The sequence below is a fragment of the Odocoileus virginianus genome, unplaced genomic scaffold (genome assembly GCF_023699985.2).
Source record: "Odocoileus virginianus isolate 20LAN1187 ecotype Illinois unplaced genomic scaffold, Ovbor_1.2 Unplaced_Contig_6, whole genome shotgun sequence".
In the NCBI taxonomy this organism is placed as follows: domain Eukaryota; kingdom Metazoa; phylum Chordata; class Mammalia; order Artiodactyla; family Cervidae; genus Odocoileus; species Odocoileus virginianus.
This window is the reverse complement of record NW_027224323.1, coordinates 363,508-507,686: the sequence shown is the minus strand read 5'-3', so window position 1 is coordinate 507,686 and position 144,179 is coordinate 363,508. Positions and strand designations below refer to the sequence as shown.

General features: G+C 41.1%; 4 protein-coding genes and 1 long non-coding RNA gene across 7 annotated transcripts; all 5 read left to right on the top strand.

The window, feature by feature from the left end:
- Positions 1-21,366: 21,366 nt before the first annotated feature.
- On the top strand, positions 21,367-32,180 carry LOC110151198 (odorant-binding protein-like). Its single transcript, XM_020914503.2, has 7 exons — positions 21,367-21,502; positions 21,974-22,113; positions 23,180-23,247; positions 27,061-27,171; positions 29,012-29,113; positions 29,323-29,365; positions 31,967-32,180. Exons 1-6 carry the CDS (start codon positions 21,425-21,427, stop codon positions 29,340-29,342), a joined length of 519 nt encoding a protein of 172 aa, XP_020770162.2. The 5' UTR covers positions 21,367-21,424; the 3' UTR covers positions 29,343-29,365; positions 31,967-32,180.
- A 31,879-nt stretch (positions 32,181-64,059) lies between these two features.
- On the top strand, positions 64,060-76,576 carry LOC110125543 (odorant-binding protein-like). The gene is made up of 7 exons (XM_070463761.1): positions 64,060-64,199; positions 64,673-64,812; positions 67,947-68,014; positions 71,802-71,912; positions 73,481-73,582; positions 73,787-73,830; positions 76,359-76,576. The coding sequence occupies exons 1-6, from the start codon at positions 64,122-64,124 to the stop codon at positions 73,804-73,806; spliced, it is 519 nt and encodes a 172-aa protein (XP_070319862.1). The 5' UTR covers positions 64,060-64,121; the 3' UTR covers positions 73,807-73,830; positions 76,359-76,576.
- Positions 76,577-86,195: 9,619 nt separating this feature from the next.
- On the top strand, positions 86,196-137,483 carry LOC139033877 (uncharacterized). The gene is made up of 2 exons (XR_011486364.1): positions 86,196-86,245; positions 137,448-137,483. It is a non-coding gene; the product is annotated as an uncharacterized lncRNA (long non-coding RNA).
- LOC139033870 (odorant-binding protein-like) lies at positions 102,255-117,605 on the top strand. Its single transcript, XM_070463768.1, has 7 exons — positions 102,255-102,391; positions 102,860-102,999; positions 108,779-108,846; positions 112,661-112,771; positions 114,336-114,437; positions 114,677-114,721; positions 117,394-117,605. Exons 1-6 carry the CDS (start codon positions 102,314-102,316, stop codon positions 114,694-114,696), a joined length of 519 nt encoding a protein of 172 aa, XP_070319869.1. The 5' UTR covers positions 102,255-102,313; the 3' UTR covers positions 114,697-114,721; positions 117,394-117,605.
- An 898-nt stretch (positions 137,484-138,381) lies between the features above and the next one.
- LOC110123989 (odorant-binding protein-like) lies at positions 138,382-142,466 on the top strand. Of its 3 annotated transcripts, XM_020872286.2 has the most exons (5): positions 138,382-138,492; positions 139,263-139,373; positions 140,412-140,507; positions 140,719-140,766; positions 142,256-142,466. In XM_020872286.2, the coding sequence occupies exons 1-4, from the start codon at positions 138,396-138,398 to the stop codon at positions 140,724-140,726; spliced, it is 312 nt and encodes a 103-aa protein (XP_020727945.2). In that variant the 5' UTR covers positions 138,382-138,395; the 3' UTR covers positions 140,727-140,766; positions 142,256-142,466. The 3 variants fall into 3 exon arrangements, with proteins under 3 accessions (XP_020727945.2, XP_020727944.2, XP_020727947.2); XM_020872285.2 differs by lacking the exon at positions 140,719-140,766; XM_020872288.2 differs by lacking the exons at positions 139,263-139,373; positions 140,719-140,766.
- Positions 142,467-144,179: the final 1,713 nt, after the last annotated feature.

Here is a 144,179-nt window from a genome sequence, read left to right as displayed (position 1 = left end):
CTAGAGAACTTTGTTATATAAGGTAATTTCTCCTTGAGGCATATTATTTCAAACTGGTTGGTAGACTCATGCTGAGCAGTTTTGGTGAGAAAGCCTTAATCTGCAGGAATCTTACAGACCAGAGTCATCAGAGAGAAGCTGGAATCCCCACAAATTGCTGGAAACTAATTACTATTCCCATCAGTACTGACTTCACCATTGTCCACAAACATCCTCCTCCAAAAGAACCAGGATTTAAGAGAGCTCACCTTTCCTTTAAGACTAGTGATGGATCTCACATGATTCTGGCAGAACCAGTAAAGGTATTCCAACCAAATTGTCTTAAATATGCATTTGAATCATATTATCCTTCAGAAGGTAATTTCTGTTTGTGATATCTTTAAGCCTTCTACAGTACGACAGACTCAGAATGACCCTGATCTAGGCTAAAGTGTGGCTTTGGTTTTCTGTTGAGAAAAAAATGAAAGAAAAAAGGCAAGGAAAAACATCAGCTTGCAGGCGAATATGATAAAAAGATACGTTGCAAATATTCAATGGATTATTACCCAGCCATAAAATAAGAATGAAACATGCCATCTGCAGCAAAATGAAAGGCCCTACAGCTTGTCATACTGAGTGAAGTAAGTCAGAAAGAGAAAGGCACATATATTACATAACACTTATATATGGAATCTAAAATTCGACCTGGAGGAACTTGTTTACAAAGGAGAAGCAGACTCACAGACATAGAGAAGAGACTTGCAGTTGCAAAGGAAAAGGAAGTTGGGGAAGAGAAGGATTAGGCTTTTGAGATTAGCAGCTGCAAACTGTAATACACACGATGGATAGACAAAAAAGATCATTCTGTAGCACCCAGGGAGCCATATATGCAATACTCTGCAAAAATCTAAATGGGGTAAGAACCTGAAAAAATAACAGACCTTCACATCTATATGTATAAACAAATCACTTTCTGTACACTTGAAACTAACACAACATTGTTAATCAGCTCTATTTCAAAATGAAATTAAAATTAAACAATTAATTCTTGAAGACCCCAAAGACAAAATATTTAGAGTTAGGAGAAGGGTGTAATTCAGAGACTTTAAACTTTAAAACAGAGACTTAAACCGTCTTTAGAGGAATAATTCCCATGAACGTGCGTTCTAAAACCATTACTGCTAGAATCAATCCCTGATGGGAAAGGTTTCCCTATATATACATCCTGGGGGAAATTCCACATGGACCTCCCACACACTACAGAAATGTGGACTTTTGAGGTCCACCAGGATTCTGACATTGGATCATCTACCAGCTTCTGTACCCTGGACATCCTACTGTCTGAGGCTCACCCCTGTCAACTGTCACACACTCAACTCTACTAAACCTTGGGTTCTGTTTTATTCACCTACAGAAAGAGTCACTGATACCAGATACGTCTCCATGGAATTAAGATCAACAACATGAAGGCAACTTTCCTGGTTCCTGATTAACGTGATCCGTCTCCCTTCACATGCACACTCCCTTTTCCATCTCATCTCTCCTGGTCACTAATCACATCCTATTTGGTACTGTTTGATTTCTGAGGGTTTAAATACATTGGTTTAATATCTTCTCTGCAAATCTGTGTCTGTGCAAAAGTCACTTGATTTTGAACATACAATTTCCCACTTTAAATATCCAGGAAACTGTGCCTTTAATAAAACAGGTGTTCATCAGAGGCAATTCTGATGAGGATTAGATAGAGTTGCCCTCAGGTGTCCAGGGGAGAGGGAGAAAAAAGGGCTAAACCAACACTGGACAGGAGATAGGGGACAGGATCTTCTTATTGTAGGGGAGGGGACAGTCTGGCCAAGAAAAAGTCCCTAGGAAACACCTTATTCATTACAGGGAAAGGAACTTGTGTTGGACTCGCTGAACTTCATAGCGAGAAGGTGTGAGATGCCATGAGCTGTGGCTGAAGATACACACGTATTCTGATAGCCTCAACACTTCTGATTGACCTGAAGGATTGGTATTTCTTCATGACTGGAGGAGAAGGAATCAAAGATGGGGCCACAGCTGACATTTGAGAACACAGTGAGGCAGCTGTTAACTGAACCACAGTTCGCAAGACCTAAATTTGGTCTTCTAGCCTCTTATGCTTCAAAGAACAGTGGACACTAGCATTTCCAAAGACTGGGCATTCCTGCTGTCATGGGCAGAGCACACTTACCGTCCCCCCATGGTGTTTGAGGAGTTCATAATCTAAAAGATCTGACACTCTCAAGATATAAGATTTATGGGGCTTCCCTGGTGGTCCAGTGGTTAAGAATCCTTCTGCCAATGCAGGAGACACAGGTTCGATTCCTGGTCCAGGAAGATCCCACGTGCCACCCAGCACCTCAGCTTGTGCAATACAACAATTGAGCCCACGCTCCAGAGCCCGTGCTCCACAACAAGAGAAGCCACTGAAATGAGAAGCCCATGCACACAACTAGAGAGTAGCCCCCACTCGCCACAACTAGAGAAAGCCCTGTGCAACAAAGAAGACCCAGCACAGCCAAAGATAAACAAACAGAAAAAAGAAAAAAAAAAGATAGAGAACTTAATCAAGGGTTGTGCAAATATTTAGAGATCTGGCCCAAGTAATAGGAAAATAAAACTAGACCTAAGTATAGTAACAGAATAAACATCTTAGTTCCTACACACAGACATGGCCTTCAAATAGGCTACAGCTGGCCAGGGTCAAAGGCACCAGTAGTGAATGTTTTCATGGCTTAGTTGGGAGTAATGGAGGTCAAGGATGAGGTTTACATTCTCCCACTTGTATAGCAGAGTGTATGCACTCAGAGTTCAGACTCTAGTCTTCATGTACATCTGGAAATGCTAGACTGGATGAGTGGACACACAGAGGTAACTGAATACAGAATGAGGGGGTGAATCTTTTAGGGAACAAAAAGGCAAGACCCGGCACAAAGAAGTCAAAAATAGTGAAATATCACATATATCTGTGTATATAATTATATACATGATCATCCTTGGAAATGCTAGCGTCCACTGCTCTTTGAAGTCTAAGAGGCTAGAAGAACATCTTTAGGCCCTGCGAACTGTGTGGTTCAGTTACAGCTGCCTCATTGTGCTCCCAAGTGTCAACTGCGGCCCCATCTTTGATTCCTTCTCTTCCAGTCATGAAGAAATACCAGTCCTTGAGGTCAATCAGAAGTGTTGGTGCTATGAGAATACATAGACATATATACACATAATATATGCACATATAGAGATACATGTATGTTCCTGTGTGTATTTGTGATACAGTATTATTAAGGATAAACCAAATTGTCACCACAAATCAAACAGAAAAAAAACATGAAGAATTTATATACAGATCTATTTTCCTGGAATTAATATTGCTGATGAAATGTACACATTACTTGAAAGATGAGGAACTAAAATTGGCATGTGATGAAACAGAAAATGTCTACCATCTTTTATCTATTAAAGACATTGAATACAATGTTTCATAAAGATTCAGGTCAAGAAGATTTAACTGAAGATTTTCCAAGAAATAAAAAGAAATGTCACCAAAGTTAGAAAAAATATACATGATCATATGAGTTCATATTGAGGTATTCTCCATCCTAATTTGCTCCTAAATTCCCTAGACAAAATTAGGTACTTCTGAAAGATTTGTTTAAACTCTGTATAAATACTCATACTTTTTCATTAATGCACAAACATACTAACATATGGGAGAGCAACCTTTGCATTACACACACATGAGAACTAAAACATGAAGGGAATCATATTTCTATGTCTGCTTATTCCAAGGACTAGTATTTCTAAAGATTGTGTTGATTTAAAGCGACCTAATTCATGAATCCATTTCTTATATTTCCCCCTATGAATTTGTTGTAGCTATTAGACTGTTAAAATAATCTCTGTTTCAACACTGCAATCAACAAATAAGTTAATGGTCTTTTGAGTATCAACTGTTTTATAATATATTTTCATTGAATGATTATCAAAGTGACTGAACTTCTAGAAACTTTCCTGGTGGTCTGGTGGGCAAGATTTTACCTTCCAATGCACAGGATGGGAGTTTGATCCCTGATCAGGGAGCTATGATACCATATGCTAATTCCTATTTAATTGATAATAGACTTTTTGATCCAGGAGAAATGTCCAGAGGCTGGCTGATGTAAATACCCACAAAATAATTAACTATCCATTATTTGAAAACAAACAGGCATGCTGAAATGAAAACAAGCAGACTCCAAATGATAAATAGCAAGACAGGAACATAAAACCAAAGGTACACAGTGGCAAGACAGAATAGAACCTTTCACCGGTCCTCTCTGAGAGCTGTGGGAAATGTACTCTTGTCAACGCCCACCTACAAGCCCCAAAGTTGCGATGAGCATTAGAAAGGTCATGGAATATGCCACTTACTTTTGTTTTAACATTGCTCTTCCCCTCTCCACCTGGAGAGCTTCATGAGGCTGTCAAAGGACAAGCAACGGCTCTAAAGCAGCTGATGCAGATTTCTAGCAGGAAAACTCAAGATAAAGCATAGATGTTACCTCCTCTAATCACATTGAGTCTGTTTATCAGTTCTTAACTTGGGCTCTGTGCACCTCAAAATGTTTCCCTGACATTTGATTGAAACAACGATCAATCTTTCCTAACAGACTAATGGGGCAGACTACCGGGGCACCCTTGGAATAAATCTAAATTGTACAACCTGGGTAACTATTTAGAGGAGTCTCTGGTCTGTGTTATCTGCTTCTCAGTACGGACTCACTGAAAACAGTGAGCTTGTCTTCCTTCCATCTTTTTACAGTCTTGTTTGTCATACTGAACATTGACGGCTGTTGTTCTGTGATGTCACAGTTCTCAGGACAAACAGTCACAGAGTCAGGGTGCTGGGTGACTTCTAGATGCACATGGGCCAGTGTCCTCTGACCTTCTAGAGCCTTATTCCTTGTCCACGGGACAGTGCTGATCAGGACCCCTTCTTCTGAAGCCATACTACTCGCATACATGTGACTAACGTTCTTTGCACATGACTCTGGATTCTAGTCATTAACAGGTTCTTTGACCTTTGTTATCACCAATAAATGCCACTGTTATACACATGGTTGATAAAGTTTGTCAGTCAAAATCCAAAATTCCCATGAAGCACCATGACTTAATCACTCACCACTCTAGCACTGGGGACTCAGCAACACCAAAGTCCAGGACCATGATGGAGTGGAAGTCACTCATCAAGGAATGAAGACTGAGTATAAAAAGAACAAGAGATGATGAAGTGGGAAGGAGTTAGGGAGTGTGGGCCTGTGACACTGAAGGCGGGACCATGTCCTGTAGAAATCTACAGGTTCCTAAATGACTGAGGCTTCATTCTGGGTCATAGCAGGAGGTTAATTCAGGCGATCCAGGATTTCTCAGCCTCCCCATGATGGGCACGAGTGGATAATTCTCTTTGAGGTGTTGTCCTTGCACATTGTAGGCTGTTTGACCACCTGCTTCATCTCCAATGACCAGTTGGAAGGTGTCGCCACCTACCCCTCCCATGGAGAAAACAAGAAACATCACCATATATGACAAGCGTCTCTCCTGGGAGGCACAGTGCATCTAGTTGAGAAGCGATACCATTCCAGCAGTCTTAGAATGGCTCTCCAGGTCTGGCCAAATCAAAGCTGCTGGTTAAGGACAGAGAAATCTACATGGGCAGTAAGTACCACAGGGAACTCTTAAAACATGACAAGCTTTGAGGAGACCTCCCTGCTGAAAATTGTGACCTGGAACCAGAAGCAATCACAACATCCTGGTTGTGCTTGTTAAAAATGCAGGCTCTAGGCTCAAAATCAAACATGCTCCATTAGAACTAGTGGCACTCCATCATGTCTGGGGGTCGCTGAGCATCTTCCCCTTCGAGAGCTACTGTATAGAGAACATCATCAAGGTCAGGTCTCAAAAAAATGTGCTTGTGACATTTCCCTGGTGGCCCAGTGGTTAAGAATCTGTCTAAGAATATCGGGGATGTGAGGTCAATACCTGGTTGGGGATTTGTTCCTCACCACTTCTTCTGGTTCTATAAAAGAACCTGGCACCCACCTACAGCCCAACACGATGGTTACTTTGAGACATTAGTCTGTCATCTACTTTGTCAGCCCACTTTCTGAATAGAGTCATATTCCTTGTCTCAACAACTCATTTCTCGGACTCATTGGCCTGTAATGCAGAGAGCAGGGCAAGCTTGGACCCAATAACAAATTGGAGAAGCAAGTGCAAGAGCCTTGCTTCTTGTGACTAGCCAGCCCCAGTCAGGGAATATGGGGGGAAGGCCCCAGTAGCTGCAGAGACCATGCCTTGAGGATCTTTTCTTCCAGATTCCCTGAGAAAGCACCAGCTATGCCAGCAAGTGGCAGTTGAAGCAAGGAACTGAGAAACTTCTGAGTCAGTGGACCCATTTTGTACGGTAAGTCTACCCAATTTGATAGCCAGTTCAGCAGGTCTATTTGTTTGTGGTTTTATGTGCTTTTTTGTTATGTGTTATGAGCCAACGGCTCGGTTTTGGAGGGTAAGCTGCTTTGCTATACACATCGGGAACATATGCCCCACTCAGTTTGGACTTTTTCTTTACGAGATAAGCCAGTTTGGTTGGGGTACCCTGTTGCAGACGGGAAGTTCTGTTGTACTCTAACTTGAGCCAGTTCACTGGAGAACTTGTTCTTTTTTTTTTTTTCCATTTATTTTTATTAGTTGGAGGCTAATTACTTTACATCATTACAGTAGTTTTTGTCATACATTGAAATGAATTAGCCATGGATTTACATGTATTCCCCATCCCGGTCCCCCCTCCCACCTCCCTCTCCACCCGATCCCTCTGGGTCTTCCCAGTGCACCAGGCCTGAGCACTTGTCTCATGCACCCAACCTGGGCTGGTGATCTGTTTCACCCTAGATAATATACGTGTTTCAATGCTGTTCTCTTGAAACATCCCACCCTCGCCTTCTCCCAGAGTCCAGTACCCTATATGCAAGACAGAAAAAGAGACTCAGATGTAGAGAACTTGTTCTTGTAGGGCAAACATACCCAAATTGGAATGAGTTCATTTGTTTTTTTGTTATTGTTGTTCAGTTGTTAAGTCATGTCTGATTCTCTGTGACCCCATGAACTGCATGCAGAGCACCAGGCTTCCCTGTTCTTCACTATCTTGCTGAGTTTGCTCAAACTCATGTCTGGTGTGTCAGAGATGCTATTCAACCATCATCTCATCCTCTGTCACCCCTTCTCCTCTTGACCTCAATCTTTCCCACCTATCAGGGTCTTTTCCAATGAGTCAGCTCTTGCATCAGGTGGCCAAAGTATTGGAGCTTCAGCTTCAGCATTAGTCCTTCCAATGACTATTCAAGGTTGATTTCCTTTAGGACTGACTGGTTTGATCTCCTTGCTGTCCAAGGGATCCTCAAAATTCTTCTCCAGCACCACAGTTTGAAGGCATCACTTATTTGGCACTCAGCCTTCTTTATGCACCAACTCTCACATTGGTACATGACTTCTGGAAAAACCACAGCTTTGACTTTATGGACCTCAGTCAACAAAGTGATGTCTCTGCTTTTTAATATGCTTTCCAGGTTTGTCATAGCTTTTCTTCCAAGAAGCAAGCATCTTTTAATTTTATGGTTGCAATCACCTTCCACAGTGATTTTGGAGCCCCAGAAAATAAAATCTGTCATTGTTTCCATTTTTCCCCATTTTTTATTTGCCATGAAGTGATTTTTTTTTTAATTTGGGGATCCAAAATCACTATCGATAGTGACTGCAGCCATGAAATTAAAAGATGTGCAGACTCCTTGGAAGAAAATTTATGACCAACATAGACAACATATTAAAAAGCAGAGACATTACTTTGCCAACAAAGGTCCATCTAGTCAAAGCTATTGTTTTTCCAGTGGTCATGTATGGATGTGAGAGTTGGAATATAAAGAAAGCTGAGCACTGAAGAATTGATGCTTTTGAACTGTGATGTTGGAGAAGACTCTTGAAAATCCCTTGGACTGCAAGGAGATCCAACCAGTCCATCCTAAAGGAAATCAGCCCTAGATATTCATTGGAAGGACTGATGCTGAAGTTGAAACTCCAATGCTTTGGCCACCTGATGCGAAGAGCTGACTCATTTGAAAAGACCCTGATGCTGGGAAAGATTGAAGGCAGGAGGAGAAGAGGATGACAGAGGATGAGATGGTTGGATGGCATCACGGACTCAATGGACATGAGTTTGAGTAAACTCTGGGAGTTGGTGATGGACAGGGAGGCCTGGCATGCTGCAGTCCATGGGGTCGCAAAGAGTCGGACAGGACTGAGTGACTGAATTGAACTGAACTGAACTGATGAAGTGATGGGACCACTTGTCATGATCTTTGTTTTTTTGAATGGCAAGTTTTAAGCCAGCTTTTTCATGCTCCTCTTTCACCTTCATCAAGAGGCACTTTAGTTCCTCTTCACTTTCTGCCATTAAAGTGGCATCATCTGCATATCTGAAGTGCTGATATTTCTCTTGGCAATCTTGATTCATATCTGAGGTTGTTGATATTTCTGGAAATTTTGATTCCAGCCTGCGAGTCATTCAGCCTCACATTTTGCATGATGTACTCTGCATATAAGTTAAATAAGCAGGGTGACAATATGCAGTCCTGATGTACTCCTTTCCTTATTTGGAACCAGTCCATTGTTCCATGTCTTATTCTAAGTGTTGCTTCTTGACCTGCATACAGGTTTTGCAAGAGGCAGATCAGGTTTTCTGGTATTCCGACCTCTTTAAGCATTTTCCACAGTTTCTTGCAGTCAACAGAGTCAAAGGCTTTGGCATAGTCAACAAAGCAGAAGTAGATGTTTTCTGGAATTCTCTTGCTTTGTCTATGATCCATCAGATGTTGCCAATTTGATCTCTGGTTCCTCTGCCTTTTCTAAAACCAGCTTGTATGTCTGAAAGTTCTTGGTTCACATACTGCTAAAGCTTAGCTTGAAGGATTTTGAGGATAATCTTGCTAGCATGTGAAATGAGTGCATTGTACAGTAACTTGAACTTTTTTGGCACTGTTTTTCTTCAGCAGTGATCTTTTCCAGTCCTGTGGCCACTGATAAGTTTTCCAAATTTGCTAGCATATTGAGTGCAGTATTTTAACAGCATCATCTTTTAGGATTTGAACTAACTCAGCTGGAATTCCATCATCTCCATTAGCTTTGTTTGTAGTTATGCTTCCTAAGACTCACTTGACTTTGTACTCCGGGTGTCTGGCTTTAGTTGAGTGACCATGTCATAGTAAGCTATCTGGGTTATTATCATCTTCTTTGGATAGTTCTTCTTTGCATTCTTGCCACCTCTTCTTCATATCCTACGCTTCTGTTAGGACTTTGCCATTTCTTTCTTTTATTGTGCCCATCTTTGCATGAAATATTCCCTTGGTATCTCTAACCTTTCTGTAGAGATCTCTAGTCTTTTCCACTCTATTGTTTTCCTCTAATTCTTTGCATTGTTTATATAAGAAGGCTTTCTTATCTCTCCTTGCTATTCTCTGGAAATCTGCATTCAGTTGGGTATATCTTTACCTTTCTCCTTTGCCTTTTGCTTCTATTCTTCTTTTCTCAGCTATTTGTAAGACCTTCTCAGACAACCACTTTCTTACTTGCATTCCTTCTTCATAGAGGTGGTTTTGTTCACCACCTCCTGCATGATGTTATGAATCCCCCCACCAGAGTTTATCAGGAGCTCTGCCTACCAGATCTAATCCCCTGAATTTGTTTGTCACCTCCACTGTATAATCATCAAAGTGAAGTGAAAGTGAAAGTCGCTAAGTGGTGTCCAACTCTTTGTGACCCCATGGACTATACAGAATTCTCCAGGCCAGAATACTAGAGTGGGTAGGCTGTCCCTTCTCTAGGGGCTCTTCCCAACCCAGGGATTGAAATCCAGTTTCCCACATTGCAGGTGGATTCTTTACCAGCTGAACCACAAGGGAAGCCCAAGAATACTGGAGTGGGTAGCCTATCCCTTCTCCAGTGGATCTTCCTGACCCAGGAATCAAACTGGGGTCTCCTGCATTACAGGCGGATTCTTTACCAACTGAGCTATCAGGGAAGCCCTGCATAACCATAGGGGATTTGATTTAGGTCATACCTGAATGGTCTGGTGGATTTCCCTACTTTCTTCAATTTAAGTATGAATGTTGAAATAAGGAACTGATGATCTGACCCACAGTCAGCACCAGGTCCTTTGTTTGCTGACTGTATAGTGCTTCTCCATCATCAACTGCAAAGAATATAGCCAATCTGATTTTGGTACTGACCATCTAGTGACATCCATGTGTTGAGTCAGCTCTTCTGTTAAAAGAAGCTGTTTGCTATGAGTCTTTTGGCAAAATTCTGTTAGCCTTTGCCGGGCTTCATTTTGCACTCCAAGGGCAAACTTGTCTGCTACCCCAGATATCTCTTTACATCCTAATTTTGCATTCTAGTCACCTATGACAAAAAGGACATTTTTTATGTTGTTAGTTCTAAAAGGTCTTGTAGGTCATCATAGAATCATTCAACTTCAGCTTCTTTGGCATTAGTGGTTGGGGCATAGACTTGGATTACTGTGATGTTGAATGATTTGTCTTGGAAATGAACAGAGATCATTCTGTCATTTTTGAGATTGCACCCTGGTACTGCATTTTGGACTTGTGGACTGTGAGGGTCACTCCATTTCTTCTAAGGGATTCTTGCCCACAGTAATAGATATAATGGTCATCTGAATTAAATTCACCCATTCCAGTCCATTTTAGTTCACTGATACCTAAAATGTCGATGTTCACTCTTGCCATCTCCTGTTTAACCACTTCCAGTTTACCCTGATTCGTGGACTTAACACTCCAGGTTTCAATACAGTATGGCTCTTTACCAACTTGGACTTTACTTTCAGCACCAGACCCATACACAACTGAGCAATATTTCTGCTTTAGCCCAGCCTCTTCATTCCTTTTGGAGCTGTTTCTCCACTCTTCCCTAGCAACATATTGGACACCTACTAACCTGGTGGGTTCATCTTCCAGTGTCCTATATTGCCTTTTCATACTGTTCATGGGGTTCTCAAGGCCTGAATACTGAAGTGGTTTGACATTCCCTCCTCGAGGTAACCATGTTTTATCAGGCACTGACTATAAGGCACATGCTCTTCGCCACTCTACAGAGGCAGCCGACATGCCACGCACCCTGGGTGTCCCACTGCTGGTCTTCATTGAGCATGGGAAGCTCCACCGGCCGCTGAGTGTCAATCAACGGGGGGCTGGTGTCACCAGGAAGGGGGTGTGAGGAAGCCTGGAGCCACGGTTGTAGGACGCCCTGGAGTGGAGAGCTCCCTGGCCTCGCTGCCGCCGCTAGCCACCCTGAGACCAATCTGTCACCCGGGAGTGGAGGGCTCCCCTCCTCACTTGTTTTGTTAGGGCAAAATTTAGTTACCTCGTTTGAGAACTGGTTCAATCGGAACTGGTTCATTAGGGAACTAGTTCCGGTGGAGGTGGGTAGCCGAGATGGAACTAGTTCATGTTTTGTAGGGTAAATTTATTTACATAATTTATGAAGTGGTTTGGCAACCCACTCCAGGATTCTTGGCTGGAGAATCCCATGGACAGGAGAGATGGATGGACTACAGACCATGAGGTCGCAGAGAGTGGGGCACAGCTGAGTAACTAACACTTCACTTTATTAGAAGGGCCTCCTTGGTGGCTTAGACAGTGAAGAATCTGCCTGCAAAGTAGAAGACCCAGGTTCAATCACTAGTTTGGGAAGATCTCCTGCAGAAGGGAATAGCAAGCCACTCCAGTGTTCTTGCCTGGAGAATCCCACGGACAGGGGAGCCTGGTGGGCTGCAGTCCACAGGGTCACAAAGAGTCAGACTCAACTGACTGACTGACACAACACATGCTCCTCTGTGCATTGATGTTGGAGTTTGCTTGTGCTTTCGTTGTTGGAGTTAGCTTACATTCCTTTGTGTCTTGGTGTTTTCAAACTTATAAAAATGGGAGACATAAAATTTATCCCAAAGGAACGTTCTTTGGCATGTACATAACACAGGTTAAGATCAAAAGAGCAATGACCCTTGAACGACTCCCGTTTTGAGAATCTGGGAGTTTGAAGCACTTTACAAAGGAGAGTCACACACTGGTCATAAATGAAGAGGCCCAGGGCCTCCCACATACTCCCGTGGAATCGAATAGTCTGATTCTAATTTCCCTGGAGGACCCCCAGGTAACTTTGACAGTGGGGAGCTTCAGCTCCAGTTTGTGGAGCACCCCCTGCGAAGGAAAACTCCAACCTTACTGACAAAGTTCCAAGGTCTTAAGGGGCTGGGAAATCATGTTACTGGTACTTTCCAGCTGCCTATGTTTGGGTTTATTCTGGCTACTTTGGTAACACGCAAACATCAGGTACTAACTGCTCAAGCTAAAATGAGAAGTACTTCTTTGAAGGTCCCCCTGCCCACACTCTTGCATTTCTCTCTCCTTGAATACTCGGCAAACAGGCTATTGACTACGGAAGCAATTGAGGAAATCTGGCCAGGGTTACTCTCTCCTGTGTTCTGAGCCACAGAGCGCACTGTGCCCCAGTAGGAGCTGCCACGCAACAAGTGAGGGTTCTCACTTCCACTTCCTCCCTGGAGCCGAGAAACAGGTCAACTAGTATCCTGCCAGGGTAACTCAGCACTTAAAAGCATTAGGCCAGCCCAGGTTGGATGCATGAGACAAGTGCTCGGGCCTGGTGCACTGAGAAGACCCAGAGGGATGAGGGTGGAGAGGGAGGTGGGAGGGGGGACCAGGATGGGGAATACATGTAAATCCATGGCTAATTCATTTCAATGTATGACAAAAACCACTGCAATGTTGTAAAGTAATTAGCCTCCAACTAATAAAAATAAATGGAAAAAAAAAAAAAGAGGTGGCCACCAAATTTTTTTCAAAAAGAAAAATAAGCCTATCCTTGTTTTACAACCAGTCTTTATAGCACCACCAGAGGGGCTCCAAAAACCCTTTACCACTCCAAGAATCTTCCCCGCTCATTTTGAGATGCCTGTGAACATTAAACAAAGGAAGGAAAAGTCATTCTAGGCAGAACACGCTTGTATTTTTGAGATGAATATGTCCTATTGGTCTCTCAGCAACACTCATCTGTGATGCCTTTTTTACATGGGAATTTTAGAGAGTGTGATGTAATTTAGAAGTTGGCTTGTCTAAAGGCGATTAGAAACTTCTTTCTCTGCAAATATCCCGGCCGTCTTCTCAAGTGAGCTTGACTTGTTCCACCTGTCAGAAACCCAATTTTAACCCAACCTCTTTTGAGAACTGACGGGTTTAACAATGCCTTACCTGACTTAGGACTGAAATCTTGAAATGAGAATTCAGATCTCTCTTTGTATGGATCTTTGTCTTTGGATTACAATGCCATGGTTGATTTGTAAAAGAATTCTATGTAATAGACTTAAAAAGGAATAAGTGCTTATAAATTTATAAACCCAACAATTCTAAATACAAGAGAAATTAAGCTAAATGAATTTCAGGTTCCTGTGAACTGGGAAATAGTGTTAAACTAATATCTGGTATTAATGTTTAAGTTTGTTGATCTAAGTAATATACACATGTCTTAGGTCACAACATAAAACATAATAATTAGGCATAATACTTGCCTTGTGCATAAGTTTAATATAAGCTAAATAAGATCTTATTATATCTGTCACAAATTTGTTAGCAACGAAAGTAACTTAGTGTGAAAAAACCTCTAAGGAAAGAGTGCAAATGAGATATGAGTTTTCACTGAACTTTTAGAAACAATTAAGTGTTTTAGGATCTCTCCAAATATTCTACAACTTGAAAGTTAAAACTGTGATGAAATAAGTTGTGATAAAATGTTTGTAGAAAATGACCCCCAAAAGTGTTTTGTACATGATCAGTCAGTACTAAGTTTAAAAGAACTTTAACTGAGTAAATGAACCTTTAACTAAGCCAAGTCAAAATGTAAATTTAACTTTCCCCTCTTTTTAAAAAACTCAGGCTTTCAAAAGATATATTTTCCCTTTGATAAGGTATTTTAAGTTCTTTTTCCCCTTTTTAATTGATCTGCTTTTGCCTTTGAAATTTTTTATTGTCATTTTGGCTAAGTAAATAACTATTTTCCCAGTGACCTAGGAATCTATTGTGTTTTAAAACATTGCATTTTTTCTGAATGTTCTCTTAATAAAACTTCTAAAATCAAATTACCTCTAGCTGACTTTGGGATGTGTGAAAGGGTCCCTAAAACAACCCCCCCCCCAAAAAAAAGACATTAAGCTAATTAGCTTCACGTGGCATGATGAATTATATGGGAGGAGTTGCTAGAGGAGAAATAAATCTTTAGTTATATTCTAAATAATACAGATATTCTAGATATTACATGGAGTTCCTAAAAACATTATATGTCCTGGTAGTGAAGAGGAAAAGTTAAAATTTTACATAACCTCCTTCTCCTTCTGCCTCTGTAACTCAGCTTGCCCCTTGCAAAGTCTAGATCACATAGGTCATGTAGTCTCAGAAAGTGGGGACTTGCAATACTAGGAACTGGAGTTTATCTCACTCACCCTTGTCCTGCTCTTTGCAATCACCCAGCCCCTGCAAACCTGCTTAATCATGCCTGTCTGGGTCAGACATCCCCCTCCCCATCTTGACTGTTGTTTCCCACAAGTGCAAAACCCCTTAGTTTAAACCAGCCTATTTCAGATCTGGTTTCCTCAGTGTGTATGCCCAGAAGTGGGATTGCTGTGTCATATGGCAGTTCTACTTCCAGTTTTTTAAAGAAATCTCTACACTGTTCTCCATAGCGGCTGTACTAGTTTGCCTTCCCAACAACAGTGTAAGAGGTTCCCCTTTTCTCCACACCCTCTCCAGCATTTATTGCTTGTAGACGTTTTGGATAGCAGCCATCCTGACTGGCATGTAATGGTACATCATTGAGGTTTTGATTTGCATTTCTCTGATAATGAGTGATGTTGAGCATCTTTTCATGTGTTTGTTAGCCATCTGTATGTCTTCTTTGGAGAAATGTCTGTTTAGATCTTTGGCCCATTTTTTGATTGGGTCATTTATTTTTCTGGAATTGAGCTGCAGGAGTTGCTTGTATATTTTTGAGATTAATCCTTTGTCTGTTGCTTCGTTTGCTATTATTTTCTCCCATTCTGAGGACTGTCTTTTCACCTTGCTTATAGTTTCCTTTGTTGTGCAAAAGCTTGTAAGTTTCATTAGGTCCCATTTGTTTATTTTTGCTTTTATTTCCAATATTCTGGGAGGTGGGTCATAGATGATCCTGCTCTGATTTATGTCGGAGAGTGTTTTGCCTATGTTCTCCTCTAGGAATTTTATAGTTTCTGGTCTTACATTTAGATCTTCTTTAATCCATTTTGAGTTTATTTTTGTGTATGGTGTTAGAAAGTGTTCTAGTTTCATTCTTTTACAAGTGGTTGACCAGTTTTCCCAGCACCACTTGTTAAAGAGGTTCTTTTTTCCATTGTATATCCTTGCCTCCTTTGTCGAAGATAAGGTGTCCATAGGTTCGTGGATTTATCTCTGGGCTTTCTATTCTGTTCCATTGATCTATATTTCTGTCTTTGTGCCAGTACCATACTGTCTTGATGACTGTGGCTTTGTAGTAGAGTCTGAAGTCAGGCAGATTGATTCCTCCAGTTCCATTCTTCTTTCTCAAGATTGCTTTGGCTATTCAAGGTTTTTTGTATTTCCATACAAATTGTGAAATCATTTGTTCTAGTTCTGTGAAAAATACCATTGGTAGCTTGATAGGGATTGCATTGAATCTATAGATTGCTTTGGGAGTATATCAATCCCACTTCTGGGCATACACACTGAGGAAACCAGATCTGAAAGAGACACGTGCACCCCAATGTTCATCGCAGCACTGTTTATAATAGCCAGGACATGGAAGCAACCTAGATGCCCATCAGCAGTCGAATGGATGAGGAAGCTGTGGTACATATACACCATGGAATATTACTCAGCCATTAAAAAGAATTCATTTGAATCAGTTCTAATGAGATGGATGAAACTGGAGCCCATTATACAGAGTGAAGTAAGCCAGAAAGATAAAGACCATTACAATATACTAACACATATATATGGAATTTAGAAAGATGGTAATGATAACACTAAATGCAAAACAGAAAAGAGACACAGATGTACAGAACAGACTTTTGGACTCTGTGGGAGAAGACGAGGGTGGGATGTTATGAGAGAACAGCATTGAAATATGTATATTATCAACATGTATATCATAACAGATCACCAGCCCAGGTTGGATTCATGAGACAAGTGCTCAGGGCTGGTACACTGGGAAGACCCAGAGGGATCAGGTGGAGAGGGAGGTGGGGGGGGGGGGGATCGGGATGGGGATCACATGTAAATCCATGGCTGATTCATGTCAATGTATGACAAAAACCACTACAATATTGTAAAGTAATTAGCCTCTGACTAATAAAAATAAATGAAAAAATAAATAAATAAACCAGCTTATTAACAGCTAGTGTTGCCCACTACAGTCTGTCTGTAAAAACTCTATAACCCTTTGTTCAGGGCTCAGAGCTTGGAGTGGTAACCCATCTGGGCACGCTTGTGTAATAAACCTGCATTCTCCAACTCTCCGAGTGTGGTGCTTGATTTCTTGAGTATTGGATTCTGCAACAGTAGAATATTAGTCATATTTCTAGTTACTATCTTAAAGTGTTGTATGTCACTGCAGTAACCAGGTTCTCTGTCAACTGCATTGTAGTCAGATTTAAACTTGCCTTCTTAAGTCCCCTGTCATGAAAGATAGCTACCATTTCACTCTGATACCTTTGAAAAAAATGCCTCCTCTTCAAGAAGATTGATTTAAAAAGAGAAAAAGGAAAAAAAAAAAGCCTCTGGATACATGCAAGTTGCTGACTTTGAGACCATAATGCTGAACTGAGTAAAAATAAATAAATAAATAATTCTAATGGGAAACCTGATGGCTTCATAAAGCTGCTAACATAAAGAATCAGTTGCATAGGACGGAATAACTAGCAAACATGGTTATAATTTTTTTATGGCTTCTATCCAAAACATTTGCTGGTTTAAATGTGCTGGCCAGGTGTAAGAAAAAAACACCTCAAACTAATAATGACTGATAGTAACTTGGTAAGTTATTCCTTCTGTGAGTTAAATGGAAACATTTACCTTTTTCTTCCTACCTGCCTGATCCTGCCATTAACATAGGCTTGTCTCAAAGATTAAGCCATGCATAAATGTGCATGACCCCTACAAAGAAACTGCAGATAGCTCATTAAATTGGTTATCCCCCGCCACCCTGTCACTTGACTACTGCAACTGGATTACAAGTAGTTACACTAATCATTGTTTACATTTGTTCTTTGTTTTCAAATGGTGATTTGTGTCTCTCCGCCACACTATGTCCTTGTCAGCGTCACTAGCTTCATTACTTATACCCGGTCTCATTTTAAAGGACTGTTGCCTCTTACAGTACCCGAAGTGTAATCAGGCCTCCAACAACACTTCCATGGATAAACATCTTGAGAAAAATCACACGTATAACATAACATACTTGTAACATTGTGATTCTAACTAAGGGAAGATGCAAAAAGGGAAAATGTCCCCTGGATTTTAGTTAGCTAGAATCCACAGAGAAGTTTTAATTTCTGATGGGGCCTGGTCCAAAACTTAAAACCTGGAGTGGCACATCAAGAGTGTTTGCCTAAACTGGATGGAAACTCCCAGTGCCATGGGACAAGAGTTGATCATGAAATGTCTCCCAAATATTGGTCACATTCATGATCAAGAGGGGGAAGCCTGAAAATTTTACCCAACAATCACAGCCCTCCAACATGAACTGTTTAGATGAGAAGAAGGAGAATATCTGCTATCTAGGATCATCACGCTACAGCCACTCCCTATGGTTAACCCTAAAGAAATGCTGAGAGTATAGGATCCCATGCCTTCAGAGAGGTGAAGTACATATCAAGGAAGTCATTTTAATGAGCCCTGACTCTTGTGTCTTCCCATGCATGGAAAAGTGCTCAACTCCTTAACTTGAGTTATTCTCTCCTGGATTTCAAGTGCAGAATTTTGAGGGTGACAGTAGGTGTACAGTAGACACTTTCCAAAGAGGAAAACAAGAAGCAAAATCTCAACCTATGAAATACTGACACCAGTGGTGAACACTCCCACAACGATCCTTCTCGTGAAGCAGCATGGTCACTGCCCTCTTTTTCCATAAGACTGTAGAATGGACTTTGACAGTGGGGACTGTAGAGAAGAACCACAGCTGACTCCGTGTTGGAACTGGTTCCTTGGCTTGTTGCCATTGTGATTATAATCATACATTATGGCCTCCCTTAGAAGACCCTACCCTTCAGCCTGGCTGTTAAAGTGCCTTTTCTCAGCTCACAGGGAGATAATCTGACCCTGCCCAGCTGCGAAAAGAAGAAATTAACACAGGCATTCCAAAGGCTGGCCCATCCTGAGATGTTCTGCAAGACTGAAGACCTTTCTTAGTTTACTTCCTCACTGTCTCTCGCTCTCTATTCTGACTTTTGACTTTAGTTTCTCATAACTTCTCTCCCTCTGTCCCTATAAAAGAACCTGGCATCCAGACCCCAACAAGATGGTTATTTTGAGACATTAGTCTGCCATCTTCTCAGTGGAATGTCCAAAGAAAGTCATATTCCTTGCTTCCTCACCTCCTTTCTTGGATTCACTGGTCTGTCAGTAGCACATCTAGAGAGTCCACGTGCCATAACTAAAGGTCCCAGCTATGACAAAACAAAGACTTTGTGTTGTGCAACTAAGACCTGACACAGACAAATAAATAAGTACATAAATAAATAAATATAAAAATACATTTTTGGTAATAAAAGTTATATAAACAATTACTTTCTTTAAGACAGTGGGCTTGTGTTTTATTGTCTCAACTTTAGACTCCAACTGCATTGCAACCTTGGCCACGAATCATTGAGGGAAACTGAAATTTTGAGTGGCCAAGATCAATAGCTTCCTTGCAATGCTTACTTAGGAGTTGCACAATCTAAGATATAAAAGCAGTGGTTACAGAGAAAACAGACAAGTAAGACAAAATTAATAAACTGGGTGAGAGAGACTTCTCAGTTACAAAAATGCAAATAAATTTGAGAAGAAGAAAACAGGAAGATGTACCAAGCAGGGCTTTATTGTTATTTGGAGGGAGTTACAAAAGAAATGTTTTTGTAAGATGGTTCTGTTTTTATTTATTACTCTATTACCTACATTTTGACCGATATTAATGAGAATTGGGATTAAAGGCCATATAAGTCCTTTCAGTACAAAGCAATAGGGTTTTATTTTTTTTTTTTGCATCAATTTTCTTAAGGATGAAAACTTTTTTCTTTTCTATTCTATCTTTTAATTGATGGAGAATGCTTTACAATATTCTCTTGGTTTCTGCCATATAAAATGCAAATCAGCCACAATTATTCATTAATTACCTCCCTTTTGAACCCCCTCCCCTCATCCCATCTCACCCCTCCAGGTCATCACAGAGCACCTGGCTGGGATCCCTGTGTTTCACCAAATTCTCAGCAGCTACCTATTCTTTGCAGGGAGGGAACACAGATGCAGATATAGAGAACAGACTTGTGAACACAGGGAAGGAGAGTGCTAAGACCAATGGAAAACAACATGATTATCACAACTGTTGCAATAATCTCTTAGAAGAACTAGTGTTTAATCTCCCCTTGATTTGCAGTTGGAAAGATCTTCCTAAGATGGGATGGTCCTCGGATACCCTCCCAGGGGACACATGTTGGTAAGCATCCAAAACGAAAACCTGGTAATGCTGGAGGTGCAAAAGTAGAGATGGAAGGGTGATGATAAGGGGTGTTAGTTGGGTTCACATGACTACTCAAATTTATCTGAATCGGGACTTCTCTGGTGGCCCAGTTATTAAACTTCTTCACTTCCCCAGCACAGAGCACAGGGCCCATAAGTGTTTCATCCCCGTTGGAGAACTAAGATCCTGCATGCTGCATGGTGCAGCCAAGATAAAGAAACAGACAGGAAAAGAAAATTAACGTCTGGATCAAAGACCAAAGAGAGGAAACGGTTTTAGCATATTCTGAGACATGAAAACCTTCTATCACACAGACTTCACAGCTGAAAATACGACAGGATGTTATAGAGAGGAATGTATGAACAGAAGAGATAGCATGATATTGCAACTGAAAGGAAAGAGAATAAAAAGAAAAAACATGGATATATTGTCGGTCCACGTGAACATGAAGGGAAGCGATCCTCTGAAGATGTGAGCAGAGGACACCCTCGAGATGACAAGCTTTCCTCAAAGGTCTGAATTCAATTGAAATGAAGGATTCTGAGCTCTGATCCGTCCCAAGAGCAGCCAGCAGTGGGTCACCACTCCAGGTGTTCTCAATTAGCTGACTCAGGAACCCTGAGTTTCGTTGTTTCTTCATTTCTATACTCAGAAAAAAATAAATCCTTTAATGTATTCATTTGCTAAATTACCATGAATGAAGATGAACATAAGTAAAATTCGATAAAAAATGCAAAAAAAAAAAAAAAAAAAGACTCTTTCACTGTTTCAGTGACTTTGTCTTAGGAAATTTATTTTTTTCCATTCAAAATTCTAAAAATTACAAGAACTGCTATCCAGCTGTTTTGCTCCCTGCGAGAAACAACTGAGTTAGTGAGTAAATATTATACTACAGATTAAATGGGTAAAAGGTTGTCTGACAGAAATCACTGAAAATAAACTACTGAGGTACCTTCTTCAGATGAGGTTAAGGGGCGTTTAAATGGATCGTCCTCTTAGTATTTAGGAGGAAAAAGCCCACATTGGGGCAGGAGAACGTGATAAATGCTTTGTGCTGACCTGCTCCTCACCTCAGAATAACAGAAGTCTTTCCAAGGGTCTCTTAGGAAATAGTGTTCCCTTGGCTAAACCACACAGTCAATCTTTACTTTTAGAAAATAAATGTTAAGCAGGAGTGAGTGGTATGTACCTTGGACAGCTCATCTCATTTTGGATTTCATGATAAACAGAAAAATAAACAATTGTCACCTTACAATATTGAATGTACTGCAATTTCTCACTTACTTTAAAGGCCAAATGCCCACATCCACATATGCTTCTCTTAAAACAAATCTCATTATCAAAATGACAGAACGCCAGAAAATCTTCTCTGCCAACCAGGATACTGAAGACGCCTGCTGTTGTAACTGGCCATATGAGGAACAGCCATTGGTTCATGATGTGTCACGCCAACAGATGCAGGCTATAAAAGTGGCAGCAATTTTGCACCCTCTCCAACCCCTTGGACACCCTCAGCTTCTACCGAAGGACCACGAGAGTCAACAAGATGAAGGTTCTGCTGTTCAGTCTTGTCCTTGGTCTGCTTGTTGCCAGTCAAGGTGAAGCTCAGATAGACGCCTCACAGGTACCAGGGGCAATTGAACGTCTTCTGAGCTTGGGAGGAGGTCTTGACGTGTATCAATGTGCGTGTCCCTTTCGAGGTCCAGTCATGTGGATCGCTAAGTCTAGGCATCTCCCTGCAATTGAAAATTGCTCCGTTTCATTGGCTCTATGCCTGCTGTTGTGATGTCCGTATCATCTCTACCATCTGTTCATTGGCTCTCATGCGTGTTCACTGCTCTTGTAAAACTGAAGGAACAACACATAGCTGTTAGACTAGGGCTCTTGTGTTTGACAAGACAGCTCAAGCTCTCAGTAATTTCTCTATTCTTTCCTTTACTTGACTTGAGTTTTCACATGATTTTATACCTAGGGCTGTGTTCATAAAGAAAGGTAACTTCTGCTCAAGAGAAAGGGCAGGGAACCTTCTGAGGGATGATGTCGGGCAGAATTTACAGAGATGGAATAAGATTTCTGAAGGGAATTTTACTTGTAGTTCACAGGAAGATGGTTAACCCATTACATCGCAGCTGAAAACATAGAGAAAATCACCGAGGGTGGGCCATTCCATATTTTCATGCGTTACATTGAGTTTGATGAAGAAAATGGCACTGTACACTTCCACTTTTATATCAAGTAAGTAAAAAAAAACAGAAGGAAAACACCTGTAAACCCCGGCCTAAGGGAGGGTGTCTCCTCCCCGTCTGCAGGGAGCTCTCTGGGTGACGTTGAGAGGAAGACGCTCTGAGCTGTGGGGCTGAGCGGGGTCTCTGAGCTGGGGCGAGGGCAGTTCCTCTGTGAGCCTCCAGGGAATGTCCTGAAAATTCTGCTTAGAGGGGGAACCCAGAAACTCCACTGGCATCAACTCATTAAAGGAGAGAGGGACATGGCAGAGGGAAGAGGCTCATTCCTGGAACCCACAGTCCCCACCAGGGCTTGAGCCCTTCCTGCGGATTTGTAAGAAATGATTCCCTCTGAGCCCAGAAGGGACAGCCCGGGGAGAGCACACAGTGAGCTCTGCCCTCGGGGCTTCCTCACTTGATGTCTCATCACCACTGAGTTTCCCAAAGCCGTCAGAGCCCCTAGTGGCTTTTCCAAGTCCCGTCCTAGGCGCCTGCCAATGCACGTGCCATGAGTTCGATCACTGGGTCGGGAAGATCCCCTGGAGGAGGAAATGGCCACCCACTCCGGTATTCTTGCCTGGAGAATCCCATAGGCAGTGGAGGGGCCTGGCAGGCTACAGTCCATGGCGTGGCAAGAGTTGGACACAACTGAGTGAATAACACTTGCATTTTCATTGTCTTAATGAATCACTGCCACGGTTGTGACAACCCACAAGGTTTGTCACGATAGCTATGTCTCTCAGTTTTCAGAGACTATATAAAGGAACAGTTGATTCTTTTTCTTTTTTCCTAAAATTATAGATTTCTCTGTGTTTATTGACTTTACACACGACCTGTTGCGTATCTGCAGGTTATCTTTAGAACTACTAGTCAGACTTCATGTGGAGACAAACCATCCTTGCCACTTGATAGTTACTGGATCTGAGACAGCATATTTTCTCTCTTTTGAAGGTCAAATGTTCAACAGCACTGAGGTGATGCCTGACATATTTTCTGGAGTGTCACAAAGAAAGAATCTTAATTATACATCAAATTTTTATGATTTTAATCAACCAACTTGAAAATATTTTGTTTTTCAGGAAGAATGGAGAATGCATAGAAAAATATGTCTCAGGCATAAAGGAAGAAAACTTTTATGCTGTTGACTGTAAGTATGAATGTTTTACTGGGAAGAGTATGTTCAGGTAGAAATCTTGGTCTCAACTTCCTTCAATAACCCCATACACCTGAATTCTACTCCTACTAAAAATCAGAGGTCAGGAACTGGATCGTCTCCCCTCAACAGAGTGTTAATCAATGAGACCAGATCCAGATATCCTAGAGTGTGAAGTTAAGCAGGACTTAGGAAGCTTTATATGAACAACACTAGTGGAGGTGACAGAATTCAAGCTGTACTGTTTAAAATCCTAAAGATGATGCTGTTAAAGGGCTGCAAGCAACGTGTCAGCAACTTTGGAAAACTCCGCAGAGGCCACAGAACTGGAAAAGGTCAGTTTCCATTTCAATCTCAAAGAAGGTCAATGACAAGGAATGTTCAAACTACTGCACTTTGTGCTCAATTCACATGCGAGCAAGGTAGTGCTCAAAATCCTTCAAGCTAGAATTCAGTGGTAGGTGATCTGAGAACTTCCAGAAGTATAGGCTTGATTTAGAAAAGGCAGATGAACCAGATCAAATTGTCAACATTCAGTGGATCATTGAGAAAGAGAGGCAATTCCAGAAACAAAAAACAAAAATATTTTTCCCCCGCTTCATTGACTATGCTAAAGCTTTTGAGTGTGTGGATCACAACACATTTTGTAAAATTCTTAAAGATATGGGAATACCAGATTACCTGTTTCTTGACAAACCTGTATGTTGATCAGTCAGCAACGGTGAGATGTGGAAGAACAGGTTGGTTCAAAACTGGGAGAAGAGTACAACAAGTTAGTATGTGCTGTCATGCTGGTTATATAACTTATATGCAGAGTACGTCATGCTAAATGCCAGGTTGGATGAATTACAAGCTGGAATCAAGATTGTTAGGAGAAATATCAACAGCCTCAGATATGCAGATGATACCACTTTAATGGCAGAAAGTGAAGAGGAACTAAAGAGTTTCTTGATGACGGTGCAAGAGGAGACTGAAAATGCTGGTCTGAAACTCAACATTCAAAAACGCTAAGATCATGACATCTGTTCCCCTCACTTTATGGCAAATAGAAAGGGGGAAGAGTGGAAGCGGTGACAGATTTTATTTCTTGGGCTCCAAAATCTCTGCAGATTGTGACTGCAGTCACATAATTGAAAGATGCATGCTCCTTAGAAGGAAAGCTATGACAAACCTAGACAGCATATTAAAATGCAGAGACATCACTTTGCCAACAAAGGTCTGTATAGTCAACAGTATGCTTTTATTCAATAGTTTTGTATGTATCTGAGAGTTGGACCATAAAGAAAGCTGAGCACCAAAGAATTGATGCTTTAGAATTGTGGTGCTGGAGAAGCCTCTTGAGAGTCCCTTGGGCAGCTGGGAGATCAAACCAATCAATCCTAAAGGAGATCAACCAAGAATATTCACTGGAAGGACTGATGCTGAAGTCTCAGGACATTGGCCACCTAATGCAAAGATTTGACTCACTGGAAAAGACCCTGATACTGGGGAAGACTGAAGGCAGGAGGAGAAGGGGACGACAGAGGATGAGACGGTTGGATGGCATCACCGAATCAATGGACATGAATTTGAGCAAACTCTGGAAGATCGTGGAGGACAGAGGAACTTGATGTGGTACACTTCATGGGGTCATGGAGAGTCAGACATGACATAGTGGTTAAATATCAACAAGAACAATGTGACTAAGCATGAGTGTAGAATTTGTATTTCGTAGGGTTCTCACAGATAATTGACAACAGGCTTATGAACTGAGGTCTCAGGGGTCTATCTTGAGTTTGCACATCAGTGACATTCACTTTTTAAAAACAATCTTAACATGTCTTTGGTCATCCAAGCTGAGATGGGTGAACTTGAACTCAAGGAAATTATCTCGAGTTCAACCATAAAGGCAGCTTCTATTTAAAGCAATGGGGATGCTGGCTCAGCTTTGTATCTCTGAGCTTTTTATAACGGCCCTAAATAACATTATTATTTTTACATGGCGTAAGAGGAACATATTTGATAAAAATTTAAACATATCAATATGTGATCACACCCCTTGCCCAAACTAAGTAGCAGCACAGTGCCTATGCGATGAGCTCAAATCAGTAAAATCAATGCCTAAAATATTTTCCCCATACTTTCCTTGATAACTTCTAATATTTGATGTTTTCTAAATTATGCTTTCATTTTCTTATTCCCATTGTATGATTTCCCTTTGCCGAATCATGAATGCTTCCACTGTCTTTACTCTTCTCCATTTTTGCAATCTGTTCTAGCTTTTTACACAGTGACTAAACAAGAGAGACAACAGAAGTGCAAGACTTCTTGGAAGGTCTCTTGGGGACCAGCCACTGCAGCCTTCAGGTTTGTCTTGGGGACTGTGAGGTGTCCCCACATCAGGCCCAGGACCAGCAGTGGCCTTGATGGTGTGTCACAGCCAGAAGATAGCTTTACTCTCACTGGCCCATCCATTCATGAACATCACAGTCAATTCAGTGATGCTGCTACGCCCACCTTGGTGAAGCCACAGTGAGCCACAGGTGGTCACTGATAATCTGAGGACATGCATAGTCTGAATTAAGCTGTCATAACATGAGCGAGGCTGGTGGACTCTGCGTGGCCTTGGGAAAATTGCATATTCTTGTCAGGGCTCTGAGACTCCAAAGCTGCTCTGGCTGCTTTTTTCTTTTTTCAAGCACACTAATAATTTTCAGTGTTTCAGACACGGAGCAGTGGTGTTTGCATGCTTCGGGAACAGAGATGGGCAGTCTTACTTTTCATGTTGCTGAGTAATTGCAGGAAGGTGAGATGGAGGCCAGGAGAGAGAGGATGGACGTAGAGGGTGTCGAGGGGACACATAGTAGGTCAGAGATGCTTCTTGTCCAGACAATGGGCCAGAGTGGGTGGGCAGAGCAGAGAGCAGGGGCAGAGCACCAGGTGGGGAAGGAGGTCACCTCTAGGACGTCACTGCCTACACGTCCCAGCAAGTAAACTGTCTTCACACCAACAAACATGGCAGTGGGCTATGTCATACCCCAGACTGAGGGGCTTGGGAAACACAACACTTAAAGTGTTCAAAAGGTTGCCTGGCCTGATGTAGGAACTCAGGAAAAGAAGGTAATGAACACAAGGTAGGTTGATTTTGATCAAGAGAAACCAATTTTGTGGATGGAGTAACAGAAATACAAAGAACTTTAGAACCTGTATTTGACAACACCTTTACGACGTTTTGAAACACTCTCAGGAGCTTCCCTGGTGGTCAGGGGGTAAGAATTCTGCCTGCCAGGGCAGGAGACATAGGTTTGATCCCCAGTCTGAGAAAATCCCGCATGCCAGGTGACATCTAAGCTCATGCACCACGACTACTGTGCCTGCACTCTAGAGCCCTGAGTTGCAAGTACTGAAACCCACGCACCCTCGATCCTGGGCTCAGCAACGAGAGAAGCCCCTGCACTGAGAAGTCCATGCGTCACAACTAGACTCTAATCCACAGTCACCACAAGGAGAGAGAGCCCACGGGCAGCGACAAAGACTCAGCAAGTCAAAACACAAAGCAGAGAAAATCTGTGGGGTCCATTAGAGTACACGTTCTAGAAAGCATCTTGGTAAGACAGCAAGGAGTGACTGGCTCATTGTAGGAAAGGGTGGGGACGGGGAAAAGTTGTGCCTCCTCTCCTTGGCCTGGGTAACAGGAGCACTCTGTGCATGCACGATGCGAGTGGGTCCATACACTATGGGCCGTTCTTCAAGGCCGCCCTGTGCGACAGCAATTTCACTGACAATAAGTTAAGGTGGGACTGTTTCTATCTTTTCTCTCTCACACAGATGCGGGTCACAATGAATTTAGCATCATTAATGGGGGCGAGAACGCTCTCATAACACATAACATCAACGTGGATGGACATGGCAAGGAGACAAAAATGGTGGGATTATTTGGTAGGTATGACATCGTACAATTCCCACTGACATGGTAATGTTACATGTCCACTGTCAGGACTTTCTCAGAATATCAGGAGGTGCTGACAGTATTCAGTATTCAGCGTGCAAGGCCTGCATCTTTATGCTCACTGAATTAAGGATCCTGGAAGGTAAACTACCAAGAAACAGGAAGTCATAGGGTGCAGAATGTCACATCATCAGACATTTCAAAATGATTCCTATCTGTTGAAATTTTAAAAATGAAGTTTTACTAGAATCTTTTTTAAAAAACATGTCAACTAATATCAAGCCGTGGGTATAATCAGGCTGAATTTATTTCATTTTTATATTTTTATTTATTTTTTAGTTGAAGGATCACTGCTTTATCGAATTGTGTTGTTTTCTGTCAAATATCAACATGAATCAGCCATAGGTATACATATGCTTGTGTGAAAGCTGCTCAGTCGTGTCTGACTCTTTGAGACTGGAATTCTCCAGGCCAGAATACCGGAGTGGGTAGACTTTCCCTTCTCCAAGCAATCTTCCAACCCAGAGGTCAAACCCAGGTCTCCCACATTGCAGGAGGGTTCTTTACTTGCAGAGCTGCAAGGGAAGTTCATAGGTATACATATGTCCTCTCCCTTTTGAAACTCCCTCCCATCTCCTTCCCACCCCTCAACGTTGATACAGAGCCCCTGTTTGAGTTCCCTGAGACACACAGCAAATGCCCGTTGGCTATCTATTTTACATAGGGTCATGTAAGTTTCCATGTTACTCTCTCTGTACGTCTCACTGTCTCCTCTCCTCTCCTCATGTCCATAAGTCTGTTCTCTGTGACTCTTTTTCCACTGATGCCCTGCAAATAGGTTCATTATCAGTACCATCTTTCTAGATTCCAGATGTATGCAGATTGCATATGTGTGTGTTAGTGTACGATATCAGTTTTCTGATGCACTGTAAGCCTTGGAACAGACACTTGTAAGATAAATCTTTCTCCTGTTCCATGATTCAAATGCATTGTTCTTATGAACACTGACATCACCCCCTCAAGTAACCATGCAGAAGCACTGAGAGGTGTGTGCCATGGAGACAATAGGGGTCTATTTCAGAAAAGGTTATCAGGTAGAGTGGTAGGTTCATGAAAGAGTAAATCACCCCCTGTCATATGCAAAGTGCTGAATGGGTCTGTGGAAGGGGATAAAGGTATTTCCTATTAAACTGGGTCTAGAAACAGATAGGAGTCGCACGTACATATACGAGAAGGGTGTGAGAAGCAAGTAGGTTGGTTCCATATTAGGATCAACTGAACCCCAGAGTCATGGAGATCCTGGCAAATTCTGGCAGTTCAGCTTCTGATGCTGAGGGGTAGGGTGTCCTACTCATCAAGTTGGACTGGGCTCAATTCTTAAGACAGAAAGCACATGTCTGTGTCATGGAAACCATTTGAATCTCTTAGACTATACAAGTGAACATCTGATTGGCACATTCCATTTTCTGTTCTGTAGATTCAGGAATCAGAGAAGGCAATGGAACCCCACTCTACTACTCTTGCCTGGAAAATCCCATGGATGGAGGAGCCTGGTAGGCTGTAGTCCATGGGGTTGCGAAGAGTCGGACACAACTGAGCGACTTCACTTTCACTTTTCACTTTCATGCATTGGAGAAGGAAATGGCAACCCACTCCAGTGTTCTTGCCTGGAGAATCCCAGGGATGGCAGAGCCTGGTGGGCTGCCGTCTATGGGGTCGCACAGAGTCAGACACAACTGAAGCGACTTAGCAGCAGCAGCGGCAGAATTCAGGAATATCCGTGGGTTCCCAGGGGCCAACAATTTTCCTTTTTGCATGGTGATTTTACAGGCAAAGGAGATAATGTTGATCCGCAATGGGAAGAGGAGTTCAAAAACGCAGTGATACAAAATGGGATTCCAGAAGAAAATATCCTGAATTTCATCCATAATGGTAACGGAATTATACTTTTTTCCCTGGCAATGCCTTTCACCTTGTGTGTAAATATCAGGAAACAAATCAGCTTAATCAAAATTTCTTCTTCCACAAGTAATCTCTTTTAAGATCTGTTACTTAAAAAACGAAAGAAAGAAGCCTTCGAAATACTGGGGAATGTTAGTAATCGGTGCCTCTTTTATTTCTCTCATTTTGTTTTTCCCCAGATAACTGTCCAGACGAGTGAAAAGACGTGACTCTGACACTTTTGTAAGTAAACATGGTCCGTTATTAATGGTGACCCTTCATGATGAAGCAATAAGGAAACACTGTTATTTCATACATGTGAAATGTTTGTCCCAAGAATTTAAACGTGTCACTAAACGATTTTTTTGTCCCATAATTTTGCTGCTCTTGAACCATATTAAATTGCAAAGAGTTTGCTTGATTAATGCTGAGCAGCTGTGGTGAGAGTCTTGTCCTGCAGGAATCTTGCAGACCAAAATCATCAGGGAGAAGCAGGAATCCCCATGAGTTGGTGGAAACTGTTAACCACGTGTTAATTGTCAGTCCAGACCTCGTGGTTATCGCCACACATATCTCCTCCAGGAGAATCAGTATTAAAGAGAGCCCTGGGCTTCCCTGATAACTCAGTTGGTATAGAATCTGCCTGCAATGTAAGAGAACCCAATTCAATTCCTGGGTTGGGAAAATCTGCTCGAGAACAGATAGGCTACCCACTCCCGTATTCTTGGGCTTCCCTTGTGGCTCAGCTGGGGAGACCTGGGATTGATTCCTGAGTTGGGAAGATGCCTTGGAAAAGGGAGAAGCTTCTCCAGTATTCTGGGCGAGAGAATTCCATGCACTGTCGTGGTCCAAGGGATTGCAAAGAGTTGGGCATGACTGAGTGACTTTCACTTTCACGCTTTCTGCAAGACCAGTGTTTAATCTCATATGATCCTGACAGAACCAGTGAAGGCCTTCCAACTGCATTCTCTGAAACCTGCATTTGCTTTATACTCCTACCAGAAGATGTTCCAAAAGTAAGACGCTTGAACCTTCTAAAATAAGGCAACCTCAGGGATTGGCACTGATCTAGGCTAAAGTATGGCTTTTAATGTTCTGCCAAGAGAGAAACTTAAGGAAAAAAAAAATGACTAAAAGCTCTAACTTTCAGGTGAATATGATAACAAAGAAGTGGTATGTATATTCAATGGAACATTACTCAGCCATAAGAAGCAGCAAATAACTCCATTTACAGCAACATGGATGGACCTAGAGATTTGTCACACTGAGTGAAATCTGTCAGAAAGATAAAGACAAATACCATAAATGTCACTTATAGTTTGCAGTTCAGTTCAGTCTTTCAGTCATATCTGACTCTTTGTGACCCCATGGACTGCAGTATGTCAGGTCTCCCTGTCCATCATGAACTCCCAGACCTTGCTCAAACTCATGTCCATTAAGTCAGTGATGACAACCAACCATCTCATCCTCTGTCGATCCCTTCTTCTCCCACCTTCAATCATTCCCAGCATCAGGGTCTTTTCAAATGAGTCATCTCTTTGCATCTGGTGGCCAACATAATGGAGTTTCAACTTCAGCATCAGTTCTTCCAATGAATATTCAGGACTGATTTCCTTTAGGATGGACTGGTTGGATCTCCTTGCAGTCCAAGGGCCTATCAAGGTATCAAGGGTCTTTCTCAACACCACAGTTCAAAGGCATCAATTCTTTGGTGCTCAGCTTTCCTTATAGTCCACTTCTCACTTCAGTGGAGATAAAAGCCATGGTTTATTCAGATGGTAATGAATCTGCCAACAATGCAGGAGACGCGCATTCGATCCCCTGGGTCGGGATGATCCCCTGGAGAGGGAAATGGCAACACACTCCAGTATTCTTGCCTGGAGCATCTCCAAGATAGAAGAACATTTTGGGCTACAGTCCATGGGGTCACAGAGAGTCAGACGTGACAGAGTGACTTTGACTTTCACATATATATCACTTTTGCATAGAATTAAAACATGACATGGAGGGACTTATTTACAAAACAAAAATAGATGCACAGAGGTGGAGAACAGACCTGTGGTTGCCAAGTGGAAGGGGCTGGGGAAGAGAAGGATTGGGAGGTTTGTAGTTGAAAAGTGAAAGTGAAAGAAATATTCCTTCCTCAGTCATGTTGGACTCTCAGCAACACCATGGAACATAGCCCTCCAATCTCCTCTGTCCATATGGTTGCCTGGGATTCTCCAGGCAAAAATCCTGGCGTGGGCCCATTCCCTTCTATAAGGATCTTACCAACACAGGGATCAAACCTGGGTCCCCTGAATCACAGGCATATCCTTACTATCTGAGAAGTTTGAGGTTAGTAGATACAAATTGTTATATACAGGAAGGATAGAGAACAAGGTCCAACTTCATAGCACAGTGGACTATATGCAATACTCTGTAAACTTAAATGGGAAAAGAGTCTGAAAAAGAAAACATACTAAGTATTGTATGTATAAGCACTTGGCTGTACACCTGAAATTAATGCAAAAGACAAAAGTTGCAGGGTTAGAATTGTCTGCTCCAATTACAGAGCCTGAAAATCATCTTTAGATGAAGCACCACCATGTACATGCATTGTGAAATCATTACTCATAGAATCAATCCCCAGTGGGAAATCTCCAACCATATGTACATCCTGGGGACAACTCCACAGGGAACCTGCCATCACAGAGATGTAGTGTTGAGGTCCACCAGGAATTGCATGTTGAATCAGCTGCCAATTCCCTATTTCCTGGACAGCCTACTGCCTGAGGCTCACCTCAGTCAACGGTCACACAGTCAACTCTACTAAACATTTGGTTCTGTTTTTTTCACCTGCAGAAAGAGTCACAGAGACCAGACATGTCCTCATCTCCATGGACTCAAGATCAACAACATGAAGACAACTTTCCTGGTTCCTGATTAACATGATCCTGCTCTCTTCACACTAACACTCCTTATCCCATCTCATCTCTCCCAGTCACTAAATCATGTCCTGGTTGGTGTTATTTGATTGCTGAGGGCTTAAATAAATTGATTTAATATCTGCCCTGCACACGCATGTCTGTGTAAAAGTCACCTCATTTAAAACACACAAATGTCCACATTAAGTATCCAGGAAACTGTGCCTTTCATCAGACCGCTGTTCATCAGAGACAATGCTTATGTAGATTTGGTAGACATGCCCTCAGGTGTCCAGGGAAGAGGGAGAAAATAGACTAAAGCATCGTGGAACAAGGTTAAGCATCCTCTCACCATATGGGCTTATCTGGTGGCTCAGATGGTAAAGAATCTGCCTGCAGTGCAGAAGACCCAGGTTCTATCCTTGGGTCAGAAGATCCTCTGGAGAAGGAAATGGTAACCCACTCCAATATTTCCTGAAGAATGTCATGGACAGAGGAGGCTTGTTGGCTAAAGTCCATAGGATCCTGAAGAGTTGCACAGACCTGAGCAACTAACACTTTCACTTTAGTCTACTCTATGGAAGGGGCAGTCTGATCAAGGAAAAGTCCCTCAAGCATCTTATTTATTCTCAAGAAAGGAACGTACGTTCCACTCACTAAGGTTTACTCAAGGAAAATGCAGGATGACGTTACCCTAGCTGAGGGGAAGTGTGTAGTCTGGCATCACCAGGACTTCTGTAGTTGAGCTGAAGGACTCATCTTTCTGAACAGGTGAAAGAGAAGGAATCAAAGATGGGGCGGCAGCTGACACTTGAGAGCCTAATGAGGCAGCGGTTACTGAACCACAGTTCACTGGACCTAAAGATGGTCTTCTAGCCTCAAGCTTCAAATGGCAGTGGACACGAGCATTTCCAAGGACTGTCCATTCCCTTGATAATGGGCAGAGCATGCTGATCAGCACCCCTACAGTACGCAGGGTGGTTAGAATCCAAAAGTTCTATCAAGCACTCAAGATACAGAGATAGTTATGGGACTTCCATGGTGGTCCAGGAGTTATAAATCCACAAGCCAGGACACGGGACAGGGCTTTGATTCCTGGGCCAGGAAGATTCCACACACCAGGATGCAGCTGAGCCCATGAGACAGAACTACTGAGCCTGCGCTCCAAAGCCTGTGCTCTGTAACAAGAGAAGCCACTGCAATGAGAAGCCCACACATGGCAACCAGTGAGTAGCCACTGCTTGCCACAACTAGAGAAAGATTTCATGTAGCAGAGAAGACCCAACATAGCAAAAGTAAACAGTTAACTCTTTAAGAAAAAATGATGTAGAACTTATTTCAAGGGTTGGATCAAAACTCAGACATTTGGTCCAAGTCCTAGGAAAATAATACCAGCCCTAAGCGATATGTAACAGAATAAATGTTTTAGTTCCTACATAGACACGGCCTCCAAATGGGCTACAGCTGGCCATTGACAAGGCAAGAACAATAAATGTTTCCAGGGGTTAGTTTTGAGTCATGGAAGTCAGGGACAATGTTTAAGTTCTCCCCCTTGTATAGCAGAGTGTATGCAATTGGAGTTCTGACTCTGGTCCTCAAAGAATGTCTAGAAATGCTGGATTGGATGGGTGGATACACACAGATGCAAGTGCACACAGGGTAAGTGGCTGAGCATCTTAAGAAACACTTAAAAGGTAGAGCTAGCATAACCAAGTCAAAAACTGTGAACTATCGTATACACATGTATGTGTATACATCCCTATGTACACACACACACACATATATACATATATTAATACAAACATATGTGTTCATGTGTATATTTATAACATCAATATTAATAAGAAATAACCAAAATTTTCCCTCTTTCCTCTTATTAGTTTTTAATTTTTTTTAAATAATTGGAGGCTAATCACTTTACAATATTGCTTTGCTTTTTGCCATACATTGACATGAATCACCCATGGGTGTACATGTGTCCTCCTGTCCCCAAACCCCTCCCACCTTCCTCCACATTCCATTCTTCTGGTTTGTCCCAGAGCAGTGGCTTTGAGTGCTCCGTCTCATGCATTGAACTTGGACTGGTTATCTACTTCACATATGGTAATATACATGCTTCAAGCTACTCTCTCAAATTATCCCATCTTACTTTCACCCACAGAGTCCAAAACTTTATTCTTTACATCTGTGTCTCTTTTGCTGTCTCTCATATAGGGTCATCGTTATCATCTTTCTAAATTCCATATATATTCATTAACATACTATATTGGTGTTTTTCTTTCTCACTTACTTCACTTTGTAAAATAGGCTCCAGTTTCATCCATCTCTCTAGAACTGATTCAAATTTTAATAGCTGAGTAATATTTCATTGTGTATATGTACCACAACTTTCTTATCCATTTGTCTGCTGATGGACATCTAGGTTGCTTCCATGTCCTAGCTATTATAAATAGTGCTGTGATGAACATTGGGGTACACATGTCTCTTTCAATTCTGGCTTCCTCAGTGTGTGTAACAGGAGTGGGATTGCTTGGTCATATGGCAGTTCTATTTCCAGTTTTTTTATGGATTTTCCACACTGTTCTCCATAGTGGCTGTACTAGTTTGCATTCCCACCAATAGTGTAAGAGGGTTCCATTTTCTCCACACCCTCTCCAGCATTTCTCTGATAATGAGTGATGTTGAGCATCTTTTCATGTGTTTGTTAGCCATCTCTATATCTTCTTTGGAGAAATGTCTGTTTAGTTCTTTGGCCCATTTTTTGATTGGGTCATTTATTTTTCTGGTATTGAGCTGCATGAGTTCCTTGTATATTTTTGAGATTTATTTTTTGTCAGTTGCTTTGTTTGCTATTATTTTCTCCCATTCTGAAAGCTGTCTTTTCAGCTTTCTTATAGCTTCATTCCTTCTGCAAAAACTTGTAAGTTTAATTAGGTCCCATTTGTTTAATTTTGCTTTTATTTCCATTGCTCTGGCAGGTGGGTCATAGAGGATCTTGCTGAGATTTATGTCACTGAGTGTGCTACCTAGGTTCTCCTCCAGGAATTTTATAGCTTCTGGTCTTACATTTAGATATTTAATCCATTTTGAGCTTATCTTTGGGATGATGTTAGAAAGTGTTCTAGGCAAATTCCTGTACAAGTTAACCAGTTTTCCCAGCACCACTTGTTAAAGGCGTTGTCTTTTCTTTATTGTATATTTTTGCCTCCTTTGTCAAAGATAAGGTGTCCATAGGAGCGTGGGTTTATCTCTAAGCTTTCTATTCTGTTCCATTGATCTATATTTCTGTCTTTGTGCCAGTACCATACTGTCTTGATGACTGTGGCTTTGTAGTAGAGTCTGAAGTCAGGCAGGTTGATTCCTCCACTTTTATTGTTCTTTCTCAATATTGCTTTGGCTATTCAAGGTTTTTTTGTGTTTCCATACAAACTGTGAAATTATTTGTTCTGTTTCCCTGAAAAATACAATTGGTGGCTTGATAGGGATTGCATTGACTCTAAAGATTGCTTTAGGTAGTATACTCATTTTCACTCTATTGATTCTTCTGATCCATGAACATGGTATATTTCTCCATCTATTTGTGTCATCTTTGATTTCTTTCATCAGTGTTTTATAGTTTTCTATATATAGGTCTTTTGTTTCTTTAGGTAGATTTATTCCTAAGTATTTTATTCTTTTCGTCACAATGGTGTGTGGGATTGTCTTCTTAAATTCTCTGTTTTCCCTTTGTTAGTGTATAGGAATGCAAGGGATTTCTGTGCATTAATTTTATATCCTGCAAATTTACTATATTCATTGATTAGCTCTACTAATTTTATTGTGGTGTCTTTAGGGTTTTCTATGTCAACGATCATGTCATCTACAAATGGTGAGAGTTTCATTTCTATTTTTCCAATTTGGATTCTATTTATTTATTTATTTTTCTTCTCTGATTGCTGTGGATAAAACTTCCAAAACAATGTTCAGTAGTAGTGGTGAGAGTGGGAATCCTTGTCTCATTCCTGACTTTAGGAGAAATGCTTTCACTTTTTCCCCATTGAGGGTAATGTTTGCTGTCAGTTTATCATATATGGCTTTTATTATGTTGAGCTATATTCCTTCTATGCATGCTTTCTGGGGATTTTTTATCATAAGTGAGTGCTGAATTCTGTCAAAGGCTTTATCTGCATCGATTCAGATAATCATATAGCTTTTAACTTTAAATTTGCTAATGTGGTATATCACATTGATTGATTTGTAAATATTGAAGAATCCTTGCATCTCTGGCATAAAGCCCACTTGATCATGATGTGTGACCATTGTAATATGTTGTTGGATTCTGTTTGCTAGAATTTTGTTGAGGATTTTGCAACCATGTTCATCAGTAGTATTGGCGTGTAGTTTTCTTTCTCTGTGGCATCTTTGCCTGTTTCTGATATTTTGGTGATGGTGGCCTCATAGTTTTGCAGTTTACCTTCCTCTGCAATCTTCTGGAAGATTTTGAGTAGGATAGGTGTTAGCTCTTCTCTAAATTTTGGTAGAACTCACCTGGTCATGAGATTTCGTTTGTTGGAAGAATTTTTATTACAGTATTGATTTCTGTTCTTGTGATGGGTCTGTTAAGATTTTCTATTTCTTCCTGGTTCAGTTTTGGAAGGTTATGCTTTTCTCAGAGTTCATCCATTTCATCCAAGCTGTCCATTTTATTGGCATGCAGTTGTTGATAGTAGTCTCTTATGATCCTTAGTAATTCTGTGTTGTCTTTGTGATTTCTCCACTTTCATTTCTAATTTTGTTAATTTTATCCTGCTCCCATTTTTGTCTTGATGAGTCTGGCTAATGGTTTGTCTATTTTATTTATCTTCTCAAAGAAACACCTTTTAGTTTTGCTGATTTTTGCTATAGTCTCCTTTGTTTCTTTTTCATTTCATTTGTTTCTGCTCTGATTTTTATGATTTCTTCCTTCTACTAACTTTGGGGTTCTTCATTTCTTCTTTTTCTAGTTGCTTTAGGTGTAAAGTTAGGTTATTTATTTGATTTTTCTCTTGTTTCTTGAGGTAAGCTTGTATTGCTATGAACCTTCCTCTTAGCACTGTTTTTACTGAATCCCATAGGTTTGGGTGGTCGTGTTTTCATTTTCATTTGTTTCTATGCCTATTTTGATTTCCTTTTTTATTTCTTCCATGATTTGTTGGTTATTCAGAAGCATGTTGTTTAGCCTCCATATGTTTGTATTTTTAATAGTTTTTTTTTTTCCCTGTAGTTGACATCTAATCTTACCTCATTGTGATCAGAAAAGATACTTGAAATGATTTTGATTTTTTTGAATTTACCAAGGCTAGACTTAAGTCCCAGAATGTGGTCTATCTTGGAGAAGGTTCTGGGTACACTTGAGAAAAAGGTGAAATTCATTGTTTTTGGATGAATTGTCCTATTGATATTAATTAGGTATAAATATACATTAATTATATAATTACATATATATTATCTATATTAATTATACATACTTACATATTAATATTATGTATATAGATAGATATTAATCTAACTGGTCCACTGTATCATTTAAAGTTTGTGTTTCCTTGCTAATTTTCTGTTTCGTTGATCTGTCCATACGTGTGAGTGGGGCATTAAAGTCTCCCACTAATATTGTGTTACAGTTAACTTCCCCTTTCATGGCTGTTAGCATTTGCCTTACAAAGTGCAGCACTCCTTTCTTAGGTTCGTGTTTCCTTATAATTGTTATATCTTCTTCTTAGTTTTATCCTTTGATGATTATGTAGTGTCCTTCTTTGTCTCTTTTCAAGAGCTTTATTTCAAAGCTTACTTTATCTGATATGAGTATTGCTACTCTTGCTTTCTTTTAGTCTTCATTTGCATGAAATATCTTTTTCCAGTCCCTTAACTTTCAGTCTATATGTGTCCCTTGTTTTGAGGTGGGTCTCTTGTAGACAGCATATATAGGGATCTTTGTTTTGTATCCATTCACCCAGTCTTTGTCTTTTGGTTGGAGCATTCAACCCCTTTACATTTAAGGTAATTATTGATAAGTATGATCCCATTGCCATTTTCTTTACTGTTTTGGGTTCATTTCTTTCAACCTTTTCTGCATATCCTGTCTAGAGAAGATCCTTTAGCATTTGTTGAAGAGCTGGTTTGTTGATGCTGAATTCTCTCAGCTTTTGCTTGTCTGTAAAGCTTTTGATTTCTCCTTCATATCTGAATGAGATCCTTGCTGTGTATAGTATTCTGGATTATAGATTTTTCTCTTTCCTCAATTTAAACATGCCTTGCCATTTCCTTCTGCCCTAAAAGTTTCTATTGAAAGATTAGCTGTTTTTCTTATGGGGATCTCCTTGTGTGTTATTTATTGCTTTTCCCTTGCTGCTTTTAATATTTGCTCTTTGTGTTTGATCTTTGTTAGTTTGATTAATATGTGTCTTGGGATGTTTTGCCTTGGGTTTTTCCTATTTGGGACTTTCTGGAATTCTTGGATTTGGGTGGCTATTTCCTTCCTCATTTAAGGGAAGCTTTCAACTATTATCTCCTCAAGTATATTCTCATGCCCTTTCTTTTTGTCTTCTTCTTCTGCAACACCTGTGATTTGAGTGCTGGGTGATTTAACATTGTCCCAGAGGCCTCTGAGATTGTCCTCATTTTTAAAATTCTTTTTTCTTTGGAAAAACAAATTTTCACCACAAACCCAACAAATACAGATCATGGATAAAGTATAAACAGATTTATGTTACTGGAATTAGTACTACTGATGTAATGTACACATTAGTTGAAAGATGTGTTACTAAATTGACACACAATGGAACAGACAATTTCACTTGTCCTTTATCTATTAAAGGAGTTGATGACAATGCTTCATAAAGATGCAGGTCAAGAGGATTTAATTGAAACTGGAACCTGTTATACCGAGTGAAATAAGTCAGAGAAACACCAATACAGTATGTTAAGGCGTACATATGGAATTTAATGCAAGACACCAAAAGAGACAGAGAAGCAAATAATAGACTTTGGGACTATGTCAGAGAAAGTGAGTGTGGGACGATAAGAGGAAAGCAGAGAAACATGAATCTTACCAGATGTAAAATAGATGACCAGTTGAAGATTGATGCATGAAGCAGGACACTTGAAGCCAGTGATTTGGGATAACCCAGAGGGATGGGTTTGGGAGGAAGGTGAGAGGGGGGTTCAGGATGGGGTGGGGGACACATATACACCCATGGCTGATTCATGTCAACGTATGGCAAAAACCAGCACAAGATTGTAATTAGCCTCCAATTAAAATGAATTAATTTTTAAAAAGATTTAGTTGAAAAATTTCCAAGAAATTAAAAGAAATGTCAGTAGACTGAGATGAAGCCATCCACAAATACATGATTATATTAAGATATTTAATTCATATTAAATAGTAAATGTTTAATAAATATTTCATATTGAGTGTTCATATTAAAATTTATCCACCCTAATTTACTCCTTAATCCCCTAGACAGAGTTAGTTCCCTCTGGCAGATTTGTTTAAACTCTATACATAAGTGTGCTTTTTCATTAATGCACAAGCATACTAACATAATAGAGAGCAGTCTTTGCTTTATACATAAGTGAGAATTAAAACATAAAGAGAATCATATTTCTGCTTGTGTTTATTTGAAGTACTAGTATTTTTACAGATTGTGTTGATTCACTGAGTTCTAATTTATGAATGCAATTTTTTACATTTTTTCACTATGAATGTGTCAAAGGTACTAGACTCTTGAAATTATTTCTAAGTGTTTCACTTTACAAAGAGCAAACAAGCAAATTTTTCTTTTTGCGTGTGTATGAATTGTTTCATAATGTCTCTAAATGAAAGCCTTATCAAAGTGACTGAAATGCTATGGAGTTTGCTGGTGGTTCAGTGCTTAGAACTCCACCTTCCTATACACATGGGGGTGTGGGTTCAATCCCTGGTTGAGGAACTAAGATTCCACATGACTCCAGGCCAAAAAAAACAAAATATAAAACAGAAGCAATATTGGAGCAAATTTAATGAAAAGTTAAAAAATGATCCAGATTAAAACAAAAAAAAAAAATTCTCTAAACAAAAGGTCAATACACTTCTAGAATTTTGACAGATACAACCAACTAAGGGGGGACCTTTTAAAACACACTTGCACGTTTTTTTCTCAAGTCCTACTGTGTTATCATCACACATACACACTTAACACTCTCTTCTAAGTACCCTCAGAGCATCAATCAAAACGTCTCTATGAAAATATTTCCTCCTTCCAAAACAGGACTACATATACACTCTAAGTTCCAATTTTAAGGTTTTACATCGCATTTACATTTCATTTGGCAATATTTATGTAGGATTTGGGCTTACCTCACAGCTCAATCAGTAAAGAAACTGCCTGCAATGTAGGAGACTCGGGTTTGATTCCTGGGTTGGGAGGATCCCCTGGAGAAGGAAATGGCAACCCACTCCAGAGTTCTTGCCTGGAGAATCCCATGGACAGAGGAGCCTGGCGGGCTACAGTCATGGGGTCACAAAGAATCAGACACAACTAAAGCCAGTAGCATGAATGTAGAATTTACCATTTTTTATTTTATTTATTTATTTTTTAATTGAAGAGTAATTGCTTTACAGAATTTTGTTGCTTTCTGTCAAACCTCAGCATGAATCAGCCATAGGTATACATATATCCCCTCCCTTTAAAACTCCCTCCCATCTCCCTCCCCATCCCACCCCTCTAGGTTGAAACAGAGTCCCTGCTTGAGTTTCCTTAATTGGAGCATAACAGTTTCACAACGCTATGTTAGTTTCCATTGTACAGCAACATGAGCCAGCCATATGTGTACACGTATCCCCTCCCTCTTGAGCCTCCCTACCCCACCGCCATCCCGCCCCTCTAGGTCATCACAGAGGACCGAGCTGAGCTCCCAGTGCTATATAGCAGGTTCCCGCCAGCTGTCTATTCTACACACGCTGGGGTATAGATGTCAGTGCTGCTCTCTCAGTTCCTCCCACCCTCGCCTTCCCTTCCTGTGTCCATGTGTCCATTCTCTACCCTGCATCTCCATTCCTGCCCTGCAAACCAGTTCATCTGTACCATTTCCTACGTTTCTTTGTTTTCATCCTATAACTTAGAAAGAGGCATTGATTTGGAAATTGTGCATTAACTTCTATATATTCTATCTCCTTTCCTAGGAAGACTGCTCCCTGGATGATAAACTCAGTCTGTCTGCTTCCTGTTGAGTTCTGGGAATTAGGCTCTCATTGGATTTAGTAATCTGACCTTACTGAATTCAGGACAAAGCATGGACAGGAGGAATCTTACACAACACACGTTCTTTATGATGCATGTGTCGGTAAAAGCTGACAGCAAGTAGCACAAAATTTATTGTCTAGCCTGTTACTGCCAGATAAAGGAGAACTCAAGACTTTCTTCAGGGCAATGAAACTTTTCCAGATTCGGTGCACACACCTTCAGAATGAAGGGTCTGGAGTTTACCGCTGTGGATGCTGGCTTTGGGTTCCAACCTGGTTATTAGCTAACAGCCACCAGTTATTAGAGTGGAGTGGAGGGATAGAAAACTTCAGTTCCAATTTCATTGATGATAAACACTTTGATCTAGGACTGTGTCCGAACCAACTGAAATACCCACAAAGGAATTGTCCATCATTAAAAAAAAAAAATACAGGCATGAGGAAATGAAAACAAATAGCTAGAACACAGTAATACAAAGCCAACAGTGTACAGTGAAGATACACAGTGGACCTTTCTCTGTGGGACTTGTCCTCTCTGAGAGTAGTAGTGTTAGTTGCTCAGTTGTGCCTGACTCTTTGCAATCCCATGGACTGTAGCCCACCAGGCTCCTCTGTCCATGGGATTCTCCAGGCAAGAATACTGGAGTGGATTGCCATTCCCTTCCCCAGAGGATCTTCCCAACCCAGGGATTGAACCCTGGTCTCCTGCATTGCAGGCAGATTCTTTACCATTTGAGCTACCAGGAAGACCTGGCCTCTCTGATAGTTGCAGGGAATTCTATGTTGTCCACATCTACCTGCAAACATCAAACTTTTCACAAAGATTAGGAAGGTCGTGGAGGATCACATAATGTAATCATTTTCTTAAAAAGTAAAATGAGGGGCTTGTGGTTTATTATCCAATCTTCGATTTTAACTACACTGAAACTTTGCTCACAAGTCCTTGAGGGAACCACGTGCTTTTGGTGGTAAAGGTCAAAAGATTCACCACATTGTTTAAGACAGGAGTTATGTGAGTAAAGATATTAAAACTAATGATCACAGAGAAAACACAAAATTAAGACACATTTAATGAGCTTGGAGAAGGAGGTTTAATAGTTACAGAAACATGGATAAATTCAAGGAGACACCAGGAAGACATTTCCATCACAACTTAACATTATTTTGGAGCAGTTACAAGACTAAAGTTTTTTCAGGAGTGTTCCATTTTTATTTATTATTCTATTACCCACAATTTGATCATTTATTTAATAATAATGAATTATTAAATAATTCATATCTTAGCTGGGATCAAAAGTCCCATGTCTTGCTTCAGTTACAAAATGACAGAACTGTCACAACCTGTTACTCTTAGAGTAACTCTGCTTAATATCCCCTTGATTAGTAGTTAGAAAGGTCTTCCTAAGACGGGGTAGTCCTAGGACACATTCCAAGGGGACACATGTTGGTAAGAATCCAAAAGAAAAACCTGGGGATGTTGGAGGTGCCTAAGGAGAGACAGAAGGGTGATGGCAGGTGGATAAGAGTTGTTAGCTGAATCACATCCCTGATTGAAAATATCTGTATCAGACTGACCCTGTAGTTCCAGTGGTGAAGACTCTGCCCTTTCACTGCAGGGAACATGGGTTGGGGAACTAAGAGTCTGCAGCAGATCATGGCGGGAAAAACAATCAAATGATTATTTGGATCAGAAACTTAAGAGAGAAAAATGTTCAGGATGTTTCAAGACATGAGAACCTTCTAGCACATAGACTTCACAGCAGAAGTTTATCAATGTATAACAAAAACTACTGTAATGATGTAAAGTAATTAGCCTCCAACTAATAAAAATTAAAAAAAAAAAAAAAAGAAAAAAAAAAAAAAAAGAAAGGACAGCATACAAACAAGGGGTTTGTGAACGAAAGAGAAAATATGATATTGCAACAAAAAGCAAAAAAAAAAAAAAAGTAATATTGTTGGTCCATCTGAGCATGAACGGAAGTGGCCAACTGAAGATGTGAGCTGAAGACACCCTTGATCCAAGCTTTTCTTAAAGGTCTGACTTCAATATAAAACAAGGATTCTAAGTTCTGATCTGTCCCGGGAGCAGCCAGTACTGGTCAGGACTCTGGCTGTTTTCTCTCAGCCGACTCAAGAATTCTGACTCTTACAGTTCCCTCATTTCTTTCTTTCTTTCTTTTTCTCCCAATTATTTTTATTAGTTTGAGGCTAATTACTTTACAATTTTGCAGTGGTTTTTGCCATACAGTGACATGAATCAGCCATGGATTTACATGTGTTCCCCATCCTGAACCCCAATCCCACCTCCCTCCTCATCCCATCCCTCTGGGTCATCTCACTGAACCAGCCCCGAGCACTTGTCTCATGCATCCAACCTGGACTGGTGATCTGTTTCACACTTGATAGTATACATGTTTCAATGCTCTTCTCTCAGATCATCCCACCCCCGCCTTCTCCCATAGAGTCCAAAAGTCTGTTCTATACATCTGGGTCTCTTTTTCTGTCTTGCATATAGGGTTATCGTTACCATCTTTCTAAATTCCATGTATTTGCATTAGTATACTGTATTGGTGTTTTTCATTTCTGGCTTACTTCACTGTGTATAATGGGCTCCAGTTTCATCCACCTCATTAGAACTGATTCAAATGAATTCTTTTTAATGGCTGAGTAATATTTCATTGTGTATATGTACCACAACTTTTTATCCATTCGTCTGCTGATGGGCATCTAGGTTGCTTCCATGTCCTGGTTATTATAAACAGTGCTGCGATGAACATTGGGGTGCATGTGTCTTTCAGATCTGGTTTCCTCGGTGTGTATGCCCAGGAGTAGAATTGCTGGGTCATATGGCAGTTCTATTTCCAGTTTTTTTAAAGAATCTCCACACTGTTCTCCATAGTGGCTGTAATAATTTGCATTCCTACCAACCGTGTAAGAGGGTTCCCTTTTCTAGTTCCCTCATTTCTATACTCAGATCAAGATAAATCTGTAGGGTATCTATTTGAAAAGTTACTGGGAATGAAGATGAAGTTAGGTAAAATTGGATTTAAGAAATAGAAAGAACAGATTCTTTGCCATTCTGACCTTGGATATAACTATGTGTATAGAGTAAGGAAAATTGGTTTTTCCTTCAAAATTCTAAACAAAAGGACAAGAACTACTGTCCTGCTTTCTCACTGGCCTGAGAGAAAACTGAGTAAGTGAGTAGATAATATGCTACAGATTAGATGAGTGAACAGGTGTCTGGAAAATGAGCGGTGGGATTGGGCTGTGTGCATGACTTCTTCCGACAAGGTTAAGGGGCATTTGAACGGGTCTGACTCTTAGTTACAAGGAGGACTGATCCCACTGAGGGGCAGGGGGAGGTGGTGAACACTTGGTGCTCTTGTTTGTCATCATCACCTCAGGGAAATAGGAGGTTTTCCAAAGGTCTCTTAGAAAATCATTTTACCCTGGCTAATCCATACAGTCAATATTTACTTTTAGAAAATAAATCGTAAACTTTCTCCTAAATGTTAAAGAAACAATACAGGAGTGGGGGATATGTAACTTGGACAGTATATCCCAGTTTGATCTCAGGATAAAAGGGAAAATAAATACTCTTGACCTTGAAATAAAACATATGCTTTGTGATTTCTCATTCACTCTAAAGGTCAAATGTCCAGATTCCCTCAAGCTTCCTCTAAAACATTCATCATGATAAAAATGACAAAATGACATGAAAGATGATTCCTGCCAAGCAGGATACTGAAGATGACTTCTGTGTTACCTTGGTCTTAGGAGGAACAACCATTGGTTCACGAGGCATCACACCAACATAATGATCATGTACAAGATGGCAAGTCACAACCTCTCCAGCTACTGGGGCAACCTCAGTTCTGACCAAAGAAAGACTACAGGAGCGTCAAAATGAAGGTTGTGTTCCTGAGTTTACTACTTGTGGTTTGTGCTGCCCAAGAAGAGGAAGCTCAGCCAAGTCTCACAGAGGTACCAGGGATGGTCTGATCTGGGAGGAGGTCTTGGGTGTGTGTGCGTGTGTGTGTGTGTGTGTTTCTTTTGTGTTTTTGTTATGTGGATCCATGCGCTGAGCCATCTCTCTCCATCTCAACATTGCTCCATTTACTTGCTCTATACGTGTTCTGTTTGGTCTGTGTATCATCTTTACTGCGTATTAGTTGCCCCGTTTGCATTTTTCCTGCTTGCATTTTTCCTGATCTTGAAACATAGAAAGAGGGTCAGTCATACAGCTGTTGGGGTTCTTGCATTTGACATCTGAGCTCAAGCTATCTCAGAAAAGTGTCAATTCCTTCTTTCACTCTGACTGTAGTTTTACATTACTGTCAATTTTGATAGCGTCTCTGATTTGCACAAGTGATGGGAAACTCATGACCGATGATGCTGGATGAAATAAAACGAGAAGGACTACACATCTGAAGGGGAATTTTGCTATTAGCTTTCAGGGCAATGGAAAACCACATATATTGCCTCTAGCAACCTGGAGAAGATCAAGCCCAATGGACCATTCAGGGTTTACCTCAGAAACTTCTGTTTGATGATAAAAAGGACAGAGTAGACTTCTACTTTTATGTCAAGCAAGTAAAAATCTCCCACAAGGAAAACACAGGTAAAGCCCAAGCCTCTCTAGATGATGTTGAGAGCATGACCCCTTGAGTTATGGGGCTGAGCAGGGTCTCTGAGCTGTCGCTGGGAGTTCCCCTCTGACCCTCCAGGGAACATCCTGGGGCCTTGAGAGATGGTCCCAGAAGCTCCACTGGCATCAATTCATTACAGGCAAGAGGGACACAGATATATCTCCATCCAAGAAGCATAAAATGTGTACTTGAGTGTTTCCTTGTGTGTGTGTGTACGTCTCAACATTTGTGTCTTTCAGGGTTTAATCCTCTTAATGGTACTGTGATGGAAGAAGAGTTTGTGTTTTGATAAAATTAAATATTTATTTCCCTAAGTTGGTGATTTTTTTTCCTATCATATTTTTAATGACTCCTTTCCAAGGTTGTGAGTACCCCCAAGGTGTGTCATGATAGGCACAACTCACTGTTTGCAAGAAGTATTTTTTAAAAACAGGTGTACTTTTATGTTCCTGAAATTCTAGGTTCTTCCATATTTGGCTTTAAAAATGATTTATTTTGTGTTGCAGTTTATCTTTGGCACTACAGCTCTGATTTAATAGACAAGCCCTCCTCGTCCCTTGACAGTGACTTGGCCTTAGAGACCATGTTTCTTCTCTTTTCAAGGTCACATTGTTAGAGGCACTAAGCTAACATGTAGCACTTAATCTTTGGGGAGAAACCAAGAAAATCAAAATTTTATATCAAACTTTTTCATGACTTTAATGAACCTGCTCAAATGTGTTTTGTTTTTAAGACACAAGGGAAAATGGGAACATAAACACGTCACGGGAATAAAGCAAGATGATGGCGCTTATGCTGTTGACTCTAAGTATGAGTATTTCACTGGTCAAAGTATACTTGGGTGCGACTCTTGGCACAACTTCCTTCAGAAATCCCACACAGCCGAATTCTACTGCTATGAGCAATCAGATGGGTGAGCAGCCTCTAGTTCCTAAGATCTCCAATTAGTTTATTTTGTCATGAGATAAATGTTCAAACACATGGCTTAGAGATCTCCAACCAATTATGAGTGTTACCCAATCATATAGCATGTGGAGAACTGTATTTCATATGGTTTTCACAGATAATTTACAACAGCCTTTTGAACTGACATTGCAAGAGACTAAATTTTGCACATCAGAGTCATTCACTTTAAAAATATATATATTAAAACTTCTTAATCCACTCAAGGGTCAGTGAATGAACTTAAATCCAAATAAATCATCCTGAGTTCAACTACAAAGTCAGCTTTTGTTGAAAGCCATGGGGATTGTGGCTAACATTTCTATCCCTAGGTCTTTAATAACAGCCCCAAAATATGTTCCTAATTTTACATGGCATAAGTGGTACATATTTCATTACAATTTAAGTGCATCCAATCAAGTGTATGAAAATTTAGGAATGGAAAAGTCTTCCCTGCTTCACTTGCCGTCATAACAACCATTGCCTTCAGCCCACACGTGGTTTCAGACACAGATCAACATCACATGAACTGTTGCTACTACACTCAAAATGTCACAATATATTCAACTGACAATAAATTAAGGTAAGGTTGTATATGTGTATCTTTTCTCTCTCACACAGATGAGGGTAAAAATGTATTTGAAGTTGCTTATGCATCTAAAAATGTCCTGGCAGCATGTAACAATAATGTGGATGAACACGGCAAGAAGACAGTACTGATTGGAATATTTGCTTCATATGACATGCTCCTATTCAGAAGGACATGATCATGCAACATTTCCATTCTCACTATTTTCATCCACAAAATCGTTGTATAGTGACAATATCCATTGCTCAGTCTACGAGGCCTAGTCTTTTTGTTCACAGAATTAAGAACTCTGGAAAATAATCTACCAAGAAAGAGGAGCTCGTAGGGGTAGAGGGGGTCAGGTCATCAGAAATTTAAAATTATCTGACCTGTAGTAATTTAAAGATAAGCTGACTTTACTAAATATGCTTAGTTTTTTAAAAACTTCTAATGGGAAGGCAATTATGATGTTGCATTTCTGCCTACTTTTCCTTTTTTTTTTCTTTTTAACACCACAATGTATTTCAAGCCATGGCTATAATGAGGCTACTCTTAATTTCTTCATTGATACCAGTTGCATAGTACACTCGAAACCTTGGAATAGAAACTTTTAGAATAGATATTCATCCTGTTCAACTTTTCAAATCATTGTTTTTATGAATATTGTTGCTGCTGCTGCTAAGTTGCTTCAGTCGTGGCCGACTCTGTGTGACCCCATAGACGGCAGCCCACCAGGCTCTACCATCCCTGGGATTCTCCAGGCAAGGTCACTGGAGTGGGTTGCCATTCCCTTCTCCAGTGCATGAAAGTGAAAAGTGAAAGTCAAGTCGCTCAGTCGTGTCTGACTCTTGGCAACCCCATGGATTGCAGCCTACCAGGCTCCTCCATCCATGGGATGTTCCAGGCAAGGGTACTGGAGTGGGCTGCCATTGCCTTCTCCTATGAACATTGACATCAGCCCACATAACAACATAGAAGCACTGAGAGGTGTGAATACCATTGGAACAACATGGGTCTATTACAGAAACATGATCTGAGAACAGTGGGTTAATTTAACACCACCAGAAAAAAAAAAATCTCCCATTATCATGTCTGATGTAGTTAACATGTCTCTCTCAGGGGAGAACCCTGTTCATATTTATTTGGGACCAATATAAGACAGGAGTGGTAGATATATCAACTAGGAATTTGTTTAAAAAAAAAAAGCAAGGAGGTTCTATCCTGTAATGGATGGAGCCCAAAATCCACGGAGCTCCTGTGAGTCTTTGGGTCTTGCTGCCTATGCTGGTGGGAATAAGTTACAGAGTTGCATGGAGATTAATTCTTAAGAGAGACAGAAAACATCTGTGTCATGGGGAATGGAAACTGTTTGAAGCTTAATGGTAACTTGCATGCTCAATCTCTTGTTCTGTATTCAGAAATTTCTCTGGGGCATAAATTTCTCTAAGACTTAAAAATTCTGCTTTCTGCATGGTAGTTTTCGGTTAAACCAAATATTGAAGAAAAAGGCTTGCAAAAGTTCAAGAAGCTGATGGAAGAGAAAGGGACTGATGAGAAAAATATTGTGAATTTTATCAAAAGTGGTAATGGAATTATTCTTTTCCCTAAATGTATCATTCACCCAATAGGTAAATATATCATTAGGAAACCAATCAATTTATTTAAAATTTCTATCTCCATAAATAATCTTTTATATAATGTCTTACTTAAAAAAACAAAAGAAAAAAGAAAAAAAGCCCTGGAAATTCTGGGGAATGATCGTAATCTTACGCAATTATTTTTTTCTGTCCTTTTTCATCTTTCCCAGATGACTAGCTTCCCTGAGGAAAGCTACGTATTTCAAAACATCCTCAGTGTCAGTGAAAAACGTCTGTCACTACTGCTGTTCCCATTAAATACTTCAAAAGGAAACTTGGTGATTTCGTACCTGCCAACTTTTGTAGGTAGTGGTTTTTCACCCCAACAGCTTACATTCTATCATTAGAGAACTAGATTACATTAGGTTAGTTTTCTTTTCCTGAGCCATACTAAATTGCAAATTTGTTGGTTGATTAGTGCTGAGCATCTTTGGTGAGAGAGCCTTATCCTGCGGGAATTCTGCAGACCAACGTCGTCAGAGAGAAGCAGCAATATCACAAGCTGATAGAAACTAATTCGTGTTCTCATCAGTCCTGACTTCATGGCTGTCCACAGACATCACTCCTCTAGGAGAACTGGATTAACTAGAGCTCATGGTTCCTGCAACACCAGTGTTTCATCACAGAGGATTTTGATAGAATCAGTAAAGGCCCTTCAACTACACTGAAAGATGCCTTTGAAATATATTCCTCCTCAGAAGAAGACTTTCTTAAAATGAAATCTTTAAACTTTCTAAATTAAGCCTCAGAGAGATTTGAAAATTACACTGATCTAGACTAAAGTGTGGCTTTTCAATTTCTGTAGAGAAAAAAAGATGAAAGATCAAAAGCAAAAGAAAGTTTTAGCTTCCAGGTGAACATGACACAATATATGTGCTGCATATATTCAATAGAGTATTAGTCATAAAAGAAGGAAATCATGCTGATTGCAGAAACATGGATGCAACTAGATTATCATACTAAGTGAAGAGAGTTAGCAGGAGAAAGAGAAAGATTACATGGTATTACTTGAATGTGGAATCTAAAGTATAAAATGAAGACTTTCTTTACAAAACAGAAACGGATTCACAGACATAGAGAACACACTTGTGGCCGTCAAGGAGCAGGAGGCTGGGCAAGAAGAGCATTGGAAGTTTGGGATTAGCAGGTGTAAACTACTATATACAAGATGGGTACACGAGAAAGTCGTACTATACACCACAGAGAGCTAAACACAATATTCTGTAAAAAACTTAAACAGGAAAAGAATCTGATAAAAAATAGATATTAACATATGCATGTATAAATTATTAGCCTTGCTCTGCTGTTGCCAAGTAGCTTCAGTCCTGTCCGACTCTGTGCGACCCCATGGACGGTAGCCCGTCCGGCTCCGCCTTCCATGGGATTTTTCAGGCAAGAGTACTGGAGTGGGCTGCCATTGCTGTCTCTGAACCTTGCACATCTGCTGCACTAATACAACTCTGTTAACCAACCACACTCGAAAATAAAATAAAAATTTAAACATTGATTCTTAAAGACCCCAAAGACAAAACCAGGTAATTAAGGGAGCTTGCCCCAATCACAGATCAAGGAAACCATCTTGAAATGAACCTTTTCCATGAACAAGAATTCAGAAACCATCCCTCCTAGAATTGATCTCAAATGGGAAAGCTCCCCTCATATGTACCTCCTGAGGAAGATTCCACAGGGACCCCCACCCACATCAAAGAGATGTGGACTAGTGACTAGTGAGGTCCACCAGGATTTTGACTTTGGATCAGTTACCAGCTCCTCTACCCTGGACAGCCTACTGCCTGAGCCTCACCCTTCGTGACCATCACAAAGTCCACTCTACTAATTATTTGTTTTTGATTTATTCACCTACAAAGGACACAATGTCGTATCCCTAGAATCAAGACCAACAACCAGTAGATGACTTTCCTGGTTCCTGATTAACATGATCCTTCTTTCTTCACACCCACACTCCATCTCGCCTCTCATCTCTCCTGGTCACAAATCACGTGTTGTCTGGTGGCATCTGACTTCTGAGGGTTTAGATAAATTAGTTTGATATACAATAGACTTGCCTGTGTCTTTACTGAAAGTCTCTCTTTTAAAACATAAAAATACACATATTAAAAATACCCATCCATAAACATATTCCTTTTAAGGGATAGGTGCTTCATCAGAGGCAATTCTGAGGATGGGTTAATAGAGATGTCCTAGGTATTGACATGAGAAGGAGACAAAAGACTAAACCATCACGGAACAGGGGACAGAGGTATGGGTCCTCTTACTGCAGTGGGAGGGGGCAATCGGTTCCACAAAGATGTCCCTAGAAAGGGTTGTATTCATCACAGGGAAAGGAACTTGTGTTCCACTCTCTCAGGTTCATACAGAGAAAGTGGAAGATGCCATGGGCCACAGCCGAGGAAACATGCATATTCTGACCACACCAGCACTTCTGCAATTGAGTGGAAGGACTGATATTTGGTGGCATTCCCTTGCTAGGACAGGCTACCACTCCAGTACTCCAGTGTTCTGGCCTGGAGAATTCCATGGACTATATGGTCTATGGGGTCACAAAGAGTCGGATACAACTGAGCAAATTACACTCATTTACATACATACATACATATATGTGTTTCTGCATCTTTTCATAACTCTATTTATTAAAAATGGATTGTCACCACACATTACACAAATAAAGAACATGACAAAACTATAAACAGAATTGTGTTATGGAAATTAGCATTCCATTGAAATGGACACATTACTTGAAAGATGTGTCACGAGAATTAATACATGATGAAGCAGGAAAACTGTACTGTCCTTTCTCTATCAAGGGCATTGAGGAGAATGCTCCATAAATTTGCAGGTCAAGAATGTTTTATTCAAACCCAAGAAGTGAAGAAGAAATATCACTAAACTTGGAGAAAGTCACTCATTGATATATGATCATATGAATCATATTAAGCTATTTTCCCTTCCTGAAACTTCTCTGAAAATGAAAGCCGCTCAGTCGTGTCTGATTATGTGTGACTCCATGACTATAGAGTCCATGGAATTCTCCAGGTGAGAATACAGGAGTGGGTAGCCTTTCCCTTCTTCAGGGGATCATTCCAACCCAGGGATCGAACTCATGTCTCCCACATTGCAAGCAGATTCTTTCCTAGATGAGCCACAAGGAAAGCCCAATGATACTGGAGTGAGTAGCCTATCCCTTCATCAGAATATCTTTCCGACCCAGGATCGGTCCAGGGTCTCCAGCAACGCAGGGTGATTCTTTACCAACTGAGCTCTCATGGGAGCCCTAAATAATCACAGGAGTTTTGATTCAGGTCATACCCGAATGGTCTAATGATTTTTCCTTCTTTCTTCAATTTAGTCTGAATTTTGCAATAAGGAGCTGGTGGTCTGAGCCACACTCAGCACTAGGTCTTATGTTTGCTGACTATATCTTGCTTCTCCTTCATCAACTGCAAAGAATATAACCAGTCGGATTTTGGTACTGACCATCTGGTGACATCCATGTGTAGAGTCAGCTCTTTTGCTGTTAGAAGAAGCTGCTTGTTATGCATTCTCTTGCCAAAACTATGTTAGCCTTTGATCTGCTTCATTTTGTATTCCAGGGCCAAACATGTCTGCTACTCCAGGTATCTCTTGACTTCCTACTTTTGCATTCTAGTCCCCTATGACAAAAAGGACATCTTTTATGGTTTTAGTTCTAAAAGGTCTTGTAGATCTTCATAAAATCATTCAATTTCAGCTTCTTCAGCATTAGTGGTTGGGCCATAGACTTGGATAACGGTGATGTTGAATTGCCTTGGAAATGAACAGAGCTCATTTTGTCATCTCTGAGATTTGGCAAGAGTGAACACTGACATTTTAGGAATCAGTGAACTTAAATGGACTGGAATGTGTGAATTTAACTCAGATGACCATTATATCTATTGCTGTGGGCAAGAATCCCTCAGAAGAAATGGAATAGTCCTCACAGTCAACAAGTCCATAATGCAGTACTCTTGCCATTTCCTGTTTAACCACTTCCAATTTACTTTATTCATGGACTCAACACTCCAGGTTCCAATGCAGTATTGTTCTTTACAGAATTCGACTTTACTTTTGGCACCAGACCCATGCACAACTAAGCATTGTTTCTGCTTTATCTAAGCATCTTATGGTTAAATGTTGGCTGACTTTATTTTTTGGGGCGCCAAAATCACTGCAGAAGGTGAATGCAGCCATGAAATTAAAAGACACTTACTCCTTAGAGGGAAAGTTATGACCAACCTAGACAGCATATGAAAAAGCAGAGACATTACTTTTCCAACAAAAGTCCATCCAGTCAAGGCTATGGTTTTCCCAGTGGTCATATATGGATGTGGGAGTTGGACTATAAAGAGAAAGCTGAGCACAGAAGAATTGATGCTTTTGAACTGTGGTGTTGGAGAAGACTTTCAAAAGTCCCTTGGACTGCAAGGAGATCCAACCAGTCCATCCTAAAGGAGATCAGTCCTGGGTGTTCATTGGAAGGACTGATGTTGAAGCTGAAGCTCCAGTACTTTGGCCACCTGATGCAAAGAGCTGAGTCATTTGAAAAGACTCTGATGTTGTGAAAGATTGAGGGCAGGAGAAGGAGGGGACGACAGAGGATGAGATGTTTGGATGGCATCACCAACACAACGGGCATGAGCTTGGATGGACACCAGGAGTTGGTGATGGACAGGGAGGTCTGGCATGCTGCAGTCCATGGGATCACAAAGAGTCAGACACGATTGAGCGACTGAATTGAACTTAACGTGATTCTTTATGGAGCAGTTTCTCCACTCTTCCCTAGCAACTTATTGGACACCTACTAACCTGGCAGGCCCCTCTTCCAGTGTCATATCTTTTTGCCTTTTCATACTGTTCATGGGGTTCTCAAGGCCTGAATACTGAAGTGGTTTGACATTCCCTCCTCCAGCTGACCATGTTTTCTCAAGTGCTGACTATCAGGGACATGCCCTTCAGCCACTCTACATAGCCAGCCAACATGCCTGGCACCAGTGGATGTTCCACTGCAGGTCTTCGTTGACCTTGGAAAACTTCACGGGCCACTGAGTGTTGATCAACATGCTGCCTGGGGGCTGGGGCAAAGGCCCTGCTGGTGTCACCAGGAACGGGATGTGAGGAAGGCTGGAACCATGGTTGTAGGACGCCCTGGAGTGGAGAGCTCCCTGGCCTCGCTGCCGCCGCTAGCCACCCTGAGACCAATCTGTCACCCGGGAGTGGAGGGCTCCCATCATCTTTTGTTTTATTAGGGCAAAGTTTGTTTAACTGAGAACTGGTTCAATTGGAACTGGTTCATTAGGGAACTAGTTCCAGTGGAGGTGGGTAGCCTGGTTGGAGTTAGTTCATATTTTATAGGGTAAATTTATTTACATAATTTGTGAAGTGGTTTGGCAACCCACTCCAGGATTCTTGGCTGGAGGATCCCACGGACAGGAGAGATGGATGGACTACAGACCATGAGGTTGCAGAGAGTGGGATGTGGCTGAGTAACTAACACTTCACTTTATTAGAAGGGCCTCCTTGGTGGCTTAGACAGTGAAGAATCTGCCTGCAAAGCAGAAGACCCAGGTTCAACCCCTAGTTTGGGAAGATCTCCTGGAGAAGGGAATAGCAAGCCACTCCAGTGTTCTTGCCTGGAGAATCCCACGGACAGGGGAGCCTGGTGGGCTGCAGTCCACAGGGTCACAAAGAGTCAGACTCAACTGACTGACTGACACAACACATGCTCCTCTGTGCATTGATGTTGGAATTTGCTTGTGCCGTCTTTATTGGAGTTTGCCTACATTCCTTTGTGTCTTGGTGTTATCAAACTATAAAAATGGGAGACATTAAATTTATCCCAAAGGAAAGTTCTTTGGCATGTACATAACAGAGGTTAAGATCAAAAGAGCAATGACCCTTGAATGACTCCCGTTTTGAGAATCTGGGAGTTTGAAGCACTTTACAAAGGAGAGTCACACACTGGTCATAAATGAAGAGGCCCAGGGCCTCCCACATACTCCCATGGAATCGAGCAGTCTGATTCTAATTTCCCTAGAGGACCCCCAGGTAACTTTGACAGTGGGGAGCTTCAGCTCCAGTTTGGGGAGCACCTCCTGCGAAGGAAAACTCCAACCTTATGGACAAAGTTCCAAGGTCTTTAAGGGGCTGGGAAATCATGTTACTGCTACTTTCCAGCTGCCTAGGTTTGGGTTTATTCTGGCTACTTTGGTAATGGGCCTCTGGTACTAACTGCTGGAGCTGAAATGAGAAGTGTTTCTTCCAACGTCCCCCTGCCCACACTCTTGCATTTCTCTCTCCTTGAATCCTCTGTGAACAGGCTGTTGACTGTGGAAGCAATTGAGGAAATCTGGCCAGGGTTACTCTCTCGTGTGTTCTGAGCCACAGAGCGCACTGTGCCCCAGTAGGAGCTGCCACCCAGCAAGTGGGGGCTCTCATTTCTGCTTCCTCCCTGGAGCCGAGAACCAGGTCAACTTGTCTCCTGCGGGCATGAGTTAGGCACGTAAAACTATTAGGCCATCTGCCACTTGAAGTTTCCTGTGAGCTCATAAGGAGTAAGGGAACAGGCCAGACTCTCAGTGTCCGCCGTCAGCAGGACAACCTCTGGGCAAATGAGGTAAATGTTGGCTCAGGAAAACACTGAGCCCACTTAACTCTGGCTGCTCCCCTCGGGGCAGAAAGAGCCAGAACCTTCCGTCTCTCTCTCCTGGTGCCTTCACCTCTTTCTCCGTCATTTCAGGCTGAATCACAGGAGCCAAGGTGTTGCCTATGAGCCTTCCCAAGACTTGTAAATGGGTATGTCAAGTCCTTCAGTTTCACTGAGGTGGCCACCAAATTCTTTCCAAAAGAGAAACAAGCCTATCCTGTTTCACAACCATAGTCTTTATAGCACCACCAGAGTGGCTCCAAGAATCCTTTACACTCCAATACCCTACCTGGTTTATCTTGAGATGCTTCTGAATATGAAACAAAGGGGAAAATAAGTCATTCTAGGCAGAACACCCTTATATTTTTGAGATGAAAATGTCCTATTGGTCTTCTCAGCATCATTCATATGTGATGCTTTTTTACATGTGAATTTTAGAGAGTGTAACATAATTTAGAAGTTCGCTTGTCTAAGGCAATTAGAAACTTCTTTATCTGCAAATATCCAGCCATCTTGGCAAGATAGTTTGTCTTATTCCACCTGTCAGAAACCCAATTTTAATCCAACCTCTTTTGAGAACTGACGGGCTTCACAATGCCTTACCTGACTTAGGACTGTGATCCTGAAATGAGGATTCAGATCTCTCTTTGTATGGATCTTTGTCTTTGGATTAAAATGCTGTGGTTGGTTTGTAAAAGAATTCTATCTAATTGGTTAAGAAAGAATAAGTGTTTATAAATTTACAAACCCAACAATTCTAAATACGAAAGAAATTAAGGTAAATGAATTTCAGGTTCCTGTGAACTGGGAAATAGTATTAAATGAATATCTGGTATTAATATTTAAATTTGTTGGTCTAAGTAAGATACACGCCTTAGGTCACCAACATAAAACATAATATTAAGCAGAGTATTTTCATTGTGCCAAGATGGTGAGTGCAGCCATGAAATTAAAAGATTTTTACTCCTTGGAAGGAAAGTTTTGACCACCCTAGACAGCATATTGAAAAGCAGAGACATTACTTTGTCAACAAAGGTCTGTCTGGTCAGTTCAGTTTAGTTCAGTCTCTCAGTTGTGTCTGACTCTTTGGGACCCCATGGACTGCATCACGCCAGGCCTCCCTGTCCATCAGAAACTCCCGGAGTCTACTCAAACTCATGCCCATCGAGTCAGTGATGCCATCCAGCCATCTCATCCTCTGTCATCTCCCTTCTCCTCCTGCCCCCAATCCCTCCCAGCAACAGGGTCTTTTCCGACGAGTCAACTCTATGCATGAGGTTGCCAAAGTATTGGAGCTTCAGCTTCAGCATCAATCCTTACAATGAATATTCAGGACTGATTTCCTTTAGGATCAACTGGTTAGATCAGGTTATGGTTTTCCTCTGGTCATGTATGGATGTGAGAGTTGGACTATAAAGAAAGCTGAGTGATGAAGAATTGATGCTTTTGAACTGTGGTGTTGGAGAAGACTCTTGAGAGTCCCTTGGACTGCAAGGAGATCCAACCAGTCCATCCTAAAGGAAATCAGTCCTGAATATTCATTGGAAGGACTGATGCTGAAGCTGAAACTCCAGTGCTTTGGCCACCTGATGTGAAAAGCTGACTCACTTGAAAGGACCCTAAAAAAAACAAAAACAAAAACAAAAAAAAAAAAAAAAAGAAAGGAAGAAAAGACCCTGATGCTGGGAAAGATTGAGGGCTGGAGGAGAAGGGGACAAAGGGAATGAGATGATTGAATGGCATCACCGACTCAATGGACATGTGTTTGGGTGAACTATGGGTGTTGATGATGGACAGGGAGGCCTGGCGTGCTGCTGATCGTGGGTTTGCAAGGAGTCGGACACGACTGAGCGACTGAACTGAACTGAACTGAGTTTTAATATAAGTAAATAAGATATCATGTCTGTTATAAAGAAAGTAACTGAGAAAAAACCTCTGAGGAAAGGGTGCAAGTGAGATATGAGTTTTCAGTGAAATTTTGGAAATAAGTATTAACAATCTCTTCAAATATTCTACAACTTGGAAGTTAAAACTGTGATAAAATATGTCAAGCAAGGAAAGTTTTGTAGAAAATGACCCCAAGAAGTGTTTTGTACATGATCAGTCAGTACTGACTGATTCTAAGTCATCTTTGACTGAGTAAATGAACCTTTAAACTGAGCAGAGGCAAATGTAAATTTACTGTTCTCTCTTTCAAAAAACTCAAGCTTTCAAAAAATGCATTTTCCTTTTGATAAGGTATTTTAACTTTTTTTCCTTTCTAGCTGATCTGTATTTACCTTTGAAATTTTGTATTGTCATTTTGGCTAAGTAAATAACTATTTTTCACAGTGACCTATGAATCTACTGTGTTTTAAAACACTTAATCTTTTTTCTGAATTCTCCTTTAACAAATCTTCTGAAATCAAGTTACCTCTAGCTGACTTTGGGATGCATGAAAGGGTTCCTAAAAGAACTGAGAGAAATCCCTTAATCTAGTTCGTTTCATGTGGTATGATAAATCGGGTGGGAGGAGTTTTGAGATGAGAAATATGTCATAAGTTATATTCTAAATGATGCAGATATTCTAGAGATTATATGGGGTTCCTAAAAACATGATATGTCCTGGTAGAATATTAGTCATATTTCTAGTTATTATCTGAATGTGTTGTATGTCACTGCAGTAACCAGGTTCTGTGTGAATTGCATTGAAGTCGGGTTTAAACTTGCCTTCTTGAGTCTTTTGTCATTAAGGATAGGTACCGTTCCACTCTGATACCTTTGTAAAAATGCTTCCTCTTCAAGAAGATTGATTTAAAAGAAAAAAAAAAAAAAAGCCTTTGAATGAATACAAGTTGCTGATTTTCAGACCATAATGCTGAACTGAGTAAAAATAAATATATAATTCTAATGCGAAAACTGATGGCTTCATAAAGCTGCTAACATAAAGAATTAATTGCATAGGACTGAATAACTAGCAAATATGGTTGTAATTTTTAAGGTTTCTATAAAAAAAAAAAAAGAAAGAAAGAAAATGACTGGCTTAAACCTGTTTTCCACGTATAAGAAAAACCGACTCAAACTAATAATGTTGGCTAGTAACTTGGTTAGCTATACATTCTGTGAGTAAAATTGAATCACTTATCTTTTTCTCCCTACCTGCCTGATCCTGCCAGTAAAATACACTTGTCTCAAAGATTAAGCCATGCATAAATGTGCATGGCCAGTACAATGAAACTACTGATAGCTCACTATATCAGTTATTCCCCTCCCAGGGTCACTTGATTACTAAAACTGGATACAGTTCCAATCAGTCGCTCTGTCATGTCCGACTCTGCGACCCCATGAATAGCAGCACGCCAGGCCTCCCTGTCCATCACCAACTCTCGGAGTTTACCCAAACTCATGTCCATTGAGTCGGTGATGCCATCCAACTATCTCATCCTCTGTCGTCCCCTTCTCCTCCTGCCTTCAATCTTTCCTAACATCAGGGTATTTTCAAATGAATCAGCTCGTTGCATCAGGTGGCCAAAATATTGGACTTTCGGCTTCACCATCAGTCCTTCCAATGAATACTCAGGATTGATCTCCTTTAGGATGGGCTGGTTGAATCTCCTTGCATTACAAGGGACTCTCAAGAGCCTCCTACAATGCCACAGTTCCAAAACACCAATTCTTCAGTGCTTGACTTTCTTTATAGTCCAACTCTCACATCCATACATGACTTCTGGAAAAAACCATAGCTTTGGCTAGATGGACCTTTGTTTGGCAAAGTTGTGTGTCTGCTTTTTCATCTGCTGTCTAGGTTGGTCATAACTTTCCTTCCCAGCAGTAAGCATCTTTTAATTTCATGGCTGCAGTCACCATCTGCAGTGATTTTGGAGCCCCCCAAAACAAAGTCAACCACTGTTTCCCTATTTATTTGCCAGGAAGTGATGGGACCACAGGCCGTGATCTTACCTTTCTAAATGTTCAGCTTTAAGCCAACTTTTTCACTCTTCTCTTTGACTTTCATCAAGAGGCTCTATAGGTCTTCTTCACTTTCCTTAAAAGGCTCTTTAGTTCTGCTTTGCTGTCTGCCATAAAGGAGGTGTCATCTGCATAGCTGAGGTTATTGTTATTTCTCCCAGCAATCTTGATTGCAGCTTGCGCTTCCTCCAGCCCAGCGCTTCTCATGATGTACTCTGCATATAAATTAAATAAGCAGGGCGTCAATATACAGCCTTGTCATACTCCTTTTCTTATTTGAAACCAGTCTGTTGTTCCATGTCCAGTTCTAACCATTTCTTCCTGACCTGCATACAAATTTCTCAAGAAGCAGGTCATGTGTTCTGGTATTCCCATCTCTTTCAGCCGCTGCTCACCACTCCAGCACTGCAGAAACTGGATTACAAGTAGTTAGAGTGAACATTGTTTACATTTGTTTTTTGTTTTCAAATTGTGCTTTGTATCTCTGTGCTGATCTATGTCATTGTCAATGTCACTAGCTTCATTTTTTATACACGGTCTCATTTTAAGTACTGTTGCTCCTTGCAGTACCCAAAGGGTAATCAGGTCTCCAACAATACTTCCATGGCTAAACATCTTGAGAAAATCACATGTACAACATAAAACACTTGTAACATTGTGATTCTAAGTATGGGATGAAGCAATAAGGGAAAATGTCTCTTGGATTTTAGTTAGCCAGAATCCACAGATAATTTTTAATTGCTGATGGGGCCTGGTCCAAAACTGAACACCTGGAGTGGCACATCAAAAATTTTTGCCTAAACTGGGTGGAGCCTGCCAGTGCCGTGACAAGTGTTGATCATAAAATATCTCCAAAAATTGGTCACATTCATGACCAAGAGGGGGAAGCCTGAAAATTGTACCCAACAATCACAGCCCTCCAACATGAACTGTTTAGATGAGAAGAAGGAGAATATCTGCTATCTAGGATCATCACACTACAGCCACTCCCTGTGGTGAACCCTGAAGAAACGCTGAGATTATAGGATCCTGTGCCCTCAGAGAGGTGAAGTACATATCAAGGAAGTCATTTTAATGAGCCCTGACTCTTGTGTCTTCCCATGCATGGAAAAGTGCTCAACTCCTTAACTTGAGTTATTGTCTCCTGGATTTCAAGTGCAGAATTTTGAGGGTGACAGTAGGTGTCCAGTAGACACTTTCCAAAGAGGAAAACAAGAAGCAAAATCTCAACATATGAAACACTGACACCAGTGGTGAACTCTCCCAGAATGATCCTTCTCGTGAAGCAGCATGGTCACTGCCCTCTTTTTCCATAAGACTGTAGGATGGACTTTGACAGTGGGGACTGTAGAGAAGAACCGCAGCCGACTCCATGTTGGAACTGTTTCTGTGGCTTGCTTTTTGTTGCCATTGTTATTATAATCGACATTATGGCCTGCCTCAGAAACACTACCCTTCAGCCTGGCTGTTAAAGTGCCTTTTCTCAGCTCACAGGGAGGTAATCTGACCCTGCCCAGGTATGAAAAGAAGAAATTAACACACACATTCCAAAGGCTGGCCCATTCCGAGATGTTCTGCAAGACTGAAGACCATTTTTACTTTGCTTTCTCACTGTCTCTAGCTCTCTATTCTGCCTTTTCACTTTAGTTTCTCATAACTTCTCTCCCTCTGGTTCTGTAAAAGAACGTGGCCTCCAAACCCTGACAATATGGTTACTCTGAGACATTAGTCTACCATCTTCTCAGCCAACTGCCCAAATAAAGTCGTATTCCTTACCTCCCTGCCTCCTTTTTCACGTTCACTGGTCTGTCAGTAGCACCAGTAGAGAGTCCATGTGCCATAACTAAAGATCCCAGCTATGACAAAGCAAAGACTTCGTGTGTTGAAACTAAGACCTAGTGCAAATATATAAATTCACTAATAAATAAATACAAAAATACATTTTTGTCATAAAAGCTATATAGACAGTTACTTTCTTTAAAATAGTGGGCTTGTGTTTGATTGTCTCAACTTTAGACTCTAACTGCATTGCAACCTTGGTCACGAATCATTGAGGGAAACTGAAATTTTGAGTGGCCAAGATCAATAGCCTCCTTGCGATGTTTAGTTAAGAGTTGCGCAATCTAAGATGTAAAAGCAGTGGTTACAGAGAAAACAGACAAGTAAAACAAAATTAATAACCTGCTGTTAGAGACTTCTCAGCTACAAAAACCTGAATAAATCTGAGGAGAAAACAGGAAGATGTACCAAGCAGGGCTCAGCGCTATTTGGAGCGAGTTACAGCAGTAATGTTTTGGTAAGATGGGTCTGCTGTTATTTATTACTCTATTGCCTACATTTTGACCAATATTAATGAGAGTTGGGATTAAAGGGCATATGAGTCCTTTCAATACTAAGCAATGGGATTTTTCTTTTTTTCTGTTACCCTAAGGATGAAAACTTTTCCCTTTCTCTTCTATTTTTTAATTGGAGAATGTCTTAAAATGTTTTCTTGGCTTCTGCCATACAACAATGCATTAATCACTTCCTTTTTGAGCCCCCTCCCCTCACCCCATCTCACCCCTCCAGGTCATCACAAAGCGCCTCTCTGGGCTCTTTGTGTTTCACCGACTTCTCACCAGCTACATATTATTTGCAGGGGAGGAACAGAGATGCAGATATAGAGAACAGACTTGTGAACACACTAGGGAAGAAGAGGGCTAAGAGAATGGGAGCCAACTTGATTATGACAACTGTTGCCATAATCTCTTAGAAGAACTAGTGTCTAATCTCCTCTTGACTGGCAATAAGAAAGATCTTCCTAAGATGGGATGATCCTAGGATACACTTCCTGGGGACACATGTTGGGAAGAGTCCAAAAGGAAAACCTGGGAACACTTTAGGTACAAAAGTAGAGGTGGAAGGGTGATGATGGGATGATAAGGGGTGTTAGCTGTGATGACATGAGTACTCAAGTTGTCTGAATCAGGGACTTCTCTGGTAGTCCAGTGGTAAGATATTGCCCTTCCCCTGCACAGAGCACAGGGCCCATAAGGGTTTCATCCTCCTTAGAGAACTAAGAACCTGCATGCTGCATGATGCAGCAAAGACAAAGAAACAGTCAAAAATAGAAAATTAGTATCTGGATCAAAGACCAAAGACAGGAAACTGTTTCAGGATATTTCGGAGACATGAAAACCTTCTATCACGCAGACTTTCCAGCTGAAAATACGACAGGATAATATACAGAGGAATGTATGAACAAAAGAGAAAGCATGATATTTCAGCTGAAAGAAAAGAGAATAAAAGGGGGGAAAAAAACATAGATACTATTGTCAGTCCATGTAAACATGAAGGGAAGTGATCCTCTGAAGATGTGAGCTGAAGACACCCTTGAGATGAGAAGCTCTCCTCAAAGTTCTGACTTCAATGCAAATGAAGGATTCAGAGCTCTGATCTGTCCCGAGAGCAGACAGCACTGGGTCAGTTCTCACTTAGGTGATGCAGGAACCCTGAATCTCACTTCATAATTTCTATACTAGAACAAAATAAATCTTTCAATGTATTTGTTTGATAAATAACCATGAATGAAGATGAACCTAAGTAAAATTTGATTAAAAAATACAAAAAAAAAAATGACTCTTTCACTGTTTCAGTAACTTAGTTCCTAACTAACCTTGAGTAAGAAAATTTATTTTTTCCATTCAGAATTCTAAAAATTGTAAGAACTGCTGTCCAGCTCTTTTACTCGCTGGGAGAAACAACTGAGTTAGTGAGTAAATATTATATTACAGATTAAATGGGTAAAAGCGTGTCTGGAAAGAAATTACTGAAAATAAACTACTGATGTGCTTTCTCCAAATGAGTTTAAGTGGCATTTTACCAGACCGTCCTCTTAGTACTCAGGAGGAAAAAGGCCACATTGGGGCAGGAGAAGGTGAAAATTTCTTGGTGCTGACCTGCTCCTCACATCAGAATAACAGGAGTCTTTCCAAGGGACTCTTAGGAAATAGTGTTCCCTTGGCTAAACCACACAGTCAATCGTTACTTTCAGAAAAGAAATGTTAAGCAGGAGTGAGGGATATGAACCTTGGACAGTTCATCTCATTTTGGATCTCATGATAAACAGGAAAATCAATAATTGTCCCCTTGCAATATTGGATGTACTGCAATTTCTCACTTAAAATGTCAAATGCGCACATCTACATATGCTTCTCTTAAAACAAATATCATTATTAAAATGACAGAATAACAGAAACGTTTATCTCTGCCAACCAGGATACTGAAGTTGCCTTCTGTTTTAACTGTGGTCATATGAGGAACAACCATTGGTTCATGATGTGTCACGCCAACACACTCAGACCATAAAAGTGGCAGGAATTTTGCATCCTCTCCAACCCACTGGGACACCCTCAGCTTCTAGAGAATAAGGGTCTTGAGAGTCAGCAAGATGAAGGTTCTGCTGTTCAGTCTTGTCCTTGGTCTGCTTGTGGCCAGTGAAGGTGAAGCACAGACAGACAACTCACAGGTACTGGGGCATTTGAACGGTGGTTCAAGCTTGGGAGGAGATCTTGATGTGTATCCATGTGAATGTCCCTATTGAGGTTTGGTCATGTGGATCGCTAAGTCTAGCCATCTCCCTGCAATTCAAAATTGCTCCATTCACTGGCTCTATACATGCTGTTTGTGATCTCTGTATCACCTCTGCCATATATTCATTGGCTCTCATGCATGTTCACTGCTCTTGTAAAAATGAAGGAACATCACATAGCTACTGGATTAGGCCTCTTACATTTGACAAGACAGCTCAAGCTATCTCAGTAATACCTCAATTACTTCCTTTATCTGACATGAATTTTCCCATGATTTTACACCTAGGGCTGTGTTCATAATGATAGGTAACTTCTGCTCAAGTGAAAGGGCAGGGAAACTCCTGAGGGATGATGTCGGGCAGAATTGACAGAGATGGACTAAGATTTCTGAAGGGAATTTTACTTGTAGTTCACAGGAAGATGGATATCTCATTACAATGGCGCTGATAACGTAGAGAAGATCACCGAGGGTGGGGCATTCCACACTTTCATGCGTTACATTGAGTTTGATGAAGAAAATGGCACAATACTGTTCCACTTTTATGTCAAGTAAGTAAAAATCACCCAAAAGGAAAACACCTGTAAACCCCAGCATAAGGGAGGATGTCTCCTCCCTGTCTGCAGGGAGCTCTTTGGGAGATGTTGAGATGAAGACACCCTGAGCTGTGGGGCTGAGCAGGGTCTCTGAGCTGGGGCGAGGGCAGTACCTCTGTGAGCCTCCAGGGAATGTCCTGAAAATTCTGCTTAGAGGGGGAACCCAGAAGCTCCTGGCATCAGCTCATTAAAGGAGAGAGGGACACAGCGGAGGGAAGACGCTCATGTCCTTGAGTCCCCACCAGGGCTTGAAGCCTTCCTGCGGATTTGTAAGAAATGATTCCCGCTGAGCCCAGAAGTGAGAGCCCGGGGAGAGCACACAGTGAGCTCTGCCCTCGGGGCTTCCTCACGTGATGTCTCATCACCACTGAGTTTCCCAAAGCCGTCAGAGCCCCCAGTGACTTTCCCAGGTGCCTTCCCAGGCGCCTGCCAATGCACGTGCCATGAGTTCGATCACTGAGTCAGGTAGATCCCCTGGAGGAGGAAACGGCCACCCACTCCTGTATACTTGCCTGGAGAATCCCACGGACAGAGATGCCTGGTGGGCTACAGTCCAAGGGGTCCCAAAGAATCGGACAGGAGTGAGCAACGGAGGACACACACAGCTCCAAGTCTCATTCATGGAATGTCCACTCTACCACAACGGTTTCCTAGGAACATGCAAGTATTGCAGAAGTCAACACATTTGTTTCGCAGTTATCCCCCACCTCAGCCCACCCGAGAAAAACCAAACCAGAACATGTAAACTCAGGTATGCCTTGTCAGGAAGAAAAATATGAAGAAATAAAACAATGAAATGTTTTATGCTTGGAGATATTGCTTTATAAATACATATAACTGATTTTATGTCATATACAACCATATCTTTCATAGCATCAGTTCAGTCACTCAGTCTTGTCCTACTCTTTGCGACCCCATGGACTGCAGCATGCCAGACTTCCCTGTCCATCACCATCTCCTGGAGTTTGCTCAAACTCATGTCCATTGAGTTGGTGATGCCATCCAACCATCTCATCCTCTGTCATCCCCTTCTCCTCCTGCCTTCAATCTATTCCCGTATAGTGAGTCAGTTCTTCGCATCAGGTGGCCAAAGTATTGGAGTTTCAGCTTCATCATTTGATACTATACTTACAATTAAGTTAAAACCACTCATACAGGAACAGGGAGAAGGCAATGATGACCCACTCCAGTACTCTTGCCTGGAAAATAACATGGATGGAGGAGCCAAGTAGGCTGCAGTCCATGGGGTCGCTAAGAGTCAGATGCGGCTGAGCAGCTTCACTTTCACTTTTCACTTTCATGCATTGGAGAAGGAAATGGCAACCCACTCCAGTGTTCTTGCCTGGAGAACCCAGGGATGGCAGAGCCTGGCGGGCTGCCGTCTATGGGGTTGCACAGAGTCGGACACGACTGAAGCGACTCAGCAGCAGCAGCAGAGCCATAGGTAAGAGCAAGTCTGCACGTTCTAGACTTCTCTGGCTCTTCCCGTGAGAAAATTGTGCACTATGAATCATTTTCCCCACCTTCCATCACTCAACGCAATGTTTAAAACAGGTATCAGTGTCTGCATATGCAAGGAATCACGCTTTTCAATCCAAATGAAAGGAGTTACATTTTTCAAGCCAAATGAAAGGAGTTTGTCTGCTGAGATAAAACTTTCTGTATTTGCCCTGTATTGGATAATTATGGTATTCCCACTTTGTGGTTGCTGTTCAGTGATTTCAATGCATTTCAATTCCCTAATGGCTAAGAGGGATTCCCTCATAGCTCAGTTGGTAAAAAAAATCCACCTTCAATGCAGGAGTCCCCAGTTAAATTCCTGAGTCAAGAAGTTCCACTGGACATGGAATAAACTATCCACTCCAGTATTCTGGCCTGCAGAATTCCATGGACTGTATAGTCCATTTGGTCACACAGAGGCAGACATGACTGAGTGACTTGCAGTTTCACTTTCAATGACCAAGAACACTCACCACACTTCACTGTGGGCATTCTTTTCCACGGTGTCTGTTCAACAATTAATCCAGTTCCTGTAGGGTTATTTCCCTTTTAGTATTAGTTTCATGAAAATTCTTTCTATGTGTTAAATACACCTTTTTTCACATACATGTACAGAGGACATATGAGAAGCCACTTATTCTTTTGTTACAGAGGTGACAATATATACTTATCATCTATTATACACACACATCTCTTCATAATATCATATAAGCACATCATGTGTACTTAAGTGTTTACTGGTGTTTGTGTCTTTGTGAGTGAGAAATTTGTATGTATACACATGTATACAGACATGTGTCTTTCAAGTTTAATCCTCATATGGTATTGTGATAGAGGCAGAGTGTGTGTTTGGAGAAAATTTTTTTGAGTTGTGTGATTTTAGGCTCTCATATTGTCTAATGATGGCTTTGCTGTTGGCTCTTAGTCTGTGTAATAAGGCCTGGTGGCTCTCATATTATCTAATAAGGGCTTGCCTGGTGTCTCAGAGGGTAAAGAATCTGCCTGTGATGCAGGAGACCCTGATTCAATCCCTGGGTCGGGAAATTCCCCTGGAGAAGGAAATGGCAACCCACTCCATTCTTCTTGCCTGGAGAAATCCCATGGACAGAGGAGGAGACTGGCGGATCCATGGGGTCACAAAGAGTTGGACTCTACTGAGTGAGAAACACTTTCACTTTCATTGTCTAATGAATCATTGCCAGGGCTGTGACAACGCACAAGGTTTGTCATGATGGCTATGCCTCTCCGTTTTCAGAAACTATATATATAACGGAAAAGTTCGTTCTTTGTCTTTTTTCCTAAAATTCTAGATTTCTCTATGTTTATTGGCTTTACACACGACCTGTTTTGTATCTGCAGGTTATCTTTGGAACTACTGGTCAGATTCACTGTGTAGACAAGCCATCCTTGTCACATGATGGTGACTGGATCTGAGACCACACATTTTGTCTCTTTTAAAGGTCAACTTGTTCACCGGCACTGAGGTGGTACTTGACACATATCCTTGGGTGTCATACCGAAAGAATCCTAACTATCCATCAAATTTTTATTATCTTAGTCAACTAACTTAAATGTGTTTTGTTTTTAAGGGAGGATGGAGAATGCATAGAAAAATATGTCTCAGGCACAAAGGAAGAAGACTTTTATGCTCTTGACTGTAAGTATGAATGTTTCACTGGAAAGAGTATGTTCGGGTGGAAATCTTGCTCTCAACTTTCTTCAATTAAGCCACACACTTGAATTCTATTCCTACTAAAACTCAGAGGTCAGGGACTGGAACATCTCCCCTCAATGGAATGTTACTCAACGAGACCGGATCCAGACATCCTAGACTGTGAAGTTAAGTGGGCTTTAGGATATGAACAACAATATATGAACAATACTAATGGAGGTGACAGAATTCAAGATGTACTCTTTAAAATCCTAAAAAAAATGATGCTATTAAAGGGCTGCAAACTATGTGTCAGAAACTTTGGAAAACTCAGCAGTGGCCAAAGAACTGGAAAAGGTTAGTTTCCATTTCAGTCCCTTAGAAGGACAATGACAGAGATTGTTCAAACTACTGTACTGTTGTGCTCATTTCACATGTGAGCAAGTTAACATCCTTCAAGTTGGGATTCAGCAGTACATGATCTGACAACTTCCAGAAGTATAGGCATGGTTTAGAAAAGGGAAATGAACCAGATCAAATTGTCAACATTCAATGGATCATGGACAAATAAGGGAAATCTTTTTTCTGCTTCATTGACTATTGTAAAGCCTTTGACTGTGTGGATCACAACAAACTGTGGAAAATTCTTAAGCATATGGGAATCCCGGATTGCTTTCCCTGTCTCCAGAGAAACCTGTACGTGAATCAGTCAGCAACAGTGAGAACTGGACGGGAAAAACAGACTGGTTCAAAAATGGGAAAAGAGTACAAGATAGTATAAACTGTCATGCTGCTTGTATAACTTATATGCAGCCTACATCATGATAAATGTCAGGCTGGATGAATGACAAACTAGAATTAAGATTGCTACTGGAAATATCAACAGCTTGAGATATGCACATGATACCACTTTAATGGAAGAAAGTGAAGAGGAATGAAAGAATCTCTTGACAATGGTGAAAGAGGAGATTGAAAGAGCTGGTCTGAAACTCAACACGCAAAAACACTAAGATCATGGCATCTGGTCCCCTGATTATATGGGAAATATAAAGTGGAAAGAGTGGAAGAAGTGACAGATTTTATTTTCTTGGGTTTGAAAATCTCTGCAGATTGTGACTGCAGCTACGTAATTAAAGATAATTGATGTTTGGAAGGAAAGCAATGACAATCCAAGACAGCTTATTAAAATGCAGTGACACCACTTTGCCAACAAATGTCCATTCTGTCAACAGTAGGGTTGTTTCTTCAGTAGTTATGTATGGATTTGAGAGTTTCACCATAAAGAAGGCTGAGCACAAAAGAACTGATGTTTTTAAACTGTGTTGGTGTAGAAGACTCTTGAGAGTCTCTGGGCCTGCAAGGAGATCAAACCCGTCCATTGTAAAGGCAATCAGTCCTGAATATTCATTGGAAGGATGGATGCTGAAGCTAAAGTCCCAGTATGTTGGCCACCTGATGCGAAGAACTGACTCATTGGAAAAGACACTGATGCTGGGAAAGTTTGAAGGTGGGAGGAGGAGGGAATGACAGAGGATTAGATGGTCATTGACATCATTGACTCAAAGGACGTGAATTTGCGCAAACTCTGGAAGACCATGCAGGACAGAGGAAGTTGGTGTGGGGTTCAGGGGTCGTGGAGAGTCAGACATGACATAGCGATTAAATATCAACAAGAACAATGTGACTGAGCATGAGTGTAGAATTTCTATTTTGTATGGTTCTCACAGATAATTTACAACAGGCTTATAAACTGAGGTCTTGGGTTCTATCTTGAGGTGGCACATTAGTGCCATTCAATTTTTAAAAACAATCTTATAATATCTTGGTCCATTCAAGGTGAGATGGATGAACTTGAACTCAAGGAAATCATTATGGTTTCAACCATAAAGGCAGCTTCTACACAAAGGAATGGGGATGCTGGCTAAGCTTTGTATCTCTGAACTCTTCATAATGGCCATAAATAACATTCTTATTTTCACATGGCCTAAGGGAAAAAGGTTTGATTAAAATTTAAACACATCAATATGTGATCACAACCCTCGCCTAAACTAAATAGTCACATAGCACATGAGCAATAGCCACAAATTAGTAAAATTCATGCCTGAAATATTTCCCCATACTTGGATTGATAACTTCTGGTATTAGAGGTTTTCTAAATTATGCCTTCATTTTCTTATTCCCACTATATGGTTTCCTTTGGGTGAATCATGAATGCTTCCACTGTCTTTACTCTTCTCCATTTTTGCAATCCTTTTTACCTTGATTTTTACCCAGTGACTAAACAAGGGAAATAAACAGAAGTGCAAGACTTCTTGGAAGGTCTCTTGGGGACCAGCCATTGCAGCCTTCAGGTGTGTCTTGGGGAATGTGAGGTGTCCCCACATCAGGCCCGGTACCAGCAGTGTCATTGATGGTGTCCTGACATCAAGAAAATAGGTTTACTCTCACTGTCCCATCCATTCATGAACGTCACAGTCAGCTCAGTAATGCTGCTATGCCCATCTTGGTGAAGTCATGGTTAACCACAGGAGGTCACTGATAATCTGAGGACATGCCTAGTCTGAATTAAGCTGTCCCAATGTGAGCAAGGCTGGTGGACTCGGCGTGGCCTTGGGAAAATTGCATATTCTTGTCAGGGCTCTGAGACTCTGAAGCTGCTTTGGCTGTTTTTTTTTTTCCCCCCAAGGACACTAATAATTTTCAGTGTTTCAGACACGGAGCAGTGGTGTTTGCATGCTTCAGGGTCACTGATGGGCAGTCTTACATCTCATGTTGCTGAGATGGAGGCCAGGAGAGAGAGGATGGATGTAGAGGGTGTCGAGGGGACACACAGTAGGTCAGAGATGCTTCTTGTCCCGAAACACGGGCAGGGCGGAGAGGAGGGGCAGCACTTCAGGAGGGGAAGGAGGTCACCACTAGGTGGTCACTGCCTACACGTCCCAGCAGGTAAGCTGTCTTCACATGAACAGACACGGCAGTGGGCTGGGTCATACCCCAGTCTGATGGATTCGGGAAACACAGTACTGAAAGTGTTCAAGAGGTTGCCTGACCTGGCATAGGCACTCGGGAACAGAAGGTAATAAACACAAGGTAGGTTGGTTTTGGTCAAGAGGAACCCACTCCATGGCTGTTGTAAGAGAAATACAAAGGAGTTTTGAACCTGGATTTGATCATATGTTTATGCTATTTAAAACACTCTCGGGGACTTCCCTGGTGGTCCAGGGGATAAGAATCTGCCTGCCAGGGCAGGAGACATAGGTTCAATCCCTAGTCCGAGAAGATCCCACATGTAGTGGGACAAATGAGCTCATGGACCACAACTACTGATCCTACACTCCAGAACCCTGAGCTGCAGCTAGTGAAGCCCACGCACCCCAGAGCCTGTGCTCAGCAACAAGAGACACCACTGCAATGAGAAGCCCGCACACCACAATCAGACTCTATTCCACAGTCACCACAAGTGCAGAAAGCCCATGGGCAGAGGGAAGACTCTGCACATCAAAAATAAAGAAATTAATTCAAAAGCCAAAAAATAATCTGTTAGGTTTCTCAGAACACACATTCTAGAAAGCATTTTAGTAAGACAGCAAGGAGTGACTGGTTAAGTACAGGAAAAGTGATGATGAGGACCAGTCGTGCCTCCTCTCCTTGCCGTGGGTAACGGTACCACTCTGGGCACGCATGGCATGAGTGGGCCCATACACTATGGGCTGATCTTCATGCCTGCCGTCTGTCACAATCATCTGACAATATGTTAAAGTGCCGCTATTTGTATCTTTTCTCTCTCTCATAGACGCGGGTTACACTGAATTTCGACTGGTTAGTGCAGACAACAACGCTCTCATAGCTCATGATATCAATGTGGATGGACATGGCAAGAAGACAGAAGTGGTGCAATTATTTGGTAGGTATGACATCCTATAATTCCCATTGCCATTCTCATGTAACATGGCCCCTGTCAGGACTTTCATTTAGAGTATCAGGAGGTGCTGACAGGATTCCATATCCAGGATGCGAGGCCTGCGTCTTTATGCTCACCGAATTCATGATCCTAGAAGGTAATCTACCAAGAAACAGGGTGTCATAGGGCACAGAATATCACATCAAATATTTCAAAATGATTCCTACCTGCTGAAATTTTAAAAATGAAGTTTTACTAGAATCTTTTATTTTATGTATGTCAACGAATTTCAAGCCATGTGTAAATGAGGCTGACTTTATTTCATATTTAAATTTTATTGTTTTTAATTGAAGGATCACAGCTTTATAGATTGTGTGTTTTCTGCCAAACATCCACATGAATCAGCCATAGTTATACCTAGGCTTCTGTGAAAGTTGCTCAGTCATGTCTGACTCTTCATGACCCCATGGACTATAAAGTCCATGGAATTCTCCAGGACAGAATCCTGGAGTGGGTAGCCTTTCCCTTCCCCAGAGTAACTTCCCAACCCATGGATCAAGCCCAGATCTCCCACACTGCAGGAGGGATCTTTACTAGCAGAGACACAAGGGAAGCTCATAGGTATATATATGTCCCCTCCCTTTTGAAACTCCCTCCCATCTCTCTCCCACCCTTTGAGGTTGATACAGGGCCCCTGTTTGAGTTCCCTGAGACACACAGCAAATTCCCATTGGCTAGCTATTTTAAATGTGGTCATGTAAGTTTGCATGATACTCCCTCCATACATCTCACCGTCTCCTCCCCTCTCCCCATGTCCATAAGTCTCTTCTCTATGACTGTTTCTCCACTGATGGCCTGCAAATAAATTCATTTTCAGTACCTTATTTCCAGATTCCATATATATGCACATTTCAGGTGTATGTATTATTTTACAAGATCAGTTTTCTGGTGCACTGTAAACCTTGGAACAGACTCTTATATGATAAATTTTTGTCCTTCTCCATATTTCAAATGAATTGTTCTTATGAACACTGACATCACCCCATCAAGTAACCACAGAGAAGCACTGAGAGGTGTGTGTGCGCCATGGGGACAACAGGGGTCTATTTCAGAAAAGGCTATTGGGTAGAATGGTAGGTTCATGAAAGAGTAAGTCACCCCCGGTTATTATGTGTGATGAGGTGAATCTGTATGTGGAAGGGAACAAAGATTTTTACTACTAAGCTTGGTGTACAAACAGATATGAGTGGCAGGTACATATTCAAGGAAGGTATGAGAAGCAAGTAGATTGCATATTAAGATGGCGTGAACCCCAAATTCATGGAGATCCTGGCAAGTATTTGCGATCCAGCTCCTAATGCTGAGGGGTAGAGTGTCCTACTCATCAAGTGGGACTGGGGTCAATTCTTAGGACAGAAAGTGCATATCTGTGTCATGGGAATTGTTTGAAGCTTTTAGAATATACAAGTGAACATCTGATTGGCCCATTGCATTTCTTGTTCTGTATATTCAGACATTTCTGTGGGTTCCCAGGGGTCAACAATTCTGCTTTTTGCATGGTGATTTTACAGGTTCAGGAGATAGTGTTGACTCGGAAAACATAGAGAAGTTCAAGAATGCAGTGAGAGAAAAAGGGATTCCAGAAGAAAATATCCGGAATATCATCGATAATGGTAATGGACTTAAACATTTTCCCCTAGACATATCACTCACCTGGTGTATAAATTTCAGGAAACAAGTCTGCTTATTTAAAATTTCTTCTTCCACAAGTAATCTCTTTTAAGAACTGTTATTTAAAGAAAGAAAGAATCCTTGAAAATGCCGGGAATGTTAGTAATCGGTGGCTCTTTTATTTCTCCCATTTTGTTTTTCCCCAGATGACTGTCCAGAGGAGTGAAAAAGAAGTGACTCTGACCCTTTTGTAAGTACATGCAGTCCGTTATTAATGGTGACCCTTCCAGATGAAGCAATAAGGACACACTGTTTTTTCATATGTGTGAAATGTTTGTCCCAACAATTTACATGTGTCACTAAAGCATAATTTCGCTACTCTTGAGGCATATAAAATGGCAAGCAGTTTGGTTGATTAACAGTGAGCAGCTGTGGTGAGAGAGTCTTATCTTGCTGGAATCTCACAGACCAGAGTCATCAGAGAGAAGCAGGAATCCCCACGAGTTGGTGGAAATTATTAGTGTTCCCATTAGTCCTGGCCTCGTGGTTGTCCTCACACATTCCTCCTCCAAGAGAATCGGTGTTAAAGAGAGCCCTGCTTCCTATAGCTCAGTTGTTAAAGAATCCACCTGCAATGCAGGAGACCCTGGTTCAATTCCTGGGTTGGACAAATCTGCTGGAGAAGGAATAGGCTGCGCATTTCAGTATTCTTGCCCTTGTGGCTCAGCTGGGGAGACCTGGGTTTGACTCCTGGGTTGGGAAGATTCCCTGGAGAAGGGAAAAACTTCTCCAGTATGCTGGCCTAGATATTTCCATGGACTGTCATGGGCCATGGGATTACAAGGAGTTGGACATTACTGAGCAACTTCCACTTTCATGCTTTGTGCAAGGCCACTGATTAATCTCATATGATTCTGATAGAACCAGTAAGTGCCTTCCAACCACACTGTCTGAAACATGTATTTGCTTTATATTCCCACTCAGAAGATGTTCCAAAAGTGAGATGTTTAAACTTTCTAAACTAAGACAGCCTCAGGAAATGACACTGCTCTAGACCAAAATATGGTCTTTAAATTTTTGTTGAGAAAGAAAATTAAGAAACAAAGTGAGGAAAAGCACTAGCTTCCAGGTGAATATGATAACAAAGATGTGGTATGTATATTCAATGGAACATTGTACAGCCATAAAAAGAAGCAATGAACCTTGCAGCAACTTGGATGGACCTAGATATTTGTCATACTGAGTGAAATAAGCCAGAAAGAGAAAGACAAATACCATAAATTTCACTTATAGTTTTCAGTTCAGTTCAGTTGCTCAGTCATGTCCAACTCTTTGTGACCTCAAGGCCTGTAGTACACCAGGTTTTACTCAAACTCATGTCCATTGAGTCGGTGATGCCATCCAACCATCTGATCCTCTGTCATCCCCTTCTCCTCCTGTCCTCAATCTTTCCCAGCATCAGTCTTTCCCAGTGAGTCAGTTCTTCACATCAGGTGGCCAAAGGACTGGAAATTCAGCTTAACCTGTCAAGTGAATATTCAGTACTAATTTCTTTTAGGATGGACTGGTTGGATCTCCTTGCAGTCCAAGGGACTCTCAAGGGTCTTCTCCAACACCAGAGTTCAAAAGCATCAATTTTTTCACAATCTGATTTCCTAATAGCCCAACTCTCACTTTAGTGTAGGTAAATGTTGTGGCTCAGACAGTAAAGAACCTGCCAAGTGTGCAGGAGACCCGCCTTCAATCCCTGGGTTAGGAAGACCCCCTGGAGATGAAATTGCAACACACTCCAGTAGTCTTGCCTGGAGCATCTCCATGGACAGAGGAACCTGGTGGGCTATAGATATCACTTCTACATGGATTCTAAAACATGACATGGAGGAACTTATTTACAAAGTAGAAACAGACTCACAATGTGGAGAACACACTTGTGGTTGCCAAATGGGAGGGGATTGTGGAAAAGAAGTACTGGGATGTTTGCTGTTCAAAAGAGAAAGTGGAAGAAAGGGTTAGTTTCTCAGCCATGTCTGACTCTCTGCGACCCCATGGACCATAGCCCTACAGGCTCCTCTGTCCACTGGATTTTCCAGGAAAAAATTACTGGCCTGAGTATCCATTCCCTTCTAGAGAGGATCTTACCAATAAAGGGATCAAACCTGGGTCCCCTGGATTGCAAGCAGACTCCTTACTGTCTGAGAAGTTTGGGGTTAGTAGATGCAAACTGTTATGTACAGGATGGATAGAGAACAAGGTCCAACTACATAGCACAGGGGACTATACGAAGTACTCTGTAAAAACCCATATGGGAAAAGAATCTGAAAAAGATTAGATACTAGCTTTTGTGTGTATAATCACTTGGCTCAACACTTGAAATTCATGCAACATTGATAATCAACTCTACTCTACTATTAAAAAAGGTAAAATGGTTAATTATTGAGGACCCAGAAAAGAGAAGTTGCACCATTATGTTTTCTGGTCCAATTACAGAGCCTGAAATTCATCTTTAGATGAAACACCACAATTTATATGCATTCTAAAATCATTACTCCTAGAATCGATCCCCAATGGGAAATCTCCAAGCATTGTACATCCTGGGGACAATTCCACAGGGAACCTGCCATCACAGACATGTGCAGTGTTGAGGTCCACCTGAAATTGGACGTTGGATCAGCTTCCAGCTTCCTGTACCCTGGACAGCCTATTGCCTGAGGCTCACCCCTGTCAGCCATCACACAGTCGAATCGACTAAACCTTTGGTTCTGTTTTCTTCACCTACAGAAAGAGTAACTGAGACCAGACACGTCCTCATCTCAATGGAATCAAGATCAACAACATGAAGACAACTCTCCTGGTTCCTGATTAACATGATCGTGCTCTCTTCACATTCACACTCCCGCTCTCACCTCATCTCTCCTGGTCAGTTAATCATGTCCTGGTCAGTGTTACTTGATTTCTGAAGGTTTAAATACATTGATTAAATATTTGCCCTGCACACACATGTCTGTGCAAAAGTCACCTCATTTAAAACACACAAATGTCCACATTAAGTAAACAGGAAACTGTGCCTTTCATCGGGCAGGTGTTCATCAGTGACAATCCTTATGACAGTTTGGTAGACATGCCCTCAGGTGTCCAGGGAAGAGGGAGAAAATAGACTAAACCATCACGGAGAAGGAACATACCTCAACATAATAAGAGCTATATATGACAAACCCACGGCAAGCATCACCCTCAATGGTGAAAAATTGAAAGCATTTCCCTTAAAGTCAAGAACAAGACAAGGATGTCCACTTTCATCACTACTATTCAACATAGTTTTGGGAGTGTTGGCCACAGCAATCAGGGCAGAAAAAGAAGTAAAAGGAATCCAGATAGGAAAAGAAGAAGTGAAACTCTCTCTGTTTGCAGATGACATGATCCTCTACATAGAAAACCCTAAAGACTCTACCAGAAAATTACTAGAGCTAATCAATGAATACTGTAAAGTTGCAGGATACAAAATTAACACACAGAAATCTCTTGCATTCCTATACACTAACAATGAGAAAACAGAAAGAGAAATTAAGGAAACAATACCATTCACCAATTGCAACAAAAAGAATAAAATACTTATGAGTGTATCTACCTAAAGAAACAAAAGACCTATACATAGAAAACTATAAAACACTGATGAAAGAAATCAAAGAGGACACAAACAGATGGAGAAATACACCGTGTTCATGGATTGGAAGAATCAATATTGTCAAAAGGGCTATACTACCCAAAGCAATCTATAGATTCAATGCAATCCCTATCAAACTACCAACGGTATTTTTCACAGAACTAGAACAAATAATTTCACAATTTGTATGGAAATACAAAAAACCTCGAATAGCCAAAGTAATCTTGAGAAAGAAGAATAGACCTGGAGGAATCAACCTGCCTGACTTCAGACTCTACTACAAAGCCACAGTCATCAAGACAGTATGGTACTGGCACACAGACAGAAATATAGATCAATGGAACAGAATAGAAAGCCCAGAGATAAACCCATGAACCTATGGTCACCTTATCTTCGACAAAGGAGGCAAGGATATACAATGGAAAAAAGACAACCTCTTTAACAAGTGGTGCTGGGAAAACTGGTCAACCACTTGTAAAAGAATGAAACTAGAACACTTTCTAACACCATACCCAAAAATAAACTCAAAATGGGTTAAAGATCTAAATGTAAGACCAGAAACTATAAAACTCCTAGAGGAGAACATAGGCAAAACACTCTCCGACATAAATCACAGCAGGATCCTCTATGACCCACATCCCAGAATTTTAGAAACAAAAGCAAAAATAAACAAATGGGACCTAATGAAACTTAAAAGCTTTTGCACAACAAAGGAAACTATAAGCAAGGTGAAAAGACAGCCCTCAGATTGGGAGCAAATAATAGCAAATGAAGCAACAGACAAAGGATTAATCTCAAAAATATACAAGCAACTCCTCCAGCTCAACTCCAGAAAAATAAATGACCCAATCAAAAAATGGGCCAAAGAACTCAACAGACATTTCTCCAAGGAAGACATACAGATGGCACAAAAACACATGAAAAGATGCTCAACCTCACTCATTATCAGAGAAATGCAAATGAAAACCACAATGAGGTACCATTACACGCCAGTCAGGATGGCTGCTATCCAAAAGTCTACAAGTAATAAATGCTGGAGAGGGTGTGGAGAAAAGGGAAGCCTCTTACACTGTTGGTGGGAATGCAAATTAGTACAGCCACTATGGAAAAACAGTGTGGAGATTTCTTAAAAAGCTGGAAATAGAACTGCCATATGACCCAGCAATCCCACTTCTGGGCATACACACCGAGGAAACCAGATCTGAAACAGACACGTGCACCCCAATGTTCATTGCAGCACTGTTTATAATAGCCAGGACATGGAAGCAACCTAGATGCCCATCAACAGACGAATGGATGAGGAAGCTGTGGTACATATACACCATGGAATATTACTCAGCCATTAAAACGAATTCATTTGAATCAGTTCTAATGAGATGGATGAACCTGGAGCCCATTATACAGAGTGAAGTAAGCCAGAAAGATAAAGACCATTACAGTATACTAACACATATATACGGAATTTAGAAAGATGGTAACAATAACCCTATATGCAAAACAGAAAAAAGAGACTCAGATGTATAGAACAGACTTGTGGACTCCGGGAGAAGGCGAAGGTGTGATGTTTCAAGAGAACAGCATCAAAACATGTATATTATCTAGGGTGAAACAGATCACCAGCCCAGGTTGGGTGCATGAGACAAGTGCTCAGGCCTGGTGCACTGGGAAGACCCAGAGGGATCGGGTAGAGAGGGAGGTGGGAGGGGGGGGCCGGGATGGGGAATACATGTAAATCCATGGCTAATTCATTTCAATGTATGACAAAAACCACTACAATGATGTAAAGTAATTAGCCTCCAACTACTAAAAATAAATGGGAAAAAAAAAAATAAACCATCACCAGGCAGGGTGATGGATCCTCTTATGGTAGAGGCTTCCCTGGTGGGTAAAAAATCTGCCTGCAGTGCTGAAGACCCAGGTTCTACCCTTGGGTCAGGAAGATCCTCTGGATGAGGAAAATGTTAACCCACTCCAGTATTTCCTGAAGAATGCCACTGACAGAGGAACCTGGTTGGCTACAATCAATCCATAGGATCATAAAGAGTTGGACATGCCTGAGCAGCTAACACTTTCACTTTCAGTCTCCTGTACGGAAGGGGGAGTCTGATCAAGGAAAAGTCCCTAAAAAGGTTTTTCTTCATTCCTGAGAAAGGAATGTACGTTCCACTCACTAACGCATATGCGCGGAAAGCACAGGGTGATATTAGCTTAACTGGGGGTAAATGTGTACTGTGACATCCCCAGGACTTCTGCAGTTGAGTTGAAGGGTTCATATTTATGAACAAGTGAGACAGAAGGAATCAAAGATGAGGCGGCAGCTGACACTTGAGAGCCAAATGAGGCAGCAGTTACTGAACCACAGTTCACTGGACCTAAAGATGGTCTTCCAGCCTCTTATGCTTCAAATGGCAGTGGATGCGAGCATTTCCAAGGACTGTCCATTTCCTTGATAATGGGCAGAGCACGCTCATCAGCACCCTTACAATACTCAGGGTGTTTCGAATCCAAAGATCTAGCAAACACTCAAGATACAGAGATAGTTATGGGGCTTCCCTGGTGGTCCATTGAGTTAAGAATCCACAATCCAGGGCAGGAGATGGGGCTTTGCTTCATGATCCAAGAAGATTCCACATGCCAGGATACAGCTGAGCCCATGAGAAAGAGCTACTGACCTTGTGCTCCAGAGCCTCTGCTTCATAACAAGAGAAACCACTGCAATGAGAAGCCCTCACATGGCAACTGGAGAGAAGCCACTGCTTGCCACAACTAGAGAAAGTTTGCATGTAGCAGAGAAGACCCAATATAGCAAAAGTAAACAGATAACTCTTTAAGAAAAAATGATGTAGAACTTATTCCAAGGGTTGGACCAAAACTCAGACATTTGGTCCTAGTCCTAGGAAAATAACACTAGCCCTCAGCAGTACGCAACAGAATAAGTGTTTTAGTTCCTACATAGGCACGACCTCCAAATGGGCTACAGCTGGCCATTCATAAGGCAAGAGCAATGAATGTTTCCATGGGCTAGTTGGGAGTCATGGATGTCATGGACAATGTTTAAGTTCTCCCCCTTGTATAGCAGAGTGTATGCAGTTGGAGTTCTGACTATGGACCTCCCAGAATGTCAGGAAATGCTGGATTGGATGGGTGGATACACACAGATGCAACTGCACACAGAGTAAGAGGATGAGCATCTTGAGAAACACTTAAAAGGTAGAGCTAGCATAACCAAGTCAAAAACTGAACTATCGTATACACATGTATGCACATACATCCCTATGTACACACGCACATATATATACAGTAATTGATACAAACATATGTGTTCATGTGTATATTTATAACATCAATATTAATAAGAAAAAACAATTTTTTCTTCTTTCCTCTTATTATTTTCTTTAAATTTATTTTAAATATTTTAAAATTTATTTTTATAAGTGGAGGCTAATCACTTTGCAATATTGAGGTATTTGCCATATATTGAGATGAATCACACATGGGGGTACACGTGTCCCCCTCTCCAAACACCCCTCCCACCTTCCTTCACATTCCATCCCTCTGGGTTGTCCCAGTGCACTGGCTTTGAGGGGTCTTTCTCATGCATTGAACTTGGACTGGTCATCTACTTCACATGTGGTAATATACATGTTCCAATGCAACTCTCTCAAATTATCCCACCCTACTTTTGCCCACAGATTCCAAAAGTCTGTTCTTTACATCTGTGTTACTTTTCTGTCTCTCATATAGAGTCACTGTTATCATCATTGTAAATTCCATATATATGCATTAATATACTGTATTGCTGTTTTTCTTTCTGACCTACTTTATATAATAGGTTCCAGTTTCTTCCACCTCACTAGAACTGATTCAAACTTTAATAGCGAGTGATATTTCATTGTTTGTATGTAGCACAGCTTCTTATGCATTCATCTGCTGATGGATATCTAGGTTGTTTCCATGTCCTTGCTATTGGAAACAGTTCTGTGGTGAACGTTGGGGTACACATGTCTCTTTCAGTTCTGATTTACTTGGTGTGTGTGCCCAGCAATGGGATTGTTGGTCAAAAGGCTGCTCTATCTCTAGTTTTTTTTTAAGGAATTTCCACACTGTTCTCCATAGTGGCTGTAATACTTTGCACTCCCACCAACAGTATTAGAGGGTTCCCTTTGCTCCACACCCTTTCCAGCATTTATTGTTTGTAGACTTTTGGATAGCATCCATTCTGACCAGCGTGAGATGGTATCTCATTGTGATTTTGATTTGCATTTCTCTGATAATTAGTGATGTTGAGCATCTTTTCATGTGTTTGTTAGCCATTTCTATGTCTTCTTTGGAGAAATGTCTGTTTGGCGCTTTGGCCATTTTTTGATTGGGCCGCTTATTTTTCTGGAATTGAGCTTCATGAGCTACTTGTATATTTTTGAGATTAATTTTTTGTTTGTTGCTTTGTTTTCTATTATTTTCTCCCATTCTGAAGGCTGTCTTTTCACCTTTCTTATAGTTTCCTTCATTGTGCAAAAGCTTTTAAGTTTAATTAGGTCCCGTTTGTTGATTTTTTGTTTTATCTCCATTGCTCTGGGAGGTGACTCATAGAGGATCTTGCCTGGATTTCTGTTATTGTGTGTTCTACCTATGTATTCCTCTAGGAGTTTTATAGTTTCTATCTTACATTGAGATTTTTATTCCATTTTGAGTTTATCTTTCTGTATGGTGTTAGAAACTGTTCTAGTTTCATTCCTCTACAGGTGGTTGACCAGTTTACCCAGTATCACTTATTAAAGAGGTTGTCTTTTCTCTATTGTATATTTTTGCCTCCTTTGTCAAAGATAAGGGGCCCATAGGTGTGGGGATTTATCTCTCAACTTTCTATTTTGTTCCTTTGATCTATATTTCTGTCTTTGTGCCAGTACCACACTGTCTTGATGACTGTAGCATTGTACCGTCATCTGAAGACAGACAGGTTGATTCCTCCATTTCCATTTTTCTTTCTTGAAATTACTTTGGCTATTCGAGGTTTTTGTGTGTGTGTTTCCATACCAATTGTGAAAGTATTTGTCTAGTTTTCTAGAAATACCATTGGTAGCTTGATAGGAATTGCAATGAATCTCTAGATTGCTTTGGGTGGTATACTCATTTTCACAATATTGATTCTTCCAATCCATGAACATGGTATATTTCTCCATCTATTTGTGTCTTCTTTGATTTCTTTCATCAGTGTTTTATAGTTTTCTATATATAGGTCTTTTGTTTCTTTAGGTAGATCTATTCCTGATTTTTTTATTCTTTTCATCACAATGCTGAAAGGAATTGTTTCCCTAAATTCTCTTTCTCATTGTTGGGGTATAGGATTGCAAGGGATTTTTGTGTGTTAATTTTATATCCTGCAACTTCACTATATTCATTGATTAGCTCTAATCATTTTCTGGTGGAGTCTTTAGTGTTTTCTATGTAGAGGATCATGTCATATGCAAATGGTGAGAGTATTATTTCTTCCTTTTCAATCTGGATTCCTTTTATTTCAGTTTCTTCTCTGACTGCTGTGGCTAAAACTTCCAAAAGTATGTCAAATAATAGTGGTGAGAGTGGGCACCCTTGTCTTGTTCCTGACTTTAGAGGAAATGATTTCAATTTTTCACCATTGAGGATAAGGTTTGCTGTGGGTTTATCATATATGGTATTTAGTATGCTGAGGTATGTTCTTCTGATGCCTGCTTTCTGAAGACTTTTTATCATAAGTGGGTGTTGAATTTTGTCAAAGGCTTTCTGTGCATCTATGGAGACGATCGTATGGTTTTTAACTTTCAATTTGCTAATGTGGTGTGTCACATTGATTGATTTGCAAGTATAGAAGAATCCTTGCCTCCCTGGGATAAAGCCCACTTGGTCACGATGTATGATCTTTGTAAAATGTTGTTGGATTCTGTTTACCAGGAGCTTCCTTCTCCTCCTGTTCTATGTCTGCCAGTTTGCCATAGTTGAAAGGCTTAGAACGTGCCTGCCTGAGTCCTTCAAGAATGCATCTGACAAAATGACTCTGATCCCATCTTCCTTTAGCAGTGTTATAGTCCCAGTCTGGTTCTGTAGCTGGGACCGCCTGACTTCCAGTGGGTACCGTGGCCATGCAGTATCACATAGGAAGACCAGGTGTGTCTTCTTTAAGCCCTGGGGATCAAATCTATCTCCGTTTTTCAGGATACAGTTCAAAGGAGTGAAGCTGGAATTGTTAGCTCCCATCTGTAAGAGAGAAAAAAAGCGACCAGCGCCATTTTTTCTACTGGAGGCATCCCTCCCTGCTCTAGATGGGGGTGTAGACAGACGTTACACCAAAAGCTTTTCCTTCCCGATCGGACTTAGTCTGTCCCTTACCGACACAGGCGTCACACTCGTCCCTCCCAGTTCTAACACGAGATGGGGTGGGGATGCCCCAGGGGTAGACCTGATGGCATCCCTGACTGACGTCCAGCTCTTCACCTTGCTTGCCTCGATGCCACCCAAGGTGCAGTCAGAGTAACCTTCCAGAATGCCTCCCAAACTAAGACCTCTGGGAGACACATTCGTCACCTGAGTGCCTGTGCACGACCCTGATTATATTCCTGACCACAATAAGATGTGCACGAACTTTAAACTGAGATGTTTCTTCCAAGCATCACCACACCAGTATAAGAACCTCCTCTGGTCCACTAAGAGCCAGTGTTACTAAAGGGGGAAAAAAAAATGCAGTTTCAATACGAGTATCCTTTAACCTCAGAGATGCTCTTGGAGTTAGAGCTCCATCTAGCTTCCAGAATTTTGAGTCCTAGCGAGGTTAGGTGCTTTCTGACTGACTGCCAATCCCAGTTTGGGACCTAGACCACAGTACAATAGCAACATAGATCACAAGTCCCTTGAAAGTCTATGATCTGATAGATTAGGTTGTAGTTCTAATTCCCAAAGAGTTATGAAATGGTCAAAGAGACTGAAAAATTTGACAGAGAAAGAAGAGTTCGGTTCACACGCTTTGCCCATTTCTGGTCAGTTCCAAAAAGAGACATTGGTTGCCTCTTGGCATTAGCAGGTCGGTATAAACCTCCGACAGGTTTCTGCCACAAGCCTTATGAGGTCGGTGTGGAACCGCAGAGCAGGACTCCTCACTTGCTTCGCAAAGAGCGTTTCATTAATTCACACAAGCACACTATAGAGTTAGTAAAGTACATCAGAAAATGTGTTCGATCGGAGAACAAAGAACTAGAGCTCCAAGCATCCTTACCTTGTCCTGAAGGATCCTGGACGAGCCCCAAAGATGAAAGGCTGTTGCCGAATGATAAGACGCCAGGATTCTTGGCCTCCGGAGAAGACAAATTCAATCTGGGGCTAGAGACGAGGCTGGACCGCTCAGAGCTTTTGTGTAATAAAGTTTTATTCAAATATAAAGGAGATAGAGAAAGCTCCTGACGTAGGAATCAGAAAGGGGCAGAAAGAGTACCCTGTCCTAGTCTTCAGCTGGATGTTATATAGTCACTGGCAGCCTGTTAATGAAAAGAAAGGAATGTCTTAAAACTCAGAATGGCACCAGATAATTCTTTTCCAGGCCATAAAACAACTGACTTGAATCTTGTAGAAGGGGAGATTACCAAACAAATAGTTTCGTTTCGATAGATTAGGGGAAAAATATCTAAGTATAATATAATAGTCTTTCAAGGAGTTTCTGAGCCATTTGGCCGAACCAACTTGAAGACAGAGTCTGGGGTACATTAGCATAACTTAAGACAAACATTTCCATAAGAAAAAATGTATTGGTTAACTCAAGGTTTTGAGAATAGTTAGCTTCAGGTGAAACCAGGTGTCATGGCAACACAGCATTTTAAGAGAAACCTTTTAAATTTGTATAGAGAAGGAAAAAAAATCTCTAGTTTGTTTCCTCCTGCCACTTAAGAGAGATAAAAATGTCTGACACTTGCAGCCTATTTCCTCCGTTTGGAGACCCCTGGCCTTCCTGCCTGTTACCCTCTCAGAATCGCAGCGCGCCAGGCCTCCCTGTCCATCACCAACTCCCAGAGTTTACTCAGACTCACGCCCATTGAGTCAGTGATGCAAGTCAGCCATAGGTATACGTATATCCCTGCCATTTAAAACCCCCTCCTATCTCCTTTCTCAGGAAGACTGCTCCATGTATGAAGAACTCAATTGGCTTCCTGCTGAATTCTGAGAATAGGCTCTCGTTAACACTAAATCTGAACTTACTGAATTCAGTACATATATATTCAGTATTCTTGTCCGGAAAATCCCATGGACAGAGGAGCCTGGTGGGCTACAGTCCCATGGGGTGGCAGAGTTGGACACGACTGAGCAACTTCACTTTCACCTCTTAGTTACAAGGAGGACAGATTCCACTGAGGGGCAGAAGGAGGTGGTGAACACTTTGTGCTCTTATCATCATCACCTCAGGGAAACAGAAGGTTTTCCAAAGGTCTCTTAGAAAATCATTTTACCCTGGCTAATCCACACAGTGAATCTTTACTTTTAGAAAATAAATTGTAAACTATCTCCTAAATATTAAGGAAACAATACAGATGCAGGGGATATGTAAATTTGTTAGTGTATCCCAGTTTGATTTCAGGATATAAAGGAAAATAAATATTCCTGACCTTGAAATATCACATGTGTTTTGTCAGTTCTCATTCACTCTAAAGGTCAAATGTCCAGATTCCCTCAAGCTTCCTCTAAAACAATCATCATGATAAAAATGACAAAATGACATGAAAGATGATTCCTGCCAAGCAGGATACTGAAGATGACTTCTGTGTCACCTTGGTCTTAGGAGGAACAACCATTGGTTCACGAGGCATCACACCAACATAATGATCATGTAAAAGGTGGCAAGTCACAACCTCTCCAGCTACTGGGGCAACCTCTGTTTTGACCAAAGAAAGACTACAGGAGCGTCAAAATGAAGGTTGTGTTCCTGAGTTTACTATTAATTTTGGTTTGTGCTGCCCAAGAAGAGGAAGCTCAGCCAAGTCTCTCAGAGGTACCAGGGATGGTCTGATCTGGGAGCAGGTCTTGGGTGTGTGTGTGTGTGTGTGTGTGTGTGTGCACGTGCGTGTGTGTGTGTATTAGTTGCCTCTTTTGCATTTCTCCTGCTCTTGTAACATAGAAAGAGGGTCAGTCTGTATAATGGGCTCCAATTTCATCCATCTCATTAGAACTAATCCAAATGAATTCTTTTTAATGGCTGAGTAATATTCCTTGGTGTATATGTACCACAGCTTCCTTATCCATTCGTCTGCTGATGGGCATCTAGGTTGCTTCCATGTCCTGACTATTATAAACAGTGCTGTGATGAACACTGGGGTGCACGTGTCTCTTTCAACTCTGGTTTCCTCGGTGTGTATGTTGTAAAGTAATTAGCCTCCAACTAATAAAAATGAATGGGGAAAAAAAATAGAAAGCGGGTCAGTCAAACAGCTGTTGGGGTTCTTTAATTTGACATCAGAGCTCAAGCTATCTCAGAGAAATCTCAATTCCTTCTTTCATTCTGACTTCAGTTTTACATTATTGTCAATTTTGATAGTGTCTCTGATTTGCACAAATGGTGGGAAATTCATGACCAATGATGCTGGATGAAATAAAAACACAAGGACTACACATTTGAAGGGGAATTTTCCTATTAGCTTTCCGGGCAATGGAAAACCGCATACATTGCATCCAGTAACCTGGAGAATATCAAGACCAATGGACCATTCAGGATTTACCTCCCAAAACCTCTGTTTGATGATGAAAAGGACAGAGTAGACTTCTACTTTTATGTCAAGCAAGTAAAAATGACGCAGAAGGAAAGCACAGATAAAGTTCGAGCCTCAGGGATGGTGTCTTCCCCTTCTGCAGAGAACTCTCTAGATGATGTTGAGAGCATTACCCCCTGAGTTATGCAGCTGAGCAGGGTCTCTCAGCTGATGGTGGGAGTTCCCCTCTGACCCTCCAGGGAACATCCTGGAGCCTTTGCTTGAGAGATGGTCCCAGAAGCTCCACTGGCATCAATTCATTACAGGCAAGAGGGGCACAGATATAATCTCCATCTGTCAAACAAACATAAAATGTGTACTTGAGTGATTCCTTGTGTGTGTGTGTACATCTCAACGTTTGTGTCTTTCAGGGTTTAATCCTCTTAATGTTACTGTGATGGAAGAAGAATATGTGTTTTGATAAAATTTAATATTTATTTTCCTAAGTTGGTGATTTTCTTTTCCTATCATATGACTTAATGAATCATTGCCAGGGTTGTGAATACCCCCAAGGTGTGTCATGATGGCCATAATTCACTATTTTCGAGAAGTATTTCTTAAAAACAGGTATAATTTGATTTTCCCAAAATTCTAGGTTCTTACATATTCAGATTTAAACATGATTTATTTTGTACTTGCAGTTTATCTTTGGCACTACAGCTCACATTTATTAGACAAGCCCTCCTCGTCACTTGATTGTGACTTGGTCTTAGAGACCATGTTTCTTCTCTTTTCAAGGTCACATTGTTACCGGCACTAAGCTTACATGCCACACTTAATCTCTGGGTAGAAACAAAGAAAATCCAAATTACATATAACAGTTTTTCATGACTTTAATCAACCTGCTCAAATGTGTTTTGTTTTTACGACACAAGGGAAAATGGGAACATAAACATGTCGTGGGAATAAAGCTAGATGATGGCGCTTATGCTGTTGACTCTAAGTATGAGTGCTTCACTGGTCAGAGTATGCTTACGTGGGAATCTTGGCATAACTTCCTTCAGAAATCCCACACAGCCAAATTCTACTGCTATGAGCAATCAGATGGGTGAGCAGCCTCTAGTTCCTAAGATCTCCAATCAGTTTATTTTGTCATGAGAGAAATGTTCAAACACATGGCTTAGAGATCTCCAACCAATTATGAGTGTTAGCCAATCATATAGCATGTGGAGAACTGTATTTCATATGGTTTTCACAGATAATTTACAACAGCCTTTTGAACTGACATTGCAGGAGACTAAATTTTGCACATCAGTGTCATTCACTTTAAAAATATATATATTAAGACATCTTAATCCACTCAAGGCTCAGTGAATGAACTTAAATCCAAATAAATCATCCTGAGTTCAACTACAAAGTCAGCTTCTGTTGAAAGTCATGGGGATTCTGGCTAACATTTATATCCCTATGTCTTTAATAACAGCCCCAAAATATGTTCCTAATTTTACATGGCATAAGTGGTACATATTTCATTACAATTTAAGTGTATCCAATTAAGTGTATGAAAATTTGGGAATGGAAAAGTCTTACCTGTTTTTCTTTCCCCTTTGTCAAAATAAGGTGTCCATAGGTACGTGGATTTATCTCTGGGCTTTATATTTTGTTCCACTGATCTAAAAGCTTTTGCACAACAAAGGAAACTATAAGCAAGGTGAAAAGACAGCCTTCAGAATGGGAGAAAATAATAGCAAATGAAGAAACAGACAAAAGATTAATCTCAAAAAATATACAAGCAACTCCTGCAGCTCAAATCCAGAAAAAATAAATGACCCAATCAAAAAATGGGCCAAAGATCTAAACAGACATTTCTCCAAAGAAGACATACAGATAGCTAACAAACACGTGAAAAGATGCTCAACCTCACTCATTATCAGAGAAATGCAAATCAAAACCTCAATGAGGTACTATTACATGCCAGTCAGGATGGCTGCTATCCAAAAGTCTACAAACAATAAATGCTGGAGAGGGTGTGGAGAAAAGGGAACCCTCTTACACTGTTGGTGGGAATGCAAACTAGTGCAGCCACTATGGAGAACAGTGTGGAGATTCCTTAAAAACCTGGAAATAGAACTGCCATATGACCCAGCAATCCCACTGCTGGGCATACACACCGAGGAAACCAGATCTGAAAGAGACACGTGTACCCCAATGTTCATCGCAGCACTGTTTATAATAGCCAGGACATGGAAGCAACCTAGATGCCCATCAGCAGACGAATGGATAAGGAAGCTGTGGTACATATACACCATGGAATATTATCAGTCATGAAAAAGAATTCATTTGAATTAGTTCTGATGAGGTGGATGAAACTGGAGCCCATTATACAGAGTGAAGCAAGCCAGAAAGAAAAACACCAATACAGTATACTAATGCATATATATATATATATGTGGAATTTAGAAAGATGGTAACGATAACCCTATATGCAAGACAGAAAAAGAGGCACAGATGTACAGAACAGACTTTTGGACTCTGTAGGAGAAGGCAAGGGTGGGGTGGTCTGAGACAACAGCATCGAAACATGTATATTATCAAGTGTGAAACAGATCGCCATTCCAGGTTGGATTCATGAGACAAGTACTCAGGGCTGGTGCACTGGGGTGACCCAGAGGGATGGGATGGGGAGGGAGATGGGAGGGGGGTTCAGGATGGGGAACATACGTAAATCCATGGCTGATTCATGTCAATGTATGGCAAAAACCACTGCAAAATTGTAAAGTAATTAGCCTCCAACTAATAAAAAAAATTGGGAAAAATAAAAATATTAAAAATAATAAAACACACAAATATGCCTACTAAATTTACCCATCCAGAAATATACCTTTTAAGGGATAGGTGTTCCATCAGAGACAATTCTGAGGGTGGGTAAATAGAGATGCCCTAGAGGTATTGAGGGGAGAAGGAAAAAAAAAAAAGACTAAGCCATCATGGGGTGGGGGACAGAGGTATGGATCCTCTTACTGCAGTGGGAGGGGGCAGTATGTTCCACAAAGATGTCCCTAGAAAGCATCGTATTCATCACAGGGAAAGGAACTTGTGTTCCACTCTCTCAGGTTCATACAGAGAAAGTGGAAGATGCCATGGGCCACAGCTGAGGAAACATGCATATTCTGACCACACCAGCACTTCTGCAACTGAGCTGAAGGACTGACACTTGGTAGCATTCCCTCACTAGGACAGGCTAACCACTCCACTACTCCAGTGTTCTGGCCTGGAGAATTCCATGGTCTATATGGTCTATGGGGTCACAAAGAGTCGGATACAGATGAGCGAATTACACTCATTTACATACTTACACACACATATGTGTTTGTATGTCTTTTCATAACTATATGTATTAAAAATGGGTTATCACCACAAATTACACAAATAAAGAAAATGAAAAAAACTATAAACAGATTTATGTTATTGCAATTAGCATTCCATTGAAATGGACACATTACTTGAAAGATGTGTCATGACAATTAATGCATGATAAAGCAGGAAAATTCTACTATCCTTTATCTGTCAAGGACATTGAGTAGAATGCTTCATAAAATTGCAGGTCAAGAATGTTTTATTCAAACCCAAGAAGTAAACAAGAAATATCACTAAACTTGGAGAAAGTCATTCATTGACGTATGATCCTATGAATCATATTAAACTATTTTCCTTTCCTGAAAATTCTATGAAAGTGAACATCGCTCAGTCGTGTCTGACTATGTGTGACTCCATGACTATAGAGTCCATGGAATTCTTCAGGTGAGAATTCAGGAGTGGGTAGCCTTTCCCTTTGTCATGGGATTTTTCCAACCCAGGTATCGAACTCATGTCTCCCGCATTGCAAGTGGATTCTTTACCAACTGAGCCACTATGGAAGCCCAACAATATTGGAGTGGGTAGCCGATCCCTACTCCAGCGTATCTTCCCAACTCAGGAATCAAACTGGGGTCTCCGGCAATGCAGGCTGATTCTTTACCAACTGAGTTCTCATAGAAGCCCTATATGATCATAGGGGATTTGATCTGGGTCATACCTGAATGGTCTAGTGGTTTTCTTTACTTTCATCAATTTAAGTCTGAATTTTGCAATAAGGAGCTGATGATCTAAGCCACAGTCAGCACCAGGTCTTAGGTTTGCTGACTGTATATTCCTTCTCCTTCATCAACTGCAAAGAATATAAACAATTTGACTTTGGTACTGACCATCTGGTGACATCCATGTGTAGAGTCACCTCTTGTGCTGTTAAAAGAGGCTGTTAGCTGTGCATTCTCTTGCCAAAACTCTGTTAACCTTTGCCCTGCTTCAATTTGTTGTCCAAGGCCAAACTTGTCTGCTACTCCAGGTAAATCTTGACATCCTACATTTGCATTCTAGTTCTCTATGACAAAAGGGACATTTTTTATGGTATTAGTTCTAAAACTTAGATCTACAAGATCTAAAAAGTCTTAGATCTAACAGAATCATTCAACTTCAGCTTTTTCGGCATTAGTGGTTGAGGCATAGACTTGGATAACTGTGATGTTGAATCGCCTTGGAAACAGATATCATTCAGCCATTTCTGAGATTGCACCAGAGTACTGAATCATGGATTTGTTGACTATGATGGCTACTCCATTTCTTCTAAGGGATTCTTTCCCACAGTAGTAGATATGATGGTCAGCTGAATTAAATTCACCCATTCCAGTCCATTTAAGTTCACTGATTCCTAAAATGTCAGCGTTCACTCTTGCCATATTCTGTTTAACCACTTCCAACTTACCTTGACTCATGGACTTAACACTCCAGGTTCCAATGCAATATCGTTCTTTACAGAATTGGACTTTACTTTCAGCACCAGACCCATGCACATCTGAGCAATATTTCTGCTTTAGCCCAGCCTCTTATGGGGAAACCGTGGCTGACTTTATTTTTCTGGGCTCCAAAATCACTGCACATGGTGATGCAACCATGAAATTAAGACACTTACTCCTTAGAGGGAAAGTTATGGCCAACCTAGACAGCATATTAAAAAGCAGAGACATTACTTTGTCAACATAAGTCTGTCTAGTCAAGGCTATGGTTTTCCCAGTGGTGATATATGGATATGAGAGTTGGACTATAAAGAAAGCTGAGCACAGAAGAATTGGTGGTTTTGAACTGTGGTGTTGCAGAAGACTTTTGAGAGTCCCTTGGATTGCAAGGAGATCCAACCAGTCCATCCTAAAGGAGATCAGTCCTGAGTGTTCATTGTAAGGACTGATGTTGAAGCTGAAGCTCCAATATTTGGCCACCTGATGTGAAGAGCTGACTCATTTGAAAAGACCCTGATGTTGGGAAAGATTGAGGGCAGGAGATGGAGGGGACAACAAAGCATGAGATGATTGGATGGCATCCCCGACACAATGGGCATGAGTTTGGGTGGGCTCCAGGAGTTGGTGATGGACAGGGAGGCCTGGCGTGCTGCGGTTCATGGGGTCACAAAGAGTCAGACACAACTGAGCAACTGAATGAACTGAACTTGATTCCTTATGGAGCTGTTTCTCCACTCTTCCCTTGTAGTGTATTGCACACCTATTAACCTGGCAGGCTCATTTTCCAGTGCCATATAGTTTTGCCTTTAAATACTGTTCATGGGGTTCTCAAGGCCTGAATACTGAAGAAGTTTGGCATTCCCTCCTCCAGTGGACCACATTTTGTCAGGTGCTTACTCTCAGGGACATGCCCTTCAGCCACTCTACATAGCCAGCCGACATGCCTGGTACTTTGGATGTTCCACTGCAGGTCTTCGTTAAGCTTGGAAAGCTTCACAGGGCACTGAGTGTTGATGAAAGTCCTGCCTGGAGGCTGGGGCAAAGACCCTGCTGGTGTCACCAGGAAGGGGGTGTGAGGAAGGCTGGAACCACGGTTGTAGGACGCCCTGGAGTGGAGAGCTCCCTGGTCTCAGTGCCGCTGCTGCCGACGCTGACCCAGATCTGTTATCCAGGAGTGGAGGGCTCCCCTCCTCATTTGTTTTGGTAGGGCAAAGTTTTTTACCCGAGAACTGGTTCAACTGGAACTGGTTCATTAGGAAACTAGTGCCAGTGGAGGTGGGTAGCCTGGTTGGAGTTAGTTCATATTTTATAGGGTAAATTTATTTACATAATTTGTGAGGTGGTTTGGCAAGCCACACCAGGATTCTTGGCGGGAGGATCTCAGGGACAGGTGGGATGGGTGGACTACAGACCATGAGGTTGCAGAGAGTGGGATGTGGCTGAGTAACTAACACTTCGCTTTATTAGAAGGGCCTCCTTGGTGGCTTAGACAGTGAAGAATCTGCCTGCAAAGCAGAAGACCCAGGTTCAATCCCTAGTTTGGGAAGATCTCCTGGAGAAGGGAATAGCAAGCCACTCCAGTGTTCTTGCCTGGAGTATCCCACGGACAGGGGAGCCTGGTGGGCTGCAGTCCACAGGGTCACAAAGAGTCAGACTCAACTGACTGACTGACACAACACATGCTCCTCTGTGCATTGATGTTGGAGTTTGCTTGTGCTTTCGTTGTTGGAGTTAGCTTACATTCCTTTGTGTCTTGGTGTTTTCAAACTTATAAAAATGGGAGACATAAAATTTATCCCAAAGGAACGTTCTTTGGCATGTACATAACACAGGTTAAGATCAAAAGAGCAATGACCCTTGAATGACTCCCGTTTTGAGAATCTGGCAGTTTGAAGCACTTTACGAAGGGGAGTAACACACTGGTCATAAATGAAGAGGGCCAGAGCCTCCCACATACTCCCGCGGAATCGAGTGGTCTGATTCTAATTCCCCTGGAGGAGCCCTGACAGTGGGGAGCTTCAGCTCCAGTTTGGGGAGCACCTCCTGCGAAGGAAAACTCCAACCTTATGGACAAAGTTCCAAGGTCTTTAAGGGGCTGGGAAATCATGTTACTGCTACTTTCCAGCTGCCTAGGTTTGGGTTTATTCTGGCCACTTTGGTAACATGCAGGCATCTGGTACTAACTGCTGGAGCTGAAATGAGAAGTGTTTCTTCTATCATCCCCCCCACCCACACTTTTGCATTTCTCTCTGCTTGAATCATCTGTGAACACACTATTGACTGTGGAAGCAATTGAGGAAATCTGGCTACGGTTACTCTCTCATGTGTTCTGAGCCACAGAGCGCACCGTGCCCCATAAGAGCTGCCAACCAACAACTTAAGGCTCTCATTTCCTCTTCCTCCCTTGAGCCAAGAATCAGGTCAGCTAGTATCTTGTGGGCATGAGTCAGGCACTTAAAAGCCCTTAGGCCATCTGCCAGTTGAGGGTTCCTGTGGCCTCATAAGGAGTAAGGGAACAGGCCAGACTATCAGTGTCCGCCCCCAGCAGGACAACCTCTGGGCAAATGAGGTAAATGTTGGTTCAGGAAAACACTGAGCCCACATCACCTGGCCACTCCCCTCGGGGCAGAAAGAGGCAGATTCCTCCATCTCTCTCTCCTGGTACCTTCACCTCTTTCCCCATCATTTCAGGCTGACTCACAGGAGCCAAGGTGTTGCTTCTGAGCCTTCCCAAGAGTTCTCCTCTCGTAAGCTAGATGAGGAAAAGCAAGGCTTTCCAACACAGGTAAATGGGTATGTCAAGTCCCTCAGTTTCACCGAGGTGGCCACCGAATTCTTTCAAGAAGTGAAAGCCTACCCTTGTTTCACAACCATCGTCTTTATAGCACCACCAGAGCGGCTCCAAAAATCCTTTACACTCCAAAAATCTTCCCCATTTATCTTGAGATCCTTGTGAACATTAAACATGGGGTGGGGGTGGGATGTCATTCTAGGCAGAACAGCCTTATATTTTTGAGATGGAAATGTCCTATTGGTCTCTTAGCAACACTCATCTGTGACTCCTTTTTTACATACGAATTTTAGAGAGTTTAATGTGATTTAGAAGTTGGCTTGTCAAAGGCGATTAGAAACTTCTTTTTCTGCAAATATCTCGCCGTCTCATCAAGTGAGCTTGACTTGTTCCACCTGTGAGACACCCAATTTTAATCCAACCTCTTTTGAGAACTGATGGGTTTCACAATGCCTTACCTGATTTAGGACTGAAATCCTGAAATGAGAATTCAGATCTCTCTTTGTGTGCATCTTTGTCTTTGGATAACAATGCCATGGTTGATTTGTAAAAAAATTCTAACTAATTGGCTTAAAAAGGATTAAGCGTTTATAAACTTACAATCCCAACAATTCAAAATACAAGAGAAATTAAGCTAAATGAATTCCAGGTTCCTGTGAACTGGGAAATAGTATTAAACTAGTATTTGGTATTAAAGTTTAAATTTATTGATCTAAGTAATATACATGCCTTAGGTCACCATAATAAAACATAATATTAAGCAGAATATTTTCATTGTGCCTAGATGATGATTGCATTCATGAAATTAAAAGATGTTTACTCCTTGGAAGGAAACTTATGACCATCCTAGACAGCATATTGAAAAGCAGAGACATTACTTTGTCAACAAAGGTCCGTCTAGTCAAAGCTATGGTTTTCCCAGTGGTCATGTATGGATGTGACAGTGGGAATATAGAGAAAGTTGAGTGCCAAAGAATTGATGCTTTTGAACTGTGCTGTTGCAGAAGACTCTTGATGGTCCCTTGGATTGCAAGGAGATCCAACCAGTCCATCCTAAAGGAAATCAGTCCTGGATATGCATTGGACTGACTGATGCTGAAGCTGAAACTCCAACACTTTGACCACCTAATGCGAAGAGCTGACTCATTTGAAAAGACCCTGATGCTGGGAAAGATTAAGGGCAGGAGGAGAAGGGGACAACAGAGGATGAGATGGTTGGATGGCATCACCGACTCCATGGACATGGGTTTGGGAGAACTCCGGGAGTTGCTGATGGACAGGGAGGCCTGGCGTGCTGGAGTTCATGGAGCCGCAAAGAGTCGGACACGACTGAGTGACTCGACTGAACTGAACTGAGGTTTAATATAAGTAAAATAAGATCTTATTATGTCCGTTACAAGGTAAGTAACTCAGAGTGAAAAAAACCTCTGTGGAAAGAGTGCAAAGGAGATACAAGTTTTCAGTGAATTTTTGGAAATAATTGTTTAAGGATCTCTCCAAATATTCTACAACTTGAAAGTTAAAACTGATATAATACATTAAGTGATGAAATGTTTATAGAAAATGACCTGAAAAAGTGTGTTGTACATGATCAGTCAGTACTGACTGAGTCTAAAACAACTTTAACTGAGTAAATGAACCTTTAAACTAAGCAGAGGCAAAATGTAAATTTAACTTTTCTCTCTTTTAAAAAAACTCAAGCTTTCAAAAAATGTATTTTCCCTTTGATAAGGAGTTTTAAGTATTTTTTTTTTCCCTTTTTAACTGATCTGTATTTGCCTTTGAAATTTTTTATTGTTATTTTGACTAAGACAACAAGTATTTTTCACAGTGACCTAGGAATCTGCTGTGTTTTAAAACACTTCATTATTTCTGAATGCACTTTTAACAAAACTTCTAAGAACAAATTACCTCTAGCTGACTATGGGATGCTTGAAAGGGTCCCTAAAAGAACAGAGAGAAAGACATTAAGCTAATTAGTTTCATGTGGTATGATAGGTAAGAGGAGTTTTCTTGAGAAATAGATCTTAAGTTATATTCTAAATGATGCAGATATTCTAGAGATTATATGGTGTGCCTAAAATATGCAGTCACAAAGAGTCGGACACGACTGAGCTGAACTGAACTGAAAAACATATGTCCTGGTCGAATATTAGTCATATTTCTAGTGATTATCTGAAAGTGTTGTATGTCACTGCAATAACCAGGTTCTTTGTGAATTGCATTGTAGTCATATTTAAACTTGCCTTCTTGAGTCTTTTGTCATTAAGGATAGCTACAGTTCCACTCTGATACCTTGTAAAAATATCTCCTGTTCAAGAAGAGTGATTAAAGGGTTGGGGGGGAGGCTTTGAATAATTGCAAGTTGCTGACTTTCAGACCATAATGCTGAACAGAGTAAAAATAAATAAATACATAATTCTAATGGGAAACCTGATGGCTTCATAAAGCTGCTAACATAAAGAATTAGTTGCATAGGACTGAATGACTAGTAAATATGGTCATAATTTTTATGGTTTCTATCCAAAAAAATGACTGGTTTAAACCTATGTTTTCCAGGTGTAAGAAAAACCACCTCAAACTAACAATGATAGCTAGTAGCTTGGTAAGTTATGCCTTCTATGAGTAAAACTGAAGCACTTATCTTTTTCTCCCTACCTGCCTTATCCTGCCATATGCTTGTCTCAAAGATTAAGCCTTGCATGAATGTGCATGGCCAGTACAACAAGACTGCAGATAGCTCATTAAATTGGTTATTCCTGTCCAATGGTCACTTGATTACTGAAACTGGATACAGTTCCATTCAGTCGCTCTGTCATGTCCGACTCTTGGCGACCCCATGGGCTGCAACATGCCAGGCCTCCCTGTCCATCACCAGCTTTCAGAGTTTACCCAAACTCATGTCCATTGAGTCAGTGATGTCATCCAACCATCCCATTCTCTGTCGTCCCCTCCTCCTCCTGCATTCAATCTTTCCTAGCATCAGGGTATTTTCAAATGAATCAGCTCTTTTAATCAGGTGGCCAAAGTATTGGACTTTCAGCTTCAACATCAGTCTTTCCAATGAACATTCAGGACTGATCTCCTTTAGGATGGACTGTTTCGATCTCCTTGCATTCCAAGGGACTCTCAAGAGTCTCGCCCAATGCCACAGTTCCAAAACATCAATTCTTCTGTGCTCGACTCTCTTTATAGTCCAACTCTCACATCCATACATGACTTCTGGAAAAACCAGAGCTTTGATTAGATGGACATTTGTTGGCAAAGTAATGTCTCTGCTTTTTCATATGCTATCTAGTTTGGTCATAACTTTCCTCCCCAGGAGTAATCATCTTTTAATTTCATGGCTGCAGTCACCATCTGCAGTGATTTTGGAGCCCCCCAAAAATAAATTCAGCCAGTGTTTCCCTATTTATTTGCCATGAACTGATGGGAGCATATTCCATGATCTTAATTTTCTAAATGTTGAGATTTAAGCCAACTTTTTCTCTCTCCTCTTTGATTTTCATCAAGAGGTTCTATAGGTCTTCCTCACCTTCCTCAAGAGGCTCTTTAGTTCTTTGCTTTCTGCCATAAGGGAGGTGTCATCTGCATAGCTGAGGTTATTGATACTTCTCCCAGCAATCTTGATTCTAGCTTGTGCTTCTTCCAGCCCAGCGTTTCTTATGATGTACTCTGCATATAAGTTAAATAAGCAGAGTGAAAATACACAGCCTTGACATACTCCTTTCCTATTTGGAACCAGTCTGTTGTTCCATGTCCAGGTCCAACTGTTGCTTCTTGACCTGCATACAAATGTCTCAAGAAGCAGGTCAGGTGGTCTAGTATTCCCATCTTATTCAGGCACCGTTCACTGCTCCAGCACCACAGCAACTGGATTACAAGTAGTTGTAGTAATCATTGTTTACATTTGTTCTTTGTTTTCAAATTGTGCTTTGTATCTGTGTGCTGAACTGCGTCATTGTCAATGTCACTAGCTTCATTTTTTATGCATGGTCTCATTTTAAGGACTGTTGCCTCTCGCAGTACCCAAAGAGTAATCAGCCCTCCAACAATAATTCCATGGCTAAACATCTTGAGAAAATCACATCCATAACATAAAATACATCTAACATTGTGATTCTAAGTATGGGATGAAGCAATAAGAGAAAATGTCTCTTGGATTTTAGTTAGCCAGAATCCACAGATAATTTTTAATTGCTGATGGGGCCTGGTCCAAAACTGAACACCTTGAGTGGCACATCAAAAATTATTGCCTAAACTTGACATAGCCTCCCAGTGCCGTGACAAGTGTTGACCATGGAGTGTCTCCCAAATATTGGTCACATTCATGACCAAGAGGGGAAGACTGAAAATTGGAACCAACAATCGCAGCCCTCCAACATGAGCTGGTCAGACGAGAAGGAGAATATCTGCTGTCTAGGATCCATCAGTCTACAGCCACTTCATATGGTTAACCCTGAAGAAATGCTGGGAATATAGCATCCCGTGCCCTCAGAGAGCTGAAGTATATACCAAGGAAGTCATTTTAATGAGCCCTGACTCTTGTGTCTTCCCATGCATGGAAAAGTGCTCAACTCCTTAACTTGAGTTATTGTCTCCTGGATTTCAAGTGCAGAATTTTGAAGGTGACAGTAGGTGTACACTACTTTCCAAAGTAGGTGACACTTTCCAAAGAGGAAAACAAGAAGCAAAATCTCAACCTGTGAAGCAGTGACACCAGTGGTGAACACTCCCAGGACGATCCTTCTCGTGAAGCAGCATGGTCACTGCCCTCTTTTTCCACAAGACTGTAGGATGGACTTTGACAGTGGGGACTGTAGAGAAGAACCACAGCCAACTCCGTGTTGGAACTGGTTCTTTGACTTGCTTTTTATTGCCATTGTTATTATAATCATACATTATGGCCTGCCTCAGAAGACCCTACCCTCCTCCCTGACTGTATAAAGTGCCTTTTCTCAGCTCACAGGGAGGTAATCTGACCCTGCCCAGCTACGAAAAGAAGAAATTAACACAGGCATTTCAAAGGCTGGCCCATCCTGAGATGTTCTGCAAGACTGAAGACCATTTTTACTTTACTTTCACTGTCTCTAGCTCTCTATTGTGCCTTTTGACTTTAGTTTCTCATAACTTCTCTCCCTCTGTCCCTATAAAAGAACCTACCATCCAGACCCGGACAATATGCTAACTCTGAGACATTACTCTGCCGTCTTCTCAGTGGAATGTGCTAAGAAAGTCATATTCCTTGCCTCCCCACCTCCTTTTTGGATTCACTCATCTGTCAATAGCACAGGTAGAGAGTCCATGTGCCGTAAGTAAAGATCCCAGCTATGATGAAACAAACACACTGTGTGCTTCAACTAAAACCTAGTACATACAAATATATGAATGCATTAATAAATAAATACAAAAATATATTTTTGTCATAAAAGTTATATACAGAATGGCTTTCTTTAAAATAGTGGGCTTGTGTTTTATTGTCTCAACTTTAGACTCTAACAGCATTGCAACCTTCACTGTGAATCATTGAGGGAAACTGAAATTTTGAGTGGCCAAGATCAATAGCCTCCGTGCAATGTTTAGTTAAGAGTTGTGCAATCTAAGATGTAAAAGCAGTGGTTACAGAAAAAAAAAAAAAAAAAAAAAACAGACAAGTAAAACAAAATTAAGAACCTGTTGTTAGAGACTTCTCAGTTACAAAAACCTGAATAAATTTGAGGAGAAAACAGGAAGATGTACCAAGCAGAGCTTAGTGTTATTTGGAGGGAGATTCATGGGGTCGCAAAGAGTTGGACATGACTGAGTGACCTAACTGAACTGAAGAGCAGTAATGTTTTTGTAAGATGGTTCTGCTTTTATTTATTACTCTATTGCCTACATTTTGACTAATATTAATGAGAGTAGGGATTAAAGGGCATATGAGTCCTTTCAGTAAAAACCTATAGAGTTTTTTGTTTTTTTTTATCAATTACGTTAAGGATGAAAACTTTTTCCTTTCTATTATCTCTTTTAATTGGTGGAGAATGCTTTACAATGTTTTCTTGGCTTCTGCCATACAACAATGCAAGTCAGCCATAATTATTCATTAATCACCTCCTTTCTGATCCCCCTCCCCTCACCCCATCTCACCCCTCCAGTTCATCACAGAGTACATCTCTGGGCTCCCTGTGTTTCACCAGCTTCTCACCAGCTACATATTATTTGCAAGGAAGGAACAGAGATGCAGATATAGAGAACAGACTTGTGAACACAGTCAGGGAAGAAGAGTGCTAAGATGAATGGAAACCAACATGATTATTACAACTATTGCAATAATCTCTTAGAAGAACGAGTGTTTAATCTCCCCTTGATTGGCAGTTAGAAAGATCTTCCTAAGGTGGGATGCTCCTCGAATACACTCCTAGGGGACACATGTTGGTAAGAGTCCAAAACAGAAACCTGGGAATGCTGGAGGTACTAAAGTACAGATGGAAGAGTGATGATTGTATGGTAAGGGGTGTTAGCTGGGATCACATGACTACTCAAATTTATCTGAATCAGGGACTTCTCTGGTGGTCTAGTGGTAGGATTCTGCACTTTCCCTGCACAGAATACAGGGGCCATATGTGTTTCATCCCCGCTGGAGAACTAAGAACCTGCATTCTGCATGGTGCAGCCAAGATAAAGAAACAGATAAAAAATAGAAAATCCATATCAGGATCAAAGCTCAAATATAGGAAACAGTTTCAGGATATTCTGATATGTGAAAAAACAAACAAACAAACAACCAAAAAAAAAACATTCTGTCACGAAGACTTAATTTCTATTCTTAATTCTTAATTTCTATACTAGAACAGAATAAATCTTTTAATGTACTTATTTGATAAATTACCAGGAATGAAGATGAACATAAGTGAAATTTGATTGAAAAAAAAAATACAAGAAAAAATGACTCTTTCACTGTTTCACTGATGTTCAGTTAAGAAATTTATTTTTTCCCTTCAAAATTCTAAAAATTGCAAGAACTGCTGTCCAACTTTTTTGCTCACTGGGAGAAACAGCTGAGTTAGGGAGTAAATATTATATTACAGATTAAGTGGGTAAAAGGGTGTCTGGAAAGAAATTCCTGAAAATAAACTACTGATGTGCCCTCTCCAAAGGAGTTTAAGTGGTATTTTACCAGATCGTCCTCTTAGTACTTAAGAGGAAAAAGTCCACATTGGGGCAGGAGAAAGTGATAAATGCTTTGTGCTGACCTGCTCCTCACCTCAGAATAATAGGAGTGTTTCCAATGGTCTTTAGGAAATAGTGTTCCCTTGACTAAACCTCACAGTCAATCTTTATTTTTAGAAAGAAATGTTAGACTATCTCCTCCATGTTAAGGAAACAATGCGGGAGTGAGGGATATGTACCTTGGACAGTTCATCTCATTTTGGATCTCATGATAAACAGGAAAATAAATAATTGTCCCCTTGCAATATTGGATGTACTGCAGTTTCTCACTTTAAAAGTCAAATACCCACATCCACATATGATTCTCTTAAAACAAATATCGTTATTAAAATGACAGAATAGCAGAAACGTTTATCTCTGCCAACCAGGATACTGAAGTTGCCTTCTGTTTTAACTGTGGTCATATGAGGAACAACCATTGGTTCATGATGTGTCACGCCAACAGATGCAGACCATAAAAGTGGCAGCAATTTTGCATCCTCTCCAACCACTGGGACACCCTCAGCTTCTAGAGAATAAGGGTCTTGAGAGTCAGCAAGATGAAGGTTCTACTGTTCAATCTTGTCCTTGGTCTGCTTGTGGCCAGTGAAGGTGAAGCACAGACAGACAACTCACAGGTACTGGGGCATTTGAACGGTGGTCCAAGCTTGGGAGGAGGTCTTGATGCGTATCTGTGTGAGTGTCCCTTTCGAGGTTTGGTTGTGTGGATCACTAAGTCTAGCCATCTCCCTGCAGTTCAAAATTGCTCCATTCACTAGTTCTTCACCTGCTATTTGTGATGTCTGTATCATCTCTACCATCTCTTCATTTTCTCTCATATACGTTCACTGCTGTTGTAAAACTGAAGGAAGATCTCACAGCTGTTGGATTAGGGCCATTCGACAAGATAGCTCAAGCTATCTCAGTAATACCTCAGTTGTTTCCTTTATCTGACATGAGTTTTCACATGATTTTATACCTAGGGCTGTGTTCATATAGATAGGAAACTTCTGCTCAAGTGAAAGGGCAGGGAACCTCCTGAGGGATGATGTTGGGCAGAATTGACAGAGATGGACTAAGATTTCTGAAGGGAATTTTACTTGTAGCTCACAGGAAGATGGAAATCCCATTACATGGCAGCTGACAACATAGAGAAGATCACCGAGGGTGGGCCATTCCACGCTTTCATGCGTTACATGGAGGAGGATGAAGAAAAGGGCACCATAGTGTTCCACTTTTATGCCAAGTAAGTAAAAATCACACAAAAGGAAAACACATGTAAATCCCAGCCTAAGGGAGGGTGTCTCCTCCCCGTCTGCAGGGAGCTCTCTGGGTGATGTTGAGAGGAAGACGCTCTGAGCTGTGGGGCTGGGCAGGGTCTCTGAGCTGGGCGGAGGGCAGTTCCTCTGTGAGCCTCCAGGGAATGTCCTGAAAATTCTGCTTAGAGGGGGAGTCCAGAAACTCCACTGGCATCAACTCATTAAAGGAAAGAGGGACATGGCAGAGGGAAGACGCTCATGTCCTTGAGCCCACAGTCCCCACCAGGGCTTGAACCCTTCCTGTGGATGTGTAAGAGATGATTCCCGCTGAGCCCAGAAGTGAGAGCCCGGGGAGGGCACGCAGTAAGCTCTGCCCTCGGGGCTTCCTCACGGGACTTTTCATCACCACTGAGTTTCCCAAAGCCGTCAGAGCCCCTAGTGACTTTCCCAGGCGCCTTCCCAGGTGCCTGCCAATGCACGTGACATGAGTTCGATCACTGAGTCAGGTAGATCCCCTGGAGGAGGAAACGGCCACCCACTCCTCCCATGGACAGACATGCCTGGTGGGCTACAGTCCAAGGGGTCCCAAAGAATCAGACAAGACTGAGCAACAGAGTATACACACACAGATGCAAGTACCATTCATGGAATGTCCACTCTACCACAGACAGTTTCCTAGGAACAGACAAGTATTGCAGAAATCAACACATTTTTTCATCATCTATCCCCCACCTCACCCCACCCGAAAAAATACAAACCAGAACATGTAAAGCAAGGTATTCATTGTGAGGAATAAAAATATGAAGAAAAGAAACAATGAAATGTTTTATGCTTGGAGATATGGCTTTATAAATATATATATAACTGATAATATATTATATATAACTGTATGTTTCATAGCATTAGTTCAGTCACTCAGTCTTGTCCGACTCTTTTGCGACCACATGGAATGCAGCACGCCACACTTCCCTGTCCTTCACCATCTTCTGCATTTTGTTCAAACTCATGTCCATGGAGTCAGTTATGCCATCTATCCATCTCATCCTCTGCCATCCCCTTCTCCTAGTGCCTTCAATCTTTCCCAGCATCGGGGTCTTTTCTAATGAGTCAGTTCTTCACATTAGGTGGCCAAAGTATTGGAGTTTCAGCTTCATCATTTGACAGTATACTTACAATTAAGTTAAAACCACTCATACAGGAACAGGGAGAAGGCAATGATGACCCACTCCAGTACTCTTGCCTAGAAAATTCCATGGACGGAGGAGCCTGGTAGGCTGCAGTCCATGAGGTCTCTTAAGAGTCAGACACGACTGAGCGACTTCACTTTCACTTTCATGCATTGGAGAAGGAAATGACAACCCACTCCAATGTTCTTTCCTGGAGAATCCCAGGGACTGTGAAGCCTGGTGGGCTGCCGTGTATGGGGTTGCACAGAATCGGACACGACTGAAGCTACTTAGCAGCAGCAGCATCATATAGGAACAGACTGAAACACATTTATATCCTCTCTCAGGAGAAACATTTGTCTGTTTTCACTAATTTTTTAAAGAACATCTGTCATTTTTAAGAACATCTGTCTCTTTGCCGTATTTTACAATTTCTCTGTCATATGCTTAAATTTTCATGTAGCTAATCTTTCTGAAATCGGTTTTGCCTGGAATAAGAAGTAGCAACCCACTCCAGTATTCTTGCCTGGAGAATCCCATGGACAGAAGAGGCTGGTGGGCTACAGTCCATGGGGTCACAAAGAGTCGGACACAACTGAGCAAGTGAACACACAAAGAAGTATAGTTACATGGAATTAAATGCACCTTTGTGGAATGCTCAGTTCAATGAGCTTTAACATGTGCACAATTCTTTCACCATCTACACAGTCAAGATATAAAAGCCCAGGCTTCAGTTGGTGGCTCAGTGCTTAAGAATACATCTACCAATGCAGGAGACATGAGTTCCATCTCTGGTCTGGAGGGACCCCACGTGCCCCGGTGCAAGTAAGCCCATGTGCTGCTGTGACTGAGCCTGTGAGACTGAGACTCTTGTCTTTTTGCCACCGTGCTGGCAAAAAGACACAACAGTCTCAAAAATAAAAAGTTCCTTTTTTAAAAAGAAAAATATAAAATTTCTCCAGCACACCTCCTTTGCTTCAGTTCAGTTCAGTTCAGTCGCTCAGTTGTGTCCGAATCTTTGCGACCCCATGGACTGCAGCACTTGCGGGCCTCTCTGTCCATCATCAACTCCCGGAACTCGTTCAAACTCATGTTCACTGAGGCAGTGATGACATCCAACCACCATATCCTCTGTCGTCCCCTTCTCCTTCTGCCCTAAATCTTTTCCAGAATTCGGGTCTTTTCCAAGGAGTCACTTCTTTGCATCAGGTGGCCACAGTATTGGCGTTTTCAGCATCAGCATCAGTCTTTCCAATGAATATTCAGGACTGATTTCTTTAGGATGGACTGGTTGTATCTCCTTGCAGTCCAAGGGACTCTCAAGAGTCTTCTCCAACACCACAGTTCAAAAGCATTAATTATTTGGCACTCAGCTTTCTTTATAGTCCAAGCCTCACATCCATACATGACTACTGGAAAAACCACAGCCTTGACAAGATGGACTTTTGTTGGCAAAGCAATGTCTCTGCTTTTCAATATGCTGTGTAGGTTGGTCACAACTTTCCTTCCAAGAAGTAAGCATCTTTTTATTTCATGAGTGCAATCATCATCTGCAGTGATGTTGGAGCCCCCAAAAATAGTTTGTCACTGTTTCCACTGTTTCCCATCTGTTTAACATGAAGTGATGGGACTGGATGCTATGATCTTAGTTTTCCTTAATGTCGAGCTTTAAGCCAACTTTTTCATTCTCCTCTTTCACTTTCATCAAGAGGCTCTTTAGTTCTTCTTTACTTTCTGCCATTAGGGTGGTGTCATCTGCATATCTGAGGTTATTGATATTTCTCCTGGCAATATTGATTCCAGCTTGTGCTTCCTCCAGCCCAGCATTTCTCATGAGGTACTCTGCATATAAGTTAAATAAGCAGGGTGACAATACACTGCCTTGACATACTCCTTTTCCTATTTGGAACCAGTCTGTTGTTCCATGTCCAGTTCTAACTGTTCCTTTTTGACCTGCATACAGATTTCTCAAGAAGCAGGTCAGGTGGTCTGTTATCCCCATCTCTTTCAGAATTTTCCACAGTTTATTGTGATCCACAGTCAAATGCTTTGGCATAGTTGATAAAGCAGAAATAGATGTATTTCTGAAACTCTCTTGCATTTTTGATGATCCAGCTGATGTTGGCAATTTGATCTCTGGTTCCTCCGCCTTTTCTAAAAGCAGCTTGAACATCTGGGAGTTCACAGTTCATGTATTGTTGAAGTCTGTCTTGGAGAATTCCGAGCATTACTTTGCTAGCGTCTGAGATGTGTTTAATTGCTTGGTAGTTTGAGCATTCTTTGGCACTGCCTCCCTTTGGCATTGGAATGAAAACTGACCTTTTCCAGTCCTGTGGCCCATGCTGAGTTTTCCAAATTTCCTGCCATATTGAGTGCAGCACTTTCACAGCATCATCTTTGAGGATTTGAGATAGCTCAACTGGAATTCCATCGCCCCCACCTGCTTTGTTCAAAGTGATGCTCCCTAAGGCCCACTTGATTTCACATTCCTGGATGTCTGGCTCTAGGTGTGATTGATCACACCATCATGACCATCTGGGTCGTGAAGATCCTTTTTGTACAGTTCTTCTGTGTATTCTTGCCACCTCTTCTTAATATCGTCTGCTTCTGTTGTGTCCATACCATTTCTGTCCTTTATTGAGCCCATCTTTGCATGAAATATTCCCTTGGTATGTCTTATATTCTTGGAGAAATCTCTAGTCTTTCCCACTGTATTGTTTTCCTCTATTTCTTTGCACTGATCACTGAGGAAGGCTTTCTTATCTTTCCTGGCTGTTCTTTGGAACTCTGCATTCAGATAGGTATATCTTTCCTTTCTCCTTTGCTCTTTGCTTCTCTTCTTTTCACTGCGATTTGTAAGGCCTCCTCAAACAAAGATTTTCTTTCACCTTTCATACTGTCATTTTCTTCACTCATCATTAAATCTCTACCCCTAGAGCCATAGGTAAGAACAAATCTGTATATTCTAAATGTTTCTGGCTCTTCATGTGAGAAAATTACACATTATGAATCATTTTTCCCCACCTTCCATTACTCAGTACAATGTTTAAAACAGTTATCAGTGTCTGCATATGCAAGGAATCATGTTTTTGAAGCCAAATGAAAGGAGTTACATTTTTCAATCCAAATGAAAGGAGTTTGCCTGCTCAGATAAAACTTTGTGTATTTGCCCTTATATTGGATTATTGTTGTGTTCTGACTTTGTGGTTGCTGTTGACTGATTTCAATGCATTTCAATTCCCTAATGGCTAAGAGGGCTTCCCTCATAGCTCAGTTGACCAAAAAAAAAAAAATCCACCTGCAATGCAGGAGTCCCCACTTAAATTCCTGGGTCAAGAAGTTCCACTGGAGATGGGATAAGCTATCCACTCCAGTATTCTGGCCTGCAGAATTCCATGGACTGTATAGTCCATTCGGTCACAAAGAGACAGACATGACTGAGTGACTTGTAGTTTCACTTTCAATGACCAAGAACACTTATCACACACTTCACTGTGGGCATTCTTTTCCAAGGTGTCTGTTCAACAATTAATCCAGTTCCTGTAGCGTTATTTCCCTTTTAGTATTCGTTTCATGAAAATTCTTTCTATGTGCCAAATACACCTTTTTTCACATACATGTACAGAGGACATATGAGAAGCCACTTATTCTTTTGTTACAGAGGTGACAATATATACTTATCATCTATTATACACACACATCTCTTCATAATATCATATAAGCACATCATGTGTACTTAAGTGTTTACTAGTGTTTGTGTCTTTGTGAGTGAGAAATTTGTATGTATACACATGTATACAGACATGTGTCTTTCAAGTTTAATCCTCATATGGTACTGTGATGGAGGCAGAGTGTGTGTTTGGAGAAAAACTTTTTTTGAATTTTGTGATTTTAGGCTCTCAGATTGTCTAATGATGGCTTTGCTGTTGGCTCTTAGTCTGTGTAATAAGGCCTGGTGGCTCTCATATTATCTAATAAGGGCTTGCCTGGTGTCTCAGAGGGTAAAGAATCTGCCTGTGATGCAGGAGACCCTGATTCGATCCCTGGGTCAGGAAATTCCCCTGGAGAAGGAAATGGCAACCCACTCCATTCTTCTTGCCTGGAGAATCCCATGGACAGAGGAGGAGACTGGCGGGTCCATGGGGTCACAAAGAGTTGGACTCTACTGAGTGAGAAACACTTTCACTTTCATTGTCTAATGAATCATTGCCAGGGTTGTGACAACGCACAAGGTTTGTCATGACGGCTATGCCTCTCCGTTTTCAGAAACTATATATATAATGGAAAAGTTCGTTCTTTTTCTTTTTTCCTAAAATTCTAGATTTCTCTATGTTTATTGGCTTTAAACACGACCTGCTTTGTATCTGCAGGTTATCTTTGGAACTACTGGTCAGATTCACTGTGTAGACAAGCCATCCTTGTCACGTGATGGTGACTGGATCTGAGACCACACATTTTGTCTCTTTTAAAGGACAAATTGTTCACCAGCACTGAGGTGATACCTGACACATATTCTTGGGTGTCATACCGAAAGAATCCTAACTATCCATCAAATTTTTATTATCTTAGTCAACCAACTTAAATATGTTTTGTTTTTAAGGGAGGATGGAGAATGCACAAGATCATATACCACAGGCACAAAGGAAGAAGATGCTTATTATTTTGACTGTAAGTATGAATGCTTTACTGGAAAGAGTATGTTCAGGTAGAAATCTTGCTCTCAACTTTCTTCAATAACCTGATACACTTGAATTCAACTCCTACTAAAACTCAGAGGTCAGGGACTGGAACATCTCCCCTCAATGGAGTGTTACTCAACGAGACCAGATCTAGACATCCTAGACCGTGAAATTGAGTGGGCTTTAGGAAGCATTATATGAACAACACTAGTGGAGGTGACAGAATTCAAGCTGTGCTCTTTAAAATCCTAATAGATGATGCTGTTGAAGGACTGCAAGCAATGTGTCAGCAACTTTGGAAAACTCGGGAGTGGTCACAGAATTGGAAAGGGTCAGTTTCCATTTCAATCCCAAAGAAGGACAGTAACAAAGAATGTTCAGACTACTGCACTGTTGTGCTCATTTTACATGTGATCAAGGCAGTCCTCGACATCCTTCAAGTTAGGATTCAGCGGTACATGATCCGACTTCCAGAAGTATAGGCATGGTTTAGAAAAGGGAGATGAACCAGATCAAATTCTCAACATTCAATGGATCATGGAGAAATAAGGGAATTCCAGAAAAAAGATTTTTTTTTTTTGCTTCATTGACTATAGTAAAGATTTTGACTGTGTGGATCACAACAAACAGTGGAAAATTCTTAAGGATATGGGAATACTGGATTGCTTGACCTGTCTCCAGAGAAACCTGTAGGTGGATCAGTCAGCAACAGTGAGAATTGGATGTGGAACAACAGACTAGTTCAAAATTAGGAAAAGAGTACCAGATAGTATAAAATGTCATGCTGCTTGTATAACTTATACACAGAGTACATCATGCTAAATGCCAGGCTGGGTCAATGACAAGCTAGATTCAAGATTGCTGCCAGAAATATCAACAGCCTCAAATATGCAGATGATACCATTTTAATGGAAGAAAATGAAGAGGAAATAAAGAGTCTCTTGATAATGGTGAAAGAGGAGACTGAAAGAGCTGGCCTGCAACTCAACATTCAGAAACTCTAAGATCATGGCATCTGGTTCCCTCACATTATGGGAAATAGAAAGTGGAAAGAGTGGAAGAAGTGACAGACTTTATTTTCTTGAGCTTGAAAATCTCTGTGGATTGTGACTGCAGCTACGTAATTAAAGATAATTGAATTTGGAAGGAAAGATATGACAACCCAAGACAGCTTATTAAAATACATTGATACCACTTTGCCAACAAAGGTCCGTTCTGTCAATAGTATGGTTGTTTCTTCAGTGATTATGAATGGATTTGAGAGGTGGACCATAAAGAAGGCTGAGCTCCAAAGAACTGATGCTTCTGAACTGTGGTGCTGGAGAAGACTCTTGAGAGTCCCTTGGACCGCAAGGAGATCAAACCAGTCTATCCTAAAGGAGATCAGTCCTGAATATTCATTGGAAGCACTGATGCTGAAGCTAAAGTCCCAGTATGTTGGCCACCTGATGCGAAGAACTGACTCATTGAAAAAGACCCTTGTGCTGGGAAAGTTTGAAGGCAGGAGAAAGGAATGACAGAGGATTAGATGATCAGATGACATCATCAACTCAAAGGACATGAATTTGAGCAGACTCTGGAAGATGGTGGAGGACAGCAGAACTTGGTGTGGTACAGTACATAGGGTCATGGAGAGTCAGACATATCATAGTGATTACATATCAACAAGAACAATGTGACTAAGCGTGAGCATAGAATTAGTATTTTGTAGGGTTCTCACAGATAATTTGCAACAGGCTTAAGAACTGAGGTCTCGGGGTCTATCTTGAGATGGCACATTCATGCCATTCACTTTTTAAAAACAATCTTATAAAATCTTGGTCCATTCAAGGTGAGATGGTTGAACTTGAACTCAAGGAGATCATCATGAGTTCAACCATCAAGGCAGCTTCTATACAAAGCAATGGGGCTGCTGGCTAAGCTTTGTATCTCTGAGCTCTTAATAATGGCTCTAAATAATATTCTTATTTTCACATGACCTAAGGGAAACATGTTTGATTAAAATTTAAACACATCAATACGTGATCACAACCCTTGCCTAAACTAAGTAGTCACACATTACATAAACGATAGCCACAAATTAGTAAAATTCATGCCTGAAATATTTCCCCATACTTTGATCGATAACTTCTGGTATTTGAGGTTTTCTAAAGTATGCCTTCTTTTTTTCTTATTCCCATTATATGGTTTCCTTTGGCCGAATCATGAATGTTTTCACTATGTTTAGTCTTCTCCATTTTTTAACACTTTTTAGCTTGATTTTTACCCAATGACTAAACATGGAGACCAACAGAAGTGCAAGACTTATTGGAAGTTCTCTTGGGGACCAGCCATTGCAGCCTTCAGGTTTGTCTTGGGGACTGTGAGGTGTCCGCACATCAGGCCCAGTACCAGCAGTGGCCTTGATGGTGTCTTGATGGCCAGAAACTAGGTTTACTCTCACTGTCCCATCCCTTCATGAACAATACAGGCAACTCAGTGATGCTGCTATGCCCACCTGGGTGAAGCCATGGTTAACCACAGGTGGTCACTGATAATCTGAGGACATGCATAGTCTGACTTAAGCTGTCTCAACGTGAGCAAGGCTGGTGGACTTGGCGTGGCCTTGGGAAAATTGCATATTCTTGTCAGGGCTCTGAGAGTCTGAAGCTGCTTTGGCTGCTTTTTTTTCCCCCAAGGACACTAATAATTTTCAGTGTTTCAGACACGGAGCAGTGGTGTTTGCATGCTTCAGGGTCACTGATGGGCAGTCTTACATTTCATGTTGCTGAGTAATTGCAGGAAGGTGAGATGGAGGCCAGGAGAGAGAGGATGGACGTAGAGGGTGTAGAGGGGACACACAGTAGGTCAGAGATGCTTCTTGTGCAGACACATGGGCAGGGCAGAGAGAAAGGGCAGTACTCCAGGTGGAGAAGGAGGTCACCACTAGGTGGTCACTGCCTACACGTCCCAGCAGGTAAGCTGTCTTCACACCAACAGACACGGCAGTGGGCTGGGTCATACCCCAGTCAGAGGCGCTCGGGAAATAGAATACTTAAAGTGTTCAAAAGGTTGCCTGGCCTGACGTAGGAACTCAGGAACAGAAGGTGATGAATGGTAATTTGCTTTTGATCAAGAGAAACCAATTCCACGGCGGGAGTAACAGAAATACAAAGAACTTTTGAACCTGGATTTGACCATATGTTCATGCTCTTTAAAACACTGTCGGGGAATTCCCTGGTGGTCCAGGGGATAAGAATCTGCCTGCCAGGGCAGGAGACAAAGGTTCAATCCCTAGTCCGAGAAGACCCCACATGACGTGGGGCAATAAGCTCATGTACCACAACTACTGATCCTGCACTCTAGAACCCCGTGCTGAGGCTACTGAAGCCCAGGCATCCCAGAGCCTCTGTTCAGCAACAAGAGGAGCCACTGCAATGAGAAGTCCGCATAAAACAACGAGACTGTACTCCACAGTCACCACAGGTGCAAAAAGCCCATGGGCAGCAGGGAAGACTCAGCAAATCAAAAATAAATAAATTAATTCAAAAGCCAAAAAATAATCTGTTAGGTTTCTCAGAACACACGTTCTAGAAAGCATTTTAGTAAGACAGCAAGGAGTGACTGGTTAAGTATAGGAAAAGTGAGGATGAGGACCAGTCATGCCTCCTCTCCTTGCCGTGGGTAACGGTACCACTCTGGGCACGCATGGCGTGAGTGGGCCCATACACTACGGGCTGATCTTCATGCCCGCCGTCTGTCACAATCATCTAACTGACGATGCGTTAAGGTGGCGCTATTTGAATCTTTTCTCTCTCTCATAGACGCGGGTCACACTGAATTTCGGGTCGTTAGATTGGAAAACAACAGTCTCCTAGCCGATGTTATCAATGTGGATGAACATGACAAGGAGACACAACTGGTGCAATTGTTTGGTAGGTGTGACATCCTATAATTCCCACTGCCATTCTCATGTAACACGTCCCCTATCAGGACTTTCATTTAGAGTATCAGGAGGTGCTGACAGGATTCCATATCCAGGGTGCGAGGCCTGCGTCTTTATGCTCACCGAATTCATGATCCTGGAAGGTAATCTACCAAGGAACAGGAGGTCATCGGGTGCAGAATATCACATCAGACATTTCAAAATGATTTCTTACTGTTGAAATTTTAAAAATGAAATTTTAGTAGATTATTTTATTTTATATATGTCAACAAATTTCGAGCCATGTCTATAATGAGGCTGACTTTATTTCATGTTGAAAATTCTATTTAATTTTTAATTGAAGGATCACTGCTTTATAGATTGTGTTGTTTCCTGCCAGACATCAATATGAAGCAGCCATAGGTAACCATATGCTTGTGTGAAAGTTGCTCAGTCATGTCAGACTCTTTGTGACCCCACGCACTAGACAGTCCATGAAATTCTTCAGGCCAGAATATTGGAGTGGGTACCATTTCCCTTCTCCAGGGTAACTTCCCAACTCACGGATCAAGCCAGGGCTCCCACAGTGCAGGAGGGATCTTTACTAGCAGAGACACAAGGGAAGCTCATAGGTATGTCCCCTCCCTTTTGAAACTCCCTTGCATCTCCCTCCCCATCCCACCCCTCGAGGTTGATAGTCCCTGTTTGAGTTCCCTGAGACAGACAGAAAATTCGCATTGGCTCTCTACTTTAAATACAGTCATGTAAGTTTGCATGTTACTCCCTCCATTCATCTCACCATCTCCTCCCCTCTCCCCATGCCCATAAGTCTCTTCTCTGTGACTGTTTCTCCACTGATGGCCTGCAAATAAATTCATTATCAGTACCTTATTTCCAGATTCCATATATATGCAGATTGCATATGTATGCATTAGTATACAGTATCAGTTTACTGATGCACTGTAAGCTTTGGAACAGACACTTGTACGATAAACCTTTCTCCTATTCCATGATTCAAATGCATTGTTCTTATGAACACTGACATCACCCCATCAAGTAACCACACAGACGCACTGAGAGGTGTGTGTGCCTTGGAGACAACAGGGGTCTACTTCAGAAAAGGTTATAGGGTAGAATGGTAGGTTCATGAAAGAGTAAGTCACGCCCGGTTATTATGTGTGATGAGGTGAATGTGTCCATGGAAACGGAGAAAGTTGTTTCCTACTAAGCTTGGTGTACAAACAGATATGTGTGGCATGTACATATATGAGGAAGGTGGGAGAAGCACATAGACTCCATATTAGGATGGACTGAGCTCCAAGTTCATGGAGATCCTGGCAAGTCTTTATGGTTCAGCTCCTGATGGTGAGAAGTAGGGTGCCCTGTTCACCAAGTTGGACTGGGGTCAATTCTTAAGACAGAAAGCACATGTTTGTGTTGTGGGAACTGTGTGAAGCTCTTAGATTATACAAGTGAACATCTGATTGCACGTTCCATTTCTTTTCTGTACATTGAGAAATTTCTGTGGGTTTCCAGGGGTCGATAATTCTGCTTTTTGCATGGTGATTTTATAGGCATAGGAGATGAAGTTGGACCGAAATGCAAAGAAGCGTTCTACAACACAGTGAGAGAAAAAGGGATTCCAGAAGAAAATATCCTGAACTTCATTGATCATGGTAAAGGAATTATAATTTTTCCCCTGACAATACCATTCACCTGGCATATCAATATAAGAAAACAAATCAACTTATTCAAAATTTCTTCTTCCACAAGTAATATCTTTTTTAAGATCCGTTACTACAAGAAAGAAAGGAAGGAAGAAGGGAAGAAAGGATGAAAGAAAGAAAACTTGGAAATGCTGGGGAATGTTAGTTATCAGCGGCTCTTTTATTTCTCCCATTTTGTTTTTCCCCAGATGACTGTCCAGAGGAGTGAAAGAAAAAGTGACTCTGACACTTTTGTAAGTAAACACAGTCCATTATTAATGCTGCCCCTTGCAGGTGAAGTAATAAGGTCACACTGTCTTTTCATATGTGTGAAATGTTTGTTCCAACAATTTAATTGTGTCACTGAAGATTTTTTTTGTTACATAATTTTGCTGCTCTTGAGTCATACTATTGCACACCATTTGGCTGATTAACGCCAAGAAGCTGTGGTGAGAGAGTCTTATCCTGCAGGAATCTTGCAGACCAGAGTCATCAAAGAGAAGCTGGAATCCCCACGAGTTGGGGGGAAATTATTAGTGTTCCCATCAGTTCTCACCTCGTGGTTGTACACACACATTCCTCCTCCAGGAGAATCAGTGTTAAAGAGAGCTCTGCTTCCCTGATAGCTCAGTTGGTAAAGAATCAGCCTGCAATGCAGGAGACACAGGTTCAATTCCTGGGTTGGGAAGGTCTGCTGGAGAAGGGATAGGCTACCCACTCCAATATTCTTGGGCTTCCCTTGTGGCTCAGCTGGGGAGAACTGGGTTTGATCCCTGGGTTGAGAAGATCCCCTGGAGAAGGGAAAGTCTTCTCCAGTATTCTGGCCTGGAGAATTCCGGGGACTGTCATAGTCCATGGGATTACAAGGAATTGGACATGACTGAGCGACTTCCACTTGCATGCTTTCTGCAAGACCAGTGTTTGATTTCATGTGATTCTGACAGAACCAGTAAATGGCTTCCAATCACACTGTCTGAAACATGCATTTGCAATATATTCCTACTCAGAAGATGTTCCAAATGTGAGATATTTAAACTTTCTAAACTAATACAGCCTCCAGAAATGACCCTGATCTAAAGTATGGTTTTTAATGTTCTGTTGAGAAAGAATCTTAACAAAAAGAGTGACTGAAAGCACTACCGTCCAGGTGAATGTGATAACAAAGAGGTGGTATATATATATATTCAATGGAACATTACTAAGCCAGGAAAAGAAGGAAATAGCTCTATCTACAGCAACATGGATGGACCTAGATATTTGTCATGCTGAGTGAAATAAGTCTGAAAGGGAAAGACAAATACTATAAATGCCACTTATAGTTTTCAGTTCATTTCACTGGTTGTCATATCCAACTCTTTGTGACCCTATGGACTGCCATATGCCAGGTTTTCCTGTCCATCATGAACTCCCAGAGCTTGTTCTTTTTTTTTTTTTTTTCCAGAGCTTGTTCTAACTCATGTCCATTGAATCGGTGATGACATCCAACCATCTGATCCTCTCTCGTCCCCTTCTCCTCCCGCCTTCATTTATTCCCAGCATCAGGATCTTTCCAAATGGGCCATTTCTTGCATCCGGTGGCTAAAGTATTGGAGTTTCAGCTTCATCATCAGTCCTTCCAATGAATATTCAGAACTGATTTCCTTTAGGATAGACTGGTTGAATCTCCTTGCAGTCCAAGGGACTCTCATAGGTCTTCTCCAACACCACAGTTCAAAAACATCAATTCTTCAGCACTCAGCTTTCTTTATAGTCCATCTCTCACTTTAGTGTAGGTATAATGCCATCTTTCAGATGGTCATGAATCTGCCCACAGTGCAGGAGACGTGCATTCGATCTCTGGGTCAGGAAGATCCCCTGGAGAGTGAAATCACAACACACTCCAGTATTCTTGCCTGGAGCATCTCCATGGACAGAGGAACCTGGTGGGCTATAGTCCATGGTGTCACGGAGAGTTGGACATGACTGAGTGACTTTCACTTTCACATAGTTACCACTTCCCCATGGAATTTAAAAAATGACATGTAGGAACTTATTTACAGACAGAAATAGACTCACAGACTTGGAGAACAGTTTTGTGGGTGCCAAGTCAGAGGGTGTTGGGAAGAGAAGGATTGGGAGGTTTGTGGTTGAAAAGTGAATGTGAGATGAAGGTTAGTTGCTCAGTCATGTCTGACTCTCTGCGACCCCATGGAACATAGCCCTCCAGGCTCCTCTGTCCATGGGATTCTCCAGGCAAAAATACTGGCACGGGTAGCCATTCCCTCACTATAGAGGATCTCACCAACACAGGGATCAAGCCTGGGTCTCCTGAATTGCAGGCAGATTCCTTACTGTCTGAGAAGTTTGGGGTTAGTAGATGCAAACTATTATAGACAGGATGGTTAGAGAACAAGGTCCAACTGCATAGCACAGGAGACTAGCCCCAATAATCTGTAAAGACCTAAATGGGAAAAGAATCTGAGAAAGAATAGATACTAACTTTTGCATGTATAATCACTTGGCTGTACACTTGAAATTAATGTAACTTTGGTAATCAACTATGCTCTAATATTTAAAAAATAAAGGAAAAAAAATTAATTCTTGAGGACCACAATGAGAAAAGTGGCAGGATTAGAGTTGCTTGCTCCAATTACAGAGCCTGATAATCATCTTTAGATGAAGCACCAGCATGTACATGCACTGTGAAATCTTTACTCATAGAATCAATTCTCAATGGTAAATCTCCAACCATACGCACATCCTGAGGACAATTCCACAGGGAACCTCCATCACAGAGATGTGCAGTGTTGAGGTCCACCTGGAATTGGACATTGGATCAGCTACTAGCTCCCTGTATCCTGGACAGCCTATTGCCTGAGATTCACCCCTGTCAGCCATCACACAGTCAAATCTACTAAAGCTTTGGTTCTGTTTTATTCACCTACAGAAAGAGTCACTGACCAGACACCTCCTTGTCTCCATGGAATCAAGATCAGCAACAAGAAGATGACTTTCCTGGTTCCTGATTAACATGATCCTTCTCTCTTCACACTCACACTCCCTCTCCCATCTTATTTCTTTTGGTCACTAAATCATGTCCTGGTTGGTGTTATTTGATTTCTGAGGGTTTAAATAAATCAATTGACTATCTGCCATGCATACCCATGTCTGTGCAAAAGTCACCTCATTTAAAACACACAAATGTCCACATTAAGTATCCAGGAAACTGTGTCTTTCATAGGACAGGTGTTCATCAGAGACAATCCTTATGTAGATTTGGTAGGCATGCCCTCAGGTGTCCAGAGAAGAGGGAGAAAATAGACCAAACCATCACGGGGCAGAGTTATGGATGCTCCATGGTACAGCCTTCTCTGATGGCTCATAAGGTAAAAAAATCTGCCTGCAATGCAGAAGACCCAGGTTCTACCCTTGGGTCAGGAAGATCCTCTGGATGAGGAAACATTAACCCATTCCAGTATTTCCTGAAGAATGACACTGACAGAGGAACCTGGTTGGCTACAATCCATAGGATCATAAAGAGTTGGACACGCCTGAGCAGCTAACACTTTCACTTTCAGTCTCCTGTATGGAAGGGGGAGTCTGATCAAGGAAAAGTCCCTAAAAAGGTTTTTCTTCATTCCTGAGAAAGGAATGTATGTTTCACTCACTAACGCATATGCACAGAAAGCGCAGATGACATTACCATAACTTAGGGGAAATATGTAGTCTGACATCCCCAGGACTTCTGCAGTTGAGCTGAAGGGTTCATATTTACGAACAAGTGAGACAGAAGGAATCAAAGATGGGGCGGCAGCTGACACTTGAGAACCAAATGAGGCAGCAGTAACTGAACTACAGTTCACTGGACCTAAAGATGGTCTTCCAGCCTCTTATGCTTCAAATGGCAGTGGATACGAGCATTTCCAAGGACTGTCCATTCCCTTGGTAATGGGCAGAGCATGCTGATCAGCACCCCTACAGTACTCAGGGTGTTTCGAATCCAAAAGATCTAGCAAACACTCAAGATACAGAGATAGTTACGGGGTTCCCTGGTGGTCCAGGGGTTAAGAATCCACAAAACAGGGCAGGGGATGGGGCTTTGATTCGTGGTCCAGGAAGATTCCACGTGCCAGGATGCACCTGAGCCCATGAGACAGAACTAGTGACTTGTGCTCTAGAGACTCTGTTCCATAACAAGAGAAGCCACTGCAATGAGAAGCCCTCACATGGCAACTGGAGAGAAGCCACTGCTTGCCACAACTAGAGGAAGTTTGCGTGTAGCAGAGAAGACCCAACAGAGCAAAAGTAAACGGATAACTCTTTAAGAAAAAGTGATGGAGAACTTATTCCAGGGGCTGGGCCAAAACTCAGACCTTTGGTCCTAGTCCTAGGAAAATAACACTAGCCCTCAGCAGCATGCAAGAGAATAAATCTTTTAGTTCCTACATAGACACAACCTCCAAATGGGCTACAGCTGGCCATTCACAAAGGCAACAGCGGTGAATATTTCAATGGCTTCGTTGAGAGTCATGGAGGTCAAGGTCAGTGTTTAAGTTCTCCCCCTTGTATAGCAGAGCGTATGCAGTTGGAGTTCTGACTCTGGTCCTCACAGAATGTCTGGAAATGCTTGATTGGATGGGTGGATACACACAGATGCAACTGCACACAGAATAACAGGCTGAATATCTTAAGAAACACATAAAGGTAGAGCTAGCATAACCAAGTCAAAAATGTGAAACATCATATACATGTGTATTAGTATATATCCTTATGTACGCATACACACACACACATATATATATTACACATACACATACATTAATACAAATATATGTGTTCCTGTGTATATTTATAACATGAATATTAACAAGAAAAAGTGGTTTTTTCTTCTGTCCTCTTATTATTTTTTTTAATTTATTTCTTATAAGTGGAGGCTAATTACCTTGCAGTATTGCAGTGCATTAGCCATACATTGACATGAATCACCCATGGGTGTTCACGTGTCCCCCTGTCCCAAAACCCCTCCCACCTTCCTCCACATTCCATCCCTCTGGGTTGTCCCAGTGCACTGGCGTTCACTGCTCTTTCTCATGCATTGAACTTGGACTGGTCATCTACTTTACACATGGTAATATACATGTTCCAATGCTACTCTCTCAAATCATCCCACCCTACTTTCGCCCACTGAGTCCAAAAGTCTGTTCTTTACCTCTGTGTCTCTTTTGCTGTCTCTCCTACAGGGTCATTGTTATCATCTTTGTAAATTCCATATATATGCATTAATATACTGTATTGGTGTTTGTTGACTTACTTCACTCTATATAATAGGCTCCAGTTTCATCCACCTCACTAGAACTGATTCAAATTTTAATAGCTGAGTGATATTTCATTGTATGTACCACAGCTTCTTATGCATTTGTCTGCTGATGGATATCTAGGTTGTTTCCATGTCCTGGCTATTGTAAACAGTGCTGTGATGAACATTGGGGTACACGTCTCTTTCAGTTCTGGTTTCCTTGGTGTGTGTGCCCAGCAACGGGATTGCTGGTCAAAAGGCTGTTCTATTTTCAGTTTTTTAAAGGAATTTCCACACTGTTCTCCATAGTGGCTGTACTAGTTTGCATTCCCACCAACAATGTAAGAGGGTTCCCTTTTCTCCACACCCTCTCCAGCATTTATTGTTTGTAGACTTTTGGATAGCAGCCATTCTGACCAGCATGAGATGGTACCTCATTGTGGTTTTGATTTGCATTTCTCTGATAATGAGTGATGTTGAGCATCTTTTCATGTGTTTGTTAGCCATCTGTATATCCTCTTAGGAGAAATGTCTGTTTAGTTCTTTGGCCCATTTTTTGATAGGGTCATTTATTTTTCTGGAATTGAGCTTCATGAGCTGCTTGTATACTTTTGAGATTAATTTTTTGTGCATTGCTTTGTTTGCTATTATTTTCTCTCATTCTGAAGGCTATCTTTTCACTTTTCTTATAGTTTCCTTCATTGTGCAAAAGCTTTTAAGTTCAATTAGGTCCCATATTTTTATTTTTGTTTTTATTTCCATTACTTTGGGAGGCGGCTCATAGAGGATCTTGCTTGGATTTATGTTATTGTGTGTTCTACCTATGTATTCCTCTAGGAGTTTTATAGTTTCTGTCTTACATTGAGATTTTTATTCCATTTTGAGCTTATCTTCCTGCATGGTGTTAGAAACTGTTCTAGTTTCATTCCTCTAAAGGGGGTAGACCAGTTTTCCCAGCACCACTTATTAAAGAGGTTGTGTTTTCTCTATTGTATATTTTTGCTTTCTTTTTCAAAGATAAGGTCTCCATAGGTGCGGGGATTTATCTCTGAGCTTTCTATTTTGTTCCGTTGATCTGTATTTCTGTCATTGTGCTGCTGCCACACTGTCTTGGTGACTGTAGCTTTGTGCTATCATCTGAAGACAGGCAGGTTGATTCCTTCACGTCCATTCTTCTTTCTTGAAATTACTTTCACTATTTAAAGTTTTTTTTTTTTTGGTGTGTGTGTGTGTGTTTCCATACCAATTGTGCAATGATTTGTTCTAGTTACATAAAAATACCATTGGTAGCTTGATAGGAATTGCACTGAATCTCTAGATTGCTTTGGGTAGTAAAAGCATTTTCACTCTATTGTTTCTTCTGACCCATCAACATGGTATACTTCTCCATCCATTTGTGTCATTTTTTTTTTAATTTTAATTTTTTTTTAATTTTTATTTTTTCCATTTATTTTTATTAGTTGGAGGCTAATTACTTTACATCATTGCAGTGGTTTTTGTCATACATTGAAATGAATTAGCCATGGATTTACATGTATTCCCCATCCCGGTACCCCCTCCCACCTCCCTCTCCACCCGATCCCTCTGGGTCTTCCCAATGCACCAGGCCCGAGCACTTGTCTCATGCACCCAACCTGGGCTGGTGATCTGTTTCACCCTAAATAATATACATGTTTCGATGCTGTTCTCTTGAAACATCCCACCCTCGCCTTCTCCCAGAGTCCACAAGTCTGTTCTATACATCTGAGTCTCTTTTTCACTGTTTTACGGTTTTCTATATATAGGTCTTGTGTTTCTTCAGGTAGATTTATTCCTAAGTATTTTATTCTTTTCATTGCAATGGTGAATGGAATTGTTTCCTTAAATTCTCTTTCTGTTTTCTTGTTAGTGTATAGGAATGAAATGTATTTTTGCATATGAATTTTATATCCTGCAACTTTACTACATTCATTGATTAGCTCTAGAAATTTTATGGTGGAGTCTTTAGGGTTTTCTGTGTAGAGGATCTGTATTCCAAGGCCAAATTTGCCTGTTACTCCAGGTGTTTCCTGACTTCCTACTTTTGCATTCCAGTCCCCTATAATGAAAAGGCGACATCTTTTGGGGGTGTTAGTTCTAAAAGGTCTTTTAGGTCTTCATAGAACCATTCAACTTCAGCTTCTTCAGCGTTACTGGTTGGGACATAGGCTTGGATTACCGTGATATTGAATGGTTTGCCTTGGAAACGAACAGAGATCATTCTGTCATTTTTGAGATTGCATCCAAGTACTGCATTTCGGACTCTTTTGTTGACTATGATGGCTACTCCATTTCTTCTAAGGGATTCTTGCCCACAGTAGTAGATATAATGGTCATCTGAGTTAAATTCACCCATTCCAGTCCATCTTAGTTTGCTGATTCCTAGAATGTTGACGTTCACTCTTGCCATCTCCTGTTTGACCACTTCCAATTTGCCTTGATTCATGGACTTAGGATTCCAGCTTCCTACGCAATATTGCTCTTTAAAGCATCAGACTTTGCTTCTATCACCAGTCACATCCACAACTGGGTGTTGTTTTTGCTTTGACTCCATCCCTTCATTCTTTCTGGAGTTATTTCTCCACTGATCTCCAGTAGCATATTGGGCACCTACAGACCTGGGGAGTTCATCTTTCAGTGTCCTATCTTTTTGCCTTTTCATACCATGGGGTTCTCAAGGCAAGAATACTTAAGTGGTTTGCCATTCCCTTCTCCAGTGGACTACAGGTATATTTGGCCTTGGAATACAGAATGAAGGAGGGAAAATGTAAATAAAATATTGCCAAGAGAAGGCATTGGTCATAGCAAACACCCTCTCCCAACGACACAAGAGAAGATTCTACACATGGATATCACCAGATGGTCAACAGCAAAATCAGATTGATTATATTCTTTGCAGCCCGAGATGAAGAAGCTCTATACAGTCAGCAAAAACAAGTCCAGGAGCTGACTTTGCCATTCATGTACACTCCCCATGGACTTTAAAAAATGACATGAGGAACTTATTTACAGAAGAAAAACCACAGACATGTAGAACAGTTATGGTGCCAAGTCAAGAGGTCTTGGGAAGATGTACAGGATTGGGAGGTTTGTGGTTGAAAGTGAATTAGATGAAGAGTTAGTTGCTCAGTCATGTCTGTCTCTGCGACCCCATGGACTGTAGCCCGTCGGAGGCTCCTCTGTCATGGATTCTCCAGGCAAAAATACGGGCACGGGTAGCCATTCCCTCACTATAGAGGATCTCACCAACACAGGGATCAAGCCTGGGTCTCCTGAATTGCAGGCAGATTCCTTACTGTCTGAGAAGTTTGGGGTTAGTAGATGCAAACTATTATAGACAGGATGGTTAGAGAACAAGGTCCAACTGCATAGCACAGGAGACTAGCCCCAATAATCTGTAAAGACCTAAATGGGAAAAGAATCTGAGAAAGAATAGATACTAACTTTTGCATGTATAATCACTTGGCTGTGCACCTTAAATTAATGTAACTTTGGTAATCAACTATGCTCTAATATTTAAAAAATAAAGGAAAAAAAATTAATTCTTGAGGACCACAATGAGAAAAGTGGCAGGATTAGAGTTGCTTGCTCCAATTACAGAGCCTGATAATCATCTTTAGATGAAGCACCAGCATGTACATGCACTGTGAAATCTTTACTCATAGAATCAATTCTCAATGGTAAATCTCCAACCATACGCACATCCTGAGGACAATTCCACAGGGAACCTCCATCACAGAGATGTGCAGTGTTGAGGTCCACCTGAAATTGGACATTGGATCAGCTACTAGCTCCCTGTATCCTGGACAGCCTATTGCCTGAGATTCACCCCTGTCAGCCATCACACAGTCAAATCTACTAAAGCTTTGGTTCTGTTTTATTCACCTACAGAAAGAGTTACTGACCAGACACCTCCTTGTCTCCATGGAATCAAGATCAGCAACAAGAAGATGACTTTCCTGGTTCCTGATTAACATGATCCTTCTTCTCTTCACACGCACACTCCCTCTCCCATCTTATTTCTTTTGGTCACTAAATCATGTCCTGGTTGGTGTTATTTGATTTCTGAGGGTTTAAATAAATCAATTGACTATCTGCCCTGCATACCCATGTCTGTGCAAAAGTCACCTCATTTAAAACACACAAATGTCCACATTAAGTATCCAGGAAACTGTCTTTCATAGGACAGGTGTTCATCAGAGACAATCCTTATGTAGATTTGGTAGACATGCCCTCAGGTGTCCAGAGAAGAGGGAGAAAATAGACCAAACCGTCATGGGGCAGAGTTATGAATGCTCTATGGTACAGCCTTCTCTGATGGCTCATAAGGTAAAAAAATCTGCCTGCAATGCAGAAGACCCAGGTTCTACCCTTGGGTCAGGAAGATCCTCTGGATGAGGAAATATTAACCCACTCCAGTATTTCCTGAAGAATGCCACTGACAGAGGAACCTGGTTGGCTACAATCCATAGGATCATAAAGAGTTGGAGACGCCTGAGCTGCTAACACTTTCACTTTCAGTCTCCTGTATGGAAGGGGGAGTCTGATCAAGGAAAAGTCCCTAAAAAGGTTGTTCTTCATTCCTGAGAAAGGAATGTATGTTTCACTCACTAACGCATATGCACAGAAAGCGCAGATGACATTACCGTACCTTAGGGGAAATATGTAGTCTGACATCCCCAGGACTTCTGCAGTTGAGTTGAAGGGTTCATATTTATGAACAAGTGAGACAGAAGGAATCAAAGATGGGGCGGCAGCTGACACTTGAGAACCAAATGAGGCAGCAGTAACTGAACTACAGTTCACTGGACCTAAAGATGGTCTTCCAGCCTCTTATGCTTCAAATGGCAGTGGATACGAGCATTTCCAAGGACTGTCCATTCCCTTGGTAATGGGCAGAGCATGCTGATCAGCACCCCTACAGTACTCAGGGTGTTTCGAATCCAAAAGATCTAGCAAACACTCAAGATACAGAGATAGTTACGGGGTTCCCTGGTGGTCCAGGGGTTAAGAATCCACAAAACAGGGCAGGGGATGGGGCTTTGATTCGTGGTCCAGGAAGATTCCACGTGCCAGGATGCACCTGAGCCCATGAGACAGAACTAGTGACTTGTGCTCTAGAGCCTCTGCTCCATAACAAGAGAAGCCACTGCAATGAGAAGCCCTCACATGGCAACTGGAGAGAAGCCACTGCTTGCCACAACTAGAGGAAGTTTGCGTGTAGCAGAGAAGACCCAACAGAGCAAAAGTAAACGGATAACTCTTTAAGAAAAAGTGATGGAGAACTTATTCCAGGGGCTGGGCCAAAACTCAGACCTTTGGTCCTAGTCCTAGGAAAATAACACTAGCCCTCAGCAGCATGCAAGAGAATAAATCTTTTAGTTCCTACATAGACACAACCTCCAAATGGGCTACAGCTGGCCATTCACAAAGGCAACAGCGGTGAATATTTCAATGGCTTCGTTGAGAGTCATGGAGGTCAAGGTCAGTGTTTAAGTTCTCCCCCTTGTATAGCAGAGCGTATGCAGTTGGAGTTCTGACTCTGGTCCTCACAGAATGTCTGGAAATGCTTGATTGGATGGGTGGATACACACAGATGCAACTGCACACAGAATAACAGGCTGAATATCTTAAGAAACACATAAAGGTAGAGCTAGCATAACCAAGTCAAAAATGTGAAACATCATATACATGTGTATTAGTATATATCCTTATGTACGCATACACACACACACATATATATATTACACATACACATACATTAATACAAATATATGTGTTCCTGTGTATATTTATAACATGAATATTAACAAGAAAAAGTGGTTTTTTCTTCTGTCCTCTTATTATTTTTTTTAATTTATTTCTTATAAGTGGAGGCTAATTACCTTGCAGTATTGCAGTGCATTAGCCATACATTGACATGAATCACCCATGGGTGTTCACGTGTCCCCCTGTCCCAAAACCCCTCCCACCTTCCTCCACATTCCATCCCTCTGGGTTGTCCCAGTGCACTGGCGTTCACTGCTCTTTCTCATGCATTGAACTTGGACTGGTCATCTACTTTACACATGGTAATATACATGTTCCAATGCTACTCTCTCAAATCATCCCACCCTACTTTCGCCCACTGAGTCCAAAAGTCTGTTCTTTACCTCTGTGTCTCTTTTGCTGTCTCTCCTACAGGGTCATTGTTATCATCTTTGTAAATTCCATATATATGCATTAATATACTGTATTGGTGTTTGTTGACTTACTTCACTCTATATAATAGGCTCCAGTTTCATCCACCTCACTAGAACTGATTCAAATTTTAATAGCTGAGTGATATTTCATTGTATGTACCACAGCTTCTTATGCATTTGTCTGCTGATGGATATCTAGGTTGTTTCCATGTCCTGGCTATTGTAAACAGTGCTGTGATGAACATTGGGGTACACGTCTCTTTCAGTTCTGGTTTCCTTGGTGTGTGTGCCCAGCAACGGGATTGCTGGTCAAAAGGCTGTTCTATTTTCAGTTTTTTAAAGGAATTTCCACACTGTTCTCCATAGTGGCTGTAATAGTTTGCATTCCCACCAACAATGTAAGAGGGTTCCCTTTTCTCCACACCCTCTCCAGCATTTATTGTTTGTAGACTTTTGGATAGCAGCCATTCTGACCAGCATGAGATGGTACCTCATTGTGGTTTTGATTTGCATTTCTCTGATAATGAGTGATGTTGAGCATCTTTTCATGTGTTTGTTAGCCATCTGTATATCCTCTTAGGAGAAATGTCTGTTTAGTTCTTTGGCCCATTTTTTGATAGGGTCATTTATTTTTCTGGAATTGAGCTTCATGAGCTGCTTGTATACTTTTGAGATTAATTTTTTGTGCATTGCTTTGTTTGCTATTATTTTCTCTCATTCTGAAGGCTATCTTTTCACTTTTCTTATAGTTTCCTTCATTGTGCAAAAGCTTTTAAGTTCAATTAGGTCCCATATTTTTATTTTTGTTTTTATTTCCATTACTTTGGGAGGCGGCTCATAGAGGATCTTGCTTGGATTTATGTTATTGTGTGTTCTACCTATGTATTCCTCTAGGAGTTTTATAGTTTCTGTCTTACATTGAGATTTTTATTCCATTTTGAGCTTATCTTCCTGCATGGTGTTAGAAACTGTTCTAGTTTCATTCCTCTAAAGGGGGTAGACCAGTTTTCCCAGCACCACTTATTAAAGAGGTTGTGTTTTCTCTATTGTATATTTTTGCTTTCTTTTTCAAAGATAAGGTCTCCATAGGTGCGGGGATTTATCTCTGAGCTTTCTATTTTGTTCCGTTGATCTGTATTTCTGTCTTTGTGCCAGTACCACACTGTTTTGATGACTGTAGCTTTGTACTATCATCTGAAGACAGGCAGGTTGATACCTTCACTTTCATTCTTCTTTCTTGAAATTACTTTGGCTATTCAAGGTTTTGTGTGTGTGTGTTTCCATACAAATTGTGAAATCATTGGTTCTAGTTTTGTAAAAATACCATTGGTAGCTTGATAGGAATTGTATTGAATCTCTAGATTGCTTTGGGTAGTAAAGTCATTTTCACCCTATTGTTTCTTCTGATCCATGAACATGGTATATTTCTCCATTTATTTGTGTCCTCTTTGATTTCTTTCATCAGTGTTTTACAGTTTTCTATATATAGTTTTTTTTTTGTTTATTTAGGTAGCTTTATTCCTGATTATTTTGTTTCATCGCACTGGTGAAAGGAGTTGTTTCCTTAAATTCTCTTTCTGTTTTCTCATTGTTAGTGTATAGGAAAGCAAGGGATTTTTGTGTGTTAATTTTATATCCTGCAACTTTCCTATATCCACTGATTAGCTTGATTAATTTTCTGGTGGAGTCTTTAGTGTTTTCTAGGGAGAGGATCATGTCATCTGCAACTGGTGAGAGTATTATTTCTTCCTTTCCAATCTGGATTCCTTTTATTTCTGTTTCTTCTCTGATCGCTGTGTCTAAAACTTCCAAAAGTATGTCAAATAGAAGTAGTGAGAGTGGGCACCCTTGTCTTGTTACTGACTTTAGAGGAAATGATTTCAATTTTTCACTATTAAGGATAAGGTTTGTTGTGGGCTTATCATATATGATTTTTAATATGCTGAGATATGTTCTTTCTGCGCCTGCTTTCTGAAGAGTTTTTATTGTAAGTGGGTGTTGAATTTTGTCAAAGGCTTTCTGTGCATCTGTGGAGATAATCATACGGTTTTTAACTTTCAATTTGCTAATGTGGTGTGTCACATTGATTGATTTGCAAGTATTGAAGAATCCTTGCTTCCCTAGGATAAAGCCCACTTCGTCACGATGTATGATCCTTATAATGTGTTGTTGAATTCTGTTTGCTAGAATGCTGTTAAGGGTTTTTGCATCTCGGTTCATCGTTAATATTGGCTTGTAGCTTTCTTTTTCTATGGCATCTTTGTCTGGTTGGCACTAGGGTGATGGTCGCCTCATCGAATGAGTTTGGCAGTTTCCATTCCTCTGCAATTTTCTAGAAAAGTTTGAGTAGGATAGGTGTTAGCTCTTCTCTAAATTTTTGGTAGAAATCAACTGTGATGCCATCTGGTCCTGGGCATTTTTTTGTTGGAAGATTTTTTATTACAGTTTTGATGTCTGTGCTTGTGATGGGTCTGTTAAGATTTTCTATTTCTTTCTGGTTCATTTTTGGAAGGTAATACTTTTCTAAGAATTCATCCATTTCTTCCAAGTTGTCCATTTTATTGCCATATAGTTGCTGACGGTAGTCTCTTATGATCCTGTGTATTTCAGTGTTGTCTGTTGTGATATCTCCACTTTTATGTCTAATTTTGTTGATTTGATTCTGTTCCATTTTTTTCTTGATGAATCTGGCTAATGGTTTGTCTATTTTGTTTATCTTATCAAAGAACCACCTTTTAGTTTTGCTGATTTTTGCTACAATCTCCTTTGTTTCTTTATTATTTGTTTCTACTCTTATTTTTATGATTTCTTCTCTTCTACTAACTTTGGGGCTCTTAATTTCTTCTTTTTCTAGTTGTTTTAGGTGTAAAGTTAGGTTATTTTCTTGATTTCTCTCTTTTTACTTGAGGTAAGCTTGTATAGTTATGAACGTTCCTCTTAGCACTGCTTTTACTAAATCCCATAATTTTGGGGTTGCCGTGTTTTCATTTTCATTTGTTTCTGTGCATATTTTGATTTCCTTTTTGATTTCTTCTGTGATTTGTTGGTTAATCAGAAGCATGCTGTTTAGCTTCCATATGTTTTTATTTTTAAGAGTCCCCCTGCCCCCCCCCACCCCCGTGGTTGACATCTAATCTTACCTCTTTGTGCTCTGAAATGATACTTGAAATGATTTCAGTTTTGTATTTTTTATTTTTTTTTTAATTTACCAAGACTAGATTTGTGGCCAAGGGTGTGATCTATCCTGGAAAATGTTCCATGTGCTCTTGAGAAAAAGGTGAAATTCACTGTTCTGGAGTGAAATGTACTATAGATATCAATTAGGTCTAACTGGTCCGTTGTATCATTTAAAGTTTGTGCTTCCTTAATAATTTTCTGTTTGGTTGATCTATCTACAGGTGTGAGTGGAGTGTTAAAGTCTTCCACTACTATTGTGTTAATTAATTTTCCCTTCCATACTTGCTAGCATTTGCCTTATTTATTGAGTTGCTCCTATGTTGGAATCATATCTATTTATAGTTGTATCTTCTTCTTGGATTGATCCTTTGATCATTATGTAGTGTCCATCTTTGTCTCCTTTCACGGTCTTTACTTCAAAGTCTATTTTATCTGCTATGAGTACTGCTACTCCTGCTTTCTTTGGGTCTCCATTTGTTGTAATATATTTTTCAGTCCTTCACTTTCACACGGCAAGTGTCCTTTGGTTTGAAGTGGGCCACTTGAAGACAGCATATATAGAGACCTTGTTTTTGTATCCATTCACCCAGGCTTTGTCTTTTGGTTGGGGCATTCAACCCCTTTACATTTAAGGTAATTATTGATAAGTATAATCCCATTGCCATTTACTTTATTGCTTTGGGCTCAATTCTATCAACCTATTCTGTGTTTCCTTTCTAGAGAAGTTCCTTTAGCACTTGTTGAAGAGCTGGTTTGTTGGTGCTGAATTCTTTCAGCTTTTGCTTGTCTGTAAAGCTTTTGACTTCTCCTTCATATCTGAATGAGATCCTTGCTGGGTGTAGTATTCTGCATTATAGGTTTTTCTCTTTCATCACTTTAGGTATGTCCTGCCATTTCCTTCTGGCCTGAACGTTTTCCATCGAAAGATCTGCTGTTATTCTTATGGGGATCTCCTTGGGAGTTATTTGTTACTTTTCCCTTGCAGCTATTAATATTTGCTCTTTGTGTTTGATCTTTGTTAGTTTGATTAATATGTGTCTTGGGATGTTTCACCTTCGATTTGTCCTATTTGGGACTCTCAGGGATTCTTGGACTTGGGTGGCTATTTCCTTCCCCATTTCAGGGATGTTTTTCCAAGAAATTAAAAGAAATATCACTAGACTGAGAAAAAGTCTTCTGTATATACATGATCATAAGTGTTAATATTAAAGTATTTTCCACCGTAATTTGCTGCTTAATCCCCTAGAGAGAATTAGGTCCTTCCAACAGATTTCATTAAGCTTTGTACACATACATGTGCTTTTTCATTAATGCACAAGTATACCAACATACTGGAGAGCAGTATTTGCTTTACACATGCATGAGAATTAAAACATAAAGACAAACATATTTCTGCTTATGTTTACTTCAAGTACTAGTATGTTTAAAGAGTGTGTTGATTCACACAGTTCTAATTTGCAAATGCAATTTCTTATATTTTTCACTATGGACATGTCACAGTTACTAGACTCTTGAACTTATTTCTAAGTGTTTCACACTGAAAAGAGCAAACCAGTAACTTTTTGTGTTTGTGTGCATGAATTCTTTCATAATTTCTCTGAATGGAAAGCCTTATCGAAGTGACTGAACAGTTACGGAGTTTGCTGGTGGTGCAGTGGTTAGGAGTGCACCTTCCTATATACACGGGGGTGTGGGTTCAATCCCTGGTCAGAGAACTACCATCCCATAAGCCTCCAGGCCAGAAAACCAAAATATAAAACAGAAGCAATATTGGAACCAATTTTATGAAAAGTTTGAAAATGGTTCAGATAAAAAAATTAAAAACAACAACAAAAAAAACAACCTGTAAACAAAAAGTGAATACACTTCCAAAATATTGACAGATACAACCAACCAAGGGGCCCTTTCAAAACGCATTTCCAGCCCAGATGATCCTCAGTGGTCTGGGGTGCAGGCTTCAAAACACATTTCCAAGTTTTGTTCTCAAGTCCTACTGTGTTGTCCTCAGAGATACACACTTAACTCACTCTTTCAACTACCCTCATGGCATCATGTAAAACTTCTCTATGGAAATATTTCCTCTTTCCAAAACAGGACTAAATATACACTCTTAGATCCCGTTTTAAATTTTTTACATAGCATTTACACTTTATTTACCAACATTTATGTAGTATTAGGGTTTCCCTCATAGCTCAGTCAGTAAAGAATCTGCCTGCAACCCAGGACACATCGGTTAATTCCTGGGGCAGAAGGATCCCCTGGAGAAGGAAATGGCAACCCATACCAGTAATCTTGCCTGGAGAATCCCCATGGACAGTGGACCCTGGCAGGCTACACCCCACGAATGGCAAGAGGCAGACACTACTTAGTGACTAAAAACCACCACCACCATGTAGTATTTGGGGGATTCCATGTGGCGCTAGTGGTAAAGAACTCACCTGCCAATGCAGCAGACTTGAGAGACACAGGTCAGATTCCTGGCTCGGGAAGATCCCCTGGAGGAGGGCATGGAAACACGCTCCGGTATTCTTGCCTGGAGAATCTCACAGACAGAGGTGTCTGGCGGGCTACAGCCCATGGCATCGTAAAGAGTCAGACATGACTGAAGCAAATTAGCATGCATGTAGAATTTACCTTTTTTAAAATAATTTATTTAATTTTAATTGAAGGGTAATTGCTTTACAGAATTTTGTTGCTTTCTATCAAAAACCTCAGCATGAATCAGCCATAGGTATACATATACCACCTCCCTTTAAAACTCCCTCCCATCTCCCTCCCCATCCCACCCCTCTAGGTTGAAACAGAGTCCCTGCTTGAGTTTCCTTAATTGGAGCATAATAGTTTCACAACGCTATGTTAGTTTCCATTGTACAGCAGCATGAGATAGCCATATGTGTACACGTATCCCCTCACTCTTGAGCCTCCCTACCCCACCGCCATCCCGCCCCTCTAGGTCATCACAGAGGACCGAGCTGAGCTCCCAGTGCTATATAGCAGGCTCCCGCCAGCTGTCTATTCTACACACGCTGGGGTATAGATGTCAGTGCTGCTCTCTCAGTCCCTCCCACCCTCGCCTTCCCTTCCTGTGTCCATGTGTCCATTCTCTACCCTGCATCTCCATTCCTGCCCTGCAAACCAGTTCATCTGTACCATTTCCTACGTTTCTTTGTTTTCATCCTATAACTTAGAAAGAGGCATTGATTTGGAAATTGTGCGTTAACTTCTATATATTCTATCTCCTTTCCCAGGAAGACTGCTCCCTGGATGATGAACTCAGTTTGTCAGCTTCCTGCTGAGTTCTGAGAATTAGGCTGTCATTGGATTTAATAATCTGAACTTACTGAATTCAGGACAAAGCATGGACAGGAGGAATCTTACACAACACACGTTCTTTATGATGCATGTGTCGGTAAAAGCTGACAGAACGTGATACGAAATTTATTATCCAGTCCGTTACTGTCAGATAAAGGAGACCTCAAGACTTTCTTCAGGGCAATGAAACTTTTGCAGATTTGGTGCAAATACCTTCAGAAGAAAAGGTCTAGAGTTTACTGCCATGGATGCTGGCTTTGGGTTCCAACCTGGTTATTAGCTAACAGTCACCAGTTATCAGAATAGGGTGGATGGATAGAAAACTTCATTCCTATTGCACTGACAATAAACAATTTGATCTAGGGTTGTGTCCACGGACCAAGTGATAGGCCCACAAAGGAATTAATTGTCCATCATTTAAAAACAAACAGGAATGATGAAATGAAAACAAACAGCAGGAACAATAAAACAAAAGGTGTACAGAGAGGATACACATGGACCTTTCTCTGTGGGACTTGTCCTCTCAGAGTAGTAGTGTTGGTCACTCAGTTGTGTCTGACTCTTTGTGATCCCATGGACTGTAGCTCACCAGGCTCCTCTGTCCATGGGATTATCCAGGCAAGAATACTGGAGTGGGTTGCCATTCTCTTCTCCAGAGGATCTTCCTGACCCAGGGATTGAACCCAGGTCTCCTGCATTGCAGGCAGATTCTTTACCATTTGAGCTACGGGGTAGACATGTCCTCTCTAATAGTTGCGGGGAGTTCTGTCTTGTCCACATCTACCTGCACACATCCAAGTTTCCACAAGGATTAAGAAAGTCCTGGAGGATGTCACTTCATTTCCTTTTCACATCTGTCTTCCTCTCCACCTGGAGAGAGTTTCGAGTTCTCAGTGACAAGCATCATGTCAAAAAGAAAAAAAAAGAAAGAAAGCTTCAAAAACTGAGGATTCTATCAGGGAAACTTGGGATAAAGTATAGATCTCACTTCCTCTATTCCTACTGAATGCTTATTTCTCCTTTGCCTGGGCTGTGTGCACCTCAAATGCTTTCCCAGACATTCTGTGGAAAAATGGGGATCCTCTTCTAAGGCAAATGGGGCTCCCTTGGAATCTATGCTGAAATGTACAACCGGGTGACTCTTTAGAGGAGTCCTACTATGTGTAACCTTGCTTCCAGGTGGGGACTCCCTGCCAAAGCCATGCATGTCTACCTTCTGTCTTTGTACATTCCTGTTTGTCTAACTGAATCTTGGCAGCCGTCTGTCCCTGTGGCCACAGGTCTTGGGACAAACAGTCACAGAGTCAGGGTGCTAGGTGACTTCTAGAGTCACCTGCTCCTGTGATCCCAAACATTCTGGAACCTTCCTCCTTGTCTGTCCACTGGGCCATGTGACCAGGATCCCTTCTACTGAAGCAATGTGCCCAAGAGTGTGACTAATGACGCTTGGACATGACTCTGGATTTTCGACTTTACAGGTCCTTTGCTCCTTCTTATCACCAGGGAATGCCCCTGTTATACACATGGTAGCCAAAATGTGCCCATCAGGAAACAAAATCCCCATGAAACACCCGGACTTATTCATTCACCAGCTCCAGCAGTGGGGACTCAGCCACACCAAAGTGTGAAGACCATGACGCTGTGGAAGTAACTCATCAGTGCATGAAGACTGCTTATACAATCAAGAAGAAATGGTGAAGTGGGAAGGAGAACAGGTTAGAGAGCGTGGGGCTGAGACACTGGAAGGACAGCCACATCCTATAGAAATCTACAGCTTCCTACAAGGACTCAGGCTCCATTCTGGCCAGAGCAGCAGGTTAACTCAGGCGATTCAGGATTTGTCAGCCTCTCCATGATGGACACGACTGGATAATCCTCTGTAAGGTGCTTTTCTGCACATTGTAGGCTGTTAGGCAGCCTGATTCATTGCCGATGCCCACATGGAATGTGTAATCACTCCATCTCTGAGACCTTGTAGGCCATAAGTAGAGAATCCATGCACTGCAACTAAAGACTCTTACATTGTATGATGGAAGAGAGGCACTGTGTGCCACAAGTAAGAGATGGCAAAGCAAAGCAAATGAGTGAATGAATAAATGTTAAAAAGAACCTCTCTTGGGAATACAGGCTATATATGTCATCATTTTCTTAAAAAAAAAATAAAATAGTGGGCTTGTCACTTATTACCCAAACGTAGATTCAAAATACACTGAAACTTTGCTCAGGAATCCTTGAGGGAATTGGGTGTTTTTGGTGGCCAAGGTCGAAAGATTCACTCCATTGCTTAAGACCGGAGTCATGCAATCAAAAATATAAAAATAATGATCACGGAGAAAATAGAAAAGTAAGACATATTTAATGATCTGGGAGAAAGAGCCTCCATAGTGACAGAAACCTGGATAAATCTGAGGAAACACCAGGAAGACATTCCAGCACAGCTTAGCATTATTTTGGACCAGTTACAAGAGTAAAGTTTGTTCAGGAGTGTTCCATTTTTATTCATTATTCTATTATCCACATTTTGACCAACATTGATGAAAGAGAGCTGGGATTAAAAGTCCCATGACTTCCTTCAGTTACAAAATGACAGAACTGTCACAACCTGTTACTCTTGGAGTAGCTATGTTTAATGTCCCCTTGATTAGCAGTTAGAAAGGTCTTCCTAAAACGGGATAGTCCTAGGACACATTCCCAGGGGACACATGTTGGTAAGAATCCAAAAGGAAAACCTGGGGATGCCTAAGGAGAGACAGAAGGGTGATGGTGGGTGGATAAGAGGTATTAGCTGGATCACATCCCTACTTGAAAATATGTGTATCAGGCCGACCCTGTCATTCCAATGGTTAAGACTCTGCACTTCCACTGCAGGGAGCATGGGTTGGGAAATTAAGATCCTGCAACAGCTTGTGGTGGGACAAAACAACTAACCAAATGACTATCTGAATTAGAGACTTCAGAGAGTAAAAAGTTCAGGATGTTTTAAGATAGGAAAACTTTCTATAGCACAGATTTTACAGCAGAAGTTTAGAAAGGACAGCATACAAACAAGGGGTGTGTGAACGAAAAAGAAAATATGATATTGCAACAAAAAGCAAATGAAAAATAATAGGTAAAATTTTTGGTCCATGTAAGTATGAAGGGAAGGGGCCAACTGAAGATGTGAGCTGAAGACACCCTTGAGCCAAGCTCTCCTCAAACGTCTGACTTCAATATACAACAAGGATTCTAAGTTCTGATGCATACTGGGAGCAGCCAGTACTGGTCAGGACTCCAGCTGTTCTCGCTCAACTGACTCAAGAATCCTGAATCTCTGTTTCCTCATTTCTATACTCTGATCAAGATACATCTGGAGGGTATCTACTTGATAAGTTACCAAGATTGAAGATGAACTTAAGTAAAATTAGATTAAAAAAAAAACACAAAGAATAGATTCTTTGCCAGTCTGATCATGGATATAAGTATGTGAATAGAGTTAGGAAAATTGTTTTTTCCTTCAAAATTCTAAAAAAAAGAACAAGAGCAACTGTCCTGCTTTCTCGCCTGCCTGAGAAAGAACTGAGACAATGAGTAGATAATATACTACAGATTTCATGGGTAAACACGTGTATGGAAAATGAGTGACAGAATTGGACTGTGGGCATGCCTTCTTCAGACAAGGTTCAGGGGCATTTGAATGGATCTGCGTCTTAGTTACAAGGAGGACAGATCCCACTTAGGGGCAGGAGGTGATGGTGAACACTTAGTTCTGATGTGAAAGTCACCTCAGGGAAATAGGAGGTTCTCCAGGGTCTCTTAGGAAATCATTTTACCCTGGCTAATCCAAACAGTCAATCTTTACTTTTAGAAAATAAAAAAAACCTGTAAACTGTCTCCTAAATGTTAAGCAAACAATACAGGAGTGGGGATATGTAACTTGGACAGCATATCCCAGTTTGACCTCAGGATATAAAGGAAAATAAATACTCCTGACCTTGAAATATTACATGTGTTTTGTGATTTCTCATTCAGTCTAAAGGTCAAATGTCCAAATTGCCTCAAGCTTCCCCTAAAACGGTCGTCATGATAAAAATGACAAAATGACATGAAAAATAATTCCTGCCATGCAGGATACTGAAGATGACTTCTGTGTCACCTTGGTCTTAGGAGGAACAACCATTGGTTCACTATGCATCACATCAACATAATGATCATATAAAAGGTGGCAAGTCACAACCTCTCCAGCTACTGGGACAACCTCAGTTTTGACCAAAGAAAGACTACAGGAGTGTCAAAATGAAGGTTATGTTCCTGAGTTTACTACTTGTTGTTTTTTGTGCTGCCCAAGAAGACGAAGCTCAGCCAAGTCTCTCAGAGGTACCAGGGATGGTCTGATCTGGGAGGAGGTCTTGGGTGTGTGTGTGTGTGTGTGCGATCCTTTCGTGGTTTTATTATGTGGATGCATGAGCTAAGCCATCTCCCTCCAACTCAACATTGCTCCATTTACTGGCTCTATACCTGTTCTGTTTGGTCTCTGTATCATCTTTACTGTGTATTAGTTGCCTCTTATGCATTTCTCCTGCTCTTGCAACATAGAAAGAGGATCCGTCAGACAGTTGTTGGAGTTCTTGCATTTAACATCTGAGCTCAAGCTATCTCAGAATAGTCTCAATTCTTTCTTTCACTCGGACATCAGTTTTACATTATTGTAGATCTTGATAACATCTCTGATTTACACAAGTGATAGGAAACTCATGACCGATGAATAGTGAAGTCACTCTGTCGTGTCCAACTCTTTGCGATCCCATGGACTGTAGCCTACCAGGCTCCTCCATCCATGGGATTTTCCAGGCAAGAATACAGGAGTGGGTTTCCATTTCCTGCTCCAGGAGATCTTCCCAACCCTGGGAATGAACCTGGGTCTCTCGAATTGTAGGCAGATGCTTTACCTTCTGAGCCACCAGGGGAGATCGTGACTGATGATGCTGGATGAAATAAAAAGTCAAGGACTACAATTTTGAAGGGGAATTTTGTTGTTAGCTTTCAGGACAATGGAGAACCACATACATTGCATCCAGTAATCTGGAGAAGATCAACCCCAATGGGCCATTCAGAGTTTACCTCCAGAAACTTCTGTTTGATGATGAACAGGGCACAGTAGACAGCTACTTTTATGTCAGGTAAGTAAAAATCATCCAGAGGGAAAACACAGGTAAACCCCAAGCCTCAGAGAGGGTGTGTCTTCCCCATCATCAGAGAACTCTCTAGATGATGCTGAGAGCATGATGCCCTGCGTTGTGGGGCTGAGCAGGGTCTCTGAGCTGGGGTGGCAGTTCTCCTGTCAGCCTCCAGGGACTGTCCCAGAGCCTGCTTGAAAGAGGGCCCCAGAATCTCCACTGGCATCAATTCATTATAGGAATGAGGGACACAGACATAATCTCCTTCCGTGAAATAAGCATATAATGTTACCTGTGTGTTTCCTTGTGTGTGCATATGTCTCAACATTCATGTCTTTCAGGGTTTAATCCTCTTAATGACACTGTGATGGAAGAAGGGTATGTGTTTTGATGAAATCAAATATTTATTTTCCGAAGTTTGTGATTTTTTTTTCCTATCATATTATTTAATGAATCTTTTCCAGGGTTGTGATAACACCCAAAGTCTGTCATAACACCCACAACTCACTGTTTGCATGAAGTATTTTTTAAAAACAGGTGTACTTTTATGTTCCCGAAATTCTAGGTTCTTCCATATTCGGCTTTAAACATGATTTATTTTGTGTTGCAGTTTATCTTTGGCACTACAGCTCTGATTTAATAGACGAGCCCTCCTTGTCCCTTGACAGTGACTTGGCCTTAGAGACCATATTTCTTCTCTTTTCAAGGTCACATTGTTACAGGCACTAAGCTTACATGCCGCACTTAATCTTTGGGGAGAAACCAAGAAAATCAAAATTTTATATGAAACTTTTTTATGACTTTAATCAACATGCTTGAATGTGTTTTGTTTTTAAGACACAACGGAAAATGGGAACATAAACACGTCACGGGAATAAAGCAAGATGATGGCGCTTATGCTGCTGACTGTAAGTATGAGTATTTCACTGGTCAGAGTATGCTTGGGTGGGAATCTTGGCACAACTTCCTTCCACAATCCCACACAGCTGAATTCTACTGCTATGAGCAATCACATGGTTAAGCAACCTCTAGTCCCTAATTCTCCAATCAGTTTATTTTGTCATGAGACAAGGGTTCAAACACACGGCTTGGAGGTCTCCACCCAGTTGTGAGTGTTACCCAATTACATAGCATGTGGAGACCTGCATTTCATACGGTTCTCACAGATAATTGACAACTGCCTTATGAACTGGCATTGCAAGAGAGGAAATTTTGCACATCAGTATCACTCACTTAAACACACACACGCACACACAACAATTTAAAGCATCTTATTCCACTCAAGGCTCAGTGAATGAACTTAAATCCAAATAAATCATCCCGAGTCCAACTACATATTCAACTTCTGTTGAAAACCATGGGGATGATGGCTAATATTATATCTCTAGGTTCTTAAATAACAGGCCCAACATAGATTCTTAATATTACATGGCCTATGTGGCACATTTTTCAATACAACTTAAGTGTATCCAATCAAGTATATGAAAATTTGGGAATGGAAAAGTCTTGCCTGCTTCACTTGCTGTCATGACAACCATAGCATTCAGCCCCCCCGTGGGGTGAGACATCGATCAATATAGCATGCACTGTTGCTACTACACTCCAAATGTCACAGTGTACCCAGCGGACAATAAATTAAGGTAAGGTTGTATATACGTATCTTTTCTCTCTCTCACAGATGAGGGTAAAAATGTATTTGAAGTTGCTTATGTATCCAAAAACTTTCTGGTAACACATAACATCAATGTGGATGAACATGGCAAGAAGACAGTAATGACTGGAATATTTGGTTCATATGACATCCTCCTATTCACAAGGACATGATCATGTAACATTTCCATCCTCACTATTTTCATCGATAAAATTGTTGTATAGTGACAATATCCATTGCTCAGTCTACAGGACCTAGGTCTTTTTGTTCACAGAATTAAGGACTCTGGAACGTAATCTACCAAGAAAGAGGAGCTTGTAGATTTAGAGGGGGTCAGATCATCAGAAATTTCAAAATATTTCCAACCTGTGGTCATTTAAAGATAAGCTGACTTTTACTAAATATACTTAATTTTTCTTTAAATTTTAATGGGAGGAAAATTAAAATGTTGCATTGGATCTAGTTTTCTTTCTTTCTTTTTTTTTCCCAACAACTCAGTTTATTTCAAGCCAGAGCTATAGTGAGGCTACTCACAATGTCTTCAAGTGATACCACTTTCACAGTAAACTCAAAGTCTTGCAACAGAAATTTGTATAATAAGTATTCACCCTGTTCAATTTTTCAAATCATCATTTTTAAGAACATTGACATCAGCCCAAACAACCATATAAAAGCACTGAACGGTGTCATTAGCATTGCAACGGCATGGGTCTATTACAGAAAATTTACTAGTGAGAACAGTGGGCCAATTTAACAACAACAACATCTTTTTCCATTATTATGTCTGATGTAGTGAACATCTCTCTCTCAGGGGAGAACCATGTTTCCTATTTATTTGGGATCAGAACAAGATAGGAGTCGCAGGTACATACACTAGGAATTTGATAAAGAGGAAAGGAGGTTCCATACTGTGACAGATGGAACCCAAGATCCATGGAGCTCCTGTGGGTCTTTGGCTCCTGCTGCCTATGCTGGTGGGGTTTAGTTACAGAGTTGGACGGGGAATAATTCTGAAGACAGACAGAAGACAAATGTGTCATGGAAAATGGAAACTGTTTGAGGCTTCATGTTAACAAGTGAAGATCTGACTTGCACAGTCAACTTATTGTTTTGTATTCAGAACTTTCTCTGGGATGTAAGACGTAAAAATTCTGTTTTCTGCATGGTACTTTTCAGTTAAACCAAATATTGAAGAGGAAGGCTTGCAGAAGTTCAAGGAGCTGACAGAAGAGAAAGGGATTGATGAGAAAAATATGAATTTCATCGAAAGTGGTGATGGAATTATACTTTTCCCTAAATGTATCATTCACTCAATAGGTAAATACATGATCAGGAAACAAATAAATTTACTGAAAATTTCTTTCTCTATAAATAATCTTTTATACAATCTCTTACTTAAGCAAAAAGAAGCAGCCCTGGAAATTCTGGGGAATGCTAGTAATCTTGTGCAATTTTTTTTTCCTGTCCTTTTCACCTTCCCCAGATGACTAGCTTCCCTGAGGACAGCTACATATTTCAAAACACGCTCAGTGTAAGTGAAAAATGTCTGTTACTACTACTGTTCCCATTAAAGAAATCAAAAGGAAACATGGTGATTTCGTACCTGCCAGATTTTGTAGGTAATGGTTTTTTGTCCCAACAGCTAGCATTCTGTAAGTAGAGAACTTGGTTACATTAGGTTATCTCTCTTCTCCTGAGTCATATTAAATTGCAGATTTGTTGGCTGATTAGTCCTGAACATCTTTGGTGAGAGAGCCTTATCCTGCAGGAATAGCGCACACGAAAGTCATCAGAGAGAAGCCCAAACGGCCACAGGCTGGTGGAAACCAATTCGTCAATTCTGGCTTCGTGGTTGTCCACACATACTCCTCCTCTAGGAGAACTGGACTAGACAGAGCTCACGGCTCCTGCAACACCAGTGTTTCATCTCACATGGTTTGGATAGAACCAGTAAAAGCCTTTCAACCACGCTGAAATGTGCCTTTGAATTCTATTCTCCCTCGAAAAAGACTTTAAGTGGAATCTGTAAACTTTCTAAATTAAGCCTCAGAGAGATTTGAAAATGACACTGATCTAGACTAACATGTGTTGCTTTTAAATTTCTGTAGAGGAAAAAAAAAGATAAAAAGCAAAGGAAAATTTTCGCTTCCAGGTGAACATGATATGAAAGATGTGTTGCATATATTCAGTAGACTGTTGTTCAGTCATAAAAGAAGGAAATCATGTCGTTTGCAGAAACATGGATGCACCTAGAGATTATCATACTAAGTGAGGTGAGTCAGAATGAGAAAGAGAAAGATCACATGGTATTATTTGTAGGTGGGATCTAAAGTATAAATTAAAGACGTTATTTACAAAACAGATTCACAGACATAGAGAACACACTTGTGTTCGCCAAGGAGCAGGACACTGGGTAAGAAGAGGACTGGGAATGTGGGTGTAGCAGATGTAAGCTACTATACACAAGATGGATACACTAGAAAGTCGTACTATACACCAGAGGGAGCTAAACACAATAGTCTTTAAAAAACTTAAATGGGAAAAGAAGTTGAAAAAGAATAGATATTAACATATGTATGTATCAATTATTCACCTTGCAGTAGTGCTACACTAATACAATTCTGTTAATCAACTATACTCTAATATAAAATAAAAATTTAAACGTTGATTCTTGAAGACCCCAAAGACAAAGCCATGGAATTAGGGGAGCTTGCCCCAATCACAGATTGAGGAAACCATCTTGAGATGAACCTCTGCCATGAACTTGAATTCAGAAACCATTCCTCCTAGAATCAATGTCAAATGGGAAAGGCCGCCCCTTATGCACCTCCTGGGTAAAATTCCACAGGTACCCCCACCCACATCACAGAGATGTGGATTAGTGAGGTCCACCAGGATTCTGACATTGGATCATCTACCAGCTCCTAAAGCCTGGACAGCCTACTGCCTGAGCCTCATCCCTGGTGGCTGTCAAAAAGTCAACTCTACTAATAATTTGTTTTTGTTTTATTCACCTACAGAAAAGGTCACTGAGACCAGACACGTCCTTGTCTCCATGGAATCAAGACCAACAACCAGAAGATGACTCTCCTGGTTCCTGATTAACATGATCCTTCTTTCTCCACACCCAAACTCTCTTTTGTGTCTCATCTCTCCTGGTCACTAATCATGTCCTGTCTGGTGGCATTTGATTTCTGAAGGTTTCAATAAATTAGTTTAATTCACAATGGAGTTACTTGGGTCTGTCCTTAAAGTCTCTGTTTTAAAACACACAAATACAAATGTTAAATTTACCCATCCAGAAACATATGCCTTTTAAGGGATAGGTGTTCCATCAGAGACAATTCTGAGGATGGGTAAATAGAGATATTGAAGGGAGAAGGAGAAAGAAAGACTAAACCATCATGGGACATGGGGCAAAGTTATGGATCCTCTACTGCAGTGGGAAGAGGCAATCTGTTCCAGAAAGATGTCCCTAGAAAGCATCGTATTCATCACAGGGAAAGGATCTTGTGTTCCACTCTCTGAGCTTCATAGACAGAAAGTGGAAGGTGCCATGGGACACAACTGAGGAAACATGCATATTCTGACCACACCAGCACTTCTGCAATTGAGCTGAAGGGCTGATATTTGGTAACAATCCCTGACTAGGAATGAAATGTGTGCAGTACCTGAGTCTCGGTCAATGCATAGCAAGAGGAATTCAGGGCAGTGTCTGCAGGAATGAGAAAGTGACAGCTCAGTCAGGAAGTTGGAATTATTCACAACATCTAAAGATGATCTTCCAACCTCTTAGGCTTAGAAGAGCAGGAGACACTAATACCTGGAAGGACTGGACATTCCCACTGTCATGGGCAGGGAACACAATGATCACCTCCCCATGGTGGTTGAGCTCTTTACAACATAGATCTAGCAGACACTCAGGATGGACAACTTATTCCAAGCATTGGGCCAAAGCTCACAATTTGTTCCAGGGGCTTGGGAAATAGTACTAGACCTAAGTAATATTTAAGAGAATAAATGTTTCAGTTTCTACATAGACATGGCCTACAAATGGGCTAAGTTGGCCAAGTCGAAGCACCAGTAATGAGTGTTTCTATGACTTAGTTGGTAGTAATGGAGGTCAAGGACAAGGTTTACGCTCTTGCACTTCTTTAGAGGAGTGTATGCACTTGGATCTCTGACTCCTGTCTTCACACTACCTCTGGGAATGTTGGATTGGATGAGTGGAATTACACAGGCAACTGAACACCGAGAAACAGAGTGAATCTCTTAAAAGGATATTGAAGGCCAAGACGTGATATAAACAGCTAAAAAAAATTGTACAACTATCATATATATGCATGAGTTTCCCTGAGAGTTCAGTTGGTAAAGAATCTGCCTGCTATGTACGGGACCCTGGTTCAATCCCTGGGTTGGAAAGATCCACTGGAGAAGGGATAGGCTACCCACTCCAGTATTCTGTGCTTTCCTTGTGGCTCTGCTGGTAAAGAATTTGCCTGAAATGCAGGACACCTGGCTTGTGAAGATATCTTGGAGAAGGGAAACTCTATCCACTCCAGTATTCTGGCCTGGAGAATTCCATGGACTGTACAGTCCAGTTCAGTTCAGTCACTCAGTCATGTCTAACTCATTGCAACCCCATGAACCATGGCATGCCAGGCCTCCCAAGCCATCACCAACTCCCAGAGTTTACCCAAACTCATTTCCATTGAGTCAGTGATGCCATCCAACCATCTAATCCTCTGTCGTCCCCTTCTCCTCCTGCCCTCAATCTTTCTCAGCATCAGGGTCTTTTCCAATGAGTCAGTTCTTTGCCTTAGATGGCTAAAGTATTGGAGTTTTAGCTTCAACATCGGTCCTTCCAATGAGCACCCAGGACTGATCTCCTTTAGGATGGACTGGTTGGATCTCCTTGCAGTCCAAGGGACTCTCAAGAGTCTT

What these genes read in the sequence shown, in the direction of transcription:
- LOC110151198 (XM_020914503.2), top strand. Translation starts at nt 21,425, where the DNA reads ATGAAGGTTCTGCTGTTCAGTCTTGTCCTTGGTCTGCTTGTTGCCAGT. An exon ending in AAAAATGGTGGGATTATTTG is followed by an intron (nt 27,172 to 29,011) that starts GTAGGTATGACA and finishes GTGATTTTACAG; the next exon opens with GCAAAGGAGATAATGTTGAT. An exon ending in CCTGAATTTCATCCATAATG is followed by an intron (nt 29,114 to 29,322) that starts GTAACGGAATTA and finishes GTTTTTCCCCAG; the next exon opens with ATAACTGTCCAGACGAGTGA.
- LOC110125543 (XM_070463761.1), top strand. Translation starts at nt 64,122, where the DNA reads ATGAAGGTTCTGCTGTTCAGTCTTGTCCTTGGTCTGCTTGTGGCCAGT. An exon ending in CTGTTCCACTTTTATGTCAA is followed by an intron (nt 64,813 to 67,946) that starts GTAAGTAAAAAT and finishes TTTGTTTTTAAG; the next exon opens with GGAGGATGGAGAATGCATAG. An exon ending in AGACTTTTATGCTCTTGACT is followed by an intron (nt 68,015 to 71,801) that starts GTAAGTATGAAT and finishes TCTCTCTCATAG; the next exon opens with ACGCGGGTTACACTGAATTT.
- LOC139033870 (XM_070463768.1), top strand. Translation starts at nt 102,314, where the DNA reads ATGAAGGTTCTACTGTTCAATCTTGTCCTTGGTCTGCTTGTGGCCAGT. An exon ending in GTGTTCCACTTTTATGCCAA is followed by an intron (nt 103,000 to 108,778) that starts GTAAGTAAAAAT and finishes TTTGTTTTTAAG; the next exon opens with GGAGGATGGAGAATGCACAA. An exon ending in CCTGAACTTCATTGATCATG is followed by an intron (nt 114,438 to 114,676) that starts GTAAAGGAATTA and finishes GTTTTTCCCCAG; the next exon opens with ATGACTGTCCAGAGGAGTGA.
- LOC110123989 (XM_020872285.2), top strand. Translation starts at nt 138,396, where the DNA reads ATGCTTGAATGTGTTTTGTTTTTAAGACACAACGGAAAATGGGAACAT. An exon ending in TGGCGCTTATGCTGCTGACT is followed by an intron (nt 138,493 to 139,262) that starts GTAAGTATGAGT and finishes TCTCTCTCACAG; the next exon opens with ATGAGGGTAAAAATGTATTT. An exon ending in TATGAATTTCATCGAAAGTG is followed by an intron (nt 140,508 to 142,255) that starts GTGATGGAATTA and finishes ATTCACCTACAG; the next exon opens with AAAAGGTCACTGAGACCAGA.